General features: G+C 45.1%; 2 protein-coding genes across 3 annotated transcripts; both read left to right on the top strand.

The window, feature by feature from the left end:
• Positions 1-36,747: 36,747 nt before the first annotated feature.
• On the top strand, positions 36,748-74,172 carry ZNF831 (zinc finger protein 831). 2 transcript variants are annotated; one of them, XM_043884691.1, is made up of 2 exons: positions 36,748-36,861; positions 71,898-74,172. In XM_043884691.1, the coding sequence occupies exon 2, from the start codon at positions 71,934-71,936 to the stop codon at positions 74,139-74,141; it is 2,208 nt and encodes a 735-aa protein (XP_043740626.1). In that variant the 5' UTR covers positions 36,748-36,861; positions 71,898-71,933; the 3' UTR covers positions 74,142-74,172. The 2 variants fall into 2 exon arrangements, with proteins under 2 accessions (XP_043740626.1, XP_043740625.1); XM_043884690.1 differs by lacking the exon at positions 36,748-36,861 and adding an exon at positions 54,244-54,546.
• Positions 74,172-117,814, top strand: LOC122682021 (zinc finger protein 831-like). The gene is made up of 4 exons (XM_043884693.1): positions 74,172-75,441; positions 76,530-76,669; positions 88,383-88,534; positions 117,636-117,814. The coding sequence occupies exons 1-4, from the start codon at positions 74,371-74,373 to the stop codon at positions 117,656-117,658; spliced, it is 1,386 nt and encodes a 461-aa protein (XP_043740628.1). The 5' UTR covers positions 74,172-74,370; the 3' UTR covers positions 117,659-117,814.
• Positions 117,815-144,179: the final 26,365 nt, after the last annotated feature.

The following is a 144,179-nucleotide window of genomic DNA, read 5'->3' as shown; positions in this document are numbered from 1 at the left end:
GGTTACACAAGGCTTTCACGAAACCCTAGCCAAATGTAGCCTCGCTGTCTTCAGCCAGACATGGGGGACAGGGCCTTCCTAAAAGTTGGTTCAAGACCAACTTCTCACTTCACTGGTGAAATAAGGGGGAATAGATAGGCTCAAGGTAGTGGGTCTTTCCATTAAGCTAGACTTAGACAATTTAAAGAGAGAACCTCATTTTTCAGTATAAACTGCCTCCACCTCCACTTTAAGGAAATAACAATGACAATCGAGTGGATGAGGCATTTTGGCGGAGAGGGGGAGGCGGTCCGTATTTGGCAAAATAACAGTTGGAAACTCTATATGGTTTCCTATAAATAAGAAAAGTGAAAGAAGTGAAAGTGTTAGTAGTTCAGTTGTGTTCGACTCTTTGCCACAGCACGGACTGTAGCCCGCCAGGCTCCTCTGTCCACAGGATTCTGAGCAAGAATACTGGAGTGGGTTGCCATTTCCTTCTCCAGGGGATCTTCCCAACCCAGGGATGGATCCCAGGTCTCCTGCATTGCAGGCAGATTCTTTACTGGCTGAGGCACCAGGGAAACCAACTTATAAATTTGTCAAGTGTGAGAATCCCTGGCCCAGTGCAGGAGGCTTTCCTCGAACAAGCAGCACAGCAGAGCCCATTGCCTCCAGGGCAGTGGAGTCCGCCTTCTGGTATGTTGGCTGCTCCTTGGAAGGACTCAGCTCCAGAGGACAGACTGGCTGCTGGTTGTCTCCATCCCTAGAGCCCCACCCTCGACAGGGCCAGCTTGCTGGAAGGAGCAGACCTGGAAACTCCCTGCAGAACTGCCTTTACAGAACAGGATTTAACATCACGCTCTGAGCTTTTATCCACCATCAATAGGAGAAATGGCCATTTTCTGAAAAGCTGTTCTCAGAAACACCAGTCGTGAATTTGTTCTCTGCCCTTTATTCACAACCCTTGGGAGAAAAGTTGCTTTAAAGTTAGGGCTTGGAAAAAGCTTGCTTTTCTTGGCAAACTTGCATATATTTTTTCTTCTTTAGACAATAAGAGCTCTGTGACCATTAGAATTGTTTCTCTTTTTGCCTTGGTTTCCAGGAAGCTTAGAGAAAGCTGTTGTGTTTAGCTGGTCTGGTTTTCCACAATGAGGTTGTACTTGACCTGCTGCCCTCACTCTCCACCTTCTTTTAGGCTTGTCTTCAAAGTTTTATGGGTTGATGGTATCTGAGGCTGTCATCATAAGTCAACCCAAGTCTTTGGGGGAAGTATATGGATATAAATAGATGTCACGTTTCTCAGGGCTGCTGTAAGGATTAATGAGGTTGTGTGCGTGAGAATGTTCCATAAACAGCGGCTATGGAAACACACACATACACCTCTCTCTCTCTCTCACACACACACACACACCCACACACATGCACATGCACACACACATTTACCTCGGTATCCAGTTCAATCAAAAGGGGGCTTGAAAAGTCATAGCAGAAGTCTTGTGAGTTTCAAACACAGGAAGTACGAGGTTTTCATCATTCTTAACAAAAATTTATTTTATTGACGTATGATGATTCACAATGTTGTGTTCATTTCTCTGTACAGCAGAGTGATTCAGTTATACATACATACATATATACCTTTTCATATTCTTTCCCATTATGGTTTATCACAGGATATTGAACATAGTTCCTGATGCTATACAGTAGGACCTTGTTGTTTATCCATTCTATATATCAGGATAATAGCTTGCATCTGCTAATCCCAAACTCCCATCCACACCTCATCACTTTTAAAACATCATTTATTTATTTATTAAAATTTTTTTTGGCTGCACTGATCTTTGTTGAAGTGGGCAGGCTTTCTCTAGTTGCCAAGGGCAGGGGCTACTCTCTAGTTGTGATGATCAGGCTTCTGCATGCCAGCGCTTCTCTTGTGGAGCACAGTCCCCAGGGCGGACTTAGTAGCTGTGGCCCATGGGCTTAGCTTCCTCAAGGCATGTGGATTTTCCCAGAGCAGGGATCAAACTTGTGACCCCTGTATTGGCAAGTGGATTCCTAACCACTGAACCACCAGGGAAGTCCACATCGCTTTTACTTTGTGGTTCTCAATAGGCCTTTCTATCCATGTGGATACATCCTTTCCTTTCTGGATAGACATCAAACTGCTCTCCTGTCCCCATGACTCAGTTGCCTTCTTTTCTAGGCTTGGTTCCCTGAGATAAGGATTTGGGGGTAAGGAGCTTATGCCAGAGGTAAAGTAGTTACTACTGGGGAGGGGCCTGTAAGTGGGGTGAATTCCACCCTCCCACGTGTTCCTGTGAATGTGACCTTATTTCCAAGTTAATTAACTTAATTGTGCTATAATTAAGCTAAGGGTGTCTTTTTGAAAAATGTTTATTTATTTTAATTGGAGGATAATTACTTTACAATATTGTGATGGTCTTTGCCATACATCAGTATGAATCAGCCACAGGTATAAATGTGACCCTCCATCCTGAACCCCTCCCACCTCGCTCCCCACCCTATCCCTCCAGGATATCATACATCAAACTTGCACTGGTTACCAATTTTACATATGGTAATGTATGTGTTTCAATGTTATTCTCTCACACCATCTCACCCTCTGCTTCTCCCTAAGCCAGGGAAAGATCTTGAGGTGGACATCATTGTGGATTTAGGCTGGACCTCAATCCAGTGACTGATGTCTTTATAAGAGACATAAGAGGGAGATTTGATACTCAGAGTTGCAGACAAGAGGCCATGGGATGATAGAGGCAGAGATTGGATGGATGTGGCCACAAGTCAGGGAAGGCCTGAGGCCCCCAGAAGATGGAAGAGGCCAGGATGGATTCTGAGATAATAAATTCCTATTGTTGAAGCTTGTCCTGGATCCAAATTTCATTGGAAATAGCAAAATGTGCTCAGTCGCTCAGTCTGACTCTTTGCGGCCCCAAGGACTGTAGCCCACCAGTCCTCTGTCCATGGAATTTCCCAGGCAAGAATACTGGAATAGTTGTCACTTTCTACTCCAGGCAATCTTTCTGACCCAGGGATTGAACCTGTGTCTCTTGTGTCTCCTGCATTGGCAGATGGATTTTTACCACGAGGGCCAGCTGGGAAGCCTGAAAATAGCAAAATAATGAGATTCTAATTCTATTATTCCTTTTTCACACGGTAACTAAAATTCTTCTACAGAGAACCTTCCCCCATCAACCTTTGGAGAAATACAGTATAAATGCTTATTTATTTTTCTTTGTTTATAATTTTTCAGACTAGGCTGGTGCCATATAAGTCTTTAAGAGTGACTAATGAGTTCTGTGGAAACTTCTTAAACTGTGAAAATTCTTAAAGAGATGGGAATACCAGGCCACCTTACCTGCCTCCTGAGAAATCTGTATGCAGGTCAAGAAGCAACAGTTAGAACTGGACATGAAACAATGGACTGGTTCCAAATTGGGAAAGGAGTATGCCAAGGCTGTATATTGTCACCCTGCTCATTTGACTTATATGCAGAATACATCATGTGAAATGCTGGGCTGGATGAAGCACAAGCTGGAATCAAGATTGTTGGGAGAAATATCAATAACCCCAGGTATGCAGATGACACCAACCTTATGGCAGAAAGTGAAGAGGAACTAAAGAGCTTCTTGATGAAGGTGAAAGAGGAGAGTGAAAAAAACTGGCTTAAAACTCAACATTCAAAAAATTAAGATCATGGCATCTGGTCCTATCACTCCATGGCAAATAGATGGGCAAACAATGGAAACAGTGACAGACTTTATTTTCTTGGGCTCCAAAATCACTGTGGATGGTGACTGCATCCATGAAATTGAAAGATATTTCCTCCTTAGAAGAAAAGCTATGACCAACCTAGACAGCGTATTAAAAAGCAGAGACATTACTTTGCCAACAAAGGTCTGTCTAGGCAAAGCTATAGTTTTTCCAGGAGTCATGCATGTATGGATGTGAGTTGGACGATAAAGAAAGCTGAGTGACAAAGAATTGGTGCTTTTGAACTGTGGTGTTGGAGAAGACTCTTGAGAGTCCTTTGGACTGCAAGGAGCTCAAACCAGTCAATCCTAAAGGAAATCAGTCCTGAATATTCATTAAAAGGACTGCTGCTGAAGCTCCAATACTTTGGCCACCTCATGCGAAGAGTTGACTCATTGGAAAAGACCCTGACGCTGGGAAGGATTGAGGGCAGGAGGAGAAGGAGATGACAGAGGACAAGATGGTTGGATGGCATCACCGACTTGATGGACAAGAGTTTGAGAAGCTCCAGGAGATGGTGGAGACAGGGAAGCCTGGTGTGCTGCAGTCCATGGGGTTGCAAAGAGTTGGATACAACTGACAGACTGAACTGAACTGAAGGAGTTTCTAATTTTTTTTAAGTATCACTTTGCCCTTATTGATTTATTTCAATCAGCTGCAATTGTTACTCTTTTTGTTCCTCAAGCTGATCCATCTTTGGCTAGTGGAAGCCCGGTGTTATCCTGTTTCCTTTCGACAGGATCCTATTGGTCTTTGATAGTTTTCTTGATTTTCTGTGGAACAGAATCTCCTGTGTTTAGCTTGTATATTTCCTGCCCTAGAGGTGGAACTGGCCATTTCTCTGAGAGGCCTCTGGTTCTTTTTAGTAGAAAATGTTACTTTGAGATCACAGTCTAGATCCTTGAGGTGCTCAGTGCCACTGGTTCAATAATTATTTCCAGTGGACACAATTAAGAACTATGTAAGTTGTTTTTTTTAAGGAGAAAATAACTCATTAATTCATATTGATGTTTTCTGATTCATATTTTAAGATGATAGAGTTTTACATCTTTGGGTGTTGTATGTATATCTCTTTACTTTTAAACTTAAAATTTTAGTTCCCTATGATATTTTCATAATTGCCCTTTGCTTTAACCTGCATTATTCATATAATAGTTTCAAAATAGCAATACCAATATCTTTACTGAAAACAAGACTTCTAAATACGAGTTAAGATTTATTTACAATTCATTTTATCCTGGATAGACATTGTTAGGGACAGACAGTCCAGATACTGTGTTTTAAAATCATTTAAATAATTCCTTTTGTATGTCTGGTTGGGGACCAATTTGATATTCACTCAGATTCATTTATTTCAGCTCATTGCCAGTTTTTAGGGGTTGATCTTTTAGCTTTACTTTTAATTATGTAAAATATGTACAAGGTTCCAAGATCAGTTGAGTAAAATAAAATATTTTCTCACAAATCTCATTTCCAGTCCTGTCTCCTTCACCCTTGTCCCTTCCTTACCATCTAGCTACCCATAGTAAGAAGTTTTGGTTTCTTTTCCTTCTTTCATTTGTTCTTTATGAAAATATTAAACATATACATATATATTCTCCTCTTTTCTACACAAAAAGTAGAAAACTATTACTGCTATTTTGCACCTTGGTTTTTTTTTTTTAGCACTTAACAGTATAAGCTGAAAGTCGCTCCATATAAATATGTAAAGGCTTTCATTATTTTAAAAATAGCTATGTAGTGCTCTACTGTTTGAATTTACCAAAATTTATTCAACCAGTCCCCTAATTGATGGATGATGTTTGGTTTTTCTCAGTCTTTTGCTTTTACTAATTAAAATTTTTTACATTAAAAATTGTTGTGTCTCATGCAAAACATGCACTTTTTTTAACCATTTAACTTGTGGTTAAACTGAAGGATGCCAGTGGGAAGAACTATTCCAGTTTTTATGTTTAAAATGTAACTATTTGGACAAATTTGAGAGGTGAGCAGAGTGGCTACTCAGTTCTGAGAGGCAAGACAGGGTGGTGGCCTAAAACTCATGGTGAGAATCACGAAAGCCTGAGCTCAGAGGACCCAGAAGTGAGGCTTTGAGCAGGTGGCCTGACTTTTCTGAGCCCCAAGCCCAACAAATGTAAAATGGAGCTTGATGGTACTGGACCCCGCCTAGGTATGTTGTGTTTTCTGTCTAGATTAAACGAGACATCCCACATATAGCCTTTTTTTTTTTTAATTATTTTTTTATTTGGCTGTGCCAGGTCTTAGCTGTGGCACATGGGATCTTTGATCTTCATTGTGGTATGTAGATCCTTTAGCTGCAGCATGTGGGATCTAGTTCCCTGACCAGGGATCAAACCCTGGGCTCCCTGCATCAGAAGTATGGAAAGCGAAAGTAAAGTGTTAGGCAGTCAGTCATGTCTGACTCTGTGACCCCGTGGGACTCTCCAGGTGAGAATACTGAAGTGGGCTGCCATTCCCTTCTCCAGGGGAATCTTTCTGACTCTGAGGTCGAACCCAGGTCTCCTGCATTGCAGGATCAACACCTCACCCTGCTCCACTGACCAAAATGGTCCAGGTAAGGGAGTCATAGGAGATCAATGTTCCCTGCATAAGATTTATTCCTCCTGCTCTTGCTTTGGAAGTAGAAACACCATCGACATTGTCTTTATTCTGTAGGAACACGTCTAAATAAAGATTGACCTTGCTCTGCAATTTCTTGGCTTTCCAAAGTGACCGGTCACCTCCAGTCCCCCACCTCACCCCCCTTTTTGCTGACCAGTGAGAGCCGAAACCCCGAGTTAATGAGGGCAGGCGTCTGTCCCCAGACCACTTCCAGGCCAAGCCACACTCATTCAGACCCTCCATGGAGCCTTTTCACCCACAGCTGTGACCTCAATGCAGCCTGGGAGCTCTGGCTCAGGAACACGTAACTTTCCAAGAAAAAAGCTGGTCCCTGCCAAGAAATAGCATGGAGCCGTCCCCTCAGCTGACCTCCATGAGTGCTGGCACAAAGGCGCGGCCATTGGGAGGTGCTGGCTCATGCCGCAGGAAATGTGTTTCTACTGGTTCTTGTGATGCTGCAAAATGCCTCTAGGGGTTTCAGCTGGGCCTTTGGCATTTTTAAGGTCACCACGAAATCAAAGGCCACTGCCTAGGGCCAGAGCGCTGTCCTAGGCCCAATGTGGAGACAGCAAAGCAACAACAGTGGGTTCATTTGCACAAAGCAGTGGTCCTATTGGCTGAATCCCCCATGCCCAGCAATCCCCACATGATTGGTCCAAGCCAGGCCCTGCCAGGGATGGGATGACCATGGATGTGTGACTCATCCTGAGAGTAGGGGAGTCTAGGAAATATCCCCGTGGGAAAAAGGCTCATCTAGAATGGAGGCAGCCATCTTGCTCTTCACCTGAGGCTGAAGCTGACACCTGCGGAGGCCAGGAGCAAAGCCAATGACATGCTGAGCCCAGAGTTCACCCACCTCTGGACTTCCTGTTGGGCAAGAAAATACATTCTCTTATGTTTTAGCCTGTGCATCAGCCCAGCTCTTCTGTCACTTAAAGTTGGGGATGAGCAACATTCACTGAGGTCTACTCCCAGGATGAGGAGTCAAGAGCAGGAATGAATGGGGCTCCCTGGCCTCTAGTATCCAGACAAGCATGTGGGTGATTATAGTATAGCTGCCATGCTAGGGAGAATAGCATGCTTTCAGGGCTCTAAGAAGAGCAGCTAACTTGGCTAGGGGAGATCACAGAAGGAGGCCGTCTCCTGGAGGAGCGGGTGGCTCAGCTGAACCCAGTGAAGCAGACAGCCAAGTCCCTAAGCGATGGCCACCATCCCTGTGCCTGGTGGGATGGTGTCCCTTCCAACGGCAAGTCCTGCCCTGAACCTTGGACTGTGACCTTATTTGGAAATAGGGTTGTTAACAGATGTCATGAATTAAGATGGGGTCACACTGGAGTAGGGTAGCCCTAAATCCAATGTGACTGGTATCCTTGAAAGAAGAGGAGTGTGCATGCTCAGTCACTCCGTCATGTCCGACTCTTTGTGACCCCCTGAGCTCTAGCCCATCAGGCTTCTCCATCCATGGACTTTTCCCAGCAAGAATACTGGAGTAGTTTGCCATTTCCTTCTCCAGGGGATCTTCCCGACCCAGGGATCAAATCTGTGTCTCCTGCGTCTCCTGCTTTGCAGGTGGAGTCTTTATAGCTGAGCCACTGGGCAAGAGGAGACAGAGTTAAAGACACAAAGGGAAGAGGCCCCAGGACAACAGAGGCAGAGATTGAAGTCATGCAACCACATGCTCAGGACACTAGGGATTGGCAGCAACCTCCAGAAGGTGGACGAGAAGCATGGAGCAGCTTGATTCTGGACCTCCGGCCCCCAGAATTGTGACAGAATGAATCTGTTGTTTCAAGCTCCCCAGTTTATGGTGCTTGTTATGGCAGTCCTAGTGGACTAATACAACTGGGGGTTCCTATGTACGGTCCCTACTTCCCCTGCCCAGCGCCCTCGTCGGATCTCAGTGGGAGGCGACAGCTATTGTTGCAGGATGCTGAGGTTGTTGATGACAAGGAAGAGCCTCAAAAAGGGGCTATACTGGGACTTTCCTGGCAGTCCAGTGGTTAAGATTCTACCCTTCCACTGCAGGGGCATAGGTTTCATCTCTGGTTGGGGAACTATGATCCTGCATGCTACGTGGCATGGACAAAAAATTAAATAAATAAATAAAAAACTGGGCTGTATCAACTTAAATCAGGGTTCATCTATCTGGGTTTTTTGACTTGGCCACATCTTTGTTACTCTGACAGTATTTCTAATTTATTAGATTAGGCCCCTCCCACTCCCTACTGCACTTGTGTGTACACACACACACATATGTGCATGTGCACATGCACACACAATTTTGTTTCTAATTCTCTGAGCAACAGTATCCAACTAGTGACCAGAATAATCCTGAAATAACAAAACCCCGGGGAAAGGCCAAGAAGACCACAGAGCGATGAAAAGTAATGATTTCTTAATCAACTGGCTTCAACAAAACACTGCAAGCCCGTCATGCAAATACCTGGAAGGTTGGTTCCATGTGAGTTAATCTGGAGAAAAGATAGTTTCTGGGTCAGAAATTGATGCCATGGAGCATGGTATTGGAGGTGAGGTCCCAGCAAGTTGTTTTGGCAGCTAGGGTGTGTCTATTTCTCCAAACACCCTGTCCTTGTGTCATTGTCTTGCTGATCCCCAAAGCATAACTTTGACTTTGCAGAGTTCTCCTTGGTGGGGCTCTGGCAACAGGGGGTCTAACAAGTGCAGTTCAGTGGTTCAAAGGAGCTCCATTTTCTGGGTTCACTTTCACGTCCTGACTTCTCAGACTCCTGGATTGGCCCAAGAGGTTACTAAGACAACTGTTCCCAGGTGCAAATGAGGCCCCCAAAGACAGGAAGTGATGCTGAATTCTAGTCCTGGGTGGGATTGGAGGGGAGAAGGTAGATGAACAGGTATCTGCAGTGCCTGTGGATATGTTTTGGCCAAGGGCCATAATTCTACCCTTGAAAGTTTGGGTGGGCCAGTTTGTGTTACCTTGAAGACCTAGGGATTTCTTGTAACCATGGAAACAAAAATCTAGGCATTAAGAAGCCAGAGAGAAAAGCTGCTAGCGTTGCCTTGACAACAGATAAAAGCCCGAGTCTTTGTTGTTAGGAGTAGAGATAATGCACCTTCAATCTTTTAAATTCATTTCCTTGTGGGAAGAAACTCAAGTGGGCTTGAGTACCTTCCCAAAGCAGCTGATACTTGGAAGCCTTGATTGGGGAGGGGGTGTCTTTCCGAGGCTGATTCTGCTGAGGGGCGGGGTGTCCTGTTCTGCCTTCCGGTGGCTGAGATGTTCCCGAGAGTCTGTACAAAGGGCTATGTCCTCATGCCCCAAGGAGGCCCTGATTTCTTCACTCTGTGGGTCATCGAAGTGGGTGACCTCTGTTCATGTGCTCTTTCCTGTTTCCAAGCTTACTTGGAGCGATGTGGCTTCTTGCAGGGAGCTGAGATCTTATTGTTATTGGGACAGATACTCAGATACCCTTTCCTCTCTCCAAATTCCCACTGCTCAGTTTTCGTAAGAACGGGTACAAAATGTCCAGACGGATTACTTCTGGTGAACCGAGCTCACAGCTTTTATCACCCAGCAAAAATCACCCTTGAGCCTGCAGATAAGTGCCCATAAATAGTCATAGCTCTGGGCCACATGGAGACTTAATTACCGTGTGCCACCAAGAGATTGTTTTTCTTCCTTAATAACCTCAGAGGATATTGGACTTCGATGTGGCGTGAAACTTTGAGTTGATGCCCAGATGAAATCTGCATGAAGAGAGTCCTCGAGCCAACTTCAGGGGACTGGTGAGAGGCTTCATGTTCTAACTGGAAGAACAAAGACGTTGCATCTTCTGGATGCTAAGTGCCAGTTCTCTGCGTGGGGGAAGACAGCACTGATACATGAAAGGAAAATTGGAGGAAAAGCTTTTTGAAAACCATTATGTTGACATGTGTGGGATTTTGGACCCCTGTTCCGTCTAAAGGACACTGAGGGGGAAAAAAAAAATAAAGGACACTGAGTAAAAAGAGAAAGAAGCTCACACCAACATTTTTATGATATGGTTAATGAGAAGGACAGGTGGAGAGGGTCCCCATCTGTCCCTCCCCGGATCCCAGCCTTGTCTCCAAAAGGGGTGCCTTTCAACAGTTAATTTATTTTTTTAACCTTTTATTTTATATTGGATTATAACTGATTAACAATGTTTTGAAAATTTCAGGTGGACAGCAAAGGGACTCAACCGTACACATACACGTATCCATTCTCCGCCAAACTCCCCTCCCATCCAGGCCGCCCCCGTAACATTGAGCAGAGTTCAGGTCCATTTTAAATATAGCAGTATGTACATGTCAATCCCAACTCCCTAACTATCCCATCCCCTCCTCCCTCCCCCTGACAACCATAAGTTTGTTCTCTAAGTCTGTGAGTCTGTGTCCATTTTGTAAATAAGTTCATTTTCAATAATTATTTTAATCGAATGTGTTGATATATCGAGAATAATATGTGGAGAAATGCAGAGAAAGTGACAAAGGACAGAACTTTTTATATATCAATGGTTTGTTTTTTAGCTCCAGCCAACCCCAGGACTTTTTCTCCATAACCTGAGAAGCTGGGTACCCACTCTGATACTTCCAGAAAACTCAACATGGAGAATTCTGGATTATCCAGATTTATCAATTCAAGGACTACCTGTTACAATACTAAAGGAGTCTTTTAAAGGAGATTTCATTCATTCAGTGGCTACAGCCAACCTACTACTATGCTGGGGATGTGGCCAGGGCCAATGCAGAAAGTTAAATATGCTTGTCTCAACTGTGCTACAGCGATTTAATGCACAAACATGGAGATTTCACAAATGTATTATAAAATATGAAATATATCTGAATCACAAAACAAACACGCAAAAACACACAAAGCCCATGGGGATGAAACGATTTAAACCAAGTTAAAAGCAATTATTTGCCTAAATTTTCAAAACCATGTTCCCTGACCCACCAGGTGACCAAGCCTCATACTTTTTTTTTTCACCAGTCTAATTTTATCATATTAAATTTTGACAAAATGAAGCATTGTCATTGAAATCAGAACATTTATAAATGAGAAAATGATCAGAAAGCATTAAAAACGCAGGAGAGAAATCAATTTTGACATATTGCTCTTTTGTTGACTTTGTAGCCGTTGGACTTTCGTCTGAGCTGAGTACCTTTCATAAAAAGCTGCTTTATTAATAAAGATTAGACCGGATCTCTTTTATTATGTCTCTGGTAAGAGGCGAAGCCATGCAAGGGTTATTTCGGGTGACAATTTCCAGCCACTGTTTTCCACCCTGAGTGAGACAACACACGTTAATCGTCACTGCCCTGGGGATGCATTGTGCAAGTACCCTTAAAAAATAATAAAGAGAAAGTATCCAGAAAGTTCCATCCATCATCTCTTGTCTTCAACTTCTTCCTTTCACAGGCTGTCATGACTTCATATGGTGATATTCTTCCTGGCTTCCGTTTAAAACATCCACCTTTGAAAAAAAAAATAGGCTTTCAACTGGGGGATAAGGGAATTGATTACGCGGTGACATGGTGCTCCTGACATTTTCAGGAGTGGGAGGAAAGCGGGAATTTTAAAGTGGATGAATCATCGGGGAATAAGAGCAGGGGAAGAACAGCTGGAGAGGGGACCTCACAGCGGGGGGCACGGCGCATCCCGAATGCCCGCAGCACTATTCTTCTGCGTTTTGAAGGCCAAATGGTGGAGGAGAACTTATTTCACTGACTCATGAAGAACAAACGGTGGGAGGGCAGATGGGGCACAGACAGGAGAGGTGGCAGATCCCGAAAGCAGGTTAACCCTCTCCTTGCCCCTGAGAGGGGGTGCTGGGAAGGAGTCTCCTGGGCTTCTGTCTCAGTCCTTGTCGGATCTTCCCTGCCAGGCAGATAGGAGAGTTTTCATGTTTCCAGGGGAAAAACACCAAGTCACCCAAGGAGTTCTGATGCATGGAAAATTTCTTTTTACAATCTTTTGTTTATTAGTTTCTTTTCTAAGCACCTACCAGTGCCTGGGGCCAGGAGGTCCCAGACATCGTAGTAGATTTGAGGGTTTCTGGGGTGTGGCAAATGAATCAACCAGAACTTGGGAGGGCCTTGTTTTTGGCCAGAGGGACACAGAGAGAGATGAGGCTACAGATGTCATCTGTAACCCTAACCTGGACATTCCTGAATCTACCTGCTTGAGGCCTACCTCTCTGATTTGATAAACTCCTTTGAGAAATAAGCCAGTCTTGGTTGGACTTCTGTCACTTAGCCCCCAGGGGACATTGGAGAACAGATGGCTAACATTTGCTAGGTGGTGGCAGCTCTGGGCACGCAGCAAGCACTCATTAGAGGGTGGGCTTCACCATCATTGAGGGCAGCTGGTCAACCCCATGTATGCCATGACTCCCTATTCTGCGTTACTGCATCCTTCATCAGCCTCTAGAGAAAGGCGGCTGCTACTGCTTTCCTAGTCTAAGATTAGGCCTGCTATTTCTAGAGTTGGTTTTTAAGAATAGTTGTAATAAGAGTTCTGAAACCTGCCCCAGGTTCACAGGTGGAAGATATTTCACATGATAAGAATTCACTCCATTTAAAGGGCAGACTGTTGACCTGGGGTGGATTCCTGCCTCTTGGCTGTGATGGTTGGACGGTTGGGTGAGACCTGCCACGGTCATTGTTAACTTCAGCTGTGCAGCATTCATGTCCCCATACCCCTGCCCTTTTTTTTCTGGTGACGGCCTCTCTTTTCTACTGCGAACCTACTGCATTCCCAGTGCATGTGGATCAAGTGGGCTGATTCACAAGCCTGGAGGGAGGTGATGCCACAGCGAGAATCTGAATGGTTGTGAGAATGAGCGAATCCAGAGCTCTTTCTAGAAAGAGCCACGGAGATGAGAATTCTGAAGGTTCCATCTTCTTTGTGCTAAATGATGACTTGGCTATCAAAACTTGGTTCACATGTAATTGGTGCCTGAATCTTTCCACAAGAAATGTGGAGATTTGTGGCAGGTTGTTTGCTAAAATGGCCACATTTCTCTACTTCTTCTCTGGTCATCTCTCTCTCTTTCGACCCAGGAGCCTGCTTCCCTCTTGTGAAAAAAGTCAGGGCTTGCTGAAGGATGGGAGACTCTGGAGAAGACAGCCTGATTGTCCTAGTTGAGGACATCCTCTTCCACTCGATGGTCTGATGACTCCCAGGTATGTAAGTGAGTTCAGTCAAGGGGAACAAGGCTGTGTGTTCCCACCTGGAACTCACAACCCTTGCACGAGTGAGCCTGGTTGAGACCAGAAGAACCCAGCTGACTTTTAGAGCAATCATAAATGTAGTGTTTATGTAGCAATCATAAATTTAGTATTTTAAACCACCAAGTTTGGGGATTATTTGTTACACAGCAAAAGCTGACTGTTACAGACATCATTAGTTAAGCTTGTTACATTGGCTGCTGTGCCTAAAAAGTTGTCAAAACATACTTTATTTTCACAAGTCTCATGAAGCTTTGGGAGGTCACTGACTTTGAAAACTGAAAGGTAGTCCTGTTGCTATGGATACCCCCATTGAGACAGGAGAGTGCAAAAACAGAAACCTAGGGTTGCCTTGACAACAGATTTGAATATTCAGGTTTGGAAGGCACAAGACTATCAAAAAATAGGAAGATTCAGGAGGAGGGGGGCGACATTAGCCTGGAAATGCTCACCTCTTTCAACACTTTGCCTCCATGGAGTCTCAGGCCATTAGAAGCAAGCATTGCCTGAATTGGGGGCTAAAAAGGAGCAACAGGAAGCTTCTCTTTCCATGGCCCATGCCTATAGTGGGAGGAAATTGCACAGCCAGCGAGTGGCACGAGGCACAGAAATACTAAGTGCTGCCTGGAAGAGTTTGTAGTTTGCTCTCAACCAAGTTTCATTCTAAGAATGAGAGCTTGCCTAGGCTGGGAGGGGTCTTGGAGTATCTGGTCCCTGCCTCCTTTTCTCCTACAGAGAGGGAAACTGAGGTCCAGAGGGAGCTTGGGCTGCTTGAGGTCCCCGTGATATTAGAATTTTGGTCTAGTTGAGTGGCCAAGTGCTCTGGCCGTGGAGTCAGCAAGCCCTGGGTATATGTCCTGGTGCTGCTGAGTAGTGTGTGATGTTACAGCAGCTTCCTGACCTCTTAGAGTTGCTCTGTGAGATGGAAGCTATGATAATAATGACTCCAAACGTGGTGAGAGCGCTGTGAGCTATTGCACAAAAGGCACTTAGCCCAGCAAGCTGGGTCTGACCCAGCAAGTGCTGACCATTATTTTTACTATTATCTTGTCACTCTGCCTCTGCTCTTCAGGGTCATAGAAGTCATCCTGGGGAGGCCCTACGGGATCCAGAATCTTCTCACAGAGGCTTGATGGTGTCTTTTAAGATGCCCACTGTCATTTTCTGTATCTTCCAGTTGGAGGGCACAGCTTATAATTTTCAAAATAGCCATGTCTTTCATTTCCTCTCATAGCAGCCTAGCCAGCCACACAGGAGGGGGTCACAGTGCTTCATTTTTTTCACTTTGTCAAGGAGGAAATTGCCCAAAATCCCTCGGAAATTTCCATCTACCCTGGGGGTTGAAGCCCTGTTCCCCAGACTGTATTTCCTCTCCCCCACCTCCCGGCCCAGAGGCAGCTGCCCCCGAAGAGTCGTGCATCCACACAGATGGGCCCAGACATGGGGTTTAACACAGCGAGAGGAAGGAAGTTTGGAACATCTGTTTATTCAAGAAAATCACCAGCCGTGCACGGACATCTTATGCATAGCAAATAATTGTTGGGCAAATACCACTTGCATATTCAGAGGCGACTTTCAGACCTGAACATCCAGTCCTGCTGAAATGATGTGAGCTAAGAACTTTTGTAAGAGTGTGGGGGTGGAGGGGAGGGTTTCTGTGCGTGGTCTGGTGTGGTGATGGAGAGGAGGGGTCCACAGTGGTCCAAGGTGTTATCTGGGAAGGATGGTTTTGTGGAGCAAATTAGCAGCTCCAGCAAGAAGGAAGCAGGGTAAAGGGCAGTGGGCTTCAGTGACAGGGTCCATACAATGGAGGGAAGAGGGCCACCTGTCCATTCCTAGAGGGGTGGTGGGCTTCCCGAAGCTACCCAAGTCAGCAAGTAGCAGCAGGGTCTTGTTTTCCTGTGGACATCTCTGCTCTGGGTCTCTTCCTTACGGACCACCTCTGGGTTCTGCCCAAGCTGCTTGTTCACAGAGCAGGCCCAGATTAAGAAATTGCAAAGTATCTTTGAAGTGGGGGCCATTTGAAAGGATAGTGAAGTTTCGACTTCTAACTAGCTTGGCACACGAGAGGAGGCAGCACAGACCTTCCTTCTGCCTGCAGTGCCTATGTCCGTATTCCCCCTGATGGTCAGTCGTGTTGGTTCAGGTGCGTGGAGCGAGGAACAGGGGAGGGAAGGCCTGTGATGCCAAATAATCCGTGTTGGTGGCATGTCGGCTGATCGGCCAACAACTCAGGAAAAATAAACTTTCTCCCTATGGCTGTTTCTTTTCATAACGTTCCGAGCGGGAGGCAGACACAGGGCTGTCTGTGTGTGTGTCCTGTAATGTGAGCCCCTCGGGTCGTGGCTCAGGCCCCATTGGCAAAGAAGAATAGTCACTGTGTTGGTGGCCTCGCCTGGCCTTGGGTTAGGATGGGCGGGCTGGAAACACAGCTGGCTACACATCCCGGTTTTGAATAAGATTGTCACCTCTCTTGTCCCTCGGCAACATGCCACGCAGGGTTTGTTTTTGTGTTGCCGACTCGCCATCTGTCTCTGGGTTAGTGACTCAAGCTCTGTGATCATTCAGCCTTCACAATCATGATTAGCGGTTGATCTGACTTTTATTGACCCTAAACCCTCAGATGGGCTTCCCCAGCGGCTAAGCGGTAAAGAACCCGCCTGCCAATTCAGGAGACGCGGGTTTGATCCCTGGGTCAGGAAGACACCCTGGAGGAGGGTATGGCAACCCACTCCAGTATTCTTGCCTGGAGAATCCCGTGGACAGAGGAGCCTGGTGAACCACAGTCCGTGGGGTTGCAAAGAGTTGGACATGACTGAAGTGACTTAGCACGCACACAAGCAAACCCTCTGGTGGGGGGGACCAACGTGTTGAAGTGAGCACAGCCATGTTGTCAGAGACCTTGGTGGGTATAGCATGCCTGGAGGGTCTCCTTCTCTCACGGGCTTCCCAGCTAGGCTGGGAGGAGGTGACACAGAGCAACACTGATCTTAGGGTCAGAAGACAGGACTCAGCTCAGGTCACCTCCCCGTGATGCTCGGTTTCCTCCACAGAAAGGTGTGGCCCCTTGGCAAGGCCCAGTCTGGGATGCAGCAGCTGTTGCTGCAGCAGGCGGCGTTGTGGACCAGCACGCCTCATCCTCGGTGGTGGAAACTCTATCTGGTGTGGGTGCCCACCTTCCAAGTCAGGAATGTGTTCAGGGGTGACAATCCCATCCCCACTCTGGAGTTGAATTCTGATTAGGGTCACTCAGCTTGGACAAGCCCATTGCTCTGACCAGCGCTAGCTTCAGGGGAGCAAGTGTCTTGGGTCTGGCTAATAAGGCACCAAAGCTATTCCTCAGGGCCCCTGGGAAGGGTTTATCTAAAAATGAGGGTCCAGTCTCTTGTGTTTGGCTGGATGCTGTTGGGACTGGATATAACTCCTGGGATGGCTTTGGCCATCTTGTGACCATGACAGCCTGAAGACAAAGCTTGCACTCCAGGGCTGCAAGACCAGAGGGAGAGAAAGGAAAGACTCAGGTCCTTGATAGGGGCTCTGAGTTTGCCATCCCTAGTCCTGCCCTGCTGTGGGGGTCTCTGGTAAAGTGAGATAAAAGCAAATCCTTCTCATTTCAGCTGGTCTGACATGCCAGCTGCTGTTACTTGCAGATTAGCACATCCTCAGTGCCCCGTTCTTCTGAAAGTGGCCCCCAATTAGCAGCATTGGTGGAATCTCAACTCTGCCCCCAGATCCTGATCTTCATGGAGATTCACAGGTGATTCACGTCCACCTAAGCTTGAGAAGCCCTGCCCTAAAGGCTGTACTTTTGGAACACGTCCTCCTGAGGAGAACACTGGTTTTGACAATGATGGGCTCAGGTTCTGCCCAAGACAGGGTACCAGGTATCAGGGCTACAGTTTCTGACAGGTGCATCTCAAGTATGCCAACAAGCTGTGGAAAAGCTCAAGAAGGTGCAGAGGCCTTGATCAGTGCCTCAAAGGAAAATAAGAGAGTGGTTGATGAGTTTCTTCTTCCCCAACTGTTTTCCATCGACTTGCATTTGGGTACAGCATTGATTTTCATCTAAAGCCATGAGGGCAGTAAAATCTCATTAATTCAGGCCTCACCAATTTGGAAGTGATAATTTAAGCCAGGGCCAGGCTGGCTGGACTGAGAGCAAGACTGAGAGCAACCTGTTGTTGGGACTTCTGCTTACTAAGTGAAGGTGATGAGATGCTTCCAATTACAGGTGAACCTCAGTGTGTTCAAGTTCAGGAGGAACTGTAGTTGAAAATCAATCCATCAATAAATGTTTATTGAGTGTCCCTATGGACACATTCCTGGCTGGTAGAGAACGCTTGGTGAGAAATTACTTTTAATCATTATCCATGCTGGAAAGTAACAGATTTCTTTAGCTAATGCAATTTCTTTCTTTCTTTCTTTTTTTTTTTTTTATTAGTTGGAGGCTAATTACTTCACAACATTTCAGTGGGTTTTGTCATACATTGATATGAACCAGCCATAGAGTTACACGTATTCCCCATCCCGATCCCCCCTCCCACCTCCCTCTCCACCCGATCCCTTTGGGTCTTCCCAGTGCACCAGGCCCGAGCACTTGTCTCATGCATCCAACCTGGGCTGGTGATCTGTTTCACCCTTGACAACATACATGTTTCGATGCTGTTCTCTCTAAACATCCCACCCTCACCTTCTCCCACAGAGTCCAAAAGTCTGTTCTGTACATCTGTGTCTCTTTTTCTGTTTTGCATATAGGGTTATCATTACCATCTTTCTAAATTCCATATATATGCGTTAGTATACTGTATTGGTCTTTATGTTTCTGGCTTACTTCACTCTGTATAATGGGCTCCAGTTTCATCCATCTCTTTAGAACTGATTCACATGAATTCTTTTTAATGGCTGAATGATATTCCATTGTGTATATGTACCACAGCTTCCTTATCCATTCGTCTGCTGAAGGACATCTAGGTTGCTTCCATGTCCTGGCAATTATAAACAGTGCTGTGATGAACATTGGAGTGCACGTGTCTCTTTCAGATCTGGTTTCTTTGGTGTGTATGCCCAGAAGTGGGATTGCTGGGTCATATGGCAGTTCTATTTCCAGTTTTTTAAGAAATCTCCACACTGTTCTCCATAGCGGCTGTACTAGTTTGCATTCCCACCAACAGTGTAAGAGGGTTCCCTTTTCTCCACACCCTCTCCAGCATTTATTGCTTGTAGACTTTTGGATAGCAGCCATCCTGACTGGCGTGTAATGGTACCTCATTGAGGTTTTGATTTGCATTTCTCTGATAATGAGTGATGTTGAGCATCTTTTCATGTGTTTGTTAGCCATCTGTATGTCTTCTTTGGAGAAATGTCTGTTTAGTTATTTGGCCCATTTTTTGATGGGGTCATTTATTTTTCTGGAATTGAGCTTCAGGAGTTGCTTGTATATTTTTGAGATTAATCCTTTGTCTGTTTCTTCATTTGCTATTATTTTCTCCCATTCTGAAGGCTGTCTTTTCACCTTGCTTATAGTTTCCTTTATTGTGCAAAAGCTTTTAAGTTTCATTAGGTCCCATTTGTTTATTTTTGCTTTTATTTCCAATATTCTGGGAGGTGGGTCATAGAGGATCTTGCCGTGATTTATGTTGGAGAGTGTTTTGCCTATGTTCTCCTCTAGGAGTTTTATAGTTTCTGGTCTTACATTTAGATCTTTAATCCATTTTGAGTTTATTTTTGTGTATGGTGTTAGAAAGTGTTCTAGTTTCATTCTTTTACAAGTGGTTGACCAGTTTTCCCAGCACCACTTGTTAAAGAGGTTGTCTTTTTTCCATTGTATATCCTTGCCTCCTTTGTCAAAGGTAAGGTGTCCATAGGTATGTGGATTTATCTCTGGGCTTTCTATTCTGTTCCATTGATCTATATTTCTGTCTTTGTGCCAGTACCATACTGTCTTGATGACTGTGGCTTTGTAGTAGAGTCTGAAGTCAAGCAGGTTGATTCCTCCAGTTCCATTCTTCTTTCTCAAGATTATTTTGGCTATTCGAGGTTTTTTGTATTTCCATACAAATTGTGAAATTATTTGTTCTAGTTCTGTGAAAAATACCGTTGGTAGCTTGATAGGGATTGCATTGAATCTATAGATTGCTTTGGGTAGAATAGCCATTTTGACAATATTGATTCTTCCAATCCACGAACACGGTATGTTTCTCCATCTGTTTGTGTCCTCTTTGATTTCAACAGTCTGTGTTCCCATCAATGGCCAACTCTTCCACATGTGTGTATCCGACTTGCTCCTCACTCTCCCGAGTTGTCAGATCCCCTCTTCTCAAGCTGTTTATTACTCAATGTTATTTCTGTCATCTTGAAATAAAAGGACTAATCTCCATCCACTTTCTCCATCACTATCACCCTATTTCTCTGTTCCCCTTGATCTGAAATCTTTTCAAAGAGTTGACCATTGCCCCCATTTCTACCCACCCTCCGTTTTCCTTCAAACCTGAGCAAGTGGTCACCTGATTTGTCTCCTTCACCCCACACATAGTTGAGGGGTGGTGAACACCAGGATGTCTGGGGACTTGGCCTCCCCCCACCTACTGAATAAGACAGACCCTGTGGATGTGCCCTGGGACTGCGGATGTGCGCAACTCCTCCCAACGTATAAGAGCAAGGAGTATTCTCAGGACTTCCTGGTGGTCCAGTGGTTAAGAATCTGCCTTGCGATGCAGGAGACATGGGTTCAATCCCTGGCCAGGAAACTAAGATCCGACAAGGCAGCAGACAGCTTAGCCTGCATGCCACAAATATAGAGCCTGTGTGCCTCAACTAGAGAGAAGCCCATGCACCACAATAAAGATCCCACTTGCTGAAACTAAGACCCAATGCAGCCAAAAGTAGATAAAGAAATATTTCTTTTTTTAAAAAAAGCAAGGTATTTTCTCTCTCAGAGCTTGACAGTGACCTTGGAAGACACTGGGGAATGGATTAATCCAAATCTGAGCCCCAGAAATGATAAAATGCCCCTAATTCACCCTGGGTGGGAAAACATCTGTAATTTGAGGGCTTGAGACATAATGTTAATGGTCCTTAGACAAAGGGTCAGGACCTTTCCCAGGTGTCCACCTTTAGGACTCGGGACCCAGAATCCAGGTGGAGCTCCTGTCTCTGCACTTACCAGCCCTATTACATTGGCTGTCACTCAGGTGCAGTTCCCTCCCTGAAAGGGGAGTCCTGGTCATCTCCCAGGTTGCTGGGAGGCCCAGGAGAGCTGAGTGTGAAGTGTGGGGTGCACGGAAGGTCCTCAGCCTCCATTTGGGAAGCTTACAGGAGGGTGAGTGGGATGCAGTGATGCTGTGTTTCTGCCGACCTGCCAGCATCTCTGGCCTCCCCACCCATGGCCCAGGTCCCTGGTGGCTGACGCCCAGTCCCCATGTACTTAAGGTTTGCCTCCAGCCAGAGCCTCGAGTTCCTTGGGGGTCAGGAAGCACAGGCCTAATAACGATAGTGATTCCTTCTTACCATCTGCTCCTGCATGAAGTCCAGGCCCCGGTGTGGACCCTGTGCTCAGCCCTCTCGTGCATCTGCTCCTGGGATCACCCGATGTGATCTGGATGGAAGCAGAGATGGTGTTCCTTGCTCACTGATGCTCAGCCGGCTAGACTGGCTCCAGAAGCCTGGCTTTCATTGGGTTTCCTGTGGCCCTCCTTGTTCTCACCCCAAATGATGCCCCAGGGATGATCCTCATCTCCTCATCCTGCACTTCCCAGACCCATGCACGTGAGGGGTCCTTATGGGGCCCTCGGGGAGAGGAGGAGGCCCCGCTTCCTGGCACACATGGCAATCTGTGTGTGTGTGTGTATGTGTGTGTGCGCGCACGTGTGTGTGTGTGTGTGTGTGTGTGTGTGTGTGTGTGTGTTGGGGGCTGGACGCAGGGGGCAGCAGCGGAAGGTCTGAGGCAGCAGGTGCAGGCGGTTGTGGGGTGTGCTGGGGTGAGTGGGCGGGGCGGCCTTGCAGGGTTCTAGCTCTGGAGGGTGTGGGGCCAATTTACCTCTCACCCAGGCATGGCCACGGCCTGATTCCTTGTGCCTTACTGAATTCGCTCCCTTCTTCAAATGGAACCTGTTTTTAATTGTACTTTTCCTGATTATAAAAATGATACATGATCCCTGCAAAGAATTCAGATCACATGGGAAAAGTATAAAGAGGAACACTAAAACCTCTCCAGTTCTTCCCCCGGAGCATAACACTGCGGCCCTGTCATCTGCACAGTCTGACTGCACACGGCACTCGTACACCCCATTGCAGGAGCAATTTTGCACAAATGTGATTGTCATTGTGCCCTACTCTGAAACTTGCTATTTTCTCACTCAATACTCTAATAGCAGTGTCTTTCTTTCTGAGCCAGATAATGTAGAGCAATACCAGCATTTTACATGACTGCATCGCGTTTCATTGTGTGCATGTCCTGTGATGTAGCTGATCAAGCCTTTTTTGTTGGGGCTTTCACTTTTTTTAGAATTTTTATTGGAATACGGTTGATTTACAATGTTGTGTTAGTTTCAGGTGTACTAACTAGGGATTCAGTTATAGATATACATATATTCATTCTTTTTCAGATCCTTTTCCTCTATAGGGTATTATAGAATATGGAGTAGAGTTCCCTTGTGCTACACAGTAGGTCCTTGTTGGTTATCTGTTCTATATACAGTAGTGTGTGTATGTTAATCCCAAGCTCCTAATTTATCCATCCTTGCTGTGTTTCCCCTTTGGTAACCATAATTTTTTTTTTGAAATCTGTCTGTTTTGTAAATAAGTTCATTTATATCATTTAAAAAATCAGATTCCACATATGAGTGATATCATATGATATTTGCCTTTGTCTGACTTAGTTCACTTAGTATGATCATCTCTAGGTTCATCCAAGTTACTGCAAATGGCACTAGGGTTTTAACTTTTTTCAGGGGGCATTTTCTGGCTTCAACAAACCTCGTGGTACAAACACATTGTGAGTTTGTCTGATCATGATGTTGGGAAAAAAGTTCTGAGAGGACTGATCGCTGTGCCAACTGTGCCAAGTTGGACTCCAAAAGGTTGACCATTTTCCATTCCCATCAGTGGGGCAGGGGAAAGCCTGTCTCCCCCGCCCTCTGCACCCCAAGTGTCAGCAATATTTTACTTTGTTGTGATCTTATGTTCACATGCTTATCTCTTGGTGGTCCTAGAGGTGAAGCATCTTATCATGTTCTTCTTGTGCATTTGCGTGCCTTCTGGAAACACCTTTCTCCATTCTGGGCTCTTTATTTGTAAACTACTAAATTGCTAAATTGGTGAATTGACCCAAATCCTCGACAAACTCTCAACTTTATCTCAAGCAGGCTTTGACTGGAGGAAGGAGAGCCAGTGAGGGGTGAAAGGTTGCTTCTGCAGCCACACAGGCCCCAGTGAGCCAGGCAAGACCCTGCCGGGCTGGGATTCGGCTCCGCTGAGGGTCCCAGGACCTGACAGGGTCCCCTTGTGCTGCTGACCGCAGCTGGAAGCTTCTCAACTGATCTGTTAGGGCCTATTCAACCTCAGGTCCTGCATGACTTCCGTGGGGTTGCCTTGGGCTGTTGCTCTGCTTGTTTTTCCAGTAGGAAAACACGCCTCACCTGTCAAGCTCTCCTCCAAAGTCAATTTTCAAGGTGATTTAAAGCAATGCAGGCTAACGCGGATCTGCACACAGGCACCTCCATGCAGAACCAGACAGCCCTGCCTGTGGGCGGGCCAGTGGCCCCATGTGTGGCTCCATTTGACAGCTGCCAAGTGGGAAGAGGGAACCCAAACATCCATGCCCAGTTATGAATGCAGGGCTGGGCACACGGCAGGCGGGGACCACGGCTGGCTGAACCTGGGTGGAGTAAGCATGGGTCAGCCTCCAGGATGGGAAGGGGACCCACAAAAGCATCTCTCTTCCATCTTTCATTCTAGGGTTTGGAAAGCAGGCTTCAGAAAGAGAGGGAAATTGGTGGCAGAAGCTGGCGCTGGCTGGAGACCTCACACCTTCCTCCTTTAGGTCCTGCTGAGCGTCCATTCTGCTGATTCTCAGCTTTCAGAGATTAGAGTATCATTGCCATGAAGCTGGGGTCACTGAGGTCAGCAGGGAGGATGGTATTCTGATGTGGGGACAAGGTGAAGCCCAGACTCTTTCCTGGTGCCTGAGGGATTTCTTGGGTGTTAACCTTCATGCTGGCTTCCCAGGGCTTAGGAGGCCACCCCAGACCCCCCCTAACATGGACAGTGATGCCCAGAATCTTACTGAACAGTGGACAGAGGGTAGCAGCAGCAGTGGCCAGTAGACGCCCAACTGCGGTCCCCCATAGGCCTTGAAGTGGTAGGACCCTGGCCAGAAAGTCTTCCTCTGTCCACATGATCTGATTTACTCCTGTGGTCCACCTATCTTGCTTTGATCACTTGCAATGGTCTCAGGTTTCCCTGAGGGCTCAGTGGTAAAGAATCCTCCTGCTAACGTGGGTTCGATCGCTGAGTTGGAAAGATTCCCCTGGAGAAGGAAGTGGCAACCCACTCCAGTAAAATTGCCTGGGAAATCCCATGGGCGGAGGAAACTGGTGGGCTAGAGTCCATGGGGTTGCAAAGAGTCGGACACGACTTAATGACTAAACAACAATAGCAACGGTCTGATTTTGATTCTTGTGCTGACCACCTTGCAGGGACCATGTGCATCTTGCTCACCCAGCCCCAAAGACAGTGGCTAGCATCTTGAAGAGGCCAGATGATCAGTGAATACATGGAGGATCTCTGTTGGAATTTCAGTTTGCTTTTCTCTCTTCTGGCCTTTAAACAAATGGAAGTTGTGGCTTTTCTGCTTGAGCTGCCTGCTTGTGGAAGCTGAGCAGCAGGACCCTGGCTTCCCTGCCATCTGGAAAAGATGAGAGGAAACCATCAACTGCACTGTGGGCTGTGGCTGAAAGGCTTGTGGTCATCATTATCTCAACCCAAGACCCACTTGACTCACTGCAAACTCGCCATGGGACTCCGAGGTTCCCAGTCTCTCTTTGTTCATCTGTACAGTAGGGGCGGGCTGGGGCCATCAGCATTCCTGCCTCTCAGAGCTCGAAACCACACAGCTTGCAGTGTCATTTCAGCTTTGTCTCTGAGCAGCTGTAGAACCTTGGGAAAATCACTTCATATCTTTGTACCTCAGTTTCCTCTCTTGCAAATGGGGCTAAAATAGTTTCTGTCTCTTTGAAAAGATATATGCACCTAGTGTTCATAGCAGCATTATTTACAATTGCCAAGATAAGGAAGCAACCTAAGAGTATATCAATAGAGGAATGGATAAAGAAGATGTGGTGTATATATACACCACATATATATATGGCATATATGTGGTGTATATATGTATGGTGTGTGTGTGTGTGTGTATATATATATATATATGGTGCATATATAGAGAGTATATATATATATGGTGTATGTATACACACACACACACACGCACACACACACACACACACACACAATGGGATACTACTCAGCCAGTAAAAAGAATGAAATGTTGCCATTTTGATGTTTTGATCAAATAAGCAGGGGTCTGGAATCTTGGCTGGGGTGGGGATGTCTCTTTTGAGTCCTGCTTTCCACAGTCTTCCTGAAAGTAAGTGGTGGGGCAGGATTCAAGCTCTGGTCTGTGCCCCTGGAACCCACGCTACCTTCTTCCACCCAGCTTGTCCCTGTCCTCTTGAGTTCATGTTAGGCCTTTGACTATCCTTTGCGGTAGATCCTGTAGCTCCCTCTGTATACAAGTCCCCAAACTTCCCCCTCCTCTAGACTTCCATCCTAATAGGTGTTTGGCTCATCCTAGGATGAAATGTTGGAATTCAGCCGTGTGCTTTTCTTCCCCAGCAGATTCCACACTCCCGGAGGGCGTTGTGGCATAGCCTGAGGGTTGCCTTATGTCATGTTTCCTTTGTATCTCAGGGTAACTGATTCCCTGGTTTTTATAAGAACACCTGGTCACCCAGAATAAAAATAAGATATTTCATCTTCTTTTGCAGCTAGATATGGCCCTATGGCTAAATTCTGGCTGCAGAGCTGCTGAAGAGAACGAGATATACACTTCCTAAGTCAGGCCCTTACAGGGAAGAAGTGTGCCTGCCTCTCATCCGTTTGTCCACCCAGAAAGGAAATAGTGCCATCTTGGGTCACATGGGCAGGACATAAGCTAGGAAAGCAGACCAACCAGTTAGAAGAAGCCCAGCTCTTTGACTCTGGTCTGTCACCCATGTTTCCATTGCCTGTGTTGGAACTATTATACAGCAGAAAAATAAACATTGGTTTTGCTTAAGCCATTGTTATTTTTTATTGGGCTTCCCTTGTGGCTCAGGTAGTAAGGAATCCACCTGCAATGAGGGAGACCTGGGTTCTATCCAGGGGTTGGGAAGATCCCCTGGAGAAGGGAAAGGCTACCCACTCCAGTATTCTGCCCTGGAGAATTCCATGGACTGTATAGTCTATGGGGTCTCAAAGAGTCGGACACAACTTTCACTTAGCTATTGTTGTTTTGGTTCTCTATTACAAAAGTTGGATGGCATCACCGACTCAGTGAACATGAGTCTGAGCAAACTCTGGGAGCTAGTGAAGGACAGGGAAGCCTGGTGTGCTGCAGTCCATAGGGCTGCAAAGAGTCGGACATGACTTAGCGATTCAACAATAGAAGTAAAAACTTTCATCCTAAGACAGCCATTTCCAGGTTGTTGACGTGTCATATATGCTAATATGCCTTTGAGATGTGCTCAGTAAACCCTTTTTTGGGGAGTGAATCAATGAAGCATAGCTGTCTGTATCAAAACCCTTGCATTTCCAGGACATTTTTCTATTTTGTGTGATAAATCCCTCTTCATTTCTGTCCACTGGTGAAGTTGGGATGAAGACGTGGGGCAGTGATATTACCTGATGTCTCTGGGTCCCAAGAAGTGTTCAACCCCAAATTCAGTCTTTTCAGGTTCTCTTGGTAACTCAAATTTTATGAGGATATCACAGCTGGGGTCCTGGTCCATGCTCCATCTCTCTGAAGTTTCTGTTAGTTCCTTAGCAGTTAAGCAGGGGTAGGGCAAAAGGATGCTTGTGTTGAGTGGAAGTTGTGAAGATACAACCCACCCATCAAGTTTTTAATCCTTGATTTTGACAACATCACCAACACAGCCACATCCTGGTTGAGTCTCCAGGTGAGTGGAGCAACATCCACAGAGCGTTTATAGCAGCCCAGTGCGAGGTGGAGGATCGGAAAGTTCCTGTAGGTTCTTTTAGGCACAGCTTGTTATTCTAAGACAAAGTCCCTTTGACTTGTGTGGAACCCCAAAGCCTTCATTTTAATGCCTGCATCATCTCTGCACCCAATGCCCTTGAAGAGCCAGGCCCCTCACTCCCTCTCAGAACATCCCAAAGAAAGTCATTAACACCCATTGGGCTTCACCCCTTGGTCACCAGCTTCCAGACATGCATTAGTTTCCAATTCCCAGGTGCCAGGTGTCAAACGTGTTATCAGTGACTCAGTAGATTTAGTTGCAGGGTTAATGCCAAGACGTGGTAAAGTATTTAAGGACATATTCCATGTATTATTTTAAAACTGTGATTAAAACTGGTTTGGGAGCATTTTGGAAGACTAATTAAATGATTGAAAACCACCTTCTGGCTTTGCGATGTTTGTTCAACAAAAGCGTTTGTGGAAATTAGGTGTAATTCAACCACCTCATTATACAATTTGTTGCTTAATTCTGTCTACAGGCATTCAGGGTCATAGTTAGGATGAAATGGTGGTTTCTAGAGCATGGCTGGGCTTTAGAACAGGTCTCTGTGCTTTTTAGGGTGCTCTGTCCTTCTGCCCCCTGTCCCCCCATCCCCACTGGTGCAGTCTCCCTGGCCTCCCCTGTCCCCCCAGTCACCATGCTTCTCTATAGCCCACTGCTTTGGTGCTGGCTCCTCTGCTTGCCTGTGTGGTCACCATTTCTGCTGTTCACCACATCTTTTTAGTTTTTCTCAGAAGTACGTGGTAGATGGCACTCCTCTCCCCACCCCCTGGAAGCTAGGTGGCCCTAGTAACTTGCTTTCACATCATGGGCAGAGAAACATGTGTCGTTTCTGGGCAGAAGCTTGCACAACCTGCATGAAATTTACCCCCATCCTTTCTCTTTGCCATGGCAACTGGAGATCTTCCAGACAGCATTTTCTCCATCAACCCTGGGTCTTGAAGTGAGAAAGATATATTGCAGCCTACAGGCTTATGGACACCAAGCATAAATTGGAAACAAATCTTTGTTTCTTATAGCACAGAAACTTGGAGGTTATTTTTTTCTGAACATAACCTAACTTCTCTTGCAGATAGAGTAGGGGGCAATTTCCTCAGATTTTCCTTTGGCTAATGACTTTTGATTTTTGAGACTCTTCTCAAATATCTTGTCCTCAGAATATTTTGCTTTGTCTGTCTCCTCCCAGCCAATCGTGATCATAAGTCTTTTCTTGATTTTCTTCAGAATACGTACAGCCACCTGACGCTATTTCAGTTGTACATTTATTGCGTTCCATTATTTGGAAGTTGGGGGGTTTCCTTAGTGGCTCAGTGGTAAAGAATCCCCCTGCCAATGCAGGAGATGTGGGTTTGATCCCTAGTCCAGGAAGAGCCCCTGGAGAAGGAAATGTCAACCCACTCCAGTATTCTTGCCCAGGAAATCCCATGAACAGTGGAGCCTGGTGGGCTATAGTCCATGGAGTATTAAAGAGTTGGATATGACTTAGCAACTGAGCAGCAACAATTTAGAAGATGGATATTTTTTCACATGATCATACAGGTGAAATCAGAATGTATCTTACAGTCCATGCTGTGTTATGAAGGCCATGGCATTGTTGAATTGCCCATGTGTGTGAACAGCAAAATAACTCTCATCCAAATCCGAAGTTCCCTTCTGCAGTGGACACATGTAACTAATATGCAACTGGCCAGGGTCAGCATGCTAGAAGAGGATCGTGGATTGGATGGGAAGCTTCTGTAACCTTTATGCACGTCATGGTTGTAGGGATGGAGTGGAGAACTTGAGCAAATCATAGACATTTAACAACAATCCTGAAATGGGAACCAAAGCAGGAAAACCATATACTATTTTAAAGTCTGCTTTGAAGAGTCCAACACTTGGGACTTTAAATCCTTCGATGGATTCTTTAAAGAAATGCCATATCATCAGGGTTATAGATGAATGCATGGAGGATGCGAGACTGTGGAAAAACCCAGACACTGATGATAGAAAAGTCAGACTCTGTGTAAAGAAGTTTGAGGAATAATGATCAATTTGTTTCACTTGTATTTTCATTTTCATGTATGCACAATAGTAATATGTGATAAAAATTTTGTCTAAAGAAGTCTCAAAGAACCCTTTCAATAAGTAGAATTAAAAATTCTAAGTGATAAGAAAGCATTTGTATCATGGCTTAATTGGAAGTGTATTTTTCTTTCACAGTGGAAAAAAATTAATGGTGCCTCTTGCAATTGTGTGTCTTAAGAGTTGATGAAATATGGTATTTCTGCTGGGGCTGCTCTTATCTAATGACATCTGCTGTGTCACTCATTTCAATTTCAGTGAAGTTTAAGCAAGGCCTCTGGCCATTTAGAAAATTGGCTCACTTGGCCTTAGAGGCACTTTGATTTTAAATTTTACCACCTTGGAACTACAGAAGGGCTCGAATTTTGCTTTGGATGTCCACTGGGTGTCTAAGGCTTGGATGCCCATAGGTTCTGCCCCTGGATGGGACTGGGACCCTTAACCCCTAGAGGAAATCCATCCATTCCAAGACCTTGGGTATGTCTTATGTCACTATCACAAATTTTCTACTGAATTTGTGAGTCACCTGCACTATCATTGAATTAATATTTTTCCCTTTGGAAACCTTTTTCAATAATTACAGACTCAAAAAGAGTAGAGAGAGGTTCTTTGCCCTCTTTCATTGGTAACATCGTAATAACTATAGTACAATATCAGAAGTGGGAAGCTGACAATACAATTTATTAAGATGCAGACCTTAGTCAGATTTCACCAGTTTTTGCATGTATTCATTTGTATGTGCAAATACAGTCTATGCAATTTTATCACACGTGGCCACTGTTAAGATACAGAACTGTCACCTCCTGGTTTATAATCTATGGGAACTGGAATAGAATTTGTATCCTGCTGTTGTATGAAAATTGCATAAATCTTATGTTGAATTGGTTCATAGTGCTTTTCAGGTCTACTATATCCTTCTACTTTTCTATTTATTCTATTAATTTTTGAGAGTATGATATTGAAACTCCAACTAAAAATCTTAATTCATCCACTTAAAAAATAATTGTAACACATAGTGGAACTATATGGAACTCTATTCTATATTTTTCAGGTCTTATGTAAATGTGTTATCATACTTTCATAATTTAAAAAAGAAAGAAGGAAAAAATATACAAAACTGTCAGTTACTATGACCCCTTCGTGGTCTCACTCCACCCTCCATCCCTATGCCCCGGTCCACTAATCAGTTCTCCCATCGCTGTAATTTTGTCATGTTAAGTTGAATCACACAGGATGTACAACTATTTTTTTTTCCACTTAGCATAATGCCCTTGACATTCATCCAAGTTGTCAAGTGTATCAACAATCTTTTTTTCTTTATTGCTTAATTATATTCCATGGTGTAGACACACTGCAGTTTATTTACCTGTTGAAGGATATTTGGGTTGTTTCCAGTTATTGGCTATTACAAAGAAAGTATCTATAAACATACATGGATGGATTTGTATGTGAAAATAAAATTTCATTTTTCTGGGAAAAATGCCCTAAAGTGCAATTGCTGAGTTGTATAAATAAGTGCATGTTTGATTCAGAGAATGGACCTATGGTGGCTGGGCTTGGGGGAGGATGGGGGAGGCAATAGTTAGGGAGTTTGGAATTGACATGTCCACACTGCTATATGTTTAAAACTGATAACCAACAAGGACATAGCATGTAGCACAGGGAACTCTGCTCAATGTGATGTGGCAGCCTGGATGGGAGGGGAATTTGGGGGAGAATGGATACACGTATATGTATGGTTGAATCCTTTTGCTGTTCATCTGAAACTACCACAACATTGTTAATCAGCTATACTCCAATACAAAATAAAAGGTAAAAAATAAGTGCTTGTTTAATTTCATAAGAAAGTGCCAAATCATTTTTCAGAGTGACTGACCCATTTTTCACACAAACCAGCCACTGGTGGGTGATGCAGTTTATTCACACCTGGGCCAGCATTGGTACTGTTATTTTTATTTCATCTTAGCCTCTCTGACAGGTGCATAGTGATGTCTGATCATGGCTTTAGTCCACATTCCTTGTGGGAGATCCGCTGAGCATCTTCTCAAATTCTTCCTGGCCGTCTGGCTGTCCTTTTGGTGGAATATCTGTTCATGTCTGTTGCCCGTTTTCTAATTGGATTATTTTTTTTCACTGTTGAATTTTGAGAATTCTTTATATATTCCAAATACTAGTCTTTTGCCAGATACATGGCTTGCAAATATTTTCTTTTTTTTTTTTTAAATAAAGACTTCATTTTGTGGGGAGCAGTTTTATGTTCACATCAAAACTGCAGAAGTCAGGAGAGTTCCCATATGCCCCCTACCCACCCGCTCTGGGTCAATATCCTCCATCAGATGGTGCTTTTGTTACAACTGATGTACCTACACTGACATATCACTACAACTCAAAGACTCTAGTTTTCCTTAGTGTTCATTCTTGCTGCTGTATTTCCTTGAATTTGGAAAAATATACAAAGAGGTGTGCCCATCATTAAAATATCATGGGTTTCCCTATCACACAAGCCCTGAGAACACTCTGTGCTCTGCTATTCCTCCCTCCCTCTACCCCTTAAACTGTTTGCTATCGCTTGTCTTTTTTTTTTTTAACTGTCTCTGTAGTTTTGCCTCTTCCAGTATATCATCTAAGTTTTCTTCTATGCTATTTTCTAAAAGTTTGATAGTTTTGCATTTTGCATTTAGGTCTATGATCCATTTTGAGTTAATTTTTGTGAAATCTAAGGTTTGCGTCTAGATTCATTTTTCTGGCATGTGGATGTCCAGTTGTTCCAGTACCAGCTGTTCAATAAAGCTGTTTTTCATGTTCTTAATAGCATCTTTTGCAGAGGAAAAGATTTAGGTTTAATGATGTCTAATTTCATTGGCTTTTTTCTTTTATGGATTGTGATTTTGGTGTCATGTCTAAGAACTCTTTGCCTTAACCTTAGGTCCCAAAACTTTTCTCTCATTTTTTTTTTCCTCTAAAAGTTTTGTAGTTTTATGTCTTACATTTAAATCTACAATCCATTTTCGAGTTGCTTTTTGTATAAATTGTGGGTTTAGCATAGATTTTTTTTTTTGCCAAGACATCCAATTGCTCCAACATCATTTGTTGAAAAGATTATCCTTCCTCGATTAAATTGCTTTTGTGCCTTTGTCAACATCAGTCAAGCATATTTGTGTGGCTCTATTTCTGGTTCTTTGTTCAGTTTTATTGATCTACATGTTTATCTCCATCAATACTGCACTGTCTTGATTACTGTAGCTATAGAGTGAGCCTTAAAATTTGATAATGTGATTGCTCCAACTTTATTCTTCTTTTTCAAAATCACTTTAGGTCTTCTAGTTTGTTTGGATTTCCATATAAGTCTCAGAATAGAATTTTTATTTAAATTGGCTATTAAGATGCATTTAAAAGGGATATACACAAGTTGGATCTGTTATTTTTATTGAAATAAAAATATAACTAGTACAATTTTGAAAAAATCATCTGGGACTTCCCTGGTGGTGCAGTGGATGAGAACCCACCTGCCAATGTAGGGGACAAGGGTTCGATCCCAGGTCTGGGAAGATTCACGTGACATGGGGCAACTAAGCCATGTGCTGTAACTACTGAAGCCTGCATGCCTAGAGCCTGCACTCCATGATAAGAGAAGGCCTCCAGAACAAGAAGCCTTCACACCACACCAGAGGGAAGCCCCCGCTTGATGCAACTAGAGAAAGCCGTTGCTCAGCAACAAAAACCCAGTGCAACCAAAACCAAATAAATAAAAATCAGCTGAAGACCATGTTAAATGATCTCAGAAGCCACTCGATGGGCCCAGACCCTTCCCTCCTGGCACTCGTGTATTGGGAAAGGGGCTCCCTGTGGAATGCTGGTGGTGCTCCCTGGGAAAACACACAAGACTCTGCTCCCTCATCCGGGGCTGGCTCAGTGGTGGCTGACCTCACAGTCATCATCTATAGGATGGCTTGAAGTCTACGAATTGGCCCAGAAGGTAGGCTCTGCCCAACTGTGAGGTCCTTTATGGACCAAGCGAGGCCACTGGATACTCCTGGGCAAGTGCGAGTGTCGGGTGAAGGGGGCTGGTGGTGGGAACAGGGTGGCAGCCATGGGGGAGAGGACACAGGAGGGAGCGAGACACTCAGGGAGCAGCAGCCGCTTCTGTGGAGAGTAGCTGATTCCCCAGTGGGACACGCCTGAGCCGGGAGCCCTGGACCTCTTCTGGCCTGTCCCTCACAGGGAAGGGGCAGAGCTAGACCACCAGGCACACTGTAAAATCCGTTAAACCAAACCACACTATGTTCTGTCCCCCCCCCCCCCCGCCCCCAGCATTTTATTTTGTATTGGAGTATAGCCAATTAACAATGTGATAATTTCAGGTCGTCAGCAAAGGGACTCAGTCACACATATACATATCCATTCTCCCCCAAACTCCCCTCCCATCCAGGCTGCCACATGGCATTGAGCAGGGTTCCCCATGCTATATGGTAGGTCCTTATTGGTTATCCATTTCAAATATACCAGTGTGTACGTGTCCATCTCAAACTACCTAACTATGCACCCCATGTAAACAAAAGCAAAGATTAGATTTTGTTTATCCATCACCGTTTTGCTCCTAGTGCCAAAGTGCTGGTACTGGGAAGTTCTCAGATACGCGGCCGTTGCCTGTCCTGGTTAGTGAATGGGTAAGTGGAGAAGTGAATGGTGGGGGTGGAGAAGGACAAGGCAGTCCATTCCAGTATTCTTGGAGAAGGGAATGGCAACCCACTCCAGTACTCTCCCCTGGAAAATCCCATGGACAGACAAGCCTGGTAGGCTACAGTCCATGGGGTTGCAAAGAGTCAGACACGACTGAGCGGCTAACACACACGCAGTGGTTGGGGAGGCACTGGGATGTCAAGACTCTCAGGCGGCATCGCTCTGCTTTGGCTCCTGGAGGAAGCTGATGTAACTGATGATTGTGGGTCCCGTTCTGTGTCCACATCAGAAAGCTGGCTGGTTGTTTTTCCCTTGAAAGCCTCTTCGTGAAGACACTGGTCTCAGCATGGAACCCCCTACCCCCACATCTTCTCTTCCTTCTCTCTTGGGACGGGCCTGACTGGTCCTGGCCCTCACTCCAGTCACAGCAGAACAGCCCCTACCTGCCTCTCCCAGGCTCCCACCCACCTGTACTTCTTCATCATCCAGGAGAATCTGTTTCCAGGGCCAAGATCCCGGGTCCTGCCCTCCGGGTCCTACCGGAGTTGGGGTGCAGAGTGAGAAATGGCCAGTTTTCTTCCTCGAGGTTGGGCAGTCATCTGGAATACACGTCTGAACTTGAATTTCACTTTCCCTTTTTGTCGGCCTCCAATAATTTGCTGTGTGCTGGGGCTTCCGTGGCAAGCCTGGCCCAAGATTTCTTTGAAAGAAAACCCCCGACCAGGCCGGATGCATTAATGTTGTCAGCACGACCATTACCCTCCTTCAGAGAAAGGTCAACAAATAATTTCAGCTTTGTTTAAAGCTTCTTTAATGGATTCTGTAAAATGCTCTAATTACCAATGATTATCGGTCGAAGTGCTTGCGAGCTTTTTAAAGCTTTTCTGCACCCATTTCACTTTGTTCACACGGAGTTCAAGTTCTCTGATGTACTTAAGCAAGAGGAGGCGTTTCTTTTCTTTTTCTTATTTATTTTTTTTAATCATGTGACTTGGAGTGTTTACAAGGCCAGCAGGCTTTCTCTCTTCTTGGTCTGAAGCAGAAAGCTCTTACATGACTTCCCATCTGTTTCCATTTTGCCCCCCAGTCAGAGATGAAATGCCACCTAAATGATAAGGAAGCCTCTTTCTTACCAAATGTAACATAACTGCCTTCTGGTTTACTCAGAATCCTCGTGGGCATGGTCTCACTTGAGCCCCACCAAGGGGGCTAAAGGACTCACCCAGACTGGATCCTTTACTTCTGCTGGGCTGTTGACCTTCAGGATGGATCATTCTGTCTCGGACCGCCCTGTCCATCTTCATAGGCTGTTCGACAGTATCCCTGCCTCTACCCACTGCATGTCAGTAGCACTTTCCCTAGTTGTGGCGACCAAAATGTCCTCAGATAGTCTCAAATGCCCATGAGGGCAAGATCACGCTTGGTTGAGGAGTTTTCACATGAAGAGGCTGACGCCCCCATTGATGGTGAGCAGTAGAGCTAGAGTCTGTTGGCACTGATGGGCCCAGCAGCCCCCAAATCCAGTAGGGTGCACCATCTTTTCCTTCCCTACTCCTGTTCAACTCCCTCCATCATGGTCCTTTCTGACCTGAACGTCTCTATGCAGCATGTCTCTCTCCCAGAGTTCCTGTGTTTCACGCCTCTTCTATTCTGCTCCCCTAAGTTTCACACTGTCCAGGATCAGACGATCCTTAGAGAGTCCATCAGGGGTGTGAACAGGGTGCCAGAAAGCTCCCCCAGGGAGTCTATCACCCCCCCGTCCCCCCTGCTGCCAACTCTGCAACCCTGCCAGTTTGGGTCAGCTCTGACCTCAGGAAACCCCCATCCCTGGGCTGCAGAAGTGAGGTGGAGACCCACTGGAAGGGGAGAGGAGCTGCACTGACTCAGCTCCACACAGCCCCGAGGGAATTGTCCACTTCCCTCGTGTTCCCTGTCCAGCTGGAAGCACAGTCTCCAGTTCATGGGTAACTAGCCAGAGCACCCATGTTGGTAACAAGCTTAGAGTGTTCTGAGATGGTGACCTCTGACCTGTCTGGTTCCCAGGATCTCACTTAACTTGCCCTCTCTTGGCTGAAAGGGTTGATTTGGGGTCAGGCTTCCACTGAGGGTGGGGTACATGAATGTGTATACAAAGTGTGCATACATATAAGTGTGTTGCCATGGATAGTGGTGGTACTTGGGGAAAGGGGATTCTTTTGTCTAAGGTCTACATGTTTTGGAAATATTGGATTAGGCAGAATTACACAGGATTCTTCATTGAAGGACTTCACAGAGTCTTTGCTTGCCAAAATGCTCTGTGACTATCTTAGAGTGATACGGGATGCAGTAGTTTCCAAGGTAATTTGTCCACAGGATTTTTTTTTCCCCTTTTCTTGGAGTATCTTATGCCACCATTCACAGAGTATTCCTTGAGAAGACGTTCGCTGGATATGAAAGGGCACCTCTCCCCTTCGTCGGCCAGTTCCAAGGTAGCTTTGCAACCAGGAGGGATTCAGGTGGTCAAACACGGATGTACAACCTTCTTGGGATGTGATGGGTCTCAGTGGCTGGATCAGGGCAAGACCTCAGAGAAGAGAAAATCCTTCCCAAATGTCTGGGCATGCCCACTGCCTGGGGGTTGGTCTGTATGACCTGACCTTCCCATCCAGCCCAGTGGCCCTAAGGGTAAATGTTGTGTCCAGAAGACACGGGGTGATGGGGTGGGGGGAGCCTGGAGAGAGAGAAACCCACCCTTGCTCACCTTCTCTGAAACTCCAGAAGAGAGGTGCAAGGGAGCGTGTACAGGGAGGGAAAGAAAAACAGAAGATTCCATTTGTACCGGATGGTTTTGTTTTTTTATCTGTTTGCAAATGTTCAGTGTAATGGTTTGAAACCCAGCCGTGTAGCTGCCGCCGCCCACACACAGAGCTGCAGTACCACTGAGCATCGGCAGGCAAGCCGTATCTCCAGCATCGGCCATTACACCCGAACCCACACCAGGGCAGGCTGCACCCCTACCCCCTGGGTCCCTCCACCCACCCCCCACCACCCTGCACCCCCGACACCCACCATCCTCCACACACACAATTAAAACAAAATTTCCAGCACTCGGTTTCCTCTAGAGAAGGCAGAAAGAGAAGCAAAGGCACACATGGGATGAGGAGGGAGGAAACTCGTGCCTCATCGGAGCCACCGGTTTTCCGGAGAGAGCGCGGCAGCCCCCACCTGCCTGTGGACTGACCACTTCAAGGTGAGAGAGGTCTTTGTGATTTCTTTGTGCACCTGGAGGTCTGGGAGGCAAGGCCAGATGAAGGGAGCTTAATCACTGAGCCTTGTCTGTCACCTCCCGAGTGATTCTATCAGGCAAGCATGATGGATGCTCTCTTCCAAGCACACGCAGTTTTTTGTGACACAAGCCCCCACTCAGGTCCCCGTGAGTGCCTTGGAGTCAGGGGGCTTCTCAGGCCCCCTCTTCCACCTCTCAGCACAGCCTCCTGAGCTGAGACGTGGACTAAGGGCTGACCCTGCCTTTGGCTTGACCTGTTGATTTCCGACTGAGGCCACTGACCTTCCTCCCTGGAGTGAGTACTGACCCCAAAGTGGGTCCCTACAGAGTGGTTCTCCATCTATGGGGCTTTGGGAAACCTGTCTGCCCAGTGGCCCCCAAGCCCGGTAATCAGAAGCAATCAGACCCAGCTGTCCAGCTAATCTCTATGAAATAGGCTTCCTTCCCAGTAGAAATCAACAAAGTTTAAAATAGAACGGACTGTAATCGGAAACGAAGCTATAGAGTTGTGTGTGTGTGAGGCAACAGGCAGCAACATCCGTATGGAAAATATTAAGGACAAATTACATAGCTCACCGCCATGGGAGCCAGGAAAAGAAATGATTTCCTTGCTTAATAAGCATGTTTGTGGGTCGGAGGGGAGCTGAGTGGGGACATCTCCTCTGGACACTTTCAACCTCTGGACCAGAAGGAGAGGGATTAGAGGAGAACGACAAAGATGGAGGGAAAGGAAAAAGGCCATAATGTAACGTACTTGGAGAAGAGAAGCAGAGAAAAAAAGCTCCAAATTCTGTGCAGTGAAGGATGAATCAGTTGGCATAGGTTTATTTTTAGTCTCTAAGATCTGCTGTTACAGTTTGCCTGGCATTAATTAATGTCATAGGCGTGTTTCATCCACAGATTCCGAAGGTCCTCAGCATGTTATTCAAACCAGGAGGTGTCGACCCTCATGTCTGGGCGCTCTCGGGCCTTGGGGTTTGGTCTCCTGCACAAACACGCGTCCAGAGTGTTGCGATCTCTGACCTTGCCCTCTCCGGGTGTATCCGTTCATCTCCTGGCTCCAACCCGTGGATGTCTGGCCACTGGCCAAGGGAGAATTGCAATTGTTATGCTTTGTTTTCCAAAAAGGAAAGGCTGTACGGAGTCAAAATTGGGGGAAAAAGATGTTGGATCATGGCTTGGGATGAAAAAAAAAAGATGGCTTTAGGGGCATCTGTACCACCACAGAGAAGAAGGACGGGGCTCCCTAATCTCCACACTGGGTGAATATTGACAAAGTGTGTTTTGTAAGCAGAGAATCACTCCCAAGGTAGTTAGGACGTAGTGTAATATTTTAGCAGGGACTCATCATGGGGCTTGGAATTGGTCAGATGTTGGCTGAAATTTCACCTGAGGCTGCTGCTGCTGCTAAGTCGCTTCAGTTGTGTCCGACTCTGTGCGCCCTCATAGACAGCAGCCCACCAGGCTCCGCCGTCCCTGGGATTCTCCAGGCAAGAACACTGGAGTGGGTTGCCATTTCCTTCTCCAATGAAGGAAAGTGAAAAGTGAAAGTGAAGTCACTCAGTCACGTCTGACTCTTAGCGAACCCATGGACTGCAGCCTACCAGGCTCCTCCGTCCACGGGATTTTCCAGGCAAGAGGACTGGAGTGGGTTGCCATCACCTGAGGCTGCTGCTGCTAAGTCACTTCAGTCGTGTCCGACTCTGTGAGACCCTGTAGACGGCAGCCCACCAGGCTCCCCGTCCCTGGGATTCTCTAGGCAAGAACTCTGGAGTGGGTTGCTATTTCCTTCTCCAATGCATGAAAGTGAAAAGTGAGAGTGAAGTTGCTCAGTCGTGTCCAGCTCTTAGCGACCCCATGGGCTGCAGCCTACCAGGCTCCTCCGTCCATGGGATTTTCCAGGCAAGGGTACTGGAGTGGGGTTGCCATCACCTGAGGCTACTTACCCCCGAAACGCCTGTTCATATTTCAGAGCCCAGGCTGTATTGAAAGAGCAGTTTAGAGGCAGGAGCTGCCCCGAGCAGGGTGCCTCGCTCTCTGAGGTGAAAACAGGATAACAGCTGGCTTGAGGAAGAGGCAAGCGTGAGAAAGAGAAGGCAGAGCAGTAGTGGAACCATTGAGACAACTGTCTTTGTACATTTGCAACAACTATTAGCTCAGTAAGAAAGTGTGAATGCATTCCAGCCCCTGATTCGAGGAGACATCTCTTATCCTCTCTTAAATTAATCCAAATATCCCCCCACGACCCTACAGTCAGACTCAGTCATTGATGACTAGGTGTTCAGAGCTGCCTATGTATGGTCCTCATTTAGTTCATCAGTCTTTCATGGTTGGTCCATCTGAGACAGGGGCGTGGACAACCACACCCAGGAGCGTCCCAGGGCAGTGGCTGGCCTCTCTATCAAGTGAAGAAATACAAAGAGTATGAATGATCTCTGATGGCCACTGGGCAGGTTCAGTGCTCAGGTCCTCAAGAGAGATCAGCATCACTGAATTTGAGAAGTTCTTAAGAAGGAGGGTCAGGACCACCGAGAGGGTGTGAGTAGGCAGGGAACTGACTTGGGTGTTTTGTTGAGATTGGGTTCTGTCCTTCAACCCAGGCAGCGGACTCAAGGATCCCGAGCCCACGCATGTGAACTGTGTGTGACTGGGTGAGTCATGCCCTTCTGACCACACCAAGCTCCTTGAACATGGCCCATCACATTCTCTACCAGAGCCTCTTCAGCAACCACGGATGGATTTTTCTGGGCTGGGAACACCTAGCTGGCAGGGGGTGATGAGTGGGAATCCAGTGGTTGAGTAACAGGAATTCCATTCTAATGGGAACCTCTGGTGGTTCGCCAAGTGTGTGGCCACTGGTGTATGAGATGGGTACCCACCTGGGCACATCAGACAGGGCAGGTGACAGACCTTCAGGCTCTTGTCACCTGTTTGAGACCTGACCAGAGGATGCCCTTAGAAAACCAAGTGAAAACTTCCCCCGGTGCTGAAAACCTGGAGTCTTTCACAGCTTTGTAATTTGTTTAAGTGCAGAGAGGTCTGATATGCCAGGCCAGTTGAAGGGATAAGTTCAAAACTATGATCAGAGAAGGTGACTGCTGCTGCTGACTCTGACTTCCCGGTGTTATGACAGGGAAGGAGGACTTTGCCTGCATCTCTTTTTCTAGTCCTTGTAATGCCTGGGAGGCTGCAGCCATCCCATCACCTTCTGATGGAGGAGGAAACGGAGCCTTACGTATGTTATTTTTTGCATTGCCTTCCACAGTAGATCCACTGATTTTACTATAAAATAACTCTTTCCTCTAAAAAATGCTTGATGGAGAATTTTCTGCTTCCTCACTCCTGGGCGAGGCACGTGTTTACCTGTGGTGTCTGCAGGTAGAGTCCTGCCCATTCTGTAAGTACAGGGGTCCTATTGGAAGAGCCAGAGCTCAGGCCACCAGAGGGAGGCCTGTAGGGCCGGAGGGGTGGCCTCCCTGCAAGTTTGTGGTCACTGGCAGGTGAAAGGCAAAGGCTCCCCAGCCCTGTTCCTTCCCTGCTGAGTTCCCATCCCCCAGCAAAGGTCTGCAGCTAGGCAACTGTCACCTATGGTCCTGGGGAGGGCCAGTTGTCTGCAGTGGGATGCGGAAGCTGGACAGGGGTCCAGCGTGGAGGTGGTCGTCCCACGTGAGGGGGCGGGGTTCTCCAGGGCCCCTAGCTCCCAAGCAGCCCCACCTACAGGCCCTCCTGACCCCCTCCTCCTCTGTGACCGCCGTGGGCCTCACATCCTGGCGGGGAGGGGCTCCCTGGAAACAGGGCCTGTTGATGCAAACACACGTGTCTCTCGCCACAGGAAACGTGGGCTCACGTCCACAGTGATAACCACCGCGCTCCTCCCAGACACAGAAGAGGAACAGGTTTTCGATGTTTAACTAAATTAGGAAACACGTGTTCTCCCTCCCCCTGTGTCTCCTGGCAGTTCTCAGTTGACCTCATGTGGAGCCCCTGCTCTCGCTTTCTGTCCTACAGTGGGAAGCTGGACAGTTAGGCAGTAAAGCCCTGTTCCTCTGGTCTTAGCTAAAAGCTGGGAAAAAACATGGTATTAGTGATACTAGGAATCGATGGGTTTCTAGTATCTAGATACTGGAAACCAGTGGATCTGGGGTCCTAGGTAGGGCTGTCCGATAGAATACAGGGTGCCCAGCCGGACTTCAGGGACGCTGTGAATGCTCTTATAGTATAAGGATTGCACAGGATATACTAGCTTATTCTTTGTTGTTTCTTCTAGACTCAAATTTAACTAGGCATCCTGTATTTTTTTAATTTTTTATTTTAAAAACATTTATTTTTATTTATTTATTTGACTGTACCAGTTCTCAGTTGCAGTACGTGGGATATTCAATCTTGGTTGTGGCATGCAAACTCTTAGTTGTGGCATATGGGATCTAGTTTCCCAATCAGGGATCGAACCTAGGTCCCCTGCATTGGGAAAAATGGAGTTTTAGCCACTGGACCACCAGGAAACTGACCATTCTGCATTTTTTTTTCTTTTCCTTTTTTTAAAAAATAATTTTATTTATTTATTTTTATTTTTTGGGGCTGTGCTGAGTCTTTGTTGCTGTGCAAGCTTCTCTCTAGTTGCGGCAAGTAGGGACTACTCTCTGATTGCTGTATTCTTAGGTTTCTCATGCAGTGGCTTCTCTTGTTGCAGAGTACAGGTGCAGGGAGCAGCAGCTTCAATAGATGCAGCATGTGGGCTCCGTAGTTGTGGCTCCTGGGCTCTGGAGCACAGGCTCAGTAGTTGTGGCACTCAGACTTGGTTGCTTCTTGGCATGTGGGATCTTCCTGGACTAGGGATTGAACCCATGTCTCCTGCCACAGCGTTTGATTCTCATCCACTGAGCCCACCAGGGAAGCCCCCCATCATGCATTTTTAAAAATTGATGTATAGTTGATTTACAATATTAGTTTCAAGTGTGCAGCACAGTGATTCATTTAAAGATATATATATATATATATATATATACACCCACATACATATATATTTTTTCAGGGCATTCTGCATTTTTATATATCTGCTACAAGTAGTAGTAGTATGGGCTTCCCTGATAGCTCAGTTGGTAATGAATCCGCCTGCAATGCAGGAGACCCCAGTTTGATTCCTGGGTCAGGAAGATCCCCTGGAGAAGGAAAAGGCTACCCACTCCAGGATTCTGGCCTGGAGAATTCCATGGACTGTGTTGTCCATGGGGTCACAAAGAGTCGGACACAACTGAGTGACTTTCACTCACTCACTCAGTAGTAGTATCTGTAGTACAGGGTATGCCCAGGCAAACTTGAAAAACTTGCTCTGGGAGGAGCTGGGGTCAAGTTCTCCATCAGACTAGCTCCCTGGGCCCTGAGGAGAATAAAGTTGCCTATGTGATGTAGTGGGTACCTGGCTCCAGGCACACGGTAACATCTTATATACAGGGTGGTCTCCTTGGGTCTTTCCCGGGGAGGCGTGATGAAATTCGCTGTCCTGGGGAGCAGTCGAGACCCAGGGAGACTGGTCTGACTTTCCAGGTGCTCAGATTCTGCCTCCCTGCCTAGGACTTTCTGACAGTGGGTGGGTAAGCAGCGCAAACGCCTAGAAAACGAAGCTTTGGAGGAGCAGTAATAACAGGTTAGCTTGGAAACGCTCTGTGCAGAGATGGGAAGGCTGTATCAACACATGCAAATTATATGCAAATACACTCGGCCGCCTGGCAGTGTGTACCTGTGGGAGCCCATGAGCTCATCCCACCTGCACCCCACTACTGTCCCGGGTCTCTAGCTATGGCAAGTATACTGGGCTGAGCGCTGCTGGGACCTGGTGAGGTCCACGTTCCTGGAGCACATTTGGCCTGGGGCAGGAGGGGTGTGTGTGTGTGTGTGTGTGTGAACAAACGCACACACATGTTCTCTGGTGTGGCTGAGGATACGAGGGGGCTGATGTGGAGGTGGATGTGTGAGGCGGGGGGAGCACATTGATGTGTGCATGACTTGCCACTGTGATCTGTGCATGCCCAGACAGACACACAGCTCCTGTCTCTCAGGATAAGCCCTGCCCAGGCTCTCCCAGGATCTCTCTCCAGAGAGGAAGAGGCAGTCCCTCTTTCTGGCCATCCTCCTGCCAAGATGCCCAGAATGGATGCTGTTGATGAGAATAATTGCAGCTTTAATGTTCCCATTGGCTTCCACCATGGCTTCCCAGGTGGCTCAGTGGTAAAGAATCTGCCTGCCAATGCAGGATATGCAAGAGACGTGGTTCAATCCCTGGGTTGGGACGATACCCTGGAGAAGGAAATAGTAACTCACTGCAGTACTCTTGCTTGGAAAATTCTATGGACAGAGGAGTCTGGTGGGCTGCAATCCATGAGGTCGCAAAGAGTCGGACATGACTGAGCACACACACACAAATGCTCCCATCAACATTGACTGGGGTTAAAGGCCCACCCTCCTTTTGGGGAGCACCATAAACTTAACTGACCCAAGTGCCTGGGGTTATTATCATCCCTGCCAGACAGAGCAGCCTATGAAGGCTTTGAAAGATAAAGGAACTTGTCCACAACTAGTGAGAACGGAGCCCAGGTTCAACTTTAGGTGCTCTAAGACACCTGCTCTGAGATTTTGGGAGCTTGGTAGAGCCCTGTCCACTGAGGATTGAAAACCGAATCCTGGGCACTGACTTTTTGGGAGAGAGTGAATTCTCATGGGAATGTCTTCATGGAGATATTTGCGAGTTTTAAGTGAGATGGTTTGGGATTTGTGCTGTTAGAATTAACAGGGTTGCCCTCAAATGTTGGTGCCAGCTGCATCCCCGTATGTTGGGAGGTGTTCCCCAAGAGAGCAACTGAGCCCAGGGACTGATGATGGAGGGGTGGGCTGCCCCAGCCCCTCTGTCTTGTCTGCTGAAGAAAGGAGCTTGGGTTAACAGTTAAGCATGGTGACGTGAGCTTCTTCTCAGGCTCCCCAAAAGAACCCAGATCTGAGTTAGGTCTGAAGGTCTGGAGCAAGGCGATGAGGTGCAGATGGAAGGACGGACACAGACCTCAGGCCTGGGAGTGGCTCCTATGGGGCCCCCACGCCAGCAGGAGCTGAAAGGCCAGGGTGGGCTGGGATGCAAATAGGAAGTGGGGTTTGGGACGGGGCCGCAGAGGTGCGCAGAGGCCAGCACCCTGGCGACCATGCAGGCAGTGGAAAACACTTCGGGGAGCTGTGACTAGAGTGAGGATGTTGGACGGAATTCTGTTTGAAAATCAGCCCTCTGGTCATGGGAGGATCGTGGTGTTTACTGGGGGCCTGGGGGTGAAGGGAGATCACTGGACCTTTGCTGCTGGCGGGCACACAATTCATTCCCATCCTGCTCGGCTGCCTTCTCCACCCACAGCCCAGCAGGCTGAGCGGCCCCTGCAGACCGTGTTCCTGAGTTCGTCCCCTCTTGGCTCCTTCTCCTTTCCGCCTCCAGAGAACACGTGCGCTGGCTCCCAGCCCGCACTGCCCTGAGTTCTTCCCCTCGGGGCCAAACTCGGCACAACTGGACCCCACGAGAACAGGAAGGAGTCAACACAATATTAAGCATGCCTGAGCCCTGCTGCCTGACTTTTGAGAAGGTCAGGGCCTGATTTCTGTTTGGCCCCCACTTCCCTGGGCTGGGCTTCCCGTGGAGCAGAAGGCATGGTGGGAGGAACCGATTGCTTCACCAAGCGGTCTCGCTCCCAGGCCCACTGGGGAAGTGCTTCATGGTGCAGGATGCTGCTCCCAGAAGCCTGGGTCTCCCAGCTGCCCAGACTTGATTGGGAGACTGGACAAACTGGAAACTGGACAAACTGATGATCCTAGCCACCCCCGCCCCCACCAAGTGCACCTGAGGAAGGACAAGTCAGACGTTGAGCATCCCTGCCATGCTAAGTTATGGAGAACAGGAAGGTCCTAGAGGGAAAAGGACCCGGTAGGAAGTTGCGTTGGCAGCCCAGCCTTGGAGAGGGACTTACTGCCCCACTATTTCGTGCCAGGGGGAACTCTTTCTTTGAAAAAAGCCACAACCAACCTTGGCTGTCCCAGCACAGCTGGAAAGTTGGTCTGACAGTTGCTTACCAAGTACCTGTGTGGAGCTGGCTGCGTGCGTGTGTGCTAAGCCACTTCAGTTGTGTTCCACTCTTTGCAACCACATGGACCATAGCCTGTCAGGCTCCTCTGTCCATGGAATTCTCCAGGCAAGAATACTTGAGTGGGTTGCCATGCCCTCCTACAGAGAATCTTCCTGACCTAGGGATCGAACCCGCGTCTCTTACATCTCCTGCATTGGCAGGCGGGTTCTTTATCACTAGTGCCACCTGGGAAGCCCCGCGGAGCTGGGCTAAGAAAGTTAAAATTTGTCACCATCTTCAAGCAGTGCAACTGGTGACAGAAGCTGACGGGTAAACCAATCATTGCAGTACGCTGTTTGAAGTACATGGGGAAGGATGAGCAAGCTGCCGGGGCTCCCTGAGAGAGGAGAAGGTCCCGGGGTGCCTGGACAATTGGGTCACGCCTCACAGAGGATGCAACATCTAGACAGGCTGTATCACCTTTTCCTGCTCCAGGGAGAGGAATCGTGAGTCCAGAACATAGTCACACGCATGGGTCGAGCTCGTAGAACGAGTATGTAACACCTTTGGAACAGGAACTCATGTGGTCCAGTCTCAAAGCGGCTTTACAAGCCCCAGATTCAGTGTAGGAGATAGAAGCTGATTTATCTGATAGGCAAACAGTAAGGTCCTTTGCTTGAGTTTCTTCACTGCTGGGGAGGAGTCTCATGATCCACAGCAAAACTTGTAACATTTCTTCTTCCTTTTCCACCCACGCTCCCTCCTCCAAGTTCTCTCTTCTCCAACCTCTGATGAAAAGCTCGTTCCTCTGTCCTGATCCTTTTTCTCTCAACCAATTTCCCAACCTCCCTGCCATGTCTTAACGTTACTGTTGGTTGCTCAGTCACGTCCGACTCTTTGCGACCCTGTGGACTGTAACCCGCCAGGCTTCTCTGTTCGTGGAATCCTCCAGGCAAGAATACTGTAGTGGGGCTCCAGGATTGCCATTCCCTTCTCCGGGGGATCTTTCCAACCCAGGGATCAAGCCTGGGTCTCCTGTGCTGCAGGCAGATTCTTTACCATCTGAGCCACATGTGGCCTCAAAAGCTCTACACCCCTTGTCCTCTGATTGGACTTTGGCCTCATCTTGTAGCATCTTCCTCTTTGCTATTGTTCTGCATATCCATCAGCCTTCTGCTGGTTTTAAGTTGCCCAGTGGGTACTCACCCCAGGACCTTTGCACATCAAACTCCCTCCGTCTGGAACAACTCACCCTCAGATTTCCCCTTGGCTGAATCATCCTTGCATTTCAGCTGTCCTCATCATGTCTCACACCACTCCATTTTTTTCCTTCATCACTTATCTCTATCTGAAATGACTTCACTCACTTATGTGTTTTCTTCTATATGATTGTCTCCTATTCAAAAGGTGAGCCCCACATGCACAGGGGCCTTATCTTATTCTCCCCTGATCCTTTGACCTAGAACAGAACTTGAAACCTGTTTGGTGTTCAAGGAATTGTTGGTGAATGTGTGAGTAGCTGTGGAATGCAATTTCCCAGGAGTGGGTCTGTTTTCTTCTTCATGGCTTTTTTGGGTTGGTATCTGCCTGTTTGGTTTTTGTCCTTATTTTTCCTCAAGCATCTTGAACACGTATCACAGAAAAGATGAAGAGCACTTTGTTGTTGCTCAGTTCTGTCACTCAGTAAAGTCTGACTTTGTGACCCCATGGACTGCAGCACGCCAGGCTTCCCTGTCCTCCACCATCTCCTTGAGTTTGCTCAGGTTCATGTCCATTGAGTTGGTGATGCTGTCTAACCATCTCATCCTCTGCTGCCCTCTTCTCTTTTTGCCTTTAGTCTTTCCCTGCATCAGGTTCTTTTCCAATGAGTCAGTTCTTAGCATCAGGTGGCCAAAGTATTGGAGCTTCAGCTTCAGCATCAGTCCTTCCAATGAGAACAGTTCGGTGATGGCAAAACCTTCTCGGGGCAGTGGGAGGTGACAGGGCAGATTGGACAAAGCACAGCTTCTCCTGGATGGGAAAACAAGCCAATCCGCTGACTCAATGGATGTGAGTCTGAGTGAAGGACAAGGAAACCTGGAGTGCTGCAGTCCATGGGATCGCAAAGAGCTGGACACAACTTAGTGACTGAACAATAGCCACATAAAAGGGACACACCCAGAGGATGGGACGGTGGGAAAGAAAGCCAGAACGTGAGCTCAGAGGCCACCAAGAGAACAAAATCCCTGGGGTCTCCTAGGCCAGGACTTGGATTTGAGGAACAGTCATCATTCGGTTTCATGAGGACAAAAGGATACTTGGCTTGGAGAAGTAGCTGGCAGAGGCTGATATACAAATCTTGGTTTTAATCTGTTTATTGAAATGTTTAAACATATCATTTTTGTAAATACATCTGAAAGACACTGATTAATCCATCTCCCAAGGGGTGGGTGGGGTGGGGGTCTTACCATTTTGTTCCCCATCTGGATCAGTGAACTCTTCCCCTTAAAAAAAATAAATAAGAAAACAAACTCCTTACATAAGAAACTTTTGACAGGGGGTGGAAGAGGGGAACCAGTTTTTCTTTTTATCGCTGAAACGAAGGCCTTTTCTTTCTGGTCTGAAAAATTAATCTACAGAAACAGTGGGTGACGCCGACAAAAATCACTTCAGGTTCTGGGAATGATTTCATTTTTACACTTGATGATTAAAAATCAGATCAGCCAAGTGCTCAAGAGCCCCAGCATGCCTCCCTAAGGTTCCCTACCATACTATGGTAGGGAACAAAATGCACATTGCCGTCGCCTGGCTTTTGGTCTGTCACTCAGACACTTCTGTTCTCTCTAGCTCTGGGAAAGCAGAGTCAGGGCGATGGTCTGGGGAAATGAACTGCTCAGGCAATTATGGCAGGAGCATCAGCAACAAGGAAGTAATAGACCCTGGAGGCTCTGAATCTTTCCCTGGATGTAGTACGATCATAGCCCGGTGTGAGCCGGGAAGCTGGAGTGATGGGAGCTGTTCTGGAAAAGGGAGGGGGCATTTGTTTGCTGACCAGGGGTGGAGGAGGACAGTTTTGGGGAACCTGTCTTGAGAAGCAGAAGGACATTGTCCTGAAGAACCTGTGCCCCCCGCCCACTGAACCACAGCCAGGGGCATCTTCCTGCTTCCTCATTCAACCCTCCCTTGAATGGGTCTGGACCAGAGAAACCAACCCAAACCCAGCCCATCCCGAGTACCAGAAGAGTCTAAGGAGCTGGCACATTGTCTGACCTGACATTTCCCAAGATTGGTATCTAGACCTGGAGTACTGTATTTTTTTTTTTTTAATTTCTTGACCTCCGTAAATTCAGGTGGAACCATTAAACATTAATTTTTTTTAATTGGAGGATAATTACTTCACAACGGTATGTTGGTTTCTGCTGAACAACAATTTGAATCAGCTACGTGCTTGCGTGTGCTAAGTTACTCCAGTCGTGTCCGACTCTCTGTGACCCCATGGACTGTCGTCCGCCAGGCTCCTCTGTCTATGGGATTCTCCAGGCAAGAAAACTGGAATGGGTTGCCGTTCCCTTCCCCAGGGGATCTTCCCCATCCAGGGATCGAACCTGTGTCTCTTACGTCTCTGTCTCCTGCATTGGCAGAAGGGTTCCTTACCACAAGCGCCACATGGGAAGCCCTGAATCGGCCATACATATATCCATTTATGTATATACAATATACCTGTACAGATGGATCCCCTCCTTCTTGAGCTTCCCTCTCCTATCCCCCTTCCCTGCCCACCTCACCCCTTTAGGTCATCCCAGTGCCCCAAGCTGAGCTTCCTGTGATATACCACGGCTTCCTGCTAGCTATCTGTTTTACACGTGGTACTGGATGAATGTCAATGCTACTCTCTCAATTCGTCCCACCCTTTTCGGAAGAGGGTGTGTCTACACATCTGCTGTCTACATCTGCATCTCTATTAAACATTTTGAAGATAAACTTTTTATCTTGGAGTCATGTTCCGTTTACAGGAAAGTTGCAAAGTTAGCCTTTTGTCCCGCTGTGAGCATCTGACATGCACACAGGGGTGCACAGTGACAGAGATGTAGAATGTTGACGCACGACTGTAACTGAATTCCAGACATTATCTAGACTTCCAGTCTTCCCTGGATGCTGGCTTTCTATTCTAGGATCCAGACGAGGGTCAAGTGGTATCTTCTGACATATCTTTTTAAAAAGTGACTACCTAGGGAATTATTTTAATGGATATCACAGAAGTATATCATGACCACATCAACTGTGATTACAGTTTGTAAACAATTAAATGCCAAAAAACATGTCCATTTGAAGAAATATGTTATAAATATAAATGAAGATGACGCCCAGCTGGAGGATGAGGATCCGGCATGCAGTGGTCTGGCTCCTTTTCATCACCACCGCCCTCCCCCTGACTGAAAGGGAGGATATGGTGTAGGTCCCTCAGAAATCCGGTTGTAGGATCCCGACAGTGGAACTGGCCCAACGGAGACCCCCTGAGGCCAGCAGCTCTTCCACGATCCAACAGCGCCTCCTTCCTCAGCAGGAGGAAGGCAGGAGGTGGAGATGGGGGTGCGGGAGACCCTCTGGTGGGAATAAAGTTTCCATCTCAATTATTCAGCTGACCCTTGACCCCCATTATCATGGATAATCAAAAACTGGCTGGATGCTGCATGTTTTAAATAAAAACATGGTTGAAGTGGCCCTGAGGACACACAGGCAGGTAATTAACACGGGCCACTCCTGCGACTGCTCTTCAGGGGGGTGCGCTTTTCCATCTGCACGGAAATGAGAACAACGGCCGTGGGGACGAGTCAGAGCCCTGTGGAGGGCTCCCCTCAAAAGGAGCTCTACAGGTGAACCTCATTTCTTACTACATGAGGACTGTGGTCACAAACCTCTTTTGACAAGCAGAATGTTAAGGGGAACTGAATCCAGAGAGGAAAGAGGCTTAAATGAAAACCCAACTGCATGTTCCCAAGAGTGCACGTGTGTGCCCCTGCCTCCCGCTTGAAGCCCGCTTAAACACTCTGCAGTTGATAAGCTTGGAGACTTGGAGGTTTTTCCATCCCGGCAGGTCCCACCTGGCTGGTAGGTCTCTATGGGCACCCATGCAAGGTCTGGGTTTAGCTCAAGGCTGGAGAAATTTGATGGGGTTTGTCTCTGTAGATAGTGTCCTCAGGCTTACCCTGTGCAGGCCGTCAGGTGACAAAGAGGGAAGCCCGAACAATCATTTAGGACACCCCGGGACAGACAACCTGAGAGGGACGAGAGATGTGAGGGTTCATCTCAGGAGAGTTGAAGGAGAAGGGTGGCTGTCCTGACTGGTCTTGCATGGTCTCTGTTCTTCACAAGTTGTCCTGCTGCCGGCACAAAAGTGAAAACCAGAAAACAACAAACAGACACATCCACTCATTTCCTTTCGTTTAACACATGCCCTGGGGACTGTGATCTGCTCTGGGCCCAGTTCAAGACTTTGCAGAGGCCCCTGGAGGTAGGGGAGAGAAGGGCTGGCAGCAGGATGTGGAGAGAGGACCACACCTGGAGGCGTCTTGTAGTCACTTCAGATTTGACTCATCCGAAGCCCGGAGAAGATCTTCTTAGCGCCCTGCTTGCTGGTGAGGCTGAGCTGGGTCTCCGGGCCCCAGATTTCCTGCACAGACTCATCCTCCTGCTGAGTCCTGGGGGAGGGCTGCTCTCGGAGCTGCAAGAAGGGGGCCAGGTGCAGCTACCCTGGGGATTTGTGCCATGCAGCTGCATCTCTGGGGGCCAGGGAAGATTCTGGGCACTGAACCCCAAAGGTAAGGGGTGATTAGGCTCCCCCTGGCCCCACTTCTGGACAAGAATGTCACTGAACCCCAGAGGCAGGGGGTTATTAGACTCCCCCCGCCCCCACTTCTGAAAAGGGATGTGAGTCAAGGGGCACAGGAGCCATGCAGCGTTGCTCCTCATCTAAATTCCTCTTCCCACCCAGTCTTCCTGGACCTGCAGGACATCTGCCGTCCTGCCCTGGTTTTGCTGTCTTTTCTTTTGGCTACACCTGAGAGCTGTGCTTTAGAGAACTGTCATCACAGGCTGCAATTTTGCCAAACGAGCCTTACTCTTGGCAAGGGAGTGATATATCTTTTCTGTTTGTTTCCTTGAGGGAGGAAAAAGAAAAGGCCCAAGAAAGCAAGTTCACAATAATTCGGAAATGATTTTTCTTTCTCTTTGGTGACTGTTGTCACATGCTTACTGGGTTGGTTATCTGCTGTCAAATCTGGACAGCTGAATTATGTGACAGTACTTAGAAAAATTGGAAGGGGAGTGATTGTTTATTATCTTGAGATATAATTCACATACCATAATGTTTCCCTTCTAAAGTCTATGATTTAGTGGTTTTTAGTGTATTCACAAAGTTGTGCACTTATCTCTATGATCGAATTCCAGAACATTCCACCCTCCTATCCCAAATAACCTCTGCACGTAGCAGCTGTCACTCCCCTCGCTACCCCCAGCCCTAAGGAGCTATAACTCTACTGTCTGTCTCTGCAGATTTGCCTTTTCTGGACATTTCATATACATGGAACCAGACGACATGTCGCCTTTGGTGTCTGGCTTCTGCCACTCAGCATAACTCTGTGGTCCACTCAGCATAGCTCTGGGGTCCACTCAGCATAGCTCTGGGGTCCACTCAGCATAGTTCTGGGGTCCACTCAGCATAGTTGGGGGTCCACTCAGCATAGTTCTGGGGTCCACTCAGCATAGTTGTGGGTCCATTCAGTGTAGTTCTGGGGTTCACCCAGTGTAGTTGGGGGTCCATTCAGTGTAGTTGGGGGGGTCCACCAATGTTGTTGCAGGGTCCGGATTTCATTCTTTTTGTTGCCTCATGTCTCCGTGGCATAGATATGTGACATTTTAATCTAATCATCCCTTGATATATTTATTTTCGACTAACTCCAAAGGCATGTTTCTTTAAGTGACTTTTGTACAGGAAAACTTTCCCATTAAGCTATCTTCATGAAGTGTATTCACACCGTAACTCAGGAGAAAAAAGAAAAAGTAAATCAAAGTCCTTTCTGGATGTAGAGACAGATTCTTTTCTGAGGGCTTCCTTGGTGATGGGGGACTGTCTACCTGCTTCTCAGCCCTTTCTGCATCCTCTCCCATGGCTCTCTACTTCTGGGAGTTTCGCCTTACTCCAGGGGCAGGCCCAGCTCTTCAGCTCTTCCAGTCTTCTCCTCTCCCTTCCCTGGTCCACAGCTGTCCCATGACCCTCTCTCTCCTTTTCGGGAACAGCCGGGCACACACAAACCTTTGACCTTTGTGCATTTCCAAGCCTCCCCAGCTTGCCTCTTACTGCTACACCTGCCCAGAAAATTCTTTTGCATCCTCCAACACCCAGCTCATCTATTTTCTCTAGGAAGTTCCCCAAACTGTCTTTCCCTGGGCCTCCATGATGCTTTATTTCTGTGTCATGATCAGGGGGTGGTTCTATGGTATTTAAAAATGGGAAAACTGGAGGTAGCAATAAATTGGATTGGTTGCTGGTGGCAGTGCTGGGATCTGGAGATGTTGGAGGGTCCCAGGGAGGGGAAGGGACATTGGAGCTCTGCTCATGCTACACCACTGAGACATTGCCTCCGGCTTTCCCAGTCTTACTTGCATACTACCTGTGACCACATGCACACCTGGCAGCCCACAGAGCTGGGGAGGTGCCCGAGCGTTGGTGCTGGAGGTACAGCGAGTGGGATCCACATGAATCTGCAGACTGTGGTTCTTCCAAAGACCAGTTCACTCACCCAGGTAAAATTCCTCCCAAGCCCAATCTAGCTCAGCGTGAGGCTTAGAGACATGACCAGCTGGAGGTTGAGATGCGAAGTCTTAATCACTGGACCACCAGGGAAGCCCTGAGACTCTTTTTTTTTTTAACCATACCAATAGCTGCAATTAAAACAAATTGAACTTGATTTACAATGTTGTGTCTCAGGTACACAGCAAAGTGATTTAACTTTATATATATATATGCACACGTATATATGTATTCTTTTTAAAGTCCTGATCCATTTTTGATTATTAAAGATACTGAATATAGTTCCCTGTGCTCTAGGTCCTTGTTATTTATTTTATATACAGTGGTGCATGCGTGCTCAGCCTTTCAGTCACGTCTGACTCTTTTAGACCCCATGGACTGTATCCCGCCAGGTTCCTCTGTCCATGGGATTTTCCAGGCAAGACTACTGGAGTGGACTGCCATTTCCTCCTCCTGGGGAACTTCCCCACACAAGGATCAAACCTGTCTCCTGTGGCTCTTGCATTGGCAGAAGGATTCTTTACTACTGAACCACGTGGGAAGCCCATATAGAGTGGTGCGTATCTGTTAATTCCAAACTTCTAATTTATCCCTCCCACGCTTTCCTCTTTAGTAACCATAAGTTTGTTTTCTATGTGACTTAGAGATTCAGTTTGCCTCTCAACTTCCACCACTGAGAATAATTATTATTTATGTACTCAACTTGTACATACTGTATTTTTACATATTTATGGATCGTATTTATTATACTTTTCAATGTCCATCACTCCTCTGTTTTCTCCCTCCGAAGTTAGAGACAGCAGGGCAGGGACTAGAGTGGGGAGTCAGAGAGAACTCCACCATGCATGTAGAATTTAGGGGTGCCCCAAACTGAAGTCATCAAGATAATGTTTTCATGCAATGTATTGAAAATAAAAATTAATGGTACAGCAGAAACCAACACAATATTGTAAAGCAATTATCCTCCAATTTAAAAAGTAAATTAAAACATATTTAAAAAGTTAATGCAAGTGACTCCAAATTGAATGCTTTAAATAAAGACAGCATCACAGAGATCCTTGTCAGGCCTCTCGCCTTCATCACTTGCAGTGGAAATACTCTACCTGGGCCCTGAGAACCTTCAGTATTATGTGGGGAGGTTCTTGGATGCCTCTTCCAACCCCACCTCCAGGGAAACAACCACGCTGGCTCTACTTCTTACCAGCCTGCACAGACAGAACAACCACGTCTCTGATATGCTGGGTGCCACACCTCCATTTCCCAGCAGCAGGCTCGGTAGATGCACTGTTAGATCAATAGTCACAATTACTGAAGGCCTCAGCAGAGGCTGTATTTTTTTTCTCTCCCTCTCTGCATCTCTCTCTTCCTGTTTTTTAAAGGTTGCTACTGTGACATTAAGTGATGTATAGAAAAGAATTGACTTCCTATTTCTGAGCCAGACCAAGTTTCATCTCTGCATGCGTCTCCTCCAGGTTGTTCAAAATGGTGCTTTTCTCAGTTAAACCTGGTGTTGACTCAAAGGCCGAGCCACGGGAGGTCGTACTCTTTTACTTTATTTTCTAATACGCAAAGAGGATGCCTCTGCCCTCTGAGATGCTGCCTGTAGAGTGGGCACCATTTCAGCAAAGAGGGTAGGAGGCAGGTAACGCCAGCGCCTTGCTGCTCTGGGTTGTCTTTTCTGGGGCCACGGATGTCTCCCCAGTTTCAGGCCAGGTCATTCGTGTTTGAGTTGGAGCACCACTGGCTGCAGGTACATCTCTCTTCATCAAGGTATGTAACATACTTCACCAGATAAGCCTATAGATGATGTTAGTTTTTTAAAAAACAAACCCTTTTTTTCTCACCCTGTACTCTTAATGATATATTTATCTTCAAGCATACAGTTAAAAAGGAAATGCTACATAAAACTGGGCTTGACCCGGTTCAGTAATTGTCCTGTGTGCTTACCATCACTGTTCTTTTTGTCAAAATATTTACTGCAAATCATAATGGCTGTCAGAAACCGAGTCCACAATCCGTGTTCTACTGAACATAGAAAAACCTATAAGGAGATTTGTTGCTGTTGCTTTGTAAGCAGTTCTTTTTTTTTTTTTTTTTAGTGATGGATCTAATTAAACTGAAGGTGTGAATTGGTTAGGAACATTAGTTCTATTAGCCCAAGAGTCAGAAAAACAAAACATATAGTGTAATCTAAATGTCAAGGTATTTGAAAGCAATACTATTTATAGCAGCTCTACTGAGCAACCACCCAAGGGGAGCATTTTTCAATGAGATTTATAAGGGACCCTGGACCTGGGACCATGTATTTATATATATATTTGGGTTCCCAGCGTCCAAAATAGCTAAGAGCTGGAGGGTCTGCCAGATAAGCCCTGGAGCCCATGTCCTGAGAGGTGGCATGCCTCTCCGCTCCCGCCGCAAATCTTCCTGTAAGAATGAGAGCCGAGATGTTATCTGCCGGAATGCAAGGGGAGACAGGATGCAACTTAGAAGAACGATAACGTCGGGCGACTGGGAAAAGCAGAATCAACGTCAGGGCCGATTTAAAATTATGTGCCTTTTAACTAATTCTAGCACCCTAGCTAAGGGCAAGCTTTTAGGATCACAAGACTGATACCCATCAGAGCAAGTGTTTGGGTTCTGCACAAGGCTTGGGGACTGTGGGAAGATTCCGAGAAGCCAAGAGATGAAGGCTTGCTTCCTCGGTTTTACTTTGACCAGGAAGACAGGGGAGGGGGAACCCCCCAAAACTTAAGTAATCACTGCCTAGTTGCCAAGGGGAAATGAGGCCGCCAGGAGGGCCAAGTGTGTACCAGCCAGAGGCCCTTCTTGTGGTAGAAACCACAAGCATGTATGCAGAGAATCAAGACTGTAGAAGAGGGTGGGGAGGTCAGTGTCAGATTAACACAGAGAAGAACACCCAGGGCAGAGTGCCCACCACCATACACATTTGCCAGTTGTCTGATCCTCGGAACAAGTGGGCATAAGCCCTGACCTTCAGAGAAGGAAATCATGGCAAGGAGAGTCGAGGTGACTTTTTCAAAGTCATAAGAGGTTGGGAATTCCCTGGTGGACCAGTGGCTGGCACTTGTCACTTTCACGGCAGTGGCTCGGGTTCAATCCCTGGTCGGGGAACTAAGATCCCACAAGCCTTGTGGCATGGCCAGTGATGCCTTGTGTGTGCATGTGTGTGTGCTCAGTCATGTCTGACCCTTTGTGACCCCATGGACTGTACCTGCCAGGCTCCTCTGTCCATGGAATCCTCCAGGCAAGAATATTGGAGTGGGTTGCCGTTTCCTCCTCTAGGGGATTTTCCTGACCCAGGGATTGAACCTGAGTCTCCTGCACTGGCAGGTGAATTCTTTACTGCTCAGCCACTGGGGAAGCCAGTGATGCCCTACGGTGCTTTAAAAAATAGTTTACAAAATCATAGAGCTTGAAGGGAGCTGAGTAAAGGGTCAAAGATAGGTATGGTCTCCAAGGTCTGGGAGGTCTGTCCTTCTGGGTGTGGCTGAGCAAGGATGACTGAGTTTCTCTGAATGGTCACAGTCAGAACTCTCTACAGAGTTTGTCAGGGCAGCCTTTCCTCTGCTCTGACTTGCAATGAAGTGAGAAGTCTTTGAGGGTCTTCACTGATATCATATTATCATTATAATCATTTGCACTCATATAATGGTGGAGACTTGCCGTTTATGGCAGTGATGTAAAAATGTCCTCTGAATATAAGGGTACCTGAGAACAAATAAATTGACCTTAAGAAAATGATGCAGAGGAAAATGATATGCATCAAGTCAGTGTTTCTCCAAGGGTAGCCATATGGCACCCTGGCCTAGGGATATGGTTTTAGGTCTCTAGATGCTACAGTAAATAACATGGGCTCACATGCTACAAAGGTCACTTCCTGTTTCAGTGCTCTTTCTTTTTGTTTATTTACTATTTATTATTTTTATAAGTTAGGCTTTTTATTTTGAGATAATTGTAGGTTCCCATGCAGTTGTAGGGCTTCCCTGGCAGCTCAGACCGTAAAGAATCTGCAAGAGACCTGTGTTTGATCCCTGGGTCAGTAAGATCCCTTGGAGAAGGGAATGGCAACCCACTCCAGTATTCTTGCCTGGAGAATTCCATGGACAGAGGAGCCTGGCAGGCTACAGTCCATGGGGTTGCAAAGAGTTGGACATAACTGAGCAACTAACACTTTCACTTTCTTTATTTCATGCTATTGTAAGAAATAATCCAAAGAGATCCCATGTACCTTTTAGCCAGTTTCCCTCCATGGTAACATATTTCAAATCACAGCCTGCATGTTGATTTAGTCAAGATACAGACTGTTTCATCACCACAGGGATCTCTCATGGACACACCCACTTCCTCCCTGCACTCCTTTCAACTCCTGGTAACCTTTCATCTGTTCTCCAGCTTCATAATCTGTCATTTCAAGACTGTTATATAAGTGGGGAAAAAAAGAACTTTAATAAGAGGCAGCCATTCTACTCCTGGGTATATATTTGCGAGAAACAAAAACATTAATTCTAAAAGATTGATGCACCCCAACTTTCATAGCAGCATTCCCCCCCCTCTTTTTTTTTAACAATTGCCAAGGTATGGAAGCAAGCCTAAGTGTCCACTAAGAGATGAATGGGTAAAGAAAATGTGGTGTATACACCCAATGGAATGTCAGCCATAAAAGAAGGAAATGATGCCATGTGCGGTAACAGGGATGGACCTAGAGATTAAGTGAAGTCAGAGAAAGACAAATTAAGTGAAGTCAAAGAAAGACAAATACAGTATAATATTATTTACATGTGGAATCTAAAAAATACAACAAACCAATGAATATAACAACAAAAAAACAGACTCACAGATATAGAGAACAAACTAGTGGTTTACCAATGAGGAGAGGGAAGGGGAATGGGGCAACACAGATATACGAGATTCAGGTCAGTTCAATTCAGTTCAGTTGCTCAGTCGTGTCCGACTCTTTGCGACCCCATGAACCGCATCATGCCAGGCCTCCCTGTCTATCACCAACTCCCGGAGTCCACCCAAACCCATGTCCATTGTGTCGGTGATGCCATCCAACCATCTCATCCCCTGTTGTCCCCTTCTTCTGCCCTCAATCTTTCCCAGCATCAGGGTCTTTTCAAATGAGTCAACTCTCCACATCAGGTGGCCAAAGTATTGGAGTTTCAGCTTCAACATCAGTCCTTCCAATGAACACCCAGGACTGATCTCCTTTAGGATGGACTGGTTGGATCTCCTTGCAGTCCAAGGGACTCTCAAGAGTCTTCTCCAACACCACAGTTCAAAAGCATCAATTCTTCGGCACTCAGCTTTCTTCATAGTCCAACTCTCACATCCATACATGACCACTGGAAAAACCATAGCCTTGACTAGACAGACCTTTGTTGGCAAAGTAATGTCTCTGCTTTTTAATATGCTATCTAGGTTGGTCATAACTTTCCTTCCAAGGAGCAAGTGTCTTTTAATTTCATGGCTGCAATCAACATTGGCAGTGATTTTGGAGCCCAGAAAAATAAAGTCAGCCACTGTTTCCCCATCTATTTGCCATGAAATGATGGGACCAGATGCCATGATCTTAGTTTTCTGAATGTTGAGCTTTAAGTCAACTTTTTCACTCTCCTCTTTCACTTTCATCAAGAGGCTCTTTAGTTCTTCTTCACTTTCTGCCATAAGGGTGGTGTCATAAGGGTGGTGTACTAACTCTCAGGGATAAAATAAGCTAGAAGTGTATATTGTACAACGAGGAGACTATAACCAATATTTTATAATAATGAAATAGAGTGTAACCTTTAAAAATTGTGAATCACTCTATTATACACCTGTAATTTATATAAGGTTATACAGCAGCTACACATCCATTTTAAAATGGAAAAAATAAAAATAAAATAGCAAAAAAAGAGGACTGTCATATAAATGAAATTACAGTGTGTAGCCTTGGGGTGTGGCTTTTTTCACACAGCATAATTCTCTGGAGATTCATCAATGTTGTTCCACGTAATAGTTCACTCCTTTTGACTGCTGAGTAATAATGACATGGATGGACCACAGCTGGTTTAAATGTTCATCTGTTGAAGGACATCAGGGCTGATTTCAGTTATCAGCGATTAGACATAAAGCTGCCATGACCATTTGTGCACAGTCTCCTATATGAATCTAAGTTTTCATTTCTTTGGAATAAAAGCCCAGGAATCTAATCCTTGGGTTAAATGGTAGTGGCAGGTTAATTTTTTTTTTTTTTTAAAGACACTGCCAAAGTTTTGTCCAGAATGGCCTTATCATACCCACATCAGCCATTCATGTCATATATCCACATTCTCGCCTGCACTAGGTGTTATCACTGTTTTTCATTTCTGCATCCTGATGGGCGTGCAGTGATATTTCGCTGTGGTTTTAATTTGCATTTCTCTGATGGCTAGTGGTGCTGAACGTCTTTTCATGTGCTTGTTTCCATCTGTATAAGTTTGGCGATGTGTCTGTCTTCATATCTTTTGCTCATTTTTTGATTGGATGGTTGTTGAACTTTTTTTACATTTAATTTTTATTGTATATTGGCATATAGTTCGGATTTTTTTTAAACTTAAAATTTTTTTTTTAATGTTAAGTTTTCATACTCTAGGTTTAATTCCCTGGTCTAATGTAGGGCTTACAAATACTGTCTCCTGGTCTATAGCTGATGTGTTTATCCTCTTCAAAGCAGGGGTTCTCATACAGCAGATATTTTTAATTTTGATGGGATTCAATTTATACATTTTCCCTCCATGGCTCATACTCTTGGTGTCAAGTCTGGAAACTCTTTCCTATGCCCTGGATCCTAAAGATTTTTCTCTTGTTTTTTATTCTAGAGTTTATAGTTTTATAGTTTCTGTTTAAGCTTGTTTCACATTTAGAGTTAATGTTAATATAAGTAAGATCTGAGGTTTAGTTGAGGTCAATTTTTGTCTCTGGATGTCAATTACTCCAGCACTGTTTATTGTAAAGATTACCCTCCCCTCACCAAATTGCTTGAACTTTTGTTAAAAATCTGTTGGGCCTACTTGTGCGAATCTATTTCTGTTTTGTTTTTTTTTTTTAAATTCTGTTCAATTGATCTATGTGTTTGTTCCTCTACCAGAATGGCACTGTCTTCTTTACCATAGCTCTGTAATAAGCTTTAAAATTTATTGAAAATTTAGACTGATTCCTATCAATTTATTATCCTTTTTCCAAAACTGAGTTACCCTAGTTCCTTTACCTTCCTCAATAAATTTTCAAATAATCTTGTTTATGGCCACAAAAAAAGCTTGTGGGGATTTTGATAGGAACTGAATTAAGTCTCTCTATCACTCTGGGGAAAACTGACATCTTTACACCTCTACTATGCTAGTCTTCCAAACCATGAACACAATCTATCTCTTTATTTCTTTAGATTTTCTTTGAGTTTTTCATCAGTTTTTTGTAGTGTTCAGCATATAGGTCCTGGTTATACTTTGTTAATTTTACATCTAAGTATTTCAGTTTTTTGAGTGCTTGTAAATAGCATTGCATTTTAAATTTGGGTTTCTGACTGGCCATTGCTAGTATACGGAAGTGGGACTGATTTTTGTGTGTTGATGTTGTAGACCACGACTTTGCTGAACTTGTTAGTTCTAGAAAACTTTTCTTCTTTTCTTTCTCTCTCTTTTTTCTGATTTCTTGGGATTTTCTACATAGACAATCATGTCATCTGCAAATATAGAAAGTTTCATTTCCTCCTTTCTGTCTCTGTGTCTTTTATTGCCTTTCTTGCTGTGTTGCACTGGCCAGAATTTCTACATCTCTGTTACATAAAAGTGCTGAGTGATCTCTGTCCTGTTTCTGATGTTTAGGAGGAAGTATTCAGTTTTCCGTCATTAAGGATAACATTTTTAGATGTACTTCATCAAGCTGAGAATCTTTCCCTCTATTTCTGTTTTCTGAGAAAGTTTATCATGAATAGGTGTTGACTCTTGTTAAAAGCTTTTTCTCCAGCAATCGATATAATCATGTGATTTCCCCCCCTTCTTTCCTCTGTAAATATGATAGATTACACAGATGCAGGCCTGGAGCCCTGGGTCGTGGGGTGTGTAATTCTTTCTATATTGCAGAATCTAGTTGCTGATATTTTATGAAGGATTTTACATCTATATTCATAAGGGATAGTGCTCTGTAGGTTTTGTTTTGTTTTGCTTTTGGACTGTCTTTGTCTGATTTTGGTGTCAGGGTAATACCTAGCTTCATGAAATTAATGGGGAAATGCCCCCTCCTCCTTTGTTTCCTGGAAGAAGTTGTATAGAATTTGTATTAATTTTTCTTTAAATTCTAGGTAGAATTCTTCAGCAACACTATCAGGATCTTAAGACGTTTCCTTGGGATGTTTTAGAATTACAAAATTGGGGGACTTCTCTGGCGGTCCGGTGGTTAAGACTTTGCCTTCTAATGCAGGGGGTGTGGGTTTGATCCGTGGTTGGGGAGCTAAGATCCCACATGCCTTGCATCCAAAAATCCAAAACAAAGAACAGAAGAAATACTGTAATAAATTCAATGAAGACTTTAAAAAGATAATAAAATTACAAATTTGGTCTGCTTAATAAATACAGTGCTAATCAAGTTATCTGCTTTATATCTGGTGAATTTTTGCTAACTTGTGCTTTTCGAGGAATTGATCCATCTCATTTAAGTTATCACATGTATGTGGATGGAGTTATTCACGGTAACCCTTGTGCTGTCCTTTGGACACTTGCAGAGTCTGTCATGATATTCTGTTTCATTCCTGATGTTGGTAATTTGCATCTTCTCTCCTTTTTCCTTTCTAAATGTTTGCAGAGATTCTAAAGATGAATTTATTTATTTAATTTAAAAAAATGTATTTTATTGAAATATAGTTGATTTACAATGTTGTGTTAATTTCTGTACAGCAAAGTGATTCAGTTATACATATACATATATACATTCATTTTCAAGTTATTGTCCATTATGGCTTATTACAGGATATTGAATATAGTACTCTGTGCTTTCTGGTGACTCAAGTCAGGTTACTAGCCACCACACGACCACACATAGAGTTTCTTGTTATCCAGATCAAGCCATATCCTAGGGGCTGACCTCCTATTTTACCCCTAATGGCACCCTGGTCAATCAGCTACCACGGAAGATCTCTAGGACCCAAGGAACTCTGACTCCTGGCCCCTCCCCATGGCCCTGTGCTGGATACACCCACTTTCTTATGTACAGTTAAGTGCTCCTGCTTGGCCTCTGCTCTCCTGGGATCTCCAGTGAAATTGGGGAGCCCATCTCAAGGCTGACACCCCCTAGACGTACCTGACCTCAAAAGAGAGCAACCACAGAGGTTTTCAGGGATGCAAGTGCAATGCCCTAGAGAGGAGAGAGCCTTTGGGTCTTCTGGAAAATTGTGGTTGGGGAGTGGGTGGGTAGGTCTGAACGTGGCACACGGTACATCCAGGCCAGTCTTCTTAGTTATCTGAGCTGCTGAATTCCTGCCTCCACATCTGACCAGAGAAGTTCTGGCATCTTAGTCTCATCAAATCTAGGTCACCACTGGGTCCAGGTTTCTGTTAACCAACCAAGGAAGCTGCAAAACCACATCCAGCCACTCAATGAATACATTAAGTTGAGACCTTCTAATAAGCACCCCACCAATGAACGTGGCCCACACTGATGTTCTTTCTACCCCTTCTGTTATAACACTCTTAGGATCTACTCTCACACATGGATTCCCAGGTTTCTGCTGCTATGTGTTATCAAGGATCTACAGCTATTTTGGTATATAAGCTATTTACTCCTGGATAAAGCTCAGGGGCATCATGGGCTCAATGGACATGAGTCTGAGCAAACTCTGGAGATAGTGAAGGACAGGGAAGCCCGGTGTGCTGCAGTCCATGGGGTCACAGAAAGTCGGACAAGACTTACAACAACAATAACAATAATATACAATAAAAAACAATAAAATAACAATAAACAACAATAACATAGCCTGTACCTGTTCCCTGAATCATGCTGACATGCAGCTCTAGTTACTGACAAAAGGGTGGGGGGCTGTGGTGGGTTCTGAGAAAGGAGAGGATCCCCATTCGAGGCATATATTAATGCCCCAAGGGAGCATACCATGGGGTTTTCAAGCTGAGGAAGAATGGTGTTCTTGGACCTTGGAGGAAAAGCTATTGCTACTGGTCAGAGAGGTTCAGAGTGACTTGGAGTCAATGCTGTCAGTTTCTTCAGGTCCAATCAGATGGCCTTATTCCAAGTTTCAGGATCTCATTCTTACTTGATTACTGACCTAATTTTCACCCTAGACACTTGGTGAGACTGTGAATCCAACTGCCATTTAAATGCACAACTTGCACCATTAAATTTTGTGTTTGATCTTCTGTCATGTCAGCCCTGAAATAAATTCTTTCAGGGCTGTTGTGGAAGCTGATTCTCAGATCATGACTTGAGGTGGGAGTTAACAGACCTGGTTTTCTGGTTTTCTAAGCGCTCAATGGCAGTCAGAAAAATTCATCGCATACCACATTCCTGATCGTCATCATCACTGATGTGTGGCTGGTATTCCCAAGGCACGTGCCCCGATTGGCACTTTATCATGAGCAACCATGGGTAATAAGTTGATTAACTGTGATGGCACTGCTTGTCATGGGTTGCAAGCATCCCATTTCTCATAGGCAAGGATCTAACGTCACACTTAAGTTCAAGGGCATGATCCCATCTGCAGGGATCTGTCTCTCGAGGCCCCTTCCAGTACTGATTCTGTAGTATGTGTATCTAATCAGGAGTTAGAAATCACATAGTTGGTTACACTGGGGAAGTTTGGGATGATTAACTAAAATAAAAGAGTAACTATAAGACATAAGAGGGCTTCCCAGGTGGTGCTAGTGGTGAAGAACCCACCTGTCAGTGCAGGAGACATAAGAGACGCGGGTTTGATCCCTGGGTTAGGAAGATCCCCTGGAGGAGGGCATGGCAACCCACTCCAGTATTCTAGCCTGGAGATTCCCATAGACAGAAGAGCCTGGATGGCTACAGTCCATAGGGTTGCAAAGAGCCAGACACAACCGAAGTGACTTAGCACGCACGTATGCCCAAGACTTAAGAACACTGTTTACAGTCCCTAGGATTGCGAGAGACTGTCCAGGAAAGGGCAGACTTTGGAAGGAGTTCAGACTTCATTGAAGAAGTTGTGACTTAGTCACCCAACAGCAGAGATGTTGGCTAGTTTAGCCCAAATGGAGCTGGTCTGGAATTGCTGAGCACACAATAGGAAACCCTCTGGAGTGTGGGTAGGAAGCAGGCAATGACAAGAGATGGGGGTGTGCATTGCAAGTATGGACACTAGTGGGGACAGAGGCAGTCAGAGCTCATGGGCTGTGTGGAGGGAAGTTGGGCTTGCAGAGGGACTGGCCAGTGTGTATGGACCCCCAGCCGCAGACAACTGTGCTTTGCCTGCATGGGTACCCAGTTTAACTGTCAGGAAGGCTGCAGCCACATCCTCTCCAGCCCGAGGTTCTATGGTTGCAGAGAGATGGCATCTGTGGCTTGTGGTTCAGGCAGGCTCTGTCGGATATCCTTGTATTGATTATGTGGTTGCTGTTAGTATTGCATTATAGATTCATAACTCATTGTAGTCTATTGGTGTTACTGCTTTACCAGCTGAAGTGAAATGTAGAAACTACCTCCTCTACCTTCTCCCACTTATAATTGTCTTAAATATTTCTTCTAAATACATTAGTGTTTTTTGTTTCAAACATCATTTGGAAAATTCAAAAGGAAATATTGAATTTATCTATATTTTTTCTCTTTCCAGTATTCTTTCTCCTTCTTGAAGTTCCAAGTGTCCTTCTTTTAGTAGTAGTAATATTATTTTTACAAGAATGGATCACACCATTAATTATGATGGCTTCTTATTTTATGCTATTTTATTTGAAAATTTTTTTGCCACACCACATGCCTTGTGGGATCTTTGTTCCCTGACCAGGTATTGAACTTGGCAGTGAGAGTGTGGAGTCCTTACCACTGTATCACCAGGGAACTCCCCCTTCCTTTATTATTTCCTTTCTATGTAGAGAACTTTCTTTAGCCATTCGTGGTGATTGCAAATTCTCTGTGTTTTATTTGAGAATGCCTTCATTTCCCCTTCCTTCTAGAAGGGCCTTTTTGCTGGATATAGAATTTGTGGCTGACAGTTCTTTTCTTTAGGCTCTTGAAAAATGTTGTGCTACTTCCTTCTGACCTCAAGTTTCAGACAGGAAACCTGCTGGCATTAAGATTTGTTTTTCCCCATAGGAAAGTTGTCATTTCTCTTTTACGGCTTTGAGGAAATTTTTCTTTGTCTTAAGAGTTCAGAAGTTTGACTGTGATGTGTTTTGGTGAGGATTTCTTTGGTTTATCCTGTTTGAGATTCACTAGTGTCCTGATTCCATGGGTTTATATGTCTTCTGTCAAACTGAAGTTTTCAGCCATATTTCAATGAGTTTTGTTTTTATCCCAGTCCTCTTTCTCATCTCCTTCCAGAACTCAGATGATATGAATGTTATAGCTTTTGTTAATCTCATAGGTCCCTGAGGCTCTGCCCATTTCCCGCCCCCCCCCCCCCCCCCAGCCTATTTTCTCTCTGTTGTTCAGACTGGGAAACCTCTATTGTTCTATCTGCAAGTTCATGGCTTCTTTTTTCCCCTCCCTTCTGTTCTGGTGTTGAGTGCACCCACTGAATTTTAAAATTTGGGGTTATAGTATTTTTCAGTTCTAAAATGTCCATTTGGTTGTTCTTTTACTTTTGATTTCTTTCCTGAGACTGTTTTTATTTGTTTCAAGCCTATTTGTAAGTATTCATGGAGACATTTTTGCATGATGGGCCCTCTAAAATCTTTGTCAGATAATCCCAACACCTCTTGCATCTTGGTATTGGCGTTTGTGAATTATCTTTCTTTACTCAGTTTGACATCTTCCTGATATGAAAAGTGATTCTGATTGAAACTTAGTCACTTGGGTACTACATTATGAGAGTCTGGATGGATTAAACCTTCTGTTTTTATTGGCTTCCTTTGATGCTGCTCAGCAGGGGAAGAAAATGGAGAGAAGTCCAGATTGCCCACTTGGTTTCTGTTGACCCCAAGGGTGAGCTCCTCATTACTGCTTCATGGGGTGGTCATTCTGGCTCCCCACTCAGCCATCATGGGTGTCTCCCTGGAAAAAGGATGCCAGGTTATGGCTCCTCACATGGCTTCCACTGACCCTATGGGTATGAATGGCCTTATTGCTATTGAGTGGTGGTGAACATGCTGGTTCCCTTTTGGGTAATGGTATAGTCCTCCTTCATTTTCCCCTCCTGTTGTTATAAGCATTTATTTGTTGGTTGTTTCTGTTTTAACTGATAGCAGACATGGCATGATGATCTATCCTCATAGTTCTTGACCAGTGACAATAAATGTCTTTTCACATATATCTTTACAAACTTAATTGCTTTGATTTTTAATTTTAAAAATTAATAGACAATTTTAAGAGAGTGGTTTGGGTTTATAAATGGGCTTCCTTGGTGGCTCAATGATAAAGAATCCACCTGAAATGCAGGAGCCGTAAGAGACGAAGTTTCGGTCCCTGGGTTGGGAAGGAAATGGCAACCCACTCCAGTATTCTTGCCTGGACAATTCCATGGATAGAGGAGCCTAGTGGGCTACAGTCTATGAGATCACAGAGAGTTGGACATGAGCGCACATGCACGCATAATGACATGTACCCAGTGCTACAGTATTATGTCAGACAGTTTTATTTCCCTCAAAATCTTCTGTGCCCCATGTATTCATCCCTCCCTCCCCCTCACCCCCTGGAAACCACAGATCTTCTTACTGTTTTCATAACTTTGCCTTTTCCAGAATGCTATATATTTGGGAATATACAGTCCAACTATATAGCCTTTTCAGATCAGCTTCTTTTGATTAAAAATATTCATTTATGTGTCTTCATGTTTTTTCATGATTTGATAGCTCCAGTCTTTTGTCATTAAAATTAAATTTTAATTAAAATAATTTCTTTTTAATGTTGAATAATATTCCACTGTCTGGATGCACCATGACTGACTTATTCACCCACCTACTGAAGGGCATCCTGGTTGCTTCTAAGTTTTAGCAATTATGAATAGAATCAATTGTTGCTTTAAACATGTTTGCAGGCTTTTGAATGAAAACAACATTTTGGCTAATTGGGTAATGAAAAAAGTGAAAGTGTCAGTCACTCAGTTGCATTCAACTCTGTTACCCGTGGATTGTAGTCTGCCAGACTCCTCTGTCCATGGGATTTCCCAGAAAAGAATACTGGAGTGGGTAGCCATACCCTTCTTCAGGGGATCCTTTCAACCCAGGGATCCAACCTGGGTCTCCCACATTGCAGGCAGATTCTTTACCATCATCGCCACCAGGGAAGCAGTGATATAGCATCACCTTTCTTTTTTGCTTTTTAAAAGTTGTAAAATATGCATAACATAAAATTCATTACCTCAACCATTTTAAAGTGCAGTTCAGTGCTGCTGAGTACATTCACATTCTTATGCATATAGTTCCCTGTTAAAGTAATGCTAGCCCAGGTGCCCAGGGATGGGGGAAAGCAAGTGGTCCCCCCACCACAGCACAGCGGGTGACAGGCATGCAGGGTGGACTGACGTTTGGGAAGCTTGCAACTAGAATGACAGTCTTGGTACCCACATTCTTTCTGGAGAGTCCCATCTGCTGAAAGTTCCATCTTCATAGTCTTGTCTCTCAGGCCCAGAAGGTGAGTTTTTAAAACCTATTTGCAGCATGCCCACGTTGTCTTTTTGCCCAGGCCCCCTTGTGGGTTGCTCTGAAGAAAGGGGCCTTTGGAAATAGTCACTTTCCTCAGGTTCCTCCCACTTTTCTCTTCACCTCCCCGTGGGGCCACACATAAGCCTAGAGGAACATAGTTTCGGTGAGTGGGAAGCCCACACGTGACAGATGGTGGAAGCGAGGGGTCCGAGAAGCTCTCCGCAGGATGGACCCTCGGGAGGGTGATGGGGCGGGGGTAGCGCTTGGCAGTGGGTCTAGCTGAGCAGGTGGTCCTCCTAGAGCCTTCCTGGTGCACCTGCTTGATGGCGATAGGATGGCTTCCCACCCCCTTGGTTCAGAGTGAGAATCATCAGCATAGCCCTTTGCGGTTTTCCTGGGAAAAGTGCCATGCTCCCCCTCCCCAACCTCCGGAAGGTGCTGGTGGGCTTGCTACCTCCCTGGCAGCAATCAGCTGCTACTAAAAGGCGTCAATTTTGCTGTGATCACGCAACAGGCTGCAGAGAGCAAAATAATCATCGTGGCAGGTGTGTCAGAAATGTAGCGCTCTTTTTCTGGAATTTCTATTTTGAAGCCCCGCTCCTCCCACCTCAAGGCAGTCAGTTCTGGACTTCTTTTCTCTCTCCCCTGATGATGGGCTTATTTCAGGAGACAGGTGGTGCTCAGCCCCCAGCTCCCCTCACAAGCCAGCGCCCCCCTCGCTGAGTCACCCCTTCTCCTGCATTGCCCTGGGTCTGACCCACTTTCCGGGTCACTCCCGGCCCCCTCTTGGGTGCTCTGGGAGTCATCCTGGGCTGTAGCCCTCTGGGCTGTAGGGTTCTGGGCATGGAATGGGGGCTTCTTCCATCCCTCCCACTGGACTCATGTCTGAAGCTATTGCTATTGTGGGTCTCAGCACCTCCCTCTGGCTTTCCTCCTTCCCACTTCCTCCCAACCCAAGGATGGTCCTCATCAGAGTCCCCTTAGGGTTTAGGCTTTGAAATTTGCAAGTCTGTCCTCTGTTTCTGCCATAGTAACTCCATTGGAAGTCCTGGCCACTCATCCTTCTCTGCATTTACCACTTAGGAAAAAATTGCAGGCAGCCTTGCTGGGCATGAGATTTTCTGGGGCCACAGAGCCCACTGGGTGTGTCCCCTTGGCCAGCTGGACATGCCAGCCATTGTGCCTTCAGCCCCTAGTGGGGTAACATGTTTATATGATCTCTTGTTCCCCAACCTGGTTAGGTGAGCTCTGGGTGCCCCCAGTGAGGACTTGCTTGATGATACACTCTACTTTTTGTTTAATATTTTTTATTGTGGTAAAAGTCACATAATATAAAACATATTATTTTACTGTTTTAACATATTTCTCTGTATAGTTCAGTGGCACGAAGTACTTTCACATTGTCAGGCAACTCTCACCATCATCCAACCCCTGAATTTTTCACCTTCCCAAACTGAAACTGTGTCCCCATTAAAGGCTAACCTCCCCTCCCCTCTTGCCACCTCTCCACCCTCCCCAGCCCAAGGCATCTATCAATGTACTTTCTAACTATGAATTTGACTATTCTAAGTACCCCGTATAAGTGGATCAAACAGTATGTCTGCATCTAATGTATATTGGAATGCATTTTTAAGGTTAACTTCATCTATGAATGACACACACTCTTTAAAGCTTCCTTCACTCTGCTTTCCCACTCCCCTGTCAGTGTTACCTGAAATCACCTCCTAAACTGAATCCTTATCATGCATGGCCTTCTTTCTTGGGAACTGCACCTAAGACGGCCTCCCTTCCCGGAGGCTTTGAAGGGAGTTGGCTGCGCTGACTGATGGAGAAGAGACAAGGGGTAGGAGGGAAGGTGGGGAGGGGAGGATTTGCTCATTAATAGTTCAAAATATTATGGCGTTATCACTGGAAACTCAGATGAACCAAGCACTTCCTCCCTGCCTGATGCCACCCTCGGTGTTTCCATACACGTCATTCATCTGATCCTCCCAGGAGCTGTGCCTGAGTGACCTGGGAGCCAGGTGAGCACAGACAGGAAGGCGGGTCTGATGGTTCTCCCTGGAAGCATCTGGAAGTTTCTCAGCTATTAGAAAGGACACGGCACCTTCAGGGAAGCCTCATCTTCCCTTCACACTGGTGCTTATGAATTCTAGTAGCTCCTACCCATCCCTAGGGGTTTCTGTCTTTAAATCTATCCTTAAAAAATTACAAGGTTTCAAATCTGTGAGATCTATAATGCTGACAGGTTTATGAGGAACAGAGAATGGGAGCAATGGTCTTGGGACAAAAAAGAGAAAAAGGATTGATTATAGCATTTGCCAGTTTCTGTGGTATAAATACTCCCACTGAAGCCAGTCCCAAGCTAGGAATGTGACATGTGGTCATTGTGTCCAATTCTTGCCATCCCATGGACTGTAGCCCATCAGGCTCCTCTCTCCATAGGATTTCTTAGGCAAGAATACTGGAGTGGCTTGCCACTTCCTTCTCCAGAGGATCTTTCCCTGTGTGGTTGCCACCTTTTGGCTCTTTTGAATTGTGGCTATCAACACTTATGTCTATGTTTTTATTTGAATACCCATTTTTAATTCTTTTGGGTATATATGAAGAAGTGGAATTTCTGGGTCAGATAGTAGTTCTGTGTATAACTTTTTGAAGAGTTGCCAAGCTGTTTTCCCCAGTGGTTGCATCATTTTACATTCTCACTAGGGTTCAAATTTCTCCACATCCTCAGCAACACGTTATTTTCATTATTATTATAACAATGTGCTAGTTGACATGCAGTCATATCTCACTGTGATTTTGATTTACATTTTCTAATGACTAGTGATATTGAGCATCTTTACATGTGTTTTTGACCATTTATATATTTCTTTGGAGAAATGTCTGTTCAAACCCTTTGCTCATTCTTTATCTCTCTGTCTTTTTGTTATTGAATTATAAGAGTTCTTTATATATTCTGGATTTATCCTGCATATGATTTGCAAATATTTTCTCCCATTCTGTGAGTTGTCTTTCCACTGTCTTGATAGATAGTGTCCTTTGGTGTACAAAAGCTTTTAATTTTGAAAGATTTCAATTTATCCTTTTATTTTAATTGCTTGTACTTTTTGTGTCATAACTAAGAGCCAATTGTCAAATCCAAGGTAATGAAGATTTATTCTGATGTTTTCTTCTCACAGTTTCATAGTTTTAGTTTTTACATTTAGGCCTTAGATGAATTTCAAGTCAATCTTTGTATATAGTGTGAAGTAGGTACTCAATTTCATTCTTTTGCATGTGAATATCCAGTTGTAGTAAACTTGCTTTTAACATGATTTATTGAATTGCAGATTTATATAATTTAACTTTTAATTGTGGGCACATTTGGGCTTCCCTGGTGGCTCAGATGGTAAAGAATCTGCCTGCAATGCAGGAGACTCAGGTTCGATCCCTGGGTTGGGAAGATCCCCTGGAGAAGGGAATGGCTACCCACTCCAGTATTCTTGCCTGGAGAATTCTATGGACAGAGGAGCCTGGCGGGCTACAACCCATGGGAGAGCAAAGAGTCAGACATGACTGAGCTTGCACTCACACACAAATAATGCATAATATTCTAGTGTAAGCAAGATGAACGCAAGAATTGAGACATATATATATATATATATATATATATATATATGTTAAAGAATTATGAAATGTTTATCTGAAATTCAAACTTAGCTGGGAGTTTTGCATTTTCATTTGTTCAGTCTAGTAAGCATCCCTTCAGGTCAGGTTTCTTCCCTGCTGTCCTCATCCAACAGTAGAGACTGAGCACTCCAGAGTGGAAGATGCTGATTCTCTGCTCACTCTACAGATCTAAAAACCAAGTCCCAAATGAGGAAAGGGACTTGCCCCAGTGCATGGGGTCACTGTGGACTCTGAGAACCTTGATGAGCTGCATGACTTCCCTTTGTCACGAAGTCAGCACATTTTCTGAGTGTCTCCTCTGCACAGCGCACTGTGCTGGGTAGGGGGATGTCCGTGACACGCCTACCACGTACCTGTGTGCAGGGCAAGAATCAAGAGTTCTTTTTGGAAAATTAAATAAAAGACAGGATTCAGACCGACCTGGGTCTGAACCCTACTCTATCACGTTTCAGCTGCACGACAAGTCACCTCCACTTGCTGAGCCTCAGTTTCCCCCTTCTTTTACATGAGCAATAAGCGTATTTTGGGGGGGTGATTGTTGTGGCTTCAGTAGAGGTGATAAAATGCCCAGTGGGGGCAGGGAAGTGTTTACAGTACAATGAGAGAAGAGAGGTACCCACAGTAAAGTCCGGTTGTTGCTCACAGGTTTCCCAGCGCCCCGGGCCACCCAGATGATGTGGGATGGATGCGCCAGAACTCGCCTGTCCTACCTCGCCTGCCAGGGACCAGCCGGCACCTGCTTCTGGCCCCCCAGGGGCCCCGGGTGGGCAGGCATCGCCTCACTTGACCCTGGGCCCCGTCATCCTGCCTCGGGAGCAGGGCCTAGCCCCCACCGTGTTCCTGAAGGCCCTGCCCATCCCGCTGTACCACACAGTGCCTCCGGGAGGGCTCCAGCCACGTGCTCCCCTCATGACCGGCAGCCTGGACGCCGGCAGCCTGCCCTTCGTTCTCAGCCCCCTGCTGCAGCCTGAAGGGCTTGGTCCCACCCGAGCCGGCAAGCCGGTGGCCCCGGGGCTCACGGTGAACATAGTGAGCGCTCTGCCCATCCTGTCACCGGGCCTGGGGCCCACTCTGAGCAGCCCAGGCAAGGTGCGCAACGCTGGTAGGTACCTGTGCCCACACTGCGGCCGGGACTGCCTGAAGCCCAGCGTACTGGAGAAGCACATTCGCTCCCACACCGGGGAGCGGCCATTCCCCTGCGCCACCTGCGGCATCGCCTTTAAGACCCAGAGCAACTTATACAAGCACAGACGGACCCAGACACACCTCAACAACTCCAGACTCTCCTCGGAGTCCGACGGTGGCGGGAGCAGCCTCCTGGAGGAAGGCGACAAGGCCGCTGAGCCCACTGGGGCCGACCGGGCGCTATCACAGAGACCCCTTTCTCCCGGCACCCACGCCGCTGGGCACTGCCCGGTGCCCACCGCGCATGTGTCCCTGGTTGCCAAGAACCTGGACCGGAAGTTGGACGCTGTTCCCTGCCGGGGGTCCACGTTTGATGTCAAGGAGGCCCCTGTAGACTCTGCTCCCGGGCTCCCGCTGGCCAGCCCGCAGTCGAGGTGGAAGCTGCCAGAGCCTTGGTCCCCGACGGCCAGTAGGCCGAACGCAGCGCTGCAGCAGCAGCAGGTGGAGAAGCCTGGGGACACCAAACCCTCGGAGGGCCGGCTGCGGAAGTGTGAGAGCACCGACTCGGGCTACCTGTCCCGTTCGGACAGCGCTGAACAGCCGCCAGCCGCCGGCAGCCCCCTGCACAGCCTGTCGGAGCACAGTGCCGAGTCCGAGGGTGAGGGCGGCCCCGGGCCCGGGCGCGCGGAGCGGGCGGCCGGCCTGGAGCTGGAGAAGAGGCGGCTGGAGGAACGCATCTCCAGGCTCATCTCGCACAACCAGGCCGTGGTGGACGACCCCCAGTTGGCCCACGTGCGGCCCCGCAAAACGGTCCTGTCCAAGCAGGGCAGCATTGACCTGCCCATGCCTTATACCTACAAGGACTCCTTCCACTTCGACCTGCGGCCGCCGGGACCCGGGAGGCTGCCGGCTGCCCTGCGTGCCGCGCGCTCCACCTGCGCGCCCCCAGACAGGGCGCGCCCCCTCTTCTTCCACTCGGTCCCCACGCAGCTCTCCACCGGCACCGATTGCGTGCCAGTCACCAGGAGCAACTCGCTGCCCTTCGTCGAGGGCACCGGGACGTGGCCGGAGCAGCCGGAACCCCGGGATGCCTGGCCCCGGAGGCAGAAACCTCTGAGCCCCAGGCCCACCTCCGCGCGCCCGGCCGATGCCCCTGGCGGGCACCCTCGGGCTCTGGTCAGACAGGCGGCAGTCGAGGACCTGCCGTGCCCCCTGACCGCAGATGCCCCGGCCCCCACGGAGGACCCAGAGGGAAAGAGACCAGCTGCTGAGGAGGGGTCTGCCAGCAAGGGCCAGGCAGCTGCTAAGAAACGCGGCCAGAGGAAGAAGATGTTCTCACAGGAGAAGTGGCAAGTATACGGGAAGGACACGTTCAAGAGCATCTACCAGAGAGGGAAAGCCAGCCACCATGGAGGCAGGAAGGCGACCGAGGGGACAGTGGGCGGTGGGGCGGTGCTGGAGTGTCCTCCCCAGCAAGAGGCCGCGGGTGGTGGGGACACTGTTGTGGGGGCCAAGCCGGGGCCGTGGGCAAGTCCACCAGTCCTGGCAGGCCTCTTGGTGACTGAGCCCCACAAGCAGAGGGAGACAGTGGCCGGAACAGGAGGCCCTGACCAGCTGGGCTCTAACAGGGCCGCCTCACCCCCCACCCTCAGCAGTGGAGAAGCCCTCTGCTTGGGCAGCAAAAGCCCTCCGCTTCCTCCACACGAGGGCCCAGAGCTGGGGTGTCAGCAGCTCCCAGCACCTGGTCCCCCCAAAGGGGGGTGACCTAGAGGCTCCCAGGCCAGACTCCAAGCTGGACGGTGGCACCTGCAGTGGTGAGGGCACCAGGGAAACCTGTCAGCAGGCCCATGTGGCCCCAAGAGGGCCTGGTGGGAGCTCAGGAGAGCCCAAGCCCCCGGAGGACAAGCTCCCCTCAGAGAGGAAGAAGCTGAAGGTGGAGGAGCTAAGCTGCCAGGAGCTCCTGGGAGCAGGAGGAGAGACTCCCGGTGGCCCCATGCAGACTGCCTCACCACCACCTCAGAACCAGGACACTGACCCTGGGGAAAAGCCAGGGGGTCTGCCTGGAAGTGGCAACCGCACAGAAAGGGTCATGTCTGGGGCCCTGAGGTGGGAGGGTCCTCAAGACACGGAGCCTCCACCACGTTCCCCTGGGTGTTCCTCCCAGCTGACCTCCCACCCTCCAGCTCCTCACACCCTCACTGGCCCGGTGGACATGGCCTTTCCTCCCCAGTACCTCCTCAGGTTTCCCCAGCGAGACACCCGCCCCCTGTCGCCTGTTCCCCAGAAGCCGGACCAAGGTCAGGACTCTATCAGCAAGAGAGGGGGGCCTGAGGTACAGACATCCTTTGCCGAGTCAGGGCAGGGGGCCCTCCTGCCTCCCTGTCCTGTCTCAGGCCAGGCCCCAGCTGGAGAAGACAGCTGCTGGGAACACCCCAGCTGGTCCAGGCCGTGTGACCAGAGAGAGGAGAGGGGCGGCTTGAAGGCTGGCATCCCAACAGCCAGGGCTCTCAAGGGGTCGGCCTCCTTCTTGCCTGCCCCAATGTGTGACTCTTGGAGGAGCGGGGCCCATGACACCCAAGAAATCTGCAGGAGCAACACTGTGGTGAGGGCTGGGCCCTCTGGGGGTGTCCTCAATCCCTGGGAACCCACTGGGGAGCTGGGGGCGCCTTCTGAGAGTGCCACTCAAGGCCCTCCTTCGGGGTCTCTAGCGGAGCTTCATCCCTGCTGCTCCCACCAGCCTGGCTCCTCTCTCTCGGCCAGCATGGCTCCCCACTGGCCTGAGTTGGCCTTGCGCACCAATGCAGAGCCTGCCAGGAGCCGCGGGGTCCAGGGCCCTTTTCCATCGCTGAGGGCCGAGCCCCGGCTCACGTGGTGTTGCCTGAGCCGCAGCCTCCCCCTGCCGATGGAGCAGAAGGAGAAGGATGCTTCTGTGTATCTGGGCTTACATTTGCCTGGAGGTGGCCTCCAGGGTGAGGGTCCGGACGCCTGGCTGGTGAGCAAAACATTGTCTGGAGCATGGACCAAGATACGCCCTGGAGATGGAGGGCAGATGCAGATATCGAAGGTAATACCAGCTTTGCCCCAGGGCCCTGGGAGCTGAGGGAGAATGCTTGGCAGGCAGGACTAGTGATGATGGAGAGAAAGTGTGAGGCCGTCTGGTATAGTCTCCGTTGTCCTGTATGATGTCTTCTCAGCCCACTTCCAAGGGAGTGAATAGAGGCCCCAAGAGTAAAATAAAATGAAAGAAAATCATGAAAAAAAGAAGTTTCAAAGGAAAGAATAATTGTACCTACGACTCTGGGTGAGATCTTTTTCATAACTGGACATAAACCTTGACTAGGAGCTTCCTGGTAGCAGAGGCAAAAAGTAAAAATGAAATGCTGCTCAGGGGAGCTCTCTGGGTAGTCAACAATTATAAATCAGAAACCCTTACTGAGAGACAGACAACAGGAAAAAATTCTTAAAAGGAGAGTGTTATCATTCCAGGGATTCCAGAAAAAATAGTTGCTATACTCAGATTTGACTGATTCCTGAGTTTCCTGGGAGCAGTGGCAGAAAGGTTAAGGAGCTGAGTGCTCTAGAGGGTTCTCCCTTGGTGATTAAATAGGCTTAGAATCCCACCATTAGAGGGGCCCCATGCACCTGGATTGTATCGTCAAGGACGCTGTCCCACCCTGGGATGTCTTGGGCCAGTGTGACTGAAGAGGGTCCTGTAGCCTCTTTTCTGATTTAATCATGTGGAACAACAGGTCCTGGGTCCCAGAGCTTTCAGACTACTCTCCCTGGTAGTACTGTCTTCATCCCAAGAGTGGTGAGTTAGGAAAGATTGTGCTGGGCCTGAGAGAAGGGGAATCTAGAAGCCAAGTTAGCCTCCTTCCTCCAAAAGGCAATCAGTTACTGGGTGTGGATTTTGCTGGAGGAGGGCAAGAAGACAGCCACAGTATCACCAAAGGTCTGGGCTTTCCTCTGTGGATCCAGCCCAGGCAGATTCCAGAAGATTCCGCCCAGGAATGCACAGACCATTTAGCAAGGCAGCATTTTGATGCCTGATTTCCCCAGACAGACATCCTGTCTGCAGTGGGAGACCCCTCTGTGTTGTTCCCACCACAAGGGCTGTGAGCAATATGACTCCAGCATCACCGGTATTTTCAGCTCTCTGACCCAACAGCCCGAGGGATGCTGTCCCGGGACCGGGTGTCTGAGCCAGAGTGGAAGAAACGACGGTCTCGTAGAAGAGCGAAGATACCTCGTGGGAGCAGCAGGTGGAAACATCTGAGCACCCACTCTAAAAGGTAGGGCGTGTGGCCTCCTCTGTCACTTCCCCGTGTGACACTGTAACTGCAAACTGCAATTTCAATAAACCTGCAAAGAAAACTTCACCAGGGATTCAAAAGGCATCCCTGTGCTCCAGAGAGACAGGGAGAGGGAGAGAGAAAGAGAAACAGAGAGAGAGAAAGAGAGTCCTGTTTAGGAACTGGGATCTAGAGTTTCATGGTTCTAGGACTCAGATATTTACCCATCCTCCACTGGCTCTGTGTTTTTCATTGGTGCCCTTTTCAAGGCCAGGCATCCAGCAAATATTTGAAACAACTGAGTGGAAAACACATCCATCTAGTGTAAGTCCTGAAGAGAGAGCGTGTTAATTATTTACAGCTTTTATTGCTTTTTTAATTATGCAAGTGATGCGTGTCCTTTGCAGAAAAATTAGAAAATACACATGAACAAGGAGAAGACAATAAAGTATCTTAGTGATCTCACCATTCAGAGACAATCACATTTAGGTGCGTGCCCTTCTAGACTTTTCTCTGTGATCTGCGTGCATACGCAAACTCCCAACTGCAAATGAGGCGGGGGATAGGGGCAGATGGATTTTAACACTCCTCTTTTAGCATGGCATTCTGATTGTCTTGCCCCTTTGTTCAAAACCCTTCACATTGCCCACTCTGTGCAAGTTAAAAAGCAAATTCTTTAACCAGCACCATGACTTAGCTACTAAACAGTAACACTGCCTTGCACCCCCTGCAAAGCTTTTCTGTCCCGTTTTCCCACAGTTGTTCCCTTCCCCCTCAGTGTTACTTGTGGTCCCAGCCCTCATCCATTCTCCATTTGACACTCTGTACCCAGATCCCCGAGGCTCTCCTGCACCTCCATGCCATACCTCGCCCCCCAACGATGTCTCCTTCCAAGAATGCTTGGCCTTCTTCTCCTATTGTAGGTGTTTGATCCAGACCTAGATTCTCATCAAGAGGCCACGCAAATCCCTAATGCTTGCCTACAACTACTCAGAGTCTCCGTGGCTGGAGATGACAAACCCTCTTCTGAGGCTCCTGCCCTTGTTTCACATGTCTGCCAGGACCACGTTTCCAGAGCTGGCATCGCTGAGGGTTTACTGTGTGCTGGGCTCCCCATTTTTCTCATGAGGACACTGAGATCCACAGAGGGTTTGGGCAGCCTCCGCAGGGACCCAGATCTGAACCAACAAGCCTTCCTCCAGTGCTTGTGTGTGGAACGGCAGCTTGCCCCGGTGTTCCCAGCCTATAACAGACATGAGAGTCGCCTAGGGTTTTCTGGAGATTTTTTGTGATGCTGTGTCAAATTCAGTGGGTCCGAGTGCTATCCAAGAGTCTGTATTTCTTTTTTTTTTTTTAATTTTTTGTTTATTTATTTTTGCCAATTCTATTTTTAAAAAATTTTAAATTAATTTTTTCTTTGTTTTTAATTGAAGGATAATTACAATGCTAGTTTTATTTTTTAATTTTTTTTAAATTATGAAAATATAACACATTTACAGGAGACTTGGAAAATGCAGAACAAAGTTACATATAGTTCCATGATATATTATAATTTTTTTAAGTAGGTAAATTAAATTTTTAGTTGGAGTTTCAATATCAAACTCTCAAAAATTAATAGAACGAATATACAGAGAAGTTGAAAGATAGAGTAGACCTGAAAAGCACTATGAACCAATTCAACATAATAAGATCTATACAATTTTCACACAACAGTAGGATACAAATTTTATTCAAGTTCCCATAGACTGTAAACTAGGGGACACTGGAACATATCCAGGGACATAAGACCAGGTACAAAAATTTCATGGTCTAAAGGTATTTAAATCATACAGAGTCTGTTCTCATCACTGTGAAATTATGTTAGAGATCAATATCAAAACATATTTTGGGATAAGCTACCCACTCCAGAATTCTTGGGCTTCCCTGGTGGCTCACTGCAGGGAATCCGGCTGCAATGCGGGAGACCTGAGTTCGATCCCTGGTTTGGGAAGATCTCCTGGAGGAGGGAATGGCTACCCTCTATAGTATTCTGGCCTGGAGAAATCCATAGACTGTATAGTCCATGGGGTCGCAAAGAGTTGGACACGACTGAGCGATTTCACTTCACTTTCACATGTTTTCAAGTGCCATATGACATTTATTGAGAGAGATCTTTGGAGAGTCTGTACTTCTAACATGCTCCTCAGTGATGCTGAGGATGCTGGTCCAGAGAGTGGGCTTGGAGAGCAATGCTACATCACCCCGACCACAGCCCAGGAGCACAGGGACACTGGTGTGTGGCTTCGTTCCCATGTAGCAAACTACAAACTAAATGACATCTAAGTGACAATGACAAAACTGAAGTCTCCAGACCTCAGTCAGTGTCCCAGGAGATGTGGGGAGGGCCACAAGGCTAGGAGTGCCTCATTTATTGCCTTCTGTTCCCAACACTTGAACTTGACTGGTTGAACATACGTTCATCATGATCACGTCTGCAAAGTCTCTCTAGCCAGGAAGGTAACATATGCACAGGTTCTGGGGATTAGGATAGGGCCATCTCTGCAGGGGTGGGTGGGTATTAATCTGCCTACCACACTCTCTGTCTCCATCCATCCCCCAGATGTGAATGACTATATATAGGATGTGTGTATCCATTTATATATCCATCTACCCACTCACATATGTATGTATGCTTGCATATCTGTATCTACCTATCTATCAATATCTATCCATCCATCTACCTACCTAGTCTATCTATTGATATCTATCTATCCATCCATTCATCCATCCATCTACTTTGTCTATCCATTTATCTGTTTATACATTCAGCCACCTATCTATGCTGTCTATCTATCAACTTGTGTGTTCTCCCCTTAAGAAAGAAGCCCATTTTAAAATTCATGCCCCCATTTTCACTCCACTTGTCTTTAACATTCTACAGGGAATGAAATACTGCAGCAGAGATTCCCCTATGGGTCTCAGCTCACAGAGTATTGTGAAATTCATGTATCAGCATATTCTCTCTCTCTCTCTCTTTGCTGTGCTGCATGGTTTGTGGGATCTTAGCTCCCCAACCAGAGATTGAACCTGGGCCTTCGGCAGTGAGAATGTGGAGTCCTAACCACTGGACTGCCAAGGAATTCCCATCTTTCCCTCTTTTTTTTGAAAAAATAAAAATAAAAAAATATTAAAAAGTATAGAAAATCTAAAACAGATTCATGGGTGATGATCCAGAATTAACAGATATTAACATTTTATCATATTTGCTTCTGAGCCTTAAAAATAAAACAAATAAAATATTATTTTATGTAGTATTTAAATATTACATAAAATAAAATAATTAGAACAAAAAGATAACTATGTGGCTTTATATGTTTGGTGTTATTTCCATCCATGTGTTCATACCTTATAATCAATATATCCACTAATATATAAATTGTTTAGTGTCTTTAAAACATGTATGTATATGTGTATATATATATATATCACATTGAATTTATCATCTTGCAGTTTGATGTTTAAACTCCATATTGTGTTTTTGAAGATATAGCCATGTTGATACATACAGATAAAACTCATTCATCTTAATTGCTATAGAGCATTCTATCCCGTGAGAATAACATGTTGCATTTTCCATTCCCCTATTTATGGACATTTAAATTGTTTTCAGTTTTTTGTGTATGTGTTGACTTTGCAATGAACATGCTTATGCATGCCTCCTTAAACACAATGTGAGAGGCTTTCTAAGAAATATACTTTAAAGTGGAATTACTGAGTTATAAGATAATCACATTTTCAACTTGACAATGTGAAAGTTTGCCTGCTCCCATATTCTTACTAATATTTGTCAGGAGCAGACTTTTCATGTTTTGCCTACCCAAAATGTGTAGGATCGTGTATATATCCTAAATTTGCATATATCCTTTGCCTGTAATACATAACTACAGGTACTTTCCAAGTCTGTTATCTGATGTTTAAGTCCATGCATTTCTATTTACCCATGAAATTGCAAACATTCTGCCTCTTCATTGCCTTTGGCATGTCAGATCTTTCTTCTGGGATTGTTTTCTTCTGTCTGAAGCATATTCCTGGGAACTTCCTTTAGAGAAGAAAAATCTCACTTTTTATGAGTCTGAAAATGCATTTATTTCATCCTTGTTGTTGAAAAATATTATTGCTGTGTCTCCAGTCTTAGGTTGACTGTTATTTCCTCCTAATCCATCAGAGCTCCTACTGCATCATCATTTAGTTTTAGTTTTAAGGACAGAAGTCAGAGATTCATCTACTCCTCTATCTTTCGAAGGTCTCTTTTCTCTGGCTACTTTTAAGGATCTTCTTTAACCTTTGGTGTTTCATACTTTGATGTCTCCAGATACACGTCACTTTAAATTATTCCATTAGGAATCCCTTGAGCTTCTAGCATTTGTTTCCTTGTTTGACATTGTGTGTATGCAGGCTCAATCATGTCCAACTCTTCTGTCTAGGGGCTTTCCCAGGCAAGAATACTGGAGTGGGTTGCTATGCCCTCCTTCAGGGGATCTTCCTGACCCAGAGACTGAACCCAGGTCTCTTGTGTCTCCTGCATTGACAGGCAGATTGTTTATCAGCTGAGCCACCAGGGAAGCCAGTAAGCTGAGGTTTTGGGAACTTTGTGGTGGGTTTCTCCAGTAATTTGTTTTGCTTCTGCTAGGTACCTGGGAGCACCCATTGACCACTACTTTAAAGAAAATTCTTGCTTGTAGTTTTTCCCATGTCCCAGGGTAGTGTGAATTCAGATTGCAACCCCATGAGGAGATAGACTCAGTGTTATAAAATTAACAGGAGAGACTTTTGCCCCCTTTACTCAGTGATAAGATTGGAATTAAAAAAAAAAGTTCTCTGGGCTGGTGTTGGGGGTAGGGTATGTTATTCTTAATTCACCGAGATTTTGAAGATATAACCTCTGAGGTCTCAGCTTTATGCAGGACAAGAGGTTGGGTCTTCTGGCCACCTCTCACACAGGGTAGATTCTGGGTTTGAATTCTGCACCCCACACTGCCCCACCAGACCATGAACACGGAACAACAGGCTCCTGTGGTTTGGCAAATGCCCTCAAAATGAAAATGTTCTCACTTTTTTAGGTTTCTATTTTCACTTGGTTTTTGACTTTTAAATATATCTTACCTCCTAATCAGAACACCAGTACATTTAAATATAAGTTGTAAATATTTTCATATTTTAATCTGCATTTTTAGTTGGTTTCAGTATCAGGGTAAATAGGAAGGTAGACAATCAGAGTAGCTAGCCCACTGTACTGTGGAGACGGACTTCATATTTTTTAACCTTGTTTATGCTTCTCTGGCTTCCCTGGTAGCTCAGGCAGTGAAGAATCTGCTTGCAGTGCAGGAGACATAGTCAACACTGGTTTGATCCCTGGGTCAGGGAGATCTCCTGAAGGAGGGCGTGGCAACCCGCTCCAGTACTCTTGCCTGGAGAATTCCATGGACAGAGGAGCCTGACAGGCTACATACAGTCTGTGGGGTCACAGAATCAGACACGACTGAGTAACTAACATTTAACACTTAGGCTTCTCTGATCATCAAGAAGTTGCATATTTTGATGTAGTCAGATAGAGCTCCCTTTTCCTTCATGGTTATGACTTTCTGATCTTGTCTAAGAAATTTTTCCTTACTCTCAGTCTCCCAGGGTCACAGATACAAAATGATATTATCATGTTCTTTCTTCATCTTAATGAACATTAAAGAAGGATTTATTTTTATTTTTATGTAGAAAACAATGGACCTTGGGCCAAATTTAGCTCTTGACTTGTTTCTTTATACCCATGTGAGGAAGGCATGGCTTCTACATTTAGAAAAATGCATATAGGCATATGTGTGTATATACACAGATATTTGCATAAAAATATATAAATGTATACATATATGAGCTTCCTTTGTGGCTCAGACAGTAAAGAGTCTGCCTGCAATGTAGGAGATCCAGGTTCAATCCCTGGGTCTGGAAGATCCCCTGGAGAAGGAAGTGGCAACGCACTCCAGTACTCTTGCTTGGAAAATCCTGTGGATGGTGGAGCCTGGCAGGCTACAGTCCATGGGGTTGCAAAGAGTCAGACACGACTGAGCAACTTCACCTTCACTTTCATATGCACATATGTAAATACATATTTATGTATGTGTTAAGTTGCTTCAGTCATGTCAACTCTTTGTGACCCCATGGGGGGCCCAGGAGGTTCCTCTGTCCATGGAATTTTCAGGGCAAAAATACTGGAATGGTTTGCCATGCCCTCCTCCAGTGGATCTTCCTGACCCAGGGATTGAACCTGCATTGGCAAGGGGATTCTTTACCACTAATGCCACCTGGGAAGCCCATAAATATATGTGTGTGTATATATACATATATACACACATAAAAATATGTGGTAGAGACTTTATATGGCTTGTAAAGTCTAAAATATTTATTATCTGGACCTTTACATAAAAGGCTTATAGACCCCTGGTCTAATCCACTTTTTTCACTTTTTTTCTGTATTTGAACTTCCTGTGTATACTTGGAATTTATTTCCGGGCCCTCCATTCTGTTTCACTCATCTCTCTGCTGCCATCTCCAAATATGTAATGAAAATGGGTGTTTTCATTAATGAAAGTACAAGAGTTAAAGGAGAGGGATTAGAAAAGACAGGATCTGTCTTCAGAGTGGAAATGGAAAAATGTAAAAAGTTCATACTTGGACACCTAATTGCCCTGATGTTAACTAGTAGAGGTGTAGAGATTATGAGCATCCACAGAAAATGTCTCCGCTGTGCCCAGAGCAGGCACTGTACCATGGAATTGGATTTTATTGATTAATTTGTAACTGTGTACAGTGCTATCTGAAGCATGAAACTCTCAGAGACTGGTTCTAGGAAGCTCCTGACAAATGAACAATGAATTGTGAAGCCCTGAGTGAATTGGGATGAACAAGGAGGAGACTGGAGGTTATGTGGGCAAAGGGCGCTTTGTGAACCCTATGATGCCCATTAATCACGGAAGCGGAGGACACAGGAGAAAACACGGAGGCGGGATTCTCCTAATTGGTGGTGTTTTTCCTTGTAAAGCGGAAGTTTATGTGTCTGCTCACTTAGTCATGACACACTCTCCTCATTCAATGAGAGGACTCTGAAGTGAGATGGAGGCACAGACCTAGTGCTGAGGCTCTCTGTCTTGCTCTCCATGGCACCAGAACCCTGACTCCAGATCCTGCATGGTAGGATGCTGAGGATCTGCCATACCTTCCCACCATTTCTTTCTGCTTTGTTACTCCTTGTGGGATTAAGAGAGGGTCACATGGCAGACCATGTATTCCTTCTCTGGGATCAGCATTATCAAAACTGCAAGTCTGCCTCTTTGGATCTACCTTCCAAGACTTGCCTGATAAAAAGGGCAGTGGGAATGGGGGTCAGGGTGGGGTTGGAGCAGCCAGGGTGGTCAATGGCTTTCAACCAGCATCGAGATACATGATAGCCCTACCCTGCCCGCTTTTGTGAGCCTCCCAGTGGACTCTGGAAAAGTTGGTATCCATTGCAATCGTGGCCTTGGTCCACCGGTCGTCAGGGCCCTGGCTGGTGCTGACCTGGAGCAAGAAGGCTTCTTTCTGATTGGTCTTTCACGAGGTCTATCAATGAAGATACTGTGCTGATCTTACAGAAGTTATGTTGGCTCGTAAAGGAAGACCTACAGAGAGAGACCAAGAGAGCAGAGGGTGTGCCAGGTATGAGTTGGATTTAAAATCTGGCCCTTAAACAGCTGACTCAATGTCATGAGTTTGAGCAAAAGGACAGGGAAGCCTGGAGTGCTGCAGTCCGAGGGGTCACAGAGTCTGGATGTGACTGAAGCAACTTAGCATGCACATGCATATTTGAGGAGGTTTGGTGAATGCGCCTGAGTGCCGCTGGGGGAAATAGGCGGGCAGGATAGAGAGGAGGAGGAGCAGGGATGACATTGGAATCTTGCATCTGAGGTTCGGCTCCCCAGAAGTAGGGCCTGAGATGGGGATGTTGGTACAAGTGGTTCACCTAGGGAGGGTTCTCGGGAGGCTCATGAGGGGTGAGGGAAGCAGGCCAGGCCAGGGAAGAACTCAGAAGAGATGTGGGGTCAGATATCCAGTTGTGCTTGACCCCACGGGAGCTCTAGGGTATGACATGTGTCATAGAGATTGTCCTGCTCAGAAGCAAAAAGCTGGGGTCTCACACTGGGTGACAATGGCTCAGGGCCCTTCCTGGGGGTGTGCACACTCCTCCAGGTCTTCCAGGCAAGCCGGCTCCCACTGGCCAAGGGCCGCCCTCTTGAGAAGGTGGTAAGAGTGCGTCCCTAGCAGCTGGCACCCAACAGCTGACATGGACAAGTAGCCAAGGTGGAGGCAGTAGCTGAGGCACTCGTGGCACGTGCTGGACCATGAGGGGCCTCTCAGGACAGTGATGGTGAGCTTGCAGTCCTGCCCCATCCCGACTGTCCACCCCAGGGGGATGCTGCTCTAGGAGGGATGCTCACACAATGTTCTGGAGAACTCAGGAGAGAAAGAAATGAAACCTGCTCATGATTAAACAAAACTTGCTTTGAAGATAATGCCAAGGTCCACTTGGGCTCCCCCCCGCCAGGGCCGAAAGGGTCTAGATTCCACTGCAGTAAGACCTGAGTCCAGAGACTGCAGCTCTCCTGGCAGTCTCCTAGTTATTTCCATCAAATGCAGTTCCTTGCTCTTGTCCGTTTTCCAAAAGCAGACCTCCCTGCAGTTCAAACTGTGCCATTCTTAACACCTGTGGGCTCGTGTCAATCACCCGCTGACTGGGGGCAAAGGTGATCCACGGCACATAGGCAAGGAAGGTTCCTGCATCCCCACACCATCCTTCCTGCCTTTGTCTCTGTACTTGGAAGTCACTCTCCCCCCGGCCCTGCAGCAGCCCTGGCTGGTTTGAGAGGTTTATGATTAGCAGAAGAGCAGCCCTGTGGCTCTTCACCTGGGCTCAGATCATACTTTCAGGATCCGGAGGTCTTGACAAACAGGGATGGGCTGCTTCAAAGAACCAGGCAGGCACCCATGGGGAGTGACAGCTCCTGCCCAGGGCCAGGGAGGCAGTAATGCTTGCAAGTGAAGCCTCTTCCAAACACGAATAAGATGAAGAAAAAGTCACTTTGTCCTTGTTGCTGCCGTGAAAATCAGCGCCCAGGAGGATACGGCAGTCTGCAGATCGTATTTAAAATTCTGCCAATGGCCTTGGTGATGAGGGGACTGCAGCTGGATGTTGGCAACAGCTCAGACAAGTGAGAAGGAAAAATCGCCAAGCAGGTTGCCTCACTTTCCTCTGCCACCAGGTGGTTCTGAAGAACATCATGGTGGGAACAGAATTCTTGTAAACTGAGCCTTGGGAAGGGAGACCTTGTAGCTTGACCAGGCAGCTAGAAGCGGCGCAGATTTCTTTTCAAAGAGCTGACCACAGATAATGGTCAAAATGGTGCAGGGACCTGAGTCAAGAGTTCAGTTCCCAACTGGCTACAGGGCTGCGAGTCAGGGCACATGACAGGCGGTTGGTCTGTCTTTCAGTTCCTTCACCTGCTGCAAAGGGAGTGCTAGACTAGCTTGCTGGTCTGCTTTTGGCTGCACATTCCTAGGGTAAAACATTTTTAGCCTGTACCTAGGAAATGCATGGAGAAGGAAATGGCAACCCACTCCAGTATTCTTGCCTGGAGAATCCAGTGGTCAGAGGAGACTGGTGGGCTGCCATCTATGGGGTTGCACAGAGTCGGACATGACTGAAGCAATTTAGCAGCAGCAGCAGCAAGAAATGCATAACTGTTTATTTACCAGTTAATTATACATATGTTCTACTCCCCTAAAGTATTATGTACATTATAAGGGGCATGCAACAATAGATATAAGAAACTCTAGGTGAAAATAACTGTAAATAGAAGCTCAGTATTTTTTAAAAAATTTGTTGAAGTATTGCTGATTCATAGTGTTGTGTTAATTTCTGTCTAAATTGAATCAGTTTATATACATAGGCTTTTGCGGCTCAGCAATAAAAATTTGCCTGCAATGCAGGAGATGTGGGTTCAATATGTGGATGGGGAAGATCCTCTGGAGAAAGAGATGGCAACCCACTCCAGTATTCTTGTCTGGGAAATCCCATGAACAGAGGAACCTGGCAGGCTAAGTCCATGGGGTGGCAAAAGGAGTTGGACACAACTTAGCAACTAAACCACGACTATATACATTCTTTTTTATAGTCTTCTCCAATACGGTTTATCACAGGATACTGAATATAGTTCCTTGTGCTATACAGTAGCACTGTGTTGTTTATCCATCTTATATATAACAGTTTGCATCTGCCAATTCCAAACTCCCACTCCATCCCTCCCACACCCACCCTAACTCTTGGCAACCACAAACCTCTTCTCTATGTCTGTGAGTCTGTTTCATAGATAAGTTTTCATTTGTGTCATATTTTAGATTCCATATGTAAGTGATATCACATGGTATTTGTCTTTCTCTTTATGACTTACTTTTCTTAGCATGATATTTTATAGGTTCATCTATGTCACTGCAATTGCATTATTTCATTCTTTTTTATGGCTGAGTAGTACTCCATTATATATATAAACACACACCACATATTTTTTTATCCCTTCATCTGTTGACAGATATTTAAGTTGTTTCCATGTCTTGAGTATTGTGAATAGTGCTGCTAAGAACACAGCGGTGCATGTTTCTCTTCAAATTATGGTTTCATCTGGATATATGCCTAGGAATGGGATTGCTGGATCATATGGTAGCTCTATTTTTAGTTTTTTTATGGAATCTCCACACTGTTTTCTATAGTGGCTGCACCAATTTACATTTCCACCAACAATGCAGGAGGGTTCCCTTTTCTCCACACTGTCTCCAGCAATTGTTATTTGTAGACTTTTTAATGATGGCTGTTTTGACTGGTGTGAGGTGGTACTTCATTGCACTTTTGATTTGCTTTTCTCTAATAGTTAGCAACATTGAGAAACTCAGTATTTTCTTTCTCTGCCCTTGTTACACCCTCCTCCTGTGATGTGAAGGCTCTGTTTTGGAGGTTAAACCAGATGACCTGGGAGGGCTTCTCTAGGGGGAATGTCTGTGAGGCCCAGTTTTTTTCAGAGGAGACCCTTTGGACCCAACCGGTCCAATAATGGTAGCTACTAGTCACCTGTGGCTCTTTAAACTCATTAAAATGAAATTGACCAGAAAGCTCAGTTCCTCAGACATATGAACTACCTTTCAGTCACTACAGAGATGCCTATGGTTAGTGGTCACCATATTGCTCAATGTGGAGTATAGAAGGCTTTCATTACTGTATAAAGTTCCACTGGACACCCTGTTACATAAGTAGTCATATACTTCAGTGTTTAATTATAGCAACTGACCTTGATTAAGCACTTGCTATGTGCTAGATGGTGTGGGAAGCATTTTTCAGATGCTGCCTCACTTCATGCTTACAAGAGCTACCTGAGTTGTGTCCTGTTGTCATTCTCCTGGCAGGAGAATGAGGACTGGAAGGAAGAGGGGTTCCTGAGAGCTGATGATCTGCTTGGACCTCATGCCCTTTGTGCTCTCCTGGACTCCCCATGGGGACCTGGACTTTCCCCTCTGAGCATTCTGTTTGGAATTTCTGTGCCCACAAGCTCCAGGGCACATGCTCTCCAGGGTGCTTATGCCCCCTGTGGTTCTTGTTCCCCAGGTACAGAGGGAATTTCTTGCAGAGCCGTGTCCAGCTGAGAGTCATTAGACTGCGGAAGCCACACTGGGTTCTGAGAAAAGATGGCCACCCACCCCGAGCCAAGGGGCCGGACCCCCATAGGACTCAAGGGCAGGCTTCTTCAGAGATGGCAGGTAAGTCTTGCTGTCCTTGGAGATGGATCCAAACTGGGAGCCATGCTGCTGGGGCCATGAAATGAGCAGAGGCAGCTGTCCTTGCTGTCTGAAGCCTGACATCCAGGAAGGGTATGGATGCTTATGGGGTGATGACCGAAGTGTTACCTCTGTGGGACAGTCGAGACCCTAAACTGGGGGAGCGGGTGCTGGGTGGGGATATTGGGAATCCAACATTGAAATGCAACAAACATCCTTGAGTATGGAAGGCCTGAGTCAGAACTCTGGGTGCCTCCATCTTCCCCCATCTCTGAAGAAGTTCACTGGACTCTTTCTGCAGGGTTACTGTGAGGCTAAATGGGTCAATGGATGGGCTTTCGAGTGAATGTGAAATAAAAGTAGCAGGAGATGTTGTAATGAGAGAGTGGCTGGGAACATTGCTTCCATGAGAGGCTTATAAGAGGGGCTCTTCGTGATGCTCAGAAATAAACAAACGATGAACTAATGAAGACTGCTTCCTGGAAATGGGCTATTTTAAATTGCAATCACTGGGCAGCCATGGCAAATCGCTTAACTTCTCTGGACTGCAGTTTCCCCTCCTTCCTCCCTCCACTGGGCATTCGTGAGCCCAGCCTTAGCCCTGTGGGCAGTGTTTTGATGGGGGGCTGACCAAGACCTTGTGTAAGAAGGTGGTGGTCCCATATGGCCAGTGGTGACTGAATTACCTGTCTTTCGTGGCTGATTGTTGTCTGTTTGGGTCAAGGGCTGACCCTGGGTTCTGCCTGAGGGTGGGGACAGATGGTTAGGGCCCCCTCTTCTCAACCTCTGTGAAGCCCCACCACCCCCTCAGGAAGATGGCGCTTCCGTGCTGCCCCTGGATCCCTCGCCCCCCTTGCAATCCCCATGCCTTCTCCTAGGTAAGGATGAGGACTCGTTTTTTTCCTCAGTAAGAGTTTAAGTCAAAGTAGGTATTTGCTCCAATGGATGGCCAGTTGTGGAAGGAAAAGCACTGTCTTCTGATGGAACATCAAGGGTTAAGACCTCGTCGGTGGGCAGTGGGCTAGACAAAAATGCAATGACGGGACCGGGCTTTGCCCTTTCTTTCTTTTCTGTGACTCCTCACGTTGAACTCCATTACTTGCCTCCTTCTCAAGGAGATACAATCCAGGGACCTGCCCACTGGGGTGTACTTGGGTGATACCACCCCCAAGAAAGCCCAACAGAACCCACCTGCCAATGCAGGAGACACAGGTACAATCCCTGGGTTGGGAAGATCCCCTGGAGGAGGAAATGGCAACCATTCCGGTATTCCTGCCTGGAAATCCCAGGGGCAGAGGGGCCTGGCAGGCTACAGTCCATGGGGTCGCAGAGAGTTGGACACAACTGAGGGACTGCGCACGCACACACGTGTAAGGCCCAGCGTATGCTGAGTGCTGAGACCATGTGGGGTGCATGGTACTCAGTGTCCCTGTTGTTTAGTGAAGGATGAGGTCAGTGTTTCAGGGAGGAGCCCAAGGGGGAGATTTCTCAGCAGAGATGGCTTCTTCTGGATGTTCAGACATAGGGGGAATAGAACAGATGCTCTCTGGATTGGTAAATTGCTTCGGGCTGCAGAAGAAATTGCCACAAAAGCGGTGGTTTAAAATAACAACAATGTATTCTCTCTCAGTTCTGGACGCCAGAAGCTGCCAATCTCTCCAGAACCTCCAGGGGAGGATCCTACCCAGCCTCCCAGCTTCTGGGGGCTCCGGGCATTCTTGGCTTGTGACTGCACCCCTCCAGTCTCTGCTTTCATCTTTGCACAGCTTCTCTCCTGTGTTTCTGTGGGTCAAATGTTCTCCTGTCTTTCTCTTATAAGGACACTTGCCATTGGACTTAGGGCTCATTCTAAACCCAGGATGATCTTACTTTGAGATTCATAATTTAATTTCATGTGCAAAGATGTTTTCTCAAGTAAGGTCACCGTCACAGGTTCTGTGGGTTTAGGACTTGGATATATATGTTTTGGAGGGACAGGCACAATTCAATGATGAACCACCTCATCAATTTCCCCCCGGTCCAAGAACCAACAGAAGGGACCTCAAAATGTGTTTCTAAGTGGAAAAGGCAGTGGCATGCATGGACACTCATCATCTGTGCTCTCCTTGTGTGCAAATGGCTTTGGCAGGAAAGTTTTGCTATAAACCTAAATCAATATGTATTCATTAAAACAGGATCATGCAGCCCACCTCCCAGTAGGACATATTCACACCTGCAGGCGTGTGGTCCAAGTGAGCTTCAATCCTGAGACTGGTGTGCTGGGTTAGGGGACCCCCTTAGCTTCTCTTTGGGAAAAAGACCTGGTGGCAGTCTGGACGAGGGCAGGCAGGGCTCCACATGTGGCCGTGCAGGTTGAAACGCAGTCACCACCTGTGGGTCCAGCCCTCTGCTGTGACTGTGGGACTGTCAGTCCAAAGCAGGGAGCTCTTCTCTCCTCCTGAGGGGGTGGGGGCATCTTCCATATGTCTTCCAATGGAAGTGGTCGCTTCTTCCTAAGATCCTTTGTGCTCACGGTGACCCAGGGGCCTCAGTTCTAGTGGAGAGGCCAGCTGGAAAAAGTCTCTGATCTTGAATGGTTCTCCTCATCCTGTCTTCCCTTCAAAAGCTTCTCTCGGCCTCAGGGACCAGCTCTGCCAGTCCATGTTGACAGCATTACACTCGGTAGCTTTCTGATCTCACCACCAGCCTGTTCTACTAAAATCCAGTGAATGGGGGAGAAAACCAGCCCCACACAGAAAAGAAAAATCAGAAACAAAATCTAAATGTGGAGCTAAGATTGGGAGGCCAAACGCAGTGCAAAGCCCCCTGGGAATGTAGTCCCCTTCCACCCCCACATAGGTAATAATGTGGCAGCAGCAGACCAGGTGGTAACAGCAGATGACTGTGTTTTCATGTTTGTTGTTGGAACAGTCAGTTGAGCCAGAGGTCTGGGTCACAGGTGCCCATTTTCAAAGGGTTTCCTCCCCTATGATAGCAAAGCACATGGAGTGTGTCCATTAAGGGCAGTGGGAGTCTGTGGGGTGTGGTCTAAGCATTGGCCCCAGGGAATATTAATCACCTCTCGTTCCTGATTGAAGTGTCAAAGATGGAGCAGGGAGGTGGGGTCGGATAAACCAGCAAGCCTGGGGTGGATGGGCCATTATGGACACCATTGCGTTGGAGGTGGGGTGGAATGCATTAAAATAAACACCCCCTGGGAATCAAAGGACCTCAGCTTATTGCCACCACCTCCCAAAGCCAATATTTCACAGCAGAGTGACAGACACTCTGAAAGTGTTGGGTGTCTGAAGATGGAGTGCCATTAATAACTTCAAAGGAACCTAGAGATAGGCCTTGGTCACCCACGATTTACAAACAACTTTCTTGTCTTCTTTGACCTGGCAGGTCCTGGTTAGAGAGATCAGAGCTGGCTTCTTGGTGAGGGAGCTGACCCCATTCTGTGTGTGTGTGTGTGTGTGTGTGTGTGTGTGCACGCACATACACGACTTTGCGAGTGCGTGCAAAACTGTATATTTTTGAGGGGGGAGGACCTGGTTTCCTCAGCATGACAATGATAGGGTGATTTGTTTGGGGTGAACTGAGGGGCTATAACATGGGGGAATTTGAAACCCAAGAACGAAATGGAGAGTAATTTTTTGATGGGGGCACAGGGTGGAATTTCCCAATTAAAATCTGGGAAAACCTTGGACCCTCATTCTTGAAGGTCAGTTAAATCAGCAAAACATTTTCAAAGAAGTGGCCAGGAATACTTGTGTCCAGGCGCTGAAATAAGATGTTGTTATGCATTCTTTCTACTCTTTATTTTTGGAGAATCTTCCTGTCGATAATTTATGAAGATGAGAGAGAGGATGTTTTTGAAAAATATTTTTTAAAAGGATGCTTAATTTCCCTCTTTGAACCATTCCAATAACTTGGGACTAATCATTCGAATTAACAGATGGCTTGGCAGTGAAGTCTTCTGCAAGCAGAAGGCCAGAGGAGTTATGAAGGATGGAGACCTAATTTATAAGATTTTATGATGATTGGCATCTTTGAGACTCTTCTGAGAACTGAACTTTTTATTTTTATTTTTTTGACTTTCCAACACCACTGAATTTAATTTTTTTTCAATTTTTATTTTATATTGGACTATACAATGCATATGGTTGCAAAGAGTCAGACACGACTGAAGTGACTTAGCATGCATATAGTTGATTTACAATGTTGTGTGAGTTTCAGGTGTATAGATAGCCAAGTGATTCTGTTATACGTATACATATATCTATTCTTTTCAAATTCTTTTCCCATTTAGGTTATTATAGTATATTGAGCAGAGTCTCCTGTGCCGTATAGGAGGTCCTTGTTGGTTATTTGTTTTAAATATAGTCGTGTGTCTATGTCAATCTCAAACTCCTAGTTTATCCCTCCCCCTCATCTTTCCCCTTTGGTAGCCGTGAATGTGAATCTGTTTGTCTGTGAATCTGTTTCTCTTTTATAAATATTAGTAAGCTTACTTGTATCTTTTTATTTTTTTAGCTTCCACATATAAGTGGTATCTGGTATCACATGATCTTTGTCTTTCTCTGTCTGACTTACTTCGCCTTGTATGATAATCTCCAGGTCCATCCATGTCGCTGCAAATGGCATTATTTCCTTCTCTTGGTGTGAATGTCACATACTTTTAATTTACTTAAAATTTTTTCATATTCCTTTCTATTATGGTTTATCACAGGCTGTTGAATACAGTTCCATGTGCTATACAGTAGGACCTTGTTGTTCATCCATTCTATATGTAATAGCTTGCATCTGCTAACCCCAGACTTCCAATCCAACTCTCTCTCCTCCCACTTGGCAACCACTAGGCTATCCTCTAAGTCCCTGATTTTGTTTCTGTTTCACAGATAGGTTCATTTGTGTCATATTTTAGATTCCAAATGTAGGTGATATGATTGGGCATTTATTTGTCTTTCTCTTTTTTACATACTTCACTTAGTATGATAATCTCTAGTTGTATCCATGTTGCTACAAATAGTAACATTTCATTCTCTTTCACGGTCCCATAGTATTTCATTGTACACACACACACACACACACACACAAACACACACACCACATCTTCTTTATCCATTCATCTACTGATGGACATTTAGTTGTTTCCATGTCTTAGTTACTGTAAACGGTGATGCAGTGAACACTGGGGTATATGTATCTTTTGAACTATGGTTTTTCTTTGGCTACATGCCCAGAAGTGGGATTGCTGGGTCATATGGTAGCTCTATTTTTAGTTTTTCAGGGAACCTCCATACTGTTCTCCATAGTGGCTACATCAATTTACATACCCACCAACAGTGTAGGAGGGTTTCCTTTTCTCCACACTCTCTCTAACATTTATTATTTGTAGACTTTTTGATGATGGTCATTCTGAATGGTATGAAGTGATTTCTCATTGTAGTTTCAGTTTGCATTATTCTAATAATTAGTGATGTTGCGTGAACTTGTTTAAAAACTAAATTCAGTGATCCACCATCCAAGTTTCCAGCAAAGGGGTGAGGGGACCTGGAAGTTTCTTTGTAGATTTCAAGTAGCCTTGACTTACCAGACACTTATCAAGCATAAGAATAGGAATGGTGTCTACAACTTTGAGCAGAGGTTCTTATGCATAACATGTTTGACAACCACTGAGGGCAAGAAGGGTAAGCAAAAAGGCAATCCATCCATCTAGGTTGCCCTGACAACAAACAGCAATTTCTAGAGAGGAATTTTCAAATGTCCCTGCTTGGCCATGAGGTGTATGCCGTTTAGTTTCTGCGTTAAGTGTCTGAAGTTGTGACGACATCTTAATGGCTTGGCTTGTTGGGGGATTAACTAAGATACTGGAGTTCTGTCTTCTGCGTGGTGTGGGAGGTAGTGTTTCAGAAATCAGGGTTTAGGTTAAATGTGCGATAGGTCCCTGCTAGGGCGGTTTCTCTTCTCACCTGGGCACCTATCTGCCTGGTGCCATTTGAAGAACCGGGGGAGTTGTTTTCCATTTTGTGATTATTCCATGTAATTGACGTCAGTGAAAGACCATCTTTTGTACCTAAAGGGCAAGTTCACTACTAAGCCTTGTCATGAAAATGATCTGTTTGTTTCCCAGGTTAGGGTCTTAGGGACTTAGCAAAGGAAGCTTTGCAGGTTTGTGTTGTGTGCCCGCTTGCGCATTTGCCTTCTCACATTGGAGTGTTATTTTTCCATTAGAAAAAGTCACTGAAAACTCACACGTCCATACAAAGTGGGTGACACTCACTACCTGAGCAAAAGCCACTGCCAATTCGCTTCTGTTGTGGTTATACAATTCCTGATGTGTTTCTCCTGATGAGGTCACCGCTCTGAAAAGAATACTTTTCAGAACATGGGGAGCAGCGAGGATGAACTCAACATCATTCAATTCTATCTGCATTTCAAGTGGGACATTCTAGTCTCCAGGAGCTTAAAACTCATCAGCAGTCAGCCTATTACCCTTTTCCTAATATCTCAGTTATTGACCCTGGGCTGCAAAAGAGAATCTTGTAATGAGATTTGTCCTGTTTTTGTGTTTATGTGCACATTTCTTTCTCTCTAGTAGATGACATATCAGCTTTTATTTATTTTTATTATTGAAATCCTTTGTGTCAAAAGGACCTGCTCCATTAACTGAATCCTGTTCTATGTACTCTGATGTGCGGATACACTAAAACACTCTTTGGTATAAAGAATGTTCTTATATATTTCCTTAGAAACGCATTTCGTGGAACTGAATGGAGAACGCTGATGTGGCTGAGGTTAATTATTCGGGCTTTTGCTGGGCACATTGGAAGCCGTGCTGCTTCTGCCGGTACACAGACTAAAATTGGAACGCTGAAGAGGGGCCCGGCGTGGCCCTGTGCCCAGATGACACATCTGAAGTCATATTGATTGAGAGAGATGCTTTATTGAACGATAAGAACTCCATCGAGTTTCTGGTTTTGCAATTTCCTGCAGCTGGCGTGGCTTCTGGCAGTAAACACCGTGAGATTCAGGGTAACATTTCAAAGTGAGATTTTAGAGAAATCTCCCAATAACTAAACTCAGAAGGCACTTTCAGTTCAGGAGCTGCACCCACATCTAATCCCCCCAACAGACTTGAGATGACTCATTTTCATTTTACAGAGGGAGAAACTGAGACTCAGAGTCTCTAAGTCATCCAGTGACCTGCTCAGGGCCACCCAGATGATGAATCGGGGGTCCATGGTATTTCCTAAATTCAGTAATTCATGGACCATCTTCAGAAATGTCCCATCTGCATGTCACCTGTGTGATTATTTGCTTATGTGATCCACTTAAGCTCACTGGCAAAACCCATAAATTCATTTATTTTCAATAGAAACTGTTTATCAATGTTGAAAATGGAAAGCCAGTATGACATGCCATTAAGAGAACTTTATAGAAAGAAAACAATATGAACATGTTTCCCTGGCAAATAAATTCTGTCTAGATGGCTGTGGGCGAGAGCCCTATATACACTCTCTTTGCTTAAAAAGTGACCTGGAAGACTTAAGGAGACGTTAGAGATACATTAGCATCCAGTTGGGACTTTATCTCCTTGATCAGAGGGGTTCTAGGGAGAACAACCTTTTCACTGGGTGATTCCATTTTATTTAATGCTAAGCTTGTGACTCACCCCGCACTGTGGGTCCGAGTCCCTCCCTGGGACTTTCTTGTGCTGTCCTATCGGCTTTCCTCTGTCAATAACATCCCGTTGGCTTCTGCTGTCTTAGCTAGAATTTCCTCAACTCTTGTACGGCCTTCGCCTGTATCAATTTAAACTCTATGTTCATCAGAGTTGGGCTGTAGAAGCTGTGGACCAACATTCTGCAAAGACCGTTCTTGAAGAGCGAATCTTTTCTGCCTCATGGGGGTGGGAGCTTAGTGGTATCAGGGGTGTCCTAGGCAGGTTCAAACTCTGCATTTATAAGTCTGAGATGCTCACCCCGAGCCTTCTGTGACCAAAGGAGGGGTGATGGGAAATGCCCAGGGTGCAGAGAGAGGAGATGGAGGGACCAGGAGCATCTGAGACCTGGGTGGGGACTCATCCTTCTCCTGAGGACAGTGAGGGGCCATTGAAGGATGAGGAGGGCAGAGGGCAGACCATCCATTGTAGGTGAATGTGAAGAAATGATTGGAGCAGGTAGAGTGGACACTAGGAGGCAGATGAGAAAGTTACTGAAACAAGTTGGGCAGGTTTGTGTTGAAAATGAACTTGGAAAACAGGGATGCTCCACCTAGAGGAACAGAAAAGTTTAGTTTTTAATTATGTGAGTAATGATGAATCATACATCTTTTAACACATTCAATTATGGTAATAAGGCTCATGTTCGCTTTGACCACCACCCCCATTCCCCATGCTCCCCCCCGCCCCAAGATAAAACTACAGCTTGGGATTAGGAAGGCACCTGCCAGATTGTTGTTTCTGTGTGTGTGTGTGTGTGTGTGTGTAATAGAAATTGTACAACACTGACTATCTCATTGTGCAACTTGCCTTGTTTAATCAACATCATTTTGTCTTCTTCCCATACTGTTAATACATACAGAGCGATCTCAACCTTGTAAATAGGGATGGAGTCTTTCTGGGTGGGGCTGCTGTGACTTTAGGCAGTCATTCTCTTAACAATGAATAGTTCATCTTTGCCAGTACGTCACATGGACCCACTGTCCATGACTCCCAGGCCCAGGTAGGGGGTTTCTCTAGGGAAGACCCAAGAAGAATTGCTGAGTCTTTGTTATGTTGCACATTTAAATACTTTATTTTATATTGGAATATAGTTGATTTATAATGTGTTAATTTCTGGTATATAGCAAAGTAATTCTGTTATACATATATATAAGGGATATATGTATCCATTCTTTCTCAGATTCTTTTTCCATAAGTTATTACAGAGTATTAAGTAGAGTTCCCTGTGTTATACAGTAGGTCCTTGTTGATTATCTACTTACGTATAGTAGTGTATATACAACCTCCTTATTTACCCCTCCCCTCTCTTTCCCCTTTGGTAACTGAAGGTTTGTTTTCTATGTCTGTGAGTCTGTTTCTCTTTTGTAAATAAGTTCATTTGTATCATTGTTTTAGATTCCACATATACATGATATTGTATGATGTTTGTCTTTGTCTGACTTATTTCACTTTGTAGGATAATCTTTAGGTCCATCCATGTTGCTGCAAATGGCATTATTTCATTCTTTTTTATGGCTAAGTAATATTCCAGTGTGTATATATATACCACATCTTCTTTATCCATTCATCTATTGATGGACATTTAGTTTCCTTCCATGTCTTGGCTATTGTAAGTAAGTGTTGCAGTGAACATTGGGGTGCATGTATTTCTTTGAATTATTTTCTCCAGGTATGTGCCCAGGCATGGGATTGCAGGATCATATGGTAGCTCTATTTTTAGTGTTTTGAGGAACTTCCATACTGTTCTCTATACTGAAAGTGAAAGAGTTAGCACACAGTCATGTCCAACTCTTCGCAACCCCACGGATTGTAGCCTGCCAGGCTCCTCTGTCCGTGGAATTCTCTAGGCAAGAATACTGGAGTGGTTGCCATTTCCTTCTCCAGGGGATCTTCCTGACCTAGGGGTTGAACTTGGGTCTCCTGCACTTTAGGAAGATTCTTTACCACCTGAGCCGCCAGGGAAGCCCATGTTCTCTAGAATGGCTGCCCCAATTTACATGGAGGAGGGTTTCCTTTTCTTCACACCCCCTCCAGCATTTATTGTTTGTAGACTTTCTGATAATGGCCATTCTGACCTGTGTGAGGTGATACCTCACTGTAGTTTAGTTATGTTGCACGTTTTTAGTAGATATTTCCAAGTTGCTTTCTATTTCACATTCCCATCAGTACCATATTAGAGTACCTTTTCCTTCTTTGATCTTATTAAGCTTAAAAAAAAAAAAAATCCCAAGATGTGTAACAGATGCTAACTGGAAAGCCTGTCATCAGGAGGGCCTGTCCACCCCAACCTTGCATCTCACTGCGGGGAGAGGGGTCCACAGCCAGACAGACCATGAGGAAGGCTGGCAGAATCCGGTGGAAAAAAACATGGAGGGATGAATAGACTATCTTGTTTTGAAATCACAGAGAAGTGAGTTTCTCTTGACCAAACTTTAAGTCCACTGGGTACAATTTGATGTTCTCTCCAAATATTAATAGATTTGTTCCTCGGCTGAGGCACGATGTCTCCGTCTCTCTGAGAGAAGTCCGTCACTGCAGAGGACACAAGGCCACACAGGACTTCCTCTGTGCCGAGCCAATTCATTAGACCTGGTGAGCAATTTGCAGAAGAGATTAATTGATTTGCAGGCTGCTGAGCTCTGAGCATTACTCAGCTACCTCCCAGAATGTTCAGGCCGCCTGGGAACTCGACCGAGCAAACAGCAATATGTGAGGCTTTAGTCAAAACCTGAGTGGCATCTTCATCCCTCATTATGGACAGAAGCTGGAGAGATGAATGTCTCAGCCTTCTCTGGTTTAGTGTGGGATCTGGGGCCACAGTCCAGACTCCCCGAATAAAATGAGAAGGCTTGCAGAGAATATGATAGCAATGTTTCTTTTTGCCAGCTTTGATTATCCCCAAACAGATGCCATGCTTATCTTATTCTGAAATGCCGCGACCAGCAGTGGATGCCTGTATCTTTGGGTTGTGAGGAAAGAGACTCAATTTAAATTGGCCCAGACAGAAATGTTATCTCAGGGAACAGAGAAAGGGGCTTCAGGCTTGGCTGGATCTAGGGGTACCAATGATGTTACCCAGACTCAGTTTCTGTCCATCTCTTGGATCTTCTCCTGGGGCATCATCACTGGTTCCTCTGGACCTGCCTTGCCTACATATGCTTGACTCCTTTCTGTAACCCAGATCCCCAAACTGAGTCTGGGTGGCCTAGTTGTGAGCAGGTGTCTCTCCGGAACCAATCACTGGGGACTTGAGTGACCAGGTCTAGGTCACACACCTGCCCTTGTATGGAGGGATGGGTTGGGACCTTTAAGAGTAGAGGAGAGACAGTTTCCCAAGAGAGGGGCCCAGATGTCCAGACCTCCTCTTACTCATGGTTGACTGGGATTCAGCTTCTGTGTGTCAGAGTTATGCCCTTAGAGTGGGGAGAAGCAGAAGATGCCATGAGTACTCTCCTAAGGAGCTTGGGGACCAGTTGGTGGGCCGAGACACCTTTGTGAAATAGATGAGAGTTCGTAGGCAATTAGTTGGGCCCGCTCTGTGCCAGGCAGTGTGTGGGAGCAGGAAGAGCAAACAAGAACACGACACGGCCCCTGTCCTTAGGGAGAGCCCCGTCTGGCAGAGGCAGCCGGCACAGACTGGTAAACAAGTCATTACACATGCAATGCGGTAAGCTCGCTGATATGATTAAGCTTCCAAATGAGGGATCCTGACAGGGCCGGCTGGAGCGGGGAAGGGAGAGTGGGCTAGCGTAAACAGGAACAAAACAGGAGGGGGCCGCGCTTCCGCCACACATCCCTGTGGCCCCTCCATCCGGGCCCCCACAGCAGGGGCAGCGCAGCCCCCTACAGAGACCAGCAGCCTGTCACTGCACCATCCCTTCTTCTCCCCCTTAGACCATAAAGAACCTTTGCTATCCACAGTAAACTGCTGGAAGTAGAGGCACGCAGCACTTAACTACTATTTACTTATTTATCTAAGATGCTAAGTGTTTCTCTTGGCAGTTGCTAATAGATTCCTGTAGAAACGGAGCGACACATCCTGAATTCCGGCTTCTGCACCATCAGAAGTTGGAAGCACAAGAGTGTGCAGTGCACTCGTGTCTGGCTCCACTGGGGAGGCCAGAGGTCAGGGCCATAGAGTCATTTAAAGAGGCTGAGATTTGCAAAGATCAACTGTATTATGTTAAAACATTTCTTTCAAAACAAAAGAGTCACATGTCTTTGATCACAAACCTGAACTGGAGACTGTTCTGCTTTGGGAGGGCTTTCTGGAGACTGTCCTCCCCTTGGAGTTGGGGGAGCCTCTTCTCAGTAGAACCCTCAAAAACAGTCTTGTTCTAGAATATTCTATGTTGAAGGACAGGTAGACAAATGGCATCAGAAGATGAAGCAAGAGGAGAAGTGATGATTTTAACAGACCTACCAATGGGGGACAAAACCATGGAGGGTACCGGTCACCTTGTTGGGTCTTTCCTCTCTCACCTCCACCTGGGACCTGATCTTCCAGAGGGGCCAGGCTGTTTTGCTTTGAGGGACAGGCAAGCCTTTAGGGTTAATTTTAATTAAGGGATTAGTAGCAAAGTGAGGCTGAATGGCGTCAATAACTTTTAAGTGTTATGTAGACCAACTGCATTGAGTCACAATGAGAAGGTCAATCTCAGTTCCTTTCTAAGCCTCTTGATTACATCACAAAAAGTCCCCTTTTGATGCTAATACGTCTTTAACACCTGCCTAACTAAATCTTGAGAGAGGTTGGGTTTCAACCTCTAACTAGAATTTGAGAACTAGGTTTTTTTTTTTTTTTTTTTTTTTGGTCTGTAGTTTTACAGGTACCCTCTTAGGGCAGATACTTCATCCTACCCAGTTGCTTCCTACAATAGACCTTGGAAAGCCAAATAATTTAAAAAATGCCAAATACTCCTTCTTCCTCCCTCTCTTTCAGCCCCTCATTCAGCCAGTAGTAGTGCAGGGCAAGAAACTTTGTTTCTGGAGTCTGAAGAATTCAAGTCCTGACTTTTCTTCTTACTACTTCCTTGGCCAAGGGCATCCTTTCTCTTTCCCTCAGATCCTCATCTGTAAAATGGGGCCATGTCTGAGTCCATAGGTATCAGAGACTCACTAACCTGGCACTTGAAGAGCCCATGAGGCCAGTTTAGATAGCCCACTCATCTGTCCAGGGTACATGATACCCAAGCTACATGAGATGGTGAGTTAGAAAGAGGCTGTGTCACCCATTGAAAGGACTTTGTGGGTGTCACAGTGGTTATCCTGGCTGACAGTGGGGGCTGTGGGTTATCCTTCTACCCAAGTCTGGGAAAGACTTCTACAGGTCAAGGGGATGAATCAAGGAACAGTGAAATTCAGATGGGGAGCTAGGTGGTATGGAGTCAGTGGATGCTTAGGGGCACATGAATTTATGCACTTGGGTACAGATGGTCTTTGAGTGAGACTGGCCCCAAAGGTAGAGGGGACTAAGGGATTTGAATAATCCTTCAGGTTCTGGCCCCATCCCATCTCACGCCTCCCTGGCACTGTGAGCTCTGCTTAGGGACACTGCCTTTCTCTAAATAAATGCATTCACTGTGGCCTTTACCCCAAGGTTGGATGCTGGCAAGGGAGCACAGGGGAATCGGGTCCAACAAGCATTGCTTCCTGCTTGAGCACTGGAATTTCTTCATCTAATTTTCAGTATGGCCCCTTGGGGTCAGCAGGGGAATGTCAAGGCCATTCTCCATTCTAATTAGGAGTCCTGCCCAAGTTCAAACATGGAGGAAAAGAAATGCAAGTTCCATTCTAAGGTTTTTTCTTTTGCTAAAACTCTGTATTTTTGCTTGTTTACTTCCCTAACTTCCAGAGACACGAAGAAGTAATTTTTGTGGCCCCACCCGCTCCACACAAACATTAGCGATCATTTTCAGTCATTTCAACTCTCCCTTTTTGCTACGAGGCACCTGGCATGCCGGGAATGGACAAAAGCTATTTCTCTAAGTACTCGCGTTTGAAATTATTAAGTGTTCATTAAGCACCCCCGGGTGCAAAGCACTCTCGGAGATGTTTGTTTCTCAATTTTCTATAATTTCCTGATTTTTTCCCCCTTCGCAAAAGGCAGATTGAAAAATGAACTCAGTGCATCTCAGTCTCTGAATCATAGTTAATGTACGACGCCCCCTCTCAACCGCGCTGTTTTTCTTCTGCCTCCTCTTGTCTCCTTTCTTATCAATCTGAGATAAAGTTCTTATTCTTTTTAACCCCTACTCGAGAGTTGGGGTTGGTGGAGATGGGGGCTGGAACTTTTTTTGCTTTGTTCTCGACTCCCTGCCAGGAAGAAAGGAGTGCAAGAGCGGTGACCCGCGCTCGCCAGGACTGCGGGTGGGCACCTCTGATGAGCACTGGGGCTGCGGGCGGCTCTGCGGCACCCGAGCAGGTGCATCAAGAGAGCTGGGACTCTGCTCCCCGGGGGGCCTGCCCCCCCCCCCCGCGCTGGTGGGCAGCAGGGACCCCTCCCCCCAGAACCCCCCTGTGCGCGGACCCTTGTGGAAAAATACAGAAGCCCGAAGCCCCCCTCCCGTCCGCCCTCACGCCCGGTGATGCTGAGTCTTACATGAGTACAGAGAAAGGCTGTTTTTCTCTTGCTCTTTTTCTCTTTTTTTTTTTTTTAAAACAACAACCTCATATAACCTCAAAAGTTGCCCATGAATTTACCAAAACTTTTTTTATGAAACTATTCTAACCTCTGATGGGGGTTAAAAAACAAGCCCTGTGAATTTATTACTGAAGGGGGAAAAAAAAAAAGCACTTTTTATTTGATGGAAATTGTCTTCCAAGCTTCAAGGGCGCCCCCTAGCGCCGAGAAGCAGACAGCGAGGCTGGCTCCTTCCGCCCGGGAGCCCTGCTGAAAGCCCAAATCCGGGGTCCTTCTGTGGGGGACAATGATCTCGCCCAGTTGTGGGTCCCGTGTGGCCCTGACTCACGTAGGGAGGGGGGCTGCTCTGAATACCAATGGACCCCTTGGCACGAATTTATTTTCTGTTCTTTGGAATTTAGATGACTACAGCCCAGCCATGGGAGAGGAGGGTTTTCATTTTAGGAAGCCCCCCACCTCCCATTTTTGAAATAGGCATGACCACTCCTGCTCAAGAAGTGGCCCTTGCCACTGTCTCAGCATGCAGGCGACCCCGGCTCTTTCCTGTCGTCTCATTTTTCTTATATAAATGCCACCCAGATGTGCAAGAATAAAAACCAATGCTAAGAGAGGAGGCAGAAGCCCCAGCCGAGGATGGAGGGAGGGAGAGGGGAAGAAAAGAAGAGTGGTACGATGAGGGTAAAATAAAGGACTAAGCGGGGCGGGGCAGGGGTTTGGGTGGGCTGCAGGACCTTTGCCGGCTCCCTGTCCCAAGGTATGTGAGCAGCATACAGGATTCTGCTGCAAACGCAGACTCCCGGCTCCTTGCACAACAAACAGGACTTTTCGGTCTTCTGTGTCATGTATGTGAGGTGTTTTCTATCCTCCCCAGCTTGGAAACAAACCAGTTCTCCTTCAGCGCTGGCCATGTTTTTAAGAAGCACACGTTAGAAATATTAAAAAAAAAAAAAAAAAAAAAAAAAGAAGCAAATGTTCTAACCCAGAGATGCAGGGAAGGAGCGAGCCTGCGGCAGTCAGCCCAGCAGGGCACCAGTGGAACAGCATCTCCCAGATCGGCTTGGAGGGAGGCTGCGGTCCTGTGTCCTCAAGCTGGTTTCAGCGGCACCCGCACCTCAGTTTCCCCGTCTGTAACTCCACGGCGGCAAATGACAGTATCCATTTGGTAGGGCTGTTGAGATATCACTTATATCTATCATTTAAAACAGGGCTTAATATCTTATTTGACAGTGAGCATCCCAGCTCATGACTTTTAATCTCTCTCTACCAAGGAGCCAGAAACCCAGAATTTTCCACTAAGTTAAATCTCCCAGTTTTTACATGACAAGACTGAATTCACATTTGAAAAAACCAACGCATCCATACACACTGGCCAGAGCCCCAGGATAGTCAGGAGCTTTGAGACCTTTGCTTTGCCAGCTGCCAGGGGGCTTGGGAAGGCTGCCCCGCCTCCTATGTCAGCCCCCACCCCTACATGCTGAAGCCAGCGTGCTCACCCCTTTTCCTCCCCCTTCCCTGAGAATGTGGGAGGGGCACTTTTGAATCCATGCACACCAGGAAGCCACAGTGGAATATGGCATGTGGGCATGCATGTGGGCAACCACGGAGACACGGGAAGGGGGTCTTCTCCTCCTCATCCCTGAAGCCCTCGCTGGCCCCTCCCGATAAGTGTATGCTTTTCAACCTTGGTGCTTCAAGGTGTTTCTTGGCTTCTGGCCTGGTTTTGGTGACATCATCTGCCAGGCTGGCTTATCATGTGTTCCTGTACCAGGAGAGGCCTCCCCTCTGCCCAGCCCCTCCTGGATTTCCTGTGTCCCCCCCTGATTGGCGTGCCCTTCTGCCCTGAGGCCTGAACACAGTGTCCATCTACTTTTACTGCATTGATGAGCTGGTTGCTCTTTGCAGACGGCCCCACTTCCTTCACTCGGCCCTCCACGCACTCACGGGCCACTGATGGAGCAACTTCTGTGCTGTTACATTGTTTGACGGGTAAACCAAGCCCATTTCACTGAGCTCCCTTTGTCTCCAAAAATGTTGAGACCTGAGCTTCTCCAAGTGTCATAGACAAAACAACAACAGAAATTACATGGCACAGTGATTCCAAAAAGCATGAGAGAGAAGACTACCGAGAACCAGAGACACGAATTCCCATTTATCTTTGTTTGAATGGATTAAATAGAGTATGCTATTGATTTTTTAAAATCCACACATTAGTGGTTCAAAAGAAATTCGTTTTGTATGTTTTAATATGAAAGCAATTATTTTCCTTTTAAAACTGCTTCCTGGGTCTGTATGGTTTGTTTTTTTCTTTCCCTTTTCATTCTGCAGAGCAGAATACTGCATGTTGATAAGTGGAGGGGGGGAAGCTCTTCATTTTCCCCTTATTAATCTCTATTTGCTATACATTTTAAATGCTACATTCCAGGATGCTTAATTTCAATTAAGTTGGATTCATTTAAGTAACATTTCATTATAGATTCAATGCATCCATATTTTTCTGTAAATTAAGAAATGAGGAACATTATTTAGTGACTTAAGTCATCCTGTATCAAAACTAAGAAAATCCACGTATCCTTGTTTAGTCTGGAAGTTTCCTTGAAGAGAAAGAAGTTCTTTCGGGTTTTGTTTGTGTTTGTTTACCTTTCCCATCTCTTCCTGGATTTTCTGCAGCTCGTTTAGTAAGACTCGCGTTGGTTCTGACAGCTTGAGGCTTTCAATGCTTCTGAGGACAGAGGACATATTTCTTCTTTGCCTCCAGTTTTGCTACTCAATAAATTTGAGGAGTCATGAAGCCGTCATCTGCGTAGTTAGATAAGGAAGAAAATGATGATTTCTCTATTATTTTGCTTAGGAGAATGGGAAACTAGATTAATCACTGTCTATTGGAAGTGTCTCTTTATAGAAGAGACTGGCTCCTTTCAGTGAAGTCATGATGTGTCCCCACGTTGGATGGTTTTCCAGAGACTAGGAGCAGACAATCAAGCTTTGAATTTTAAGTCTGTCACTAGGCAAGGTTTGGTAAATTCTTAATCCCACTTTGAATATGGTTAGGAAGGGGCTGGGGGCCGGGGCGGGGAGGAATATCCATGGCACCCACCCACCTCCTTTGCTGGGACAGAAGGAAAGTAAGTAATGTTTGTAACAGTCAGGAAAACAGTTTGTCATGGCTTATTGATATAATTCTTGGTAGCATGGGACCAAAATCCAACTCAAAAAGATTTAAGCACATAATTGCTTGTGAAACAAGAAGCCCAGAGACTCAAGCAATATCACCAGGGCTCTGTTTATCCCTCTTCCTATCTGAGCTGGCCTTCTTGGGTGGGGGGTGGGGGGGTGGGGGGCGCTTTGTTCCCTGGCATGAGGTGGCCCGGGCATGCATCCTACCCTCTTAACAATTGCAATAGGGAGTGTCCTATTTGAATTGAAGTCCAGCACCAACTCTGACTTAGTGAGGTTTGGGTCCTGTATCTAGCCCTGAGCCTTCTGTTTGTCCAAATGAGTGGAATTTGCCTGCTCCTGGAGATGGGAAGTGGTGATTGGTTACAAACCAGCCAACTTATATTGAGAAGAGATGTTCTGAGAAGGTAGAGGAATGACTGCTGAAATCAAGGAACAGAAGATATTTATCACAACCCACTCTTTTAGTTCTGATTTTTATTTGTCTTTAAATTGGAGTGTAGTTCCTTTACACTGCTATCTCAGTTTGTTCTGTATAGCAAAGTCAATCAGCTAAATGTCTACATACGTCTCCTCTTTTTTGGATTTCCTTCCTATTTAGGTCACCACAGAGCAATGATTGGGGTTCCCTGTGCTCTACAATAGGTTCTCATTAGTTATCTCTCTTGTACATCACTGTTACTGTTCAGTCTCTAAGTCATGTCTGACTCTTTATGAGCCTGTGGACTGCAGCACTCCAGGCTCCCCTGTCCTTCATTGTCTCCCAGAGTTTGCTCAGATTCATATCCAATGAGTTGGTGATGCTATCAACATAGTAGTGTATACATGTCAATCTCAATCTTTCAATTTATCCCATCTCCCCTTCCACCTTTCACCTTGGTATTCATACATTTGTTCTCTATGTCTGTCACAGCCCAGTGTTGTTTCCTGGTAGAGGAGAGCAAAGAGCAAGACCATTTCACTCTGTACTATAGGGTGACAGTTCTGGTCAAAGCCACTGGTGTCCTGCCCAGATCCCTTTTCAGGCTGGGTGCCCATTATCCCTGTGTCCTGGCTGCTGCCCTCTTTATCTGTACCTTCTCCAAGGGATTGGCCCTTGATTGATGGGAATTACTTTCCCCCAACATACATGTAGTCATGTATGGATGTGAGACTTGGACCGTAAAGAAAGCTGAGCGCCCAAGAATTGATGCTTTTGAGCTGTGGTGTTGGAGAAGACTCTTGAGAGTCCCTTGGACAGCTAGGAGATCCAACCAATCCATCCTAAAGGAAATCAGTCTGGAATATTCATTGGAAGGACTGATGCTAAAGCTGAATCTCCAATACTTTGGCCACCTGATGCGAAGAACTGACTCATTGGAAAATACCCTGATGCTGGGAAAGATTGAAGGCGGGAGGAGAAGGGGACGACAGAGGATGAGATGGTTGGATGGCATCACCAACTCAATGGACATGTGTTTGAGTAAACTCCAGGAGTTGGTGATGGACAGGGAGGCCTGGCGTGCTGCAGTCCATGGGGTCACAAAGAGTTGGACGTGACTGAGCGACTGAACTGAACTGAACATACACACAGTTGCTGGAGGCTGGTCCACAGCTCCTGATTGATTGATTGATGGAGGGACAGGACCACTCAGGCTTTTTGCCTTCAGGAAGAATGAGTTTTGTGATTATGGTTTGTTCTCCAGATCTCCCTGTGGCCATCTCCCCAAATCCTTGTTGTCTAAACTTCTGACTTCTTTCACTCTTTTCAAGTTTCTTCCGTAACTGACTTCTCAATAAGTCAGTTACACAAGAGCGCAAGACACCGACTATCTAGAAATCGTGAATCACAGCTATTAATGTTTACCACTTTTGCCTCAATATAAGGCAAAAGGAGAAGGGGGTGGTAGAGGATAATATGGTTTGATAGCGTCATTGACTCAATGGACATGAATTTGAGCCAACTCGGGGAGATACTGAAGGACAAAGGAGCCTGGCATGCTGTCATCCAGCAGGTCACAAAGAGTCAGACACAACTTAGCAACTGAACAACAAGGCTATCTCCTATTTTCTCAACACAAAGATCCAAAGGAGTCTTTGGACCAACCTGAAATACAACCTCAAGATGGATATGAAGTAAGCAAACTTCTCCTTGTAGTGTTTTATGTATTCAGCTAGTTGCACACAGTCCTTTAAATCACACATTACATAAAAGATCGGTGTAGGGACATTATGTTTTCTACTCATATTTCACAAAGCCATTCTAGCTGAACTTGTAGCATGAATCTTTGAGATGGCTTTTGTCATCGCCAGAGCCCCTGGTTTGAGTCACCTAATAGAGATTTCCGAGCACAGCATCTTCACTTTCAACCCAGCTCTTTGAGATTTAGTACTTTTAGAATCTGAGCACAATGCCATCGTAGAAATTTATCCACCGCGTGAGCACCCATTTACATAACATTAGGACAGTCGCTTTCACTTCTCAGGTAGGTGCCTGTTCGAAATTTCCACCAAATAAACACATCCTATTTTGCTTTTTAAAGCAGTCTTCAAGGGACTTGTTTGCAACAACACCCAACGCTTATAACTGTGTCCTAACCACCCAGGAAAAATGACTAAATGTGTATTCAAGGTCCTCCCTCCCATCACCTTTTCGAAACCAAGTGATTCAGTTTACATATATGTATATCCATTCTGTTTCAGATTCTTTTCCCATATAGGCTCTTATAGAATATTGAGTAGAGTTTCCTGTGCTATACAGTGGTTCTTGTTGATTATTTTATATATAGTGGTGTGTATATGTTAATCCCAAACTCTTGATTTATCCCTCCCCCCCATCAAGTCTCCTCTTTGTCAAACATAAGTTTGTTTTCAAAGCCCATGCCTTATTTTTAAAAGGACTTCCCTGTAGCTCAAATGGCAAAGAATCTGCCTCCAATCCAGGAGACGTGGGTTGGAAAGAACCTCTGGAGAAGGGAATGGCAATCCATTCCAGTATTATTGCCTGGAGAATCCCAGGGACAGAGGAGCCTGCTGGGTTACATCCGTGGAGTCGCAAAGAGTCGGACACAATTGAGGGACTAACATGCATTATTTTAAAAAGTCATTCATTTCAAAGTCTTTTATTGTAAACATTTTTATTCTCAAACTTCAAGTCTATTCATTGCTCAGCCATATTATAATTTGTCTGCAGTGTATTATCTAATAAGAACCACAATAGGAATACTCTTAGCTAATATTGATGGGTGGTCCCCATCACTAGTCACTATTCTGAGCCCTTTTATGATCCCTTGTAAAATTCTTGATGGAAATACAAAAGTGCTAAAATTATACTCATTAAAATGTTTTTTGTTTCTTAATTTTTACAATGTGTTGGTTTCTGCCATACAACAATGCAAATCAACCATAATTATACTCTCCTACACTCATTTTAAAGATGCAGAAATAAGATTATACAGCAAGCAAGTGCTAAAACATGTAGGCAGTCTGCCACTAGACCAAGGTTATAAAATGTTGTGCTTCTTGTTCCCAATCTCATTAGTTATCATTGGACGTCCCCAAATGTAATATATTTACATCCAATATTTATAAACAAATATTCTGAAGGAATTTGTATCATCCCCAAATATGCATATTAGTCATCATAAATACATATCTCTTGTATCAAAGGTAATGACACGTGTATTTACTATACAGCAGTATCTATGTCAAACATAGGTTTACCTGTGATGTATTAGCTACTGCTGTGTAACAAAACACCCCCAAACTCAGTAGTTTATGAGTATTTATTCTTTCTCATGAGTCTCTGGGTAAGTGGGCTGTCAGGTTCGGCTGAACTGACACTCAAGTCTTGCTGGGTTTGGTCATGCATCTGTGGGGTCATTGTGGGAATGGCTGAGACTGGCCGATCTAGGATGGCATCACTCACATCCTGGAGGTTGGTTGGCTATAAGCAGGGAGAGTGGGGCTGGTGGTGGGGCTGACCTTTCTCTGTAAAGGTCAGATAATATATGTTTCATTAACATTGCTGACCATATAGTCTCTGTTGCAACAACTCAACATTGACATGTTAGGGAGAAGATGGCCACAGACATGTAAATGAATGGGCATGGCTGTGTTTCAAAAAAACTTTATAAAAGTAGACAGAGGGTCAGGATTGGTCTGCAGGCTATAGTTTGCTGATCCCAGATAGTTTGTAGATATGAAAAAACTGGTGAAGGCTTAATACTTGTTGGTCAACAAACCAAATTTATCAAGATTGTATGGATAACCAAAGTTTAGGGCTTGCCAGGTGGCTCAGTGGTAAGGAATCTGCCTACCAATGCAGGAGACACAGAAGACATGGGTTCGATCCCTGGGTCAGGAAGATCCCCTGGAGAAGGAAATAGCAACCCACTCAAGTATTCTTGCCTGGAGAATCCCACGGACAGAGGAGCCTGGAGGGCTGTCCCCCATGGGGTCGCAAAGAGCTGGACATGACTGAGCACGCACACACTCTCTAACCAAAATTTCGGTAATAGTCTAAAGTTTATTAGACTCCTACAGTAAAACATTTCTCATCACCATGGTACTAAGTATGATAAAGCTTTGGCTTTTCTCTTGAAAAATGAAAATAACTGAATTTAAAAGGATATGAAAAGTTTTATTCCTCTCACAAATAACTATTGTGTGTGACTAGGACAATCTAGGATGGTGGTTTCATGGCAGGGACCCAGGCTCCTCTTGTCCTGTTGCTCTGCTCGCCCTGTCTCTTTGCTTTTCTTGTTTTGTAGTCTAGGATGGCTTCTTCAGCACCTGCCATCAAGTGTGCACTCCAGCTACTAGAAAGGTAAAGGAGGAATGAAAGGGGACCAGCCCTTCCTTCAAGGGCCTGCCTTGGAAATTGCATATATCATATCCTCTCACATCTCTTTGCCCAACATTTAGCTACCTAGTCATACTTGGCTGCAAGAAAAACTGGAAAATGTAGTTTTTAGCAGAGCAGCACACCCCATCCAGAAAGTGGGTTTTCGTTGCTGAGAAAAAGGATCATAAATAAGGAGGCAATTCTCAGGCTCTGCCACAAGGGCTAGAGATATAGATGGGGTAAAAGTCCAAACTTTAAATTCAATTAATATTCATGCCAGGAATGCCATTCTCCAGGTGCTGTGTATGTGCTAAGATTTTCTCTCTGTGCCTGAGCTCGTCTCTCTGGGCAGCAGTGACATCTTATTCCTTATCCTACTCTCCATCACAAGTTAAAAAAAAAAATGACAGAACTTTAAAATTCTAGTTTGAGAAAAAACATATTTTTGTTTGTTTATCTCCAGAGAGCAAGTGATACCACTTCAAGAATCTTGTTACTAAACCCCCGTGTTCATGCTGACAAGCTCGGGGGTATATCTCCTCCCCCAGTTCTTTCAGCCTCATGTGCTTCTGCTTTGAATCCCTTTGGCATGCTCCCTCCACCCCTGCAATGGCCAAACAAGGAACCAGGTTGCCTCCTAGGTCCCCACAATTCCAGAGCCTACATCTAACAGTGCCTGGCTTCATCCTTTCTCTTCCGTTAGGTCCTTGCAGCTTTTTCAACGTCGCCCACTGAAGGAATCTCAAATTATATGGTGAGCTACGGTAATAAGAGTAGGAAAAACACCTTGCTGTTATTTACCCAGAACAAGACATCAAACTGTCATAACTGCGTGAGGGTGTCCCATTATCTACATGTATCCTACTGTTTCTTCCTGGTACCCACCCCCCGGCCCCCCACTCATCAACCAGGGAGAGCTCGTGGTTATATCTATGTATCCCTGACAAGAAAATTAATTTCGATGGAACAGAGAGGGTGGAAGCTGTGTGGAATGCGGAAACGTGAGCTGGCTTGTAAGTTTCAAGGTTTTGTTTCTCTTCCTGAGGAAAACAGGGTTGAAAATTTTGGTCACCTTTAATCTTCTTCTTCAGATTACCTTCAGGCTCAGAGCCCATTACCTTCAAAATTCATATGGCGCTTTTAAAGGGAACAACCCCTTTAAAGAAAAAAAAATTCTTGATGAATGCAAATTGACATTAAATGCAGTTTTTAAAAAAAATGATCAGGGTTTTTAAATATGATTATAATCAGTGGGAATAGTGGAGCAGAGTCAAATCATTACTGATCTCATTCATGGGGGTGGCATGGAAGGACTGCTGTGAATTCATCAGAAAAAGAATTTTTCTCTAAAGCCTGACCAACTGGGGATGCGCCCTGGGACCCCTGCCTGAGACGCTAAGATGCTGCACACATATTAACCCTTGCAGAACCTCTCCCTGGAGATGCATCTATAGTTACAAAAGGCAAGAAACCTCCGTGTCGGAGTGAGAGCTGCCATTTGGAGGAATGAAGGCAAAAAGCAGCATCTGGCCTGTTTCAGAGTCAGGCCGATGAGGTTGCGCTCTGTAAGCTCATTCCAAGGGTATTTATCAAGCAGCTAATATGTGCTCTTCACTATCAGCTGTTTAGGTGCTGGAATAACGGGGACCATTGATGCAGGTCAGGTCACCTCCCTCCTGGAGCCGATGTTCTAGGTAGGGGGAGATGGGCTATAGACCACAAATTAATGACTAAGATAACAACACAGACCTGAGTTTTATCCCAGGTCCTGAGCATGGTGCGTGTGGTACCCACTCATCTAACTCAAGCACTCCAATAGGCAGTGCCAGGTTCCTCGCACTGCGCAGACGAGGATACGGCAGCACAGAGGGAAGGCATCTGTGTGTGGAGATGCGTAAATCCTTCCAGCTCCTGGCTGACTCAGTAACCGCCCCAGACGGCTGGCTTTGTGCCTCACAGGTTCGCCATGGTGGCCAGTGGTCTCCTCCCCATGTCTGCCTTTTTGCTGCTCTGGGTACAAGGCTGGGGGGAGTTTGAGTAGCAAGGGTGCAGGTGGCCTTGCCAGAATCCAGGGGAACTCTGCTGCATCTGTTAAAGAACCTACAACTCCATAAACAGGCTTCCCTGGTGGCTCAGATGGGAAAGAATCTGCTTGCCAGGGCCAGAGATGCGAGTTCGATCCCTGAGTCGGGAAGATTCCCTCTAGAAGGAAATGGCAACCCACTCCAGTATTCTTGACTGGAGAATTCCATGGACAGAGGAGCCTGGCGGGCTACAGTCCAGGGGGGCCACAACGAGTGGATCATTACTGAACACACCCATATACAACTCCATAAACACAGGGACTGTGGTTGGATGACAGTTTTATTTATCAAACCTAAAGCCTACCTGTGCTTTATCCCAAACACATGGCAGGAATTGGGGACAGACTTTGAAGAATTCTCTCGAGGCCTTTCCAATTTTCCCAATGAAACTGACAACTGCCTTCATCATGTGTCCATTGTTGAAAAATTAATCCTTGTATGCGTGTGTGTGTGTGTGTGTGTGTGTGTAAGACAACCCCCACCCCCTCCAGACCTTCTGAAAACGAATAAAAGAGAAAACAACCCAACAGAGCCTCTCCTTCACACAGAATCCCTCCCTCCCCATTGTGGACTTTGGGTTCCTCCCTGAGAAGAAAGGTCAGCCAGGGGTCAGGGGGGTCTCAGGGTCCTTTGGGGATTAACAACACACAAAGGTGTGTTCCTCGATTTGAAACACAGTCTCACCTCAGTCCACATAATGCCTTTTTACAAAAGCTCCCTTCCTCAGCTCTTTCTGTCCTTGTAGAATTGTTCTGTTGGTTCTTTTCCTTGTTGATGTGAAGATGGGCTTCTTCCACAGCAGTCAATACCTGCTAAGGGAAACCCTAGTGTGTCTGGGAACTGACAGCTCACAGGGCCAAACTCAGATGGCACCATGCTTGCTCTGCTGGGCTGACTTGAAATTCTTTCTTCCTTCCAGTTTTATTGAGATACAACTGACACATAGCACTGTATCAGTTTAAGGTACGCAGCATCAGGAGTTGACTTACACATTATGAAAAGATCACAATAAGTTTAGCAAACATCCATCCTCTCACAGAGATACAAAATTTAAGAAATCAAAAAATATTCTTTCCTTGTGAAGAGAACTCTTCGTATATAACAGAGAGCAGTGTTCATTATATTTATCACGTTGTACATTACATCCTTAGTATTTTATAACTGGAAGGTTGTACCTTCTGACCATCTTCATCTAACTCCCCCTCCTTCCATCCTCTGCCTCTGGTTACCACAAAACTGATCCCTTTTCCTATGAGTTTATTTTTGAAGTATAATTGATGTCCAACACTATGTTAGTTCCCATTATACAACATAGTGATTCAATATTTCTATGCATTTCAAAACGATCATGATAAGTCTAGTTACCATCTGTCCCCATACAAAGATTTCACATAATTATTAACTGTGTTCCCCACACTGTACATCTCCTATCATGACTCATTTAGTTTGTAGCTGGAAGTTGGTACCTCGTTATCTCCCTCACCTATTTCTTTGTTCCCCCCATCCCTGTCCTCTGTATCTATGATTCTGTTTCTGTTTGGTGATGTTTGTTCATGGTTTTCTTTAGATTCCACATGTAGGTGATATCATGTAGTATTTGTTTTTGTGTGACTTAATTCACTAAGCACAATACCCTCTAGGTCCATCCATGTTGTTGCAGATGGCAAGATTTCACTCTTTTTATGGCTGAGTAATATTCCACTGCATGAATATACCACATCTTAATATCCATTCATCCATCTATGACGGGCATTTTATCCATTCATCTATTGGTGCTTCCATATCTTGGCTAGTGTATGACTTGAAGTTCTTAACCATTTTAAATAAGGGCCCACATTTTCATGCTCAGTGAGCTCTGCAAATTGCATAGTTTGGGCAGACAGCACAATACCCTGGATACTGTTAGAGAAAGTGGTTTGAAATGGAAGAATTGAAAAAATACATATATTTTTTTTACTTCAAGACCTATCAAGGAGGGAAAAATGCTTTCCTGACACATCTCAGAGGAAAAGCTGCATCGCTGATCCAAGATCTGAAGAATAAGGAGAGAAGTGTGGACTTCCAGAAGGTTCTTAGGTGCCTCTTGTGTCTGACAGCATCTCCAACTTTTCTTGTATTCGATGTCCTCGACAATTAGGAGCACTCTTGCTCCGTGTTGTGGAGGGTGTCCCTCTACTGGGGTTTGTCTCATGGTTTTATCACGGTTAGACTGGGTGGGGGGTGGGTTTGGCGAGCCAGACTCCGGTGGTGAATTGACCTTCTTGTCATCTTATCAGGGGTATACCATCACATGATTCACTGTTACTGATGTTGACCTTGATCACCTGGCTGAGGTCTCTTGGGTTCTCCCTTGTCAAGTTATGCCACACCTGCTCCCACCATTGGACTTTTCACCCACAGGAATTCCGCTTCTCTCTCCCAGTTATATCCAGGATCACCTCTGCATCCCTGTTCCACCACTGGTTGCAAGCTCTGCCCTAAAGACTCCCCATTCACCCCATCCTGTCCCTGTGATGCATCATGTAATTATTATTTCTAGAACAAAGATAACCTGGAGCCATGACCAAAGACCAAGTACTATCATCTCTACTCAAACCAAAACATCATTGGAAAAGTAAATTACTTTTATTTTCATTGAAAAGATTTGATAGGAAGTGCATGAGAATGTTCACTGAGAAAATAGACCCAGAACCTATCATCAGAGGAGTGATGTTAACTATAAAAAAAAAAAGGGAAGAACCATTGGGTACATTTCCACACTGAAACCTATTTCGAATTTTATCCTTCACCCTGTACTCTTGCATCCATTCTCATCTCCCCTCCGTGAATTTATGAGCACAGGTGGGCACAGCCTCCTTCCCCTCGGAGGACTTTTGTCATGAGGGAACACACACTCGATTGTCTGCCATCGAGGGCAAGACAGTGGGGGAGGGTGATTTCAGTAGAAAATGGGTTGCCTTGGGGCCTCATCTAGGGAGAGAAATATTTCTGCACAGCCAGTCCCCAGTCAGATCCCCTTCCCCACACCCTGTAGGGGTGGGCACAGAGTTAGCAGATGCAAATATAAGGCACCCAGTTAAAGCTGAATTTCAGTTGAACTATGTATATATTGTTGTTGTTCTTTTTTAGTTGCTAAGTCATGTCCAACTCTTTTGCAACCCCATGGACTGTAGCCTGCCAGGCTCCTCTGTCCATGGGATTTCCCAGGCAAGACTACTGGAGTGGGTTACCATTTTTCCTCCAGGGGATCTTCCTGACCCAAGGATCAAACCCACATCTCCTGCATTGGGAGATGGATTCTTTACCACTGTGCCACCAGGGAAGTCCCTAAATACACACACACACAAACACACACACACATATATTCACATCCGTATGTCTGTATTATATATATTAGCATAAGTATGCCCACAAGCATGGCAATAGGATACACTTATGTTACAAATGATCCATTGTTGACCTGACGTTCACGTTTAACTCGGCATCCCGTTTCATCTTTCCCCGAGGTCCTCAGGCCACCGTTTCCGGCCTCCACCATCCTGCAGGACTGGGGCTCCATGTACTTGAAAACACACCTGATCGTTCTTTCACATCTAATTCCACTTCTGCAACTTGATCGGTGTGATGGTGCCCTGTCCTCCATGCCCGGGCTGAGGGGGCACAGGGCACCACCTTTACTTGCAGACGGGTTGGCTTCTGGGCTGTCTGTTGTTCAGACTCCTAACCTGTTACCTCTGAAGAGGCTGGTTCAGGATCAGCTGGTCAGATCACCTGTTCTGGGTCACCTGGGCACATGGATCTCCCCACTTTCCCGGCAATTGGTCCTTTTTGCTGTCTCTCTCTTTCTCTCCTTCCCTTTGTGTTTCTGTCCATCTTTGCCTTCTGGCTCCTTCCCCTGGATAAGGCTTTGCCTCCTGTGGCCCGAAGCTACTCAGCAAGTCACCCGGACCCCAAATGAGGTCAGTGGCAGGGGCAGGCATCCTCCAGGCTGTGTTACTCCACCAGTGATGACAGGCCACCTTCACTTTCTTTCTTTTCCAAGCCAAGCCCTGGAAGGAAAGGGGTTAATTTTCTTTTCAAGAAATTCGTGCGGGAGGTGGCATCAAATCTGTCAGTTCTGGCTAAGAAAATACACTCTGAAGTTGTAATCAGGGGCGAGCCTCGACCTTCTAGACACGGTACATCTCTACACTAAAACCTAAGTTTTATCGTCTCCCTCATGCTATTTCATCTCCTCCTGCCCTCCCTACCTCTTGTATTTATTAGAGGCTGGGTATGGATTTCTTTCCCTGAGAGAACTTTCATAATAATGAAGTATACTTGGCAGACACTCACAGTGAATATACAGGGTTGGAGGATATTCTGCAAGGAAAATGGTCAGGCTTGTTTTCCTCTGTGGGAGAGAAATATTTGAGATCAGATAGACTAATCATTTCTCAAGATAGAAATTTTGAAGGTTGCTTTTGCCTAGAGAAGTTGAAAACTTCTTGAAGGGGTAGAAAGTTTCTGAGATGTGAGCATCTTTATGATTTCTCTCCCTGGCAGTCTGCCATCATCCTGTCTCTCTGGGTACCAGCATCCTCTGGGGTTCAGTCCACTTCACGTCTTTCTTCTGCTCTCCTCACACTGACATTTTTTTCTTTTTTTAGATTTTCACGAGGGGTCTGACTGAGAAAGCCAAGAGAACCACTCTTCATGCTTCTAGCCCTCATTTTTTGATGGATATTCATGCAATTTTCTCATTGTTTTTCTGTCAGCATTCACAGAAACCATGTAAACTGCTTTATTTCAAAACCATTATGTTGGTTCACTCCGTGATAATTTAAGCCATGTATTCTTTTTTTCTGATTTGAATTTAATAATAGCATATTTTAAACAGAAGTCAAGATTTCCTGAATAAATTTTCGATGACAACTGCTGACGTTTCTGGGTTGCCCCCCCTTCTTTCATCTCCTTTTATTGGACCTTAGTTCTACATATGAGATGAGTTGTCCTTTCTCCGGGCATTTTAAACAGATCCTGGGGCATTTAGGAGGAGAAAATTTTGGAGGGGGATGGTCGTCTTATCAACCCAGCTGCCTTTGATTCAAGAAAATAACCAAAGAGACTTCCCTGGAGGACCAGTGTTTAAGACTTCGGCTTCCAATGCAGGGGGTGAGGGTTCGATCCCTGACCTGGGAGCGAAGATCCCACATCCCTCTGAGCCAAAAAAACAAAGCATAAAACAGAAGTAATATTGTAACTAATGCAATAGACTTAGAAAAGAAAGAAAGAAAATAACCAGGAGGGTCAGCTATGTGGTCAAGTGCACAGGTGTCCCAACCCCAAACCTGCCAGGGACCACCCCCAGGAAGGATTCCAGGGACTGCTGGAAGACAGGAGTTTGTAAAGACTGTCTTCTCTCCCTGTAGCAAGATTTGCCTATTTTAAATTCTGTTTTTTTCCCCAGCCCCTTCGCCTTTGTATATAGTGCAGAATTTTATATCTGCTCCAAGTCTCGTCTCCCACTCCATTCCTTACCTCTTCCCCAGGTGGAGTTTTCTGGATTCCTGACATTATTTATACTCCTTTCCAGGCAACAGTTAGAAGCATCTCCCACTTTCTGTCAGATCTGAATCTCCCTTCCTATAGTGCTCTTGACTTGCGAAACAGACTCCCTTTGTGGGTGATAGAGGAGAAATCTTCAAGGAATGATGTAAAGATTTCTTACATGCTTGAAAACCTTGACTTTCTCCATGGTTCTAATATGTCAGTTGCTGGTCTTAAAAATCTAGAAATCAAATTTCTTAATGAATTTGGTAGCATGAACATTTATATGTTTATTTCTATGGAGGGATATTCTTTCCTTTTTATTTTCTCTTTCTCCTTCATGTTGCTTTGGGAGTCCTATCTGTACTTCCAAGAATGCTCTCAGTTGTGTAACTGAGGTTTTACATTTCCAGGGCATTTTAACCAGACTGATTAAATGTAGAGGAAGATAAAGGCTGTGACTCCAAGACTGAGAGAGTTTCTGAAGTTTAAAAAAAAAATCCTGTAATTTAAGTTTCCCATTATAAAAGGCAGAATTTCTAAAGCTGGTGGGAGGACAAAAGACTGACTTCCTAGGATTCTGAAAGAATTGGGTCCATCTCTTCCTGTTAGTACTCTTTCCCCTTTGTTACACGCGCTTCCGAGCTCCACGTAACCTTGAGGTTGGAGCCTCTTCATCACAGGGCAGAGTCAACCCTTGATATTTTATTTCCTGCTTCTGCTGAAAGAACTCATGACTGTCCCCCTTTATTTTCCTCCAGCATCCATAGAAACCACATTGAGGCTTTTGCTCAAAACACACTCCTTGAGTCTCTTTGCTACAGAATTGCAGTCGCAGGAGGACTCTTTTCTTTTGAGGTGGAAATCTTGAGAAAAGTTGAAGCCAAGTTGAAAGTCTTTCCATTATGGGCAATGTCCGCCCAGTCGAGTTTCTTTCATTATTAAGAAAACCACACTTAGGAAATCGTGTTGAAAGCATACATTCTTGAGTAAGTTTTGGTCTGAAAAGTTTTCAAAGAGTCTTTTGAGGTGCTTTTATTCCTTTCTTTTTCTCCCAGTCCCCTTGCTCCTCTATAATAGAGTTTAAGAAATGTTGTTGAATTCTGGGTACGGGATTTCACATTAATGAAATATTTAACACTGGCTCCTCCACTAATGTTGTTTAGAAGAAATATCTGAGTGAGAGAAAGTTTTCAGCTTTCTAAATACTTGCCTTTCCTCAGGAAAAGGTAAAGGCAGGTGTTCTGGAGAAAGACAAAAAAATGCCCGAGTAGCACACGCAATGTAGTATCTAAACATGTTACAAAAACAGAAAAATGTTCTCTCATTCTGTTTTCTGGTTTTCTTGTCTTATTGATTTTACTGCATTTTAGGTTTGAGGGAAGACAGAGATTCTCCCTGGATATTATCTTTTCACAGAGGCTAAACTTACAATGTTTTCTTTCCTAAAGTGATTGGAAAACCAAAATGGATTGAGGCCAATGCCAATATTTTCTTTCTTGCTTTTGTTTCTAGTTGGAAATTAGTCCATTTTTTTCTCCTTTATCAGGATTAATGAAGGAGAAAAGGAAAGCTCTTTCTTCTCAGCTATTATCATTGAAATGGATCAATTTCTTCTTTTTAAGAATGCAAATCTTGAGGACAAATTGAGCTTCTCAAATATCTCAATTATATTTCAAGAAATGGACTGTCTTTTGCAGGCTCATTTTATAGGCTTATAAAGAAACATTGGGAATCATAATTCAAAGAGGATATACTCTTGGTTTCAATCTGGGCGTTATAGATTCCAAATAGTATTTTCAGTAATTTTATTTTTTTTTTCCTCCTTCACCTCATGCCCACAGTGGCTCTCTATATTTTAGGTACATGCTTATGGTCTGGGAACAAACTTGCAACTTCAGGGTTGATTTTAAACACAGCTTACCACTCAACATCTTTCAGGGGAAAAAAAAAATCTCTGAGAGGGAAATCTTAAATTGATTGCCTTTCATCAAAGAAGAGAAGTAAGTACCGCTAAGAGTAGTTTCTGAAGGAAAACATATGATTGCTTAGAAAATTGCATTAGGAGAGAGAAATACTCTGGCATGGAGTGGGATTTTAGTAAATGTATTTTTCTGTCCCTCTGGTGGGTCCTTCAACTATATTCTCTCTGAAGAACCCAGTTTAGGTTTCATACTATTTCTTTCCAGAACAGAGGGAACCTACCTCAACAAAATAGAGGCCACACATGACAAGCCCACAGCTAACATCACACTCAATGGTGAAAAGCTGAAAGCATTTCCTCTAAGATCAGAAACAAAACAAGGATGTCCATTCTCACAACTTTCATTCAACATAGTTTTGGAAGTCCTAGCCACAGTAATCAGAGAAGGAAAAAAGGAATCCAGTTTGGAAAAGAAGTAAAACTGTCAATGTCTGCAGATGACATGACACCATACATAGAAAATCCTGAGGATGCTACCAAAAAACTACTCAAGCTCATCAATGAGTTTGGTCAAGTTTCAAGATACAAAATTAATACATAGAAACCTATGTATTGCAATTCCATAAACTAAGAATGAAAGATCAGAAAGAGGAATTAAGGAAACAATCCCATTTACCATCTCATCAGAAAGAATAAAACACTTGGAAATAAACCTACCAACGGAGGCAAAAGACCTGCACTCTGAAAACTATGACAGTGATGAAAGAAACCAAAGCAGACACCGTGTTCTTGGATCAGAAGAATCAATATTGTTGAAATGACTATACCACCCAAGGCAATCTACAGATGCAGTGCAATCCTTGGATGGTTCTGTAAGGTGACATTTTCATGATTCCTCAGGCTGGTCATTTCCTCTCAAGCCTAATTAGGTGTCCTTGTGCCATGATTCATAACCCATCTCCTTTGTGGCATTTGCCACAATACCAATCTTTATGTAATTATGTCTTAATTTTCTTCTCTTCAGCTACAGGTACACTACATCAGTGAGGCAGAATCGAGAGGCTTAAATCATTGACAATAAACCCATATTTAATTCCAGGGTGAAGGAGCCACTTCTATGCTTTATTTCTCACTGGAATCTCTTCTTTTGAATTTTCTGTCCATACCTAAGCTTTTAAGTGACTGAAATATTTTAACTGATTTTTTTTTTCCATTAACATAGTTTAGGAAAAATTCCTCTGAGGCAAACATTATCAAAGCAGCTGTCTTTCATTGAAAAAAAAAAAAAAGAAAGGTAAAGAGAACTTCTCTGACAGGTACTTCCTGAAATAAAAGGTTTACTGAATCCTATTGAAAAGGTGGAATAGCTCAATATTATATGAGGATGGTGATGTAATTCTCTGAAATTAAGTACATTTGAATTGTTTTTATCTTTTCACCCTTTCAACTTCTGTTAGTCATGAGTGAACTGGGACTGGTGGAGCTGGGGGTGGGGGGGTTGGTTTACTTCATGTCACTCGTGACCTGCTCCCTTTGTCACAAATCACCTCCAAATGTTTCCCTGAGAGAAACAAAATGGCAGCCTGAACTCCAGGGTTCCCTCACCCACCAACTCCCTCTCCGCCTCTGACTAGAGCTAATGGCTCCGTACCATTATTTTTCCTGTCAGATTTAATGGGGAGATATTCTTTTCCTAAAGCCATTAGTTAAGTAATATTGCTTACGGAATCGCTGAAACAAGGATAACACCTCCTTCTAAGGGTGTAAATCTTAAGAAATGATGAGGCAATTGCCTAAACACATCAATTATATTCCAAAAGGCTGAACTTCTTTTTTTTCCGTTACAATTTTCATTTAGAGTTAAGAAAGTTTGAAAGTAATGATCTCTAAAGTAGGTTCTTTTGATTCGATTTTGGCACTAAATAATTCAAATAATATTAGCTGGGTTTTTTTGTTCTTCATTTCATTTTCCTTCTTCCCCACAATTTGTCCTCTCTTTATTTTAAGGCATTCTCTTTTTGTCTGAGGATGATTTAAAGTTTCAACTTACCAAAAGATTTTAAGCATACTTTCCCACTAAATATGTTTTTTTGGAGAAAATGGTAAGTGAAGTGTTTTCAAACTGATTGCTTTTCATCAGAGAAAGAGAAGAGAAATTTAAACCATAGAGAAAAGTGGTTTCTGGAAAAAAAAAAAGAGATTGGAAAATGATTACTTGGAAGCAGCAAAATTTCATACAAAAAAAAAAAAAGTATAGAACAGAAGTACTTCAGATTTGGTTAAAAGATGGAAAAATATATTTTTCTTTTCCTTTTGTGTGTCTCTCAACCTTTCCTCTGCCTGAAAAAACTGACCTATTGTCATGAGAGTATGACAGTCTCCCTTGTTCTGATAGAAATGATTTGCCCTGCACACTCTGGAGCTTTTCCTCATGACTTTCAGTCTGAGTTTTAAAGCCAATGTCATTATTGGCCTCTAATTTTTCTTCCAGACTAACAAAACCATACCATACTAGTTACAACAAAGAAAGCAACACTGACATATGCAAGGAAAATTTGACAATCCCCAGCCTCGTTGCCCCTGCAGGCTGCCAGAGTTGGGTTGATGCACCATCACGCATTTCTCTACATACATAAAAATATGGACAGACACTTTATTTTGTTGTTTACACAAAATAAGAGATCACACCATATTCAGTCATCTACAACTCTTTTCTTCTTAATATATCTTATATGTAACTCTAGGCATATATTACAGATTGATGGATAGATCATTTTAATAATGGCACAAAAATCCCACAGTATAGCTATACCATAATTTATTTATTCAACTCTTCCTCTATTGATGGATGTTCCTGTTGATTGCTATTGGTTTTCCTATCACAGCTATTGCTGCAGTAAATATTCTTGCTCAATTTCCCACAGAGCAGTTGCTGGATCAAGGCACGTTTTATAATTATAAATTTCATTTTATAAGACACTACTAAATTACTTTTCAAAAACAGGATTACTCTCCCATAAATATCTTTTTGACAGTATTTTTGAAAAGAAACTTTGCTTCTGCAAAAGAGCAGAGGCTGAGTGGAGACTAAAGCCTTGCCTTCATCCTTGGTGCCTCTGAACCTCTTTCCTGACAAAGGGTCACTTATTGGCCTCTCTTGGTAGCATTCAGGCCACAGATAGGTTGGTTAGCATGGTGATGTGGTTTGAAAATTAATTTATCAGTGTTTAAAAGGGAACCATGGAGCTCAGATTTCTGGTTTCTCATGAAAAACCGATAGCTCCAGCAAACTGGACATTTGGTCCTGGCTGGTCTCGGTGAGTGGGGTTGAGGGGCAGCCTGGCCCTTGAGGCTGGGCCAGTCCTTCCTCTTCATCCACAACCCTTGTTTCTGTTACTGATCTGGCCCTGTAGCTTTTGAGTTTATGATTTTTGGTTTCAACCAGGGTTTCCCAGTGGTGACCCTGTTGGCCTTTGGGGTTGTGTCCATCCAGAATGAGATGGGGGTCTACCCTGTGTACCCCACGTTGGAGAAAGTAAGTCCCCAGACATCACCTCTGGCTGAAAACCACTGTCTTTGATCCACTAGAAGCATTTTCTTCAGTAGTTGTTGAGACAAACTTTTCCAAGAGTGTTCCTGAGTGGCTTTCATTACTTGTCTTTATCCTGAAGGCATCTGTCTTGCTTCCTGAAGGAACATTGTTGAACTCTGTACACGACCAAGCTTTAATGTCATGAAAAGATTTCAAACCAACCCTGTTCGCAGAGCTGGAAGAAAATATCTGAATGGAGAATGTGATCAAAATGCTTTGCTTTCATCTCAGGAACAGAGGTGTAGACATGGCCATGATTACAGGTGGTTTCTCAAGTAAAGACTCTTCCTAATTACACACACATAAAGGGGCCAATTTCCAAACACTGGTTGAAGAGGCTTGAATACGTCCCCAGAATAAAGGGAGACTGTGCCTTTTTTCCTGGTTTTCTGTAGCAGTTTCTTTTTGTGATTCAGGGCCTCGGGCCAGCAACCTTCTCCCCTTCTATTCTCACAAGAGTCCTCAGCATGTTCCGGAGCATCAGAAAGAATTTGGAAGGCAGAGGAGGGGTCTCTCCTGGGCTCTTCTCCCACTTTGCCTTCGCTCTCCTCCTCTGACAGGAGCTAATGACTTTCCTACATCTTTTCTCATTAGAATTAATAGAGAAGTATTCATTCTTTCCCTAAAGCTATTATTAATAGTTAAGTTGCCAAGCTCTGGAATTGCTGAAACAGTAATTTCTCCTTCCTTCCAAGGTGTAAATCTCAAGGAAAGATGAGAAGCCATCGTGAGTGTATCAATTAGGTCCTGGGGAAGGGAAGGGACCTTCCTAGACAATTGCATTTAGCAACAGGAAACTTTTAAAATAACGCTATGGAGGGTGGATGGGCTGTGTTCAGTCTCAGCATTTAAAGTCTCAGGTGGCCATTTCTTTGATCATCTCTTTTCCTGACATGATTTCATCATTCTATTTTCACTCTCCGTTATAAAGTCACTCTCTTGTTGTCTGGACAGGATCCAACTGTTAACTTCAAGCAAGATTTTAAACAGCAATTTCCACTAAACACAGTTTAGGTAAAGAATTTCTGTGCTGGAAGATTTCTTGTTCTGATTGCCTTTCATCAGAGGAATAGAAAAGAGATGAGAGCCACGAGGAAAGCGTTTCTGAATAAAAGATTTCTTTGTGATTAGTTAGAGGCCAACTTTCCAAAGATTGCATTAGGATAGCACAAAAATGTCCAAGGCTGCTCTGGATAAATACCTTTTCCTGGTTTTGTCTCTCCAGTCCCTGTCCATCTACGGAACTAGAGTCGGGCAGTACTTGCTCCCTATCGCCCACGGCCCACCCACTTCTGATCATTTTCTGATTGGAATGAATGTCCCCAGCTTCTGCCTGTGAATAAAGTTTCTTCCTTCCATCATTTTCGGCTGTACTTTTTTCTTCTCTGGAGTTCCTTACAAACAGAAATTGTAATAGAATTGCAGAAACGAATGGATTTACTTGCAAAAACTTTTAGTCCAATTTGGTGTGCCAGCCAGCCTTAAAAATATTGGTTCAAGAACTACTCGAATGAATGATTCAGACTCGGTAGAGAGAAAACCAGCCCCAAACAGGTGGTGTGGGTTAACAGTTTTATAGTGTGCATGGTTTTACTCCTGTTCATGGATACAGGTGGGGTCAGGAACCCCTTGTACCATCTTATTGCACCCTCTGCTTTTTCCTTCTAGCATTTGCTACATCTACTTGGTGATTTTTTTTAACTGAAATTTTATGTTTTAAAATATTTCTTTCACATTCTTTTCCACTATGGTTTGTTACAGGATATTGGATATAGTTCTCTGTGCAGTACAGCAGGACCTTATTGTTATCCATCCTGTCTATAATAGTTTGCAGCTGCTAATCACAAACTCCCAATCCAACCATCCTCCAAGTCCCCTCCCCCTTGGCAACCACAAGTCCGATCTCTGTCTGTGACTCGGTTTCTGTTTTGTAGACAAATTCATTTGTGTCATAGTTTAGATTCTGCATATATGTGATATCATGTGGTGTTTTTCTTTCTCTTTCTGACTTACTTCATTTAGTATGATAATCTCTAGGTCCATCAGTGTTGCTGCATATGACTTCATTTTGTTCTTTCTTATGGCTGAGTAGTATTCCATTGTACATATATACCACATCATCTTTATCCATTCATCTTTTGATGGACATTTGGGTTTCTTCCATGTCTTAGCTATTATAAACAGCTCTGCAATGAACATTAGGGTGTATGTATCCTTTTGAACGATGGTTTTCTCTGGATATATGCCCAGGAGTGGGAATTGCTGGATCATATGGTAGCTCTACTTTTAGTTTTTTAAGGAACCTCCACAATGTTCTTCTGAGTGGCTGCACCAATTTATATTTCAACTGACAAGTGCAGGCGGGTTCCCTTTCCTCCACATCTTTTCTAGTGTTTGTTATTTGTAGATCATTTTTTGGTGTCATGATTTGCTGGCTGAATTTCTCCTCCATTAGATTGTCATTTCCATAAAGATGTCTGCCTCGATCACTGAATAAATTGCCTGTGTTCAGCACAGTTCCTGGCAGAGTGTTGACTGTGGTCAATAATAAATATTTAGGCACAATCATATGGACTCATAAATAGGCTCAAGAAATAGGGACTCAAGGACTTCCCTAGTGGTACAGTGGATAAGAATCCGCCTGCCAATGCAGGGGACATGGGTTTGATCCCTGGTCTGGAAAGATTCCACATACCACAGAGCAACTAAGCCTGTGAACCAAGTACTGAGCCTTGGTGCTTACAGTCGTGCTCTGAAACAAGAGAAGCCACCCCAACCAGACAAGTCACTTCAACAAAGAGTAGCCCTTGCTCACTGCAACTAAAGAAAGCCCAAATGCAGCAATGAAGACCCAGTGTAGCCAAAAATAAATATTTTTTCAAGTTTAAAAAGCAACAACAACAAAACAAAACAAAAATATGGACTAAAAAAATGGGCTCAACTAGTATTTGGAATATGAGCAAATAACTGCCCACATAGTGACTCCATTTAGAGCTCTGCCCGACTTTCCTGAAGTAATTGCAAATTTTAATTGCTAGCACTTTGTACATCTTTCAGTGGCAGGGATGCTTATAAACAATTTCATCTCAGATAAATTAGTAATCTGGCGATTACTCCTGGGATCTTGTTGACACTTACAGTTTACTTAACGAGGCCCACATGGAAGACTCCTTTTTATTCCTTCCTTATAATTCATCATCTTTGAACTCTAAATTCATGGAGGTTTGGGGTGGTTTGGGGTAACTGATGAGAAGGCATTGAATTACTTACATTTCCAGATAATGATATTTGAGTAATATGTCTATTAGCATTTTAATATGGCCTCGCTATGACATAGCTGGCAGGAGGCTTGGCATTAAGGGTGTCACCAGTTAAGCTGTAAGTTTCATGGTATCATTTCTTCAGTCCATTTTCCTTCTAATTATTTACAGTTTCCTATTGCTGTTTCACGGAGAAGGCAATGGCACCCCACTCCAGTACTCTTGCCTGGAAAGTCCCATGGACGGAGGAGCCTGGTAGGCTGCAGTCCATGGGGTCGCTAAGAGTCAGACACAACTGAGCGACTTCACTTTCACTTTTCACTTTCATGCCCCGGAGAAGGAAACGGCAACCCACTCCAGTGTTCTTGCCTGGAGAATCCCAGGAATGGGGGAGCCTGGTGGGCTGCCGTCTATGGGGTCGCACATGGTCGGACACGACTAAAGCGACTTAGCAGCATTGCTGTTTCAAGATGGCACTAAGCGGTCTCTTCCTCTCTCCACATGGTTTGGCAGTTATTTCTCAGGGAAATTATTAAACATGCAGCCGTTAATCAGGATGGGAGGAACAGAACGGCATGCAGAGCTGTGATGAGAGATGAGTTCTCTAAGAATAAGATGCTGATGATTGCATAAGAGTGGTTGAATCTGCAAAGATTGCCCATAGGACATAGAAATCCACAATTTCTGAAGATGTATGAAGTGATTCATAGAGTGATGCCAGAACATAAACAGGACCCCATTCTGTGCTTTAACATTGGACCTGAAAAGTTTTTGAAAAGGGCCATCCATCTAAAAGCAAGGGTGCTGTCCTTTCCCAAGAATCTCAATTCATTTAACACACTTTAGTGACATTATTTGGGCATTTTTCACAATGATTAAAGATAACTCTCTTTTCTCTGTAGGCTGTAGGTCACAAGCAAATTAAATCAATGGATTTTCTCCCCTTGCTTTCTCCGATGAGTCAGAAGTTATTGGTCAAAGGCGCACATGGCCTTTTCGTTAAGCTTAAAAACCCAAACAACCTGCTGAGAAGACGCTTGACCAATCTGATTATTTTCTCTATACTAATTGGTTTTTACTCTTCATTGAATTGAATGAATTGCCTGGTGATTTTGTCACTGTGGGGACACGGCTTAATTCACTTAGAGTGAAGCGCGTGGGCCTGGTAGATTCTGGGACTCTAGAAACGTCTTTCATCATTATTGTCTTTGGGTGGTTTTTCATAGATGAGAGTGAAAATGATCTCAAATCTATGTTCTCCATTTCTCTCCCCACTGCCCTGGCCATGCCATCCCCCCAGTCCCCTAGATGACCCTGGGAACCTTGTAACTGGTTTTCCCACCACACTGCCCTCTCCCCTAATTCAGTCTCTGTTTAGTAACTATGTGCATCTTTAGAGGATATAGATTTCTTGATGGAAACACTGGTTCCTTCACAATGAATGATGAATGAAATCTAACCCCTTCCCAGGGCTTCTTGCATCTTACAAGACCTGAGCCCCCTGCTCTCCACTGTGCTTCCAGCAAAGCCTCCTTCCACTAGGTCCATCCTCCGAGCTCCATCCCACTGCAGGGCCCTGGCCTCTGTTTCTCCTTTGTCTGGAATGGCCTTTGAGGGCTGGTTCTTCCTGATCCTGAAGGTCTCATTTCAGATGTCACCTTATCAGAGATACCTTCCTCTACTAGGCAAGCCAGTTAACTGTCCCACCCCCCAGTTACTCTCTGTAATCTTCCCCTTGGATACTGTTACTCTCTGTAATATTCTGTTTATTATCACTCTCAGTATCATTCTCCCTTCCCGTTTACTGCATCTCTGTCATAGCCTTCTCTGTATTGGTCCTCCTTGGAGTACCCACCCCTCATTTCTTTCCTTCTTGACCCCCATATCACAACCTCAATTATCCTACATACCTCTGTTTCTCTTCCTTGTTGGAGCAAAGTCTCATAAGAACCAGGGCATCTTGGTCTTGTTCTCTGATTCCTTAGGGTTGAACATGGTGCCTGGTTCCTTGGAGGGGCCCAAAACATGTTTGTTGAGTGGATGAGTGAAATACCAAAATCCTGGTGCTATGTCTTTAGATGATTGTGGTATATTGTGGTACTCAAGTAAAGATTGTATTAAAGGGAAAATCACAACTTCCTTTGCCAAATCATTGCGACTTGCATAGATGTTTAAGCTGATTTGCTCAAGATTAGTGCACTCAGGTCATCTAGTGACCTGTCCCAGAGGTATAAAAAGTGGGTCTGTTCCTTTGGGTTCAAGATGGAGGAGAGAGCATGTTCACTTTCTTCCACTTTCCTCTAAAAACCCAGAAGTTAGTGAGGAATGTGTTTGGAATGTCCAGGCCTATGGGGACTAGGTAACCAGAGAAGAAATAGTGCCATGGTTGTGGGGATTAGAATGCAGAGGCTGAATGGTCACTGAGTAGCAGACCCACGTGAACTTCATCATGATTTAACAGTAGTCAAGCCCTGGAAATTAAGAAATTCATGGTACCAGGTGGGACTGAAAACAGGAGTGTTGGTTGACTACTCCCCACCCCTCCGAAACCTCCACCCCACCACTGATTCTCAGATCCTGATCACATCCTTCACTCTCACCCCCAAATAATGCTTGTGGCTTAGTCTCTGGAGACCCTACAAAATGCTGGGGAGCAAGGGGACTAGGTTGAAAACAGAGGGTTTAACCAAAGGTTGGCACTGGATGCTGAGCCCCTCCCTGCCCAATCCCAATTCGGACTGCAGAATGCTGACACCTGCCTTACACTTTCCAGTCAGGACATTGGCGAACTCCTTCTGCAGAAGTCGACTAGCCTGTGTGGAGACCCAAAGTGGGTGACTTCAGGGATTTCCACATCAACAAGGCGACAAGATAACCCTGCAGGGAGGTCCACAATGGACACTTTACATTTGTAGAGTTTCTAACCAGCTTTTCAGTACCTATTTCTAAAACATGGGTAGATAGATTGCTGGATATCTCAGGGAAGCCTTTAAATATGAAAGAGAGATAAAAGCAAACAGAAGCAAAGGAACCTGGAAGATAGAGAGACAGTGTAGGGACAGGCAGGTTTCAGCAATGACAACAATGGCAACATCTTGCCTGAGACAGACGAGAAGATGCTGGAGCCATGAAGTAGTAACAGGATGCTATAAAGAAGGAATAATAATAATAATTAATAATAATGTTAATTATTATTAGTTATTGGAATAATTAAAAATATGATACAGACATATTAGTCCTTCCTTTAAGGAAGACTGGTGCTGAAGCTGAAGCTCCAATACTTTGGCCACTTGATGCGAAGAACCAACTCATTGGAAAAGACTCTGATGCTGGGAAAGATTGAGGGCAAGAGGAGAAGGTGGCGACAGAGGATGAGATGGTTGGATGGTGTCACTGACTCGATGGACATGAGTTTGAGCAAACTCTGGGAGATAGTGAAGGACAGGGAGGCCTGGCATGCTGTAGTCCGTGGGATTACGAAGAGTCAGACATGACTCAGCAACTGAACAACAACAGACACAGACACTTCTAAGTTGGAACAGCAAGTTGAAGGAATTCCCCCAAAAGAAAAGAAAAAGAAATAGAAAATAGGAGAGAAAAGAAAAATAGAGGGTTAACTCAAGAGGTCTAATAACCTAGTAAGAGCAGTTCTAGCTAAAAAAGAAAAAACATAAGGAAAAAATATATCAAAGAAATAATATTTTTTTGTAAAACATAAAGACATGGTTCAGATTGAAAGGACCCCTTTAAAGCATACAGACAATGAATGAACATAGACGCAGGACCACAGTGACACTGTCATAAAAAGGAGCTTAGCAATCTGTAGACTCAATGCAATCCCTTGATTGATGCTTGATGCTACCAGGGGTATTCTTCACAGATTCTAGGACAAGTAATTTCACAATTTGTATGGAAATACAAAAAACCTCCAATAGCCAAAGCAATCTTGAGAAAGAATGGAACCGGAGGAATCAACCTGCCTGACTTCAGGCTCTACTACAAAGCCACAGTCATCAAGACAGTATGGTACTGGCACAAAGACAGAAATATAGATCAATGGAACAGAATAGAAAGCCCAGAGATAAATCCACATACCTATGGACACCTTATCTTTGACAAAGGAGGCAAGGATATACAATGGAAAAAAGACAACCTCTTTAACAAGTGGTGCTGGGAAAACTGGTCAACCACTTGTAAAAGAATGAAATTAGAACACTTTCTAACACCATACACAAAAATAAACTCAAAATGGATTAAAGATCTAAATGTAAGACCAGAAACTATAAAACTCCTAGAGGAGAACATAGGCAAAACACTCTCCAACATAAATCACGGCAAGATCCTCTATGACCCACCTCCCAGAATATTGGAAATAAAAGCAAAAATAAACAAATGGGACCTAATGAAACTTAAAAGCTTTTGCACAATAAAGGAAACTATAAGCAAGGTGAAAAGACAGCCTTCAGAATGGGAGAAAATAATAGCAAATGAAGAAACAGACAAAGGATTAATCTCAAAAATATACAAGCAACTCCTGCAGCTCAATTCCAGAAAAATAAATGACCCCATCAAAAAATGGGCCAAAGATCTAAACAGACATTTCTCCAAAGAAGACATACAGAGGGCTAACAAACGCATGAAAAGATGCTCAACATCACTCATTATCAGAGAAATGCAAATCAAAACCTCAATGAGGTACTATTACACGCCAGTCAGAGTGGCTGCTATCCAAAAGTCTATAAGCAATAAATGCTGGAGAGGGTGTGAAGAAAAGGGAACCCTCTTACACTGTTGGTGGGAATGCAAACTAGTACAGCCACTATGGAGAACAGTGTGGAGATTCCTTAAAAAACTGGAAATAGAACTGCCCTATGACCCAGCAATCCCACTCCTGGGCATACACACTGAGGAAACCAGATCTGAAAGAGACACGTGTACCCCAGTGTTCATCGCAGCACTGTTTATAATAGGCAGGACATGGAAGCAACCTAGATGCCCATCAGCAGACTAATGGATAAGAAAGCTGTGGTACATATACACAATGGAATATTACTCAGCCATTAAAAAGAATTCATTTGAATCAGTTCTAATGAGGTGGATAAAACTGGAGCCCATTATACAGAGTGAAGTAAGCCAGAAAGAAAAACACCAATACAGTATACTAACACATATATATAGAATTTAGAAAGATGGGAACAATAACCCTATATGCAAGACAGAAAAAGAGACACAGAGGTATAGAACAGACTTTTGGACTCTATGGGAGAAGGCGAGGGTGGGATGATCTGAGAGAACAGCATTGAAACATGTATATTATCAAGTGTGAAACAGATCGCCAGTCCAGGTTGGATGCATGAGACAAGTGCTCAGGGCTGGTGCACTGGGATGACCCAGAGGGATGGGATGGGGAGGGAGGTGGGGGGGGGAGTTCAGGATGGGGAACACATATAAATCCATGGCTGATTCATGTCAGTGTATGGCAGAAACCACTACAATATTGTAAAGGAATTAGCCTCCAACTAAAAATAAAGAAAAAAAAAAAAAGAAAGTTGGGGTGTAAATGGGTCAGCAAAACCCATATATATCAACTGCATTGTGATAAATAAAACTTTCCAAAGTTAAAAAAATTTAAAAAAATAAAAAGGAGCTTAGGAGTTTCCAGAGAGAAAAACAAAATCATTTCCTCCTAAGGACTGGGAACAGTAAATCATGTTGGCTCCAGACTTCTCAACAGCCAGAGCTCTGTGGAGCCACATCTTCAGTTCTGACAGCTATACCCAGACAAGCCACTAGTTAAAGTCTAAAGAATTTTATTTCACCCTTTCTCATGAAATTGCTGGAAGTTTTGCATTAGGAAAGAATGCAAAGAGAGTAAATCCAGGAAAAAGAAGTATGTGTGTGTCTGTGTGTGTATGTCGGGGGGTGGGGTGTCCAGGAACAAGAGGTGAAGAAAATTGCTAGGATGGGGGTGTAGGGAGATGCATTGGCTCAGCCCTGCTTTGGGCCTAGGGAGTAGTGGTCCACTGGGAGTAGGTCAGAAAGTTCTGAGTGAGAAGTTTCCAAGGCAATAAAATGAATGAATAAAACGAAATAAAAGACAATTGGGAAGGAAATGGGAGGTGGTTTTGGTAATAAATTAGTACAAAAAACTAGGCAGAAGAAGAAGACAAAATAATGATTAATTCCACGAAAAACAGTGTTGGCAAGAAAGGCAATGTAATCATAATACACTACTTGACTTGGTGGTGAAAAGCATGTTCCTGAACATAGTGATGTAAACATTGCATATCCTCAACAAAATCTTGACAGCATAGTTATATAACATATAACTGAAGAGAGAGGGGAGGGACGTGTGCCCATGGGTAGGAGTGATGAGGCTTGTGGATGAAGCTTCTAAACCCGCCTCTCCCCTCATGACATCATCAGCTGTTCTGCAAAGTGGAAAAGGGGAATCTAGAAGTAATGCTACATGCTTGTCCTTAGGGGAGAAGGAGATAAACATGAAAGGAATCCCAAGTGGGAAAAAATGAGTGGGTGGGCAAATGTGGCTGTTTTTCTTAAGTAGAAAGACAACTTAAAAAAAAGAAAACCAACCCTGTGCATGTGTAATGTTAATCAAAATAAAAGTAGATTGACAAGGAGGGAGGGGGTGGGGGAAGGAAGGACTGGAAGTTTGGGGTTAGCAGATGTAAACTATTATATATAGGATGGATAAACAACAAGGTCTAGCCTCCAACTAATAAAAAAATTAAAAAAAAAAAAACAAGGTCCTACTGTAGAGCACATGGAGCTCTGCTACACCCAATATCCTATGATAAACTATAATGGAAAAGAATATAAAAAAGAACGTCTATATATGTCTAGGGCTTCCCAGGTGGCTCAGTGGTAAAGAATCCGCCTGCCAATGCAGGAGACATAAGAGATGCAAGTTTGATCCTTGGGTCAGGAAGATCCCCTGGAGGAGGGCATGGCAACCCACTCCAGTATTCTTGCCTGGAGAATCCCATGGACAGAGGAGCCTGACCGGCTATGGGTCATAGGGTTGCAGAGAGCCGAACACGACTAAAGTGACTCAGCACGCATATGTGTATAACCGAGTCACTTTGTACAGAAGAGACTGGCACAAAATTGTAAATCAGCTGTGTTGTTGTTGTTCAGTCGCCTAGTCATATCCGACTCTTTGTGACCCCATGGACTGCAGCATGCAAAGTTTTTTTAAAGTTCGTAAACTGAAAAGTGGCTTGAATCCTTTTCTCTGGCGACACAGTCCTTATAGAATGCTTTTCTGCTCTGCTCTCATGATGGGATCTACATGCTCTGAAATTCCATGATCCTTCTGACCTGTATCCCAGGCCAAAATGATACAATGGAAGAGAGAGTAAGGCTCCCTTGAAAGGCAGATGATATTTGGCGGGGATTGTCAAGGCCAGCCTTTGTCACCCCTCTTCCCACATTCATCACAAAAACCACCACAAAACAACAGCAGCACAAAAGCCCATCACCCTTCTGCAGTCAGTGCTCTGATGAGATCAAGACATCCAACATGACAGGGAAATTTCCTTTCTCAATATTTCTACTCTGGCCTCAGTTGAATGACCACAGAACTCAAGCCAATCCAAAATTAATCAATGTGGCAAGGAAGATGACTCTAATGAAAAAAAAAAAAAGATCCCCATGAAATATTTTTAAAAATATCTGTAATCAGGGATTTTTCTGCCTTGGGAATTGGTTTTTCCATCTCTCTCCTTAGCAGAAGTAGAGACATTTTATTTGACCATGTGAACCTATTCAAGGTAAATCAAGTTGGTGGACATGCCATGTAGGATGCAGTTGATGAGCTCGGAGCTGGTGTCAGAGAGACAGGTCAACTCCTGGGAAGTGGCTATTGGCTGACTTTATAATTTCAGGTGTGTATCTGTGTGCCCCCACTTCAGGTCTGAATCTGTCAGGGGAGCCCTCTTGTGTCACCTCAGAATCATCTGTTTGCATTGAGAACAGAGAGCAGGAGGAGGAGGAGAGCGGACACGTCTCCAGGAGTTTCTGTTCTAACACAAGCTTAAGAACTGTAGGGGACACAGACAGACCGATCGCAAAGGTGAGAACTATGATTTCAAATTGCCTGTACCGTTCTGTGGTCTAGATTTTTGCCTCTCTTTTTCTTGTTAGTGTACAGTGTGGCAGAACTCACTCAGGACACCTAGAGAAGTTTCCTGGCATAAAAAGCCCCTTGAGGCAAACAGATGCCTCAAACATGGTGCTGAATGAGTGGGCAGTGAACCATTGGGATGATCTCACAGTTGATTAAAAAAAATCCCAAGTCCCTTAATAATTCATACCTGAATAAAGATGCTTCCCAGTTGGTGGTAGTGGTAAAGAACCTACCTGCCAGTGCAGGAGATGCAGGTTTGATCCCTGGGTCGGGAAGATCCTCTGGAGGAGAAAACGGCAACCCTCTCATTTTCTTGCCTGGAGAATCCCCCAAAACAGAGGAGTCTGGTGGGCTACAGTCAGGGGGTTACAAAGAGTCAGACAGGACTGAGCATACACACATACACTGAGTAGCACACATTAAGTAATGATCTAAAATTGGATGCTCAGAGCTGGTTGGATAACTGAGTGATTGAGTTTTCTTAAGTCCAGATAAAAATACATAGCAATCTCAGTAGCTTACTGTGTGTCAACAGGGAATTCTCCTGGAGTTAATGCATCTATTAATTATTAATGGAAACTGAGGAGAACATTGTATCGAGGTTCACACTCAGTAAAGAATCAGGACCTCCAGACCTTGTTCTCATTGAGGACCACATCTCTGACCATAAGTTTTTTGGTACCAATTAACCTTTTCCCCCTCCATTTATTTTTCTTTGCACTTTGTTGCAGGAGATTTCATCTGCTGGTGAGCATGGGGCTGGTTGTCCTCTAATCACTGTGGTGGGGTCAGGTTTATCTCTGCCATCTGACTTCCTCGGGGCTAATGACAGACTTCCAGCCTGCAGCAAAGGTCTCGACATGGGATCATTGGAGACTCACTTGCTGCCCTCCCAGCAGCACATCTCAACAGACCCCACACCATGCGTTTTCTCAGATGCTCAAGAGCCTTCTTCCTTTGTGTCCAAAGGAACCTCTCTCGGCCATGACCTTGCTACCTCTGCATCTGCTGTCTGTCCTTCCCTGGGGGCAAGAGCAGGCCATACAACCCTGGGAATTCACAGTGTGGAACCACAAGACCAGGGTGAAGAGGAGATTCTCACACAAAGCTCTCCAGAGAGAAAAACGATAGCAGAGGGCATGTCCCCAAACCTTTTGCCAGGGAAGCCTTCATCTGGGCAGAGAATTTCAGGTTCAGTTACACCGGGGTCCACTGGAAAAATTCATCTTGAAATACCAGCTTTAGGACCAGGTTCAGCTAGTTCACACCAAGAGGACGGGAAACACAAGTCATGTTTTCCTTCTGGGGGGCAATGTGGGTGTAGGGAAGGGCTGGTCCCCTGCCCCCTGGTAGGACCTGACAATGGGAAATGTCAAGGATTCATGACTCTAAAGGATGATGCTGTCCCTTCTAAGCCAGGGCTGCCCACGGAGATCCCTGCAGCCTCTTTGAAAACCCTCAGGAAGAGAAGTTTGGAAGGAATGAGAAAGCAAACTCGTGTGGAGTCCAGCGACACCAGCAGTGATGATGAAGATCGGTTAGTGATAGAAATCTGATGCTTCCAGAGAAAGATGGTGTCTGTCGTCAGAGACGGTTGATGCTTTGCAGTCAATGCCATCAAGTGGGTGGCAGAAATGAACTCTATTCATGAAGCCCCTGAGAGAGGAAAGCCATCTGGGGGTCTTTCTAAGATCTCCCCAACCTACTCTGAAGCCCAAGCTCAGCCTCACTCCTCCCCAGATGCCCTGCTCACAAGGCATCAGCAGGGCAAATGTGGCGGTGAAATAAAGTGTAAGAAGGGTAGACCTGCATGAGAACTGTGTCTTGACTCCTAGCTGTGTCCTCTGCTTTGGTTCCTCACTGCCTTACCCAGGAAACTGGCATTGACCCAGAGAGCCACAACTGACTTGCTTCTGAACCAGGGTCAAGGTGACAGGTCTCCTCCATCAGTGAGCTTGGGGTTGGCTTCAAAGAGGGTAATGGTACTTGGGAAAGTTGGGGGAGCTTGCAAAGGAGCTGGGGTGTGAACTGGGCAGTGAGATACTTCTGTTCATTCCAGATTCCTCCAAAAACTGAAGTTTGGTCTCAGTAATTTGCCTCCTTAGTGGAAGTTGTAAATATACTTCAAAATGCCTATGAGCTGGTGAAATACTGAGTGTCTCTCAATGTTGCACAAATGGTCAATGCTTATGTGTGATTCAATGACACAGCATGTTTAGCTTGTGTTCCTGGTGCCTTTTCTGTGGAGACCTCTGGAACCCTTGGTTTTTCCAGCTCTTGCAAAAGGAACATTGTGTTAAAAGTTGATAGAACAGTCTCTGTAATGAGTCATTTTTGAGGGGGAAAATTCACTTGTTTTCCTCCAATTCTCTCTGTCATATTGTGCTCTGAGCAATTTCAATTAGAGGGTTACATTTTAGTAATCTCTACAGCTTAAATTGATGCCTGCTCATCGTGATGGGAGCCTTTCAGATTTCCTCCAGAAGCTTCAAGGTTACAAAACTAATTGGAGTTTTGACGCTGTTTTACATCTTGGTAATTTTATTTTGGGGGCTTGGTGTTACTTTGCTGTCAAATTAAATCAGCCTCTGTATTGTGCAAGTCAGAACAGCACAGAGAAAATTCCCCAGGATTCCAAGCCCGTGCACCCCTGTGCAGAAGAAAATAGCTGATGTACGTCAGTGGTGAGCAAAGCCTCCAAGTTACCACACTCTTCTCCTCTTTAAATGGGAGAGGAGAAACTTCAGGAGATCCACACTGCTGCATTTCAATAAAATTTTATACTTGCTTTTAGTATGATTTTGTACCATTTGGAATTTATAGCCCAGCTCTCTTGGCTTCACTTTGATGTAAGGATGTTCCTACGACATAGTTCAAAGGCAACGCGAAACATCTCGCACGGTACGAAGATGCTTTAATGCGTCCTTGTCTGTGATGAAGGACGGTCAGATTTCAAGAGTCTTCAAGTGAAGTTTCCAATTTTAGGGTTGTTTATACAGAAACTTTGTGGTAGGGTCAGCTTCCCCCAGTGACTTAGCTTATGTCTGTGGTCATTTCAGATGTGCTCCAACATAGCCTAGTGATTTCAAGTCCAGTCAAGGAAAACGTAAGAAGGAGGCTAGGCATTTGCTTCCTGTACTTTCTAAACCAAACAAAAGTGATGTAATTATCTATCCTTTGATTTATCCTTGCCACTGTAGTGAGAGAAGATCTAGGAAAGTGGTCTGAGTCCTGGAGGAAGAGGGAGAGAAGGCCTGACCTTGTCCAGAGCTGGCTAGGGAATCTTGGTGAAGACTTGGTCCCTTTCAGCACCTTTTTCTCCTTCTGGGAAGGAGAGAGTAAGACCAGATCCACTGAATGCTACTCTGGGCCCCGATTCTCATGAGTGTGGCTCGGAGGAGGGCCTCATTAGGAGTAGTCTTGCACCCAAAAAGTTTGGGAGGGGGATGTGGGGAACTAAACCCAATTATTATTTTTTTGAAGAATGTGGACTCAGGGAAGCTTCTTCTAATTTTTTCCCCAGAGGTCCAGGTTTAGGCGGGGTGCAGTCAACCCATTTCTAAATGGTGGCTTATAATGCAAAAATTAGAAGCAAAAACAGAACACTACGGTATGGGAGGAAGCCAGCATATCTGTAGGATAAGCTAGTTACTTTGTCTTGGGAGGCACTGGTCAGGGGGGCAAACTATGGTCTAGATCCTTCTTTCCCAGGTGGTTGCTGAGTTGCTGGCTGCATCACTGTACTGAGGTCAGTACATCATAGCTCCCAACAGCACGACCTCAGGAGAATCAGGTGGGAGCTTGATCCTTCTACAACCCATCATTGCTGGCTGCCACATCTCAGCCTCCATCAAACATGGCAGAATGCTGATTCCATCCCTAACTCTCTGTGCCTCTCATACAAAGATGAGCAGGTCACTAAAATTCCTCTCTCTGATGGTCCTTTTGGCTATTTGGTGGCAATGTTTACAAATGTACTTTACTTCATATCAACATGAATTTGTGAAAAGCTGTATTTGAGTGGATTAAAAAAAAAACAAATTAAAAAATGTAGTTTGAATGACCCTAGAGGAATTGGCTTTTGGAAATCATCTCAAGGTAAATATTTTTTTAATGAAAAATTCTTTTATAAAGCAACAGACAATCTCTGATTTTATAAGTCTTAATTTTCTCAAGTTCTTAAGGATTTTCTTAAAGTGAGCTGCAACTATAGGGGTACATTTTAAGGATATTATTGGTGAACTATAACCTAGTTTGGGTTATTAAAAATAAAATTTCAGTATTATTGATTGATCATTGCTGCTATGACTGTATAAGCGTGTGCCGTGGAATGGTTAAGGGAGAGCAAATTTATTTTAGGACAGGGCAAACTGGGTCTAAAAATCGGGGATCCCCCTTCTTCCCAGTGCTGTTAATTTCACTGTAGCTTGAGGTAAGGGTCTTAACCAATGGGTGTCTCAGCTTCTCCCACAGAGGATAACTCCCAGGATGCTGTCACAGACAAAGATAAAGTGCACTTGGAATTCTTTCCTTCTCTTGGAGCGAGGTATACAAATGCCATGAACTGTGATACTCAAGACACCACCAAGTATGCCCCTCCAGCCGTACCTACACCCGGCCAGATCTCACTTGTTGATGATGCATAGAGAAAAGAGGTTTCACATTTCCCCGCTCTTGGCAAACTATACTGTTAAGTGGCTCTTAATGTCATGTGCTTTTTGATGGACAACCTGAATCTTCTTTGATGTAAGGCATGATGGAGACAACTCATGCCTCCTTGTTGTAAGACTGGATAGAGACAACTCATGGTCTTTGAGATTCTGGACCAAGCTAACATCCCCTCATTTTACAACCCAGGAGAACCTATGGTTCATCTTCCAAGAGGTTTAAAAAAAAAAAAAAGACAGGGGATTGGTGCTTCTGTGTTCGAATCAAAACTCTGTCAACAGCATGATGGGTAACTAAGGGCAAGTTAAACTTCCCTCTCCTAAAATCCCTCCTCTAGAGCTCAGATGGGAAGAGTGGCCTTGTACAATTGCATTGTGACCACAGCTCTTGCCATGACAGATGAATGATTTTTGTCTCATGCCAAAATGTATTTCCTTGCATTTACATTCATTACTTAGAATGATCACATTATTCATTTTTTCTCCCAGCATAGGAATTTGCATTTTGCACAAAAACCTGCCTGGTGCAGCAGATTTTGTAGTTATGGAAGCTGTCATCATTATTGGAATGTACCGCTGCTCAAATCTCCAGACATAATTTAATCTGGTGAGGAAAAAATGACCTGCCTGGCTCTATGGAGGTCATATTTCTACAGCCATGGCAAACAGGGCTTATGTATTTTTTCTCACTTCAGTTGTGACTCCCAGAACTCTTTTGAGGGAGATTCTTTGGCGTTTGAGACACTACATTTCTCAAGCTGTAAGCACAGCTTTTTGCTCTTCTTTCCCAGATACTCCTTAAACCTAGATGTCAGGACTCAAGAAATCCTATGTGCTAGATCTGTACCCTGTACAATCCTTTTCATTCATGCTTTGTATGTATGTGGGAATACACATAATTCAATCTGAAGTATAGGACATTGAGTGTATTAGTTTACCACTGAAAGAAAAAGAGCCAGGGAAAATAATCAGCTTCTGTCACTTGGAGCCCTAGAGGATGACTCAGTATTTATATATGCAGCCAACTCTTTAGAACTTACTACACTATCCGTTGTTCAGAATCAAGAAGCTGTTGGCTTCTTGGTTGTTTGTTTAAATGTATTTCCTTCTTTATATGGTTAAATTATTTTGTTTTGATAAAAATAAAACTGAAAATGAAAATGTCTTATTTGATTTGTTAACATTTTAACTCAAACTGCTGCTGCTGCTGCTGCTGCTAAGTTGCTTCAGTCGTGTCCGACTCTGTGCGACCCCATAGACGGCAGCCCACCAGGCTCCCCCGTCCCTGGGATTCTCCAGGCAAGAACACTGGAGTGGCAACTCAAACTGCCACCAAAAATATGTCCTAGATAAGTTGGATATCTGAATATTCCTGAAAAGTTGACCGGACATTTTGTCCGCCATATTGGTATCCCATTCCACTCAATGAAAGAATTGGGTAATGGCAAATTATCACATTTTCTTGTGTTGTTCTCTTTCCCCATGTGTCCCTTCTGTCATTGTCTGCCATATTTAAAGGTTCATAACTTAGAAATGTGTTTTTAAATGTAGCTAGACTTTAAGGCCACATGAGGGCACTATCCACAGTCCAATAATCCCAAACTTTTCCCTGTGGAATTGATGTTACTTGGATATTTAATATTATTCATTAACTGAGAAAACATCCTTACTTCAAAAACAATGCCTCCTTATGAGTATAAATCATGTACTCTTGGCAAGAATAGTAGATTTATTTTTACATACCAACACGTATTTATGCCTATACCTCCTGGAGCCATTTGAAGTCAATGGAGACAAAATGCATTGGGAGAAAAAGTGCGAATGGAAACATGGGAAGAGCAGATATACTGACTGATGGATTTTCATAGCTTTTTTTTGCTAATTCATCAAACGCGTATAGTCATAAATTGATCTATTCTTTCCAAACTTCCATCATTTGAGAACCATCTTACTGCTTTTTGCCGTATTTGTCCACACGTGGGTACATTCTTTACTTTTATTTAAATCATCTCTGTCTTAAAGAAGCTACTCTTTTTGTAAATTAGTGTCTGTGAAATCTCAGCGTTATTTTGGTAGTTGTGTGTATTTTCCGATATGAATTAAAAGTATTAAGATTGGTCATCACATACCAGTTAAATATCATCTTTGTACTACCCTGGCTAGCCCCTCCTCCACACACACTCTGGGGGGAAACATGGAACTAATCTAAAAGATACTTGTGTTAGTTTCTTGAGTTATTCCAGTTTTTATTAAGCTCAGCTCTCTCTCCAGCCACCAGAACTGGTGAGGGCAAGTTGCACTGTAGGTTTATCAGATAAGTGTCTTCAGTCAAACTTTACAGCTGAGCAATTAACATTCCAAGTCAAAGGACGCTCACATCTATTAGTCTCGAAGGAACAATCACATAATAGCTGGTTGCGTCAATATATTTTTTTAATGTTTTGTTGTTTTATTGGTTGGTTGGTTAATGAGTACAGAGTGATACACAAGAAAGTGTATTAGGGATTCATGCTGAACCACCAGCAGTCCCTTCGGTTCTGATGAAAGACTAGCTTCCTTACTCTTGAATTTGAAGCAAATGGATTTGGCTGTGCTAACAGCCACTGAGAACAAGTCTCCAGTTGCATATTTGGGGACAGCCTGTTAATCTCCAGGCTGCAAATGCAGAAGGAACTGCTTGGTGGCGTCTAAGACATTTGTCCCCAGCTGTGAATGACGTCTGTTCTCCGTCTCCCTCAGCTTCTGCCAGAGGCAAAGTCAATACTTTTTACCTCTGAGGATCCAAGCATTAGTCCATGTGATTTCTACCCATAAGTAGAGGAACTAGTCTCTGGATAAATGCAGGTGTGAATGGTTTCCTATAGGAAATTGGCAGCTTTGTATGTGCAGCATCTGTGGATGGGACTCAGTCCTGTCTCTGACCTTAGTGGCAGTCGAGCTGTTTTCTATGTGTATGTTGCATGAAACTGGGAAGAATTCATCAGAATTCAGCAAAAATTCAGACAGAGCCCCTAGGCTTCATCGTAAATAAAAGGTCAGGTATCTAGGCTTGTTTTTTTTCTATATGTTAGAGTTCCCATAAGACATGTTTGCTCTAAGGAGTCCCACCCTATGCTCAGGTGTGCACACATAAGCCATACTCTACTCAGAAAGTCCCCTTCTTGTTAAAATTAAGAGCTGGATGGTAGAGGTCCATGAAGTACATAATGAGACAGCCACATAAACAACCCCAAAGAGACTCCCTTGGAGGCGGGGCATGGTGTCTTGAGGTTCTTAGCAACTGGGTCAATGCCTAGTTCATAGCAACTATTAATGTACACCTGCTAAGTGAAGAAACAAATGGCTCACTAGGCATCAAGGGGAAAAAAGAGTCTAAGATGCGTGACTTGGCTCCACCCCCTTTCTGATTATCACCTCATTATCAGAGATGAACAGTCATCTAGAGATGCTACTCAACAGCCTATGAGGCACAGAATGGTCCCCACCAAGAAGTATCCAGTGTCAGTGCCAATACTGCTGAGGTTCAGAAACTTTGGTCTAAGAAGGTGAGGTCACAGTCTATTAGAGACCCCAGAGCAGCCTTATACTTGGACTGGATGACAAGACTAGAATGAGGAGAAAGACTTGCCTCGGCAGGACCAGAAGCAGAGTCTAGGCTCCATATCCCAGTCCTGATGCTTTCTGTAACATCACCTCTGGAACTTCCCCAGTTGTGTTCAGTTCAGTTCAGCTCAGTTCAGTCACTCAGTCCTGCCCGACTCTTTGTGACCCCATGGACTCCAGATGCCAGGTTTCCCTGTCCATCACCAACTCTTGGAGCTTGCTCAAACGCATGTCCATCGAGTCGGTGATGCCATCCAACCAACTCATCCTCTGTCATCCCCATTCACCTCCTGCCTTCAGTCTTTCCCAGCATCAGGGTCTTTCCCAGTGAGTCAGCTCTTTGCATCAGGTGGCCAAAGTATTGGAGCTTCAGGTTCAGCATCAGTCCTTCCAATGAACATTCAAGACTGATTTCCTTTGAGATTGACCGGTATGATCTCCTTGCAGGCTAAGGGACTCTCAAGAGTCT

Source organism: Cervus elaphus, chromosome 23, assembly GCF_910594005.1.
Source record: "Cervus elaphus chromosome 23, mCerEla1.1, whole genome shotgun sequence".
NCBI classification, from domain to species: Eukaryota; Metazoa; Chordata; class Mammalia; order Artiodactyla; family Cervidae; genus Cervus; species Cervus elaphus.
This window is presented reverse-complemented; position numbering and strand designations above follow the sequence as displayed.

What these genes read in the sequence shown, in the direction of transcription:
- ZNF831 (XM_043884691.1), top strand. Translation starts at nt 71,934, where the DNA reads ATGGATGCGCCAGAACTCGCCTGTCCTACCTCGCCTGCCAGGGACCAG.
- LOC122682021 (XM_043884693.1), top strand. Translation starts at nt 74,371, where the DNA reads ATGCAGACTGCCTCACCACCACCTCAGAACCAGGACACTGACCCTGGG. An exon ending in CTGAGCACCCACTCTAAAAG is followed by an intron (nt 76,670 to 88,382) that starts GTAGGGCGTGTG and finishes CTTGTTCCCCAG; the next exon opens with GTACAGAGGGAATTTCTTGC. An exon ending in GGCTTCTTCAGAGATGGCAG is followed by an intron (nt 88,535 to 117,635) that starts GTAAGTCTTGCT and finishes TTCTTTTTTTAG; the next exon opens with ATTTTCACGAGGGGTCTGAC.